This window comes from Eriocheir sinensis, chromosome 59 (assembly GCF_024679095.1).
Source record: "Eriocheir sinensis breed Jianghai 21 chromosome 59, ASM2467909v1, whole genome shotgun sequence".
In the NCBI taxonomy this organism is placed as follows: Eukaryota; Metazoa; Arthropoda; class Malacostraca; order Decapoda; family Varunidae; genus Eriocheir; species Eriocheir sinensis.
In genome coordinates, this window is record NC_066567.1 from 10,732,699 (window position 1) to 10,873,721 (window position 141,023).

Below are 141,023 nucleotides of genomic sequence, written 5' to 3' on the forward strand. Positions count from 1 at the left end.
GGAGGACTCGGCCGCCTCGCTGACGCCGGCGCCAAGAACGTCAAGGAATTTTCATCTTTTGAGGTAGAAGACAGAATTCAGAGGACTTTGTATATAGTTTTTTTTTTTTTTTTACAACAAAGGAGACGGCTCAAGGGCAACAAAAAGAGTGGAAAAAAAAAGCCCGCTACTTGCCACTCCCATAATAGACAAAAGTAAAGAGTAGCCATTTATGTATAGAGAGCATATTTACGTATTTAGAATATATTTATTTATATTTATGTGTACTAATTGACTTCCTTATGATCCCCCATTATCAGAAAGGAGGCGAGAAGATGTCAATGTGGCCTTCCTGCTGCAGTATTTATGTACAGAGCGTATTTACGTATTTAGAACATATTTATTTATATTTATGTGTAGCTACTAACTGACTTAATTATTTTCCCCCATCATCAGAAAGGAGGCGAGAAGGATGTCAAGGCGGCCTTCCTGTTGAGTGGTCCAGTGAGGGGCACCACTGCCACCATCCTGCAGGACGTGATCCAGGCCTCCTGCTTCCAGTACTGCGTGGTGGTCACCTCTGCCCACCCCAGCGTCCACACCTACGCCCGCTACGGTGGGCGGGAGGTGGAGGACTCGGCGCTGACCTCGGAGCTGGAGCATAATATTCTGACATGGATGGGGAACATGGTGGGTTGCGGCTCATGTTTTTAGTTCTCTTGAATTAAGGACTATTACGAAATGTCTGAAATTGACCTCTTTTTTGGCCTCTTGTTCTTCTTGCTTTTGTTCAGAGCAGCATCGGGTTCAATTCCCGTGTGGAGTGGAAAAATTTGGGCAGCCTCTCCGATACCCTACACCCCTGTCCACCCAGCAGTGAATGGGTACCAGGTATTAATCGGGGGTTGTGTTCCGTCTCCTGGGATCTGTTCCCTTCTCCTATAATTCCTTCCCTTTCTGTCTCTCCGGCATATGACCACAGATGTTGCGCCGACTAAACGAAACTTTCCAACTTTCAGAGCAGCATCTAGCAGGCCTTATTTTGTTGTTTTTGTTTTTGTTTTTGCCCATGAGCTGTTTCCCTTGCTGTAAAAAAAGCTTAATACCATACTTAGAAGGTAAAGAAAAATTCCACCTGAATAAAGTATAGTGAAATTATTGGTTAGAAGCCGTTAAAGATAAAGATGTATTTAACCATTTGCAAGAGAAGAAAAGTGTTATCATTTACTTCACTGAGGGAGAAGAAAAAGTCCAGTGATTGCCCTTTCTTTTTAGCCTTTGGAAATAGTTGATGTGAGGGAAGGAAAGTCTGACAGTGCTGACTTCACTTTCAGAACTACACGGTGGAGGTCTTCTACCTTCCCCTGGTGGTGGTGCCGTATGCGGAGGACCTGTTCTAGTGATTGCTGCTTCTTTTTAGCCCTTGGAAATAGTTGATGTGAGGGAGGAAAGTCTGACAATACTGACTTCACTTTCAGAACTACACGGTGGAGGTCTTCTACCTTCCCCTGGTGGTGGTGCCGTATGCCGAGGACCTGTTCTTCATGCCTGTGTTTACCTCCCTCTACCCGCTGCTGAGCCCTGACGTGCCGAGGATATCCAAGCACCACCAGGCAGTCACTCGCGGCGACAAGATCAAGCCTCTCACCACCCTGAGTAAGAACATAGTGCCCACCGTTGCCAGATTATCGTACTCAGAGGATAGTATTTACAGGTTTTTGACACCCAACTATTGACAAGAAACATCAGGAATTAACTATTTTAACGATACAGAGATGGAATAATTCATTTCACGATTAATGAATACACGAACACAAGTAGACCGGAAAGCACACACCTCTCCAACACTTCCTGAAACACACAGACGAGGTTGAGGGTGAGCCAAGCAAAAGAATGTAGGGGAAAGTAGTAAAGAGGTGGACTAACTTTCTGAATTAAGGAACGGACAAACAGGTAAAGTATACAATACCTACCGGGGGCTTTGTGGTGCAGTGGTTAGCACACTCGGCTCACAACCGAGAGACCCCGGTTTCGATTCCCAGGCTTAGTGGAAAAATTTGGGCGGCTTTTCCGCTGCCCTACACCCCTGTCCACCCAGCTGTGAATGGGTACCAGGTATTAATCGGGGGTTGTGTCCCGTCTCCTGGGATCTGTTCCCTTCTATAATTCCTTCCCCTTCTGTCTCTCTCCGGCATATGACCACAGATGTTGCGCCGACTAAACCAAACTTTCCTTTTATACAATACCTAACTACCACTTGTCACTTCCTCGACTCCCACAGACGAGGTTGAGTTCTACCACCTCCCCCACGAGATGCGGGTGGCGGTGCGGCAGCTGGTGGCCTCCCTACACAGCCTCCTGCAGGGGATGAACGCTCGAGAGGAGATCTACACCATCGGGCAGACGGCACACATCATCGGCTCGGAGCTTGACGTCTTCCCTCCCGCCAGACAGAGGAGAAAGGTGCGTCGCCTGTTCCTGCCTCTGTTTTATTTGTTGTTTTTTTACAGCTAAAGAAACAGCTCAAGTGCACCAAAAAAAAAGGTTAAAAAAAAAATAGCACATTGATCGCTGTTCCTTCAGAGACAAAAGTTATGAGCGGCCAAAAGAGAGGTCAATTTCGGGAGGAGATTAGTCTTGATATTATTTCTGTGGATTATCGATAGTTGCTGTAGTAGTAGTAGTAGTAGTAGTGGTAGTAGTAATAGTAGCAGTAGTGGTGGTGGTAATAATAGTGCCGGGAATGATAGTAATAACAGTTGTAGTAGTAGTTATGGATGTGAGGTGATGCTTTTTTTTTTTTTTTTTTTTTTTACAACAACAAAGGAGACAGCTCAAGGGCACAAAAAAAGGAAACAATAATAAAAAAAAAGCCCGCCACTCGCTGCTCCTACAAAAAAGAATCAAAAGAGGTGGCCCTGAGGAACCCTAAAGCTGTACAGACACTTTCGCTTCTCACATCATGTATTTCTAAAGGTCAAAGAGGGGGTCAGTCGGGTTCTAATGAGTGTTTCTTCAGGTTCAAGGTACAGAGGAAGGCTCAAACTACCACCAGGGTCATAAAACTACTCCTGGAAATGCCCACAACTCCTATGAAAGTCTTGTCAAATGTGTGTTTCTTCAGGTTCATGGTACAGAAGAAGGGTCAAACTACCACCAGGGTCATAAAACTACTCCTGGAAATGCCCACAACTCCTATGAAAGCCTTGTCAAATATGTGTTTCTTCAGGTTCAAGGTACAGAGGAAGGGTCAAACTACCACCAGGGTCATAAAACTACCCCTGGAAATGCCCACAACTCCTATGAAAGCCTTGTCAAATATGTGTTTCTTCAGGTTCAAGGTACAGAGGAAGGGTCAAACTACCACCGGGGTCATAAAACTACTCCTGGAAATGCCCACAACTCCTATGAAAGCCTTGTCAAATGTGTGAACCTGGGCGACGAAATGTTTAGTAATGCAGCCCTACATGTCCTCTTCTTCAGGTGGCCGGGAACAAGGTTGCTTTGGTGGTGGTTGACCGCACGCTGGACCTGGTGGGAGCGGCGGGCCATGGCGGTGACTCCCTCATGGCCCGCCTGCTGGCCCTGCTGCCTCGACTGCCTGGCCACTGCCTCGACTCGGCTGTCAACATGTCCCCCCTCAGCGAGCTCCACCCGTAAGACACCGCGTTTCTTTGTTGTTGTCCTTGTTTTGTGTTTTTTTTTGTTGTTTGTTTATTTTCTGATTTTTTGTTTTGTTATTTATTTATTTTCTTTATTTTCTGTTTTTTTATTTTGTTTTCATTATTTTTTGTTATTTTGGGTCATTTTCTTTCTTTCATTTTTAATCTTGTTTTTTTTATTGTTTTTGCTATTTTTTGTTATTTTTTGTTATTTTCTTTCATTCTTAATTTTGTTTTTTTATTATTTTCATTATTTTTTGTTATTTTTTGTCATTTTCTTTCTTTCATTTTTAATTTTCAGTTTTTTTATATATTATTTTTAGTTATTTTTAGTCATTCTCGTTTTTTCATTCTTAATTTTCTGTTTTTTTATATTATTTTCATTATTTTCTTAGTTACTTTTATTTATCTTCCTTATTATTATTATTATTATTTATTTTTATTTTTTTATTTTTTTGTGTGTGTGTGTGTGTGTGTGTTTGTGTGTGAATGCTTGATCGGCAATAGATTAACAAACACCGGGAATTAATTAGAAAGACAAGCAAGACAAAGATTCACCTAAACAATGCCAAATCTACCCCTAAAAGTTCTAACACACATATGACACCCAGGCAGGTATTATAAGACACACTCGCTTCTCATAGCAACTATTTCTAAAGGTCAAAGAGGGAATCAATCGGGTTCTAATGAGCGTTTCTTTAGATTCACGGTACAGAAGAAGGGTCAGACTACCACCAGGGTCATAAAACTACTCCTGGAAATGTCCCAAACTCCTATGAAAGCCTTGTCAAATATGTGTTTCTTCAGGTTCACGGTACAGAAGAAGGGTCAGGCTACCACTAGGGTCATAAAACTACTCCTGGAAATGTCCCAAACTCCTATGAAAGCCTTGTCAAATATGTGTTTCTTCAGGTTCACGGTACAGAAGAAGGGTCAAACTACCACTAGGGTCATAAAACTACTCCTGGAAATGTCCCAAACTCCTATGAAAGCCTTGTCAAATATGTGTTCTTGGACGTCGAAATGTTTTGTAATACGACCCCCAGACGCTCATACCCTTAACCTGACATCACACCGAGGCACCCATACCCCTACACTGACACCATACCCAAGCACCCATACCCTAAAACTCCCATCTCCAGTATACCATCACCATCCCTTATCCCGTCTCCGTGCAGGTCGTGTGAGTGGACGTTGCTTCCGGGATGTTTAGCTCCGCAGGGGAAGGAGCAGCGGGCGACAGAGGTCCTCCGTTCGTTGGTCACCGCCCCCGCCAAGGAGACTCTCGCACTCATCAACAAGCATGTGAGTGTTGTTATTGTTGTTGTTGTTGTTGAGATCGAGGAACGGCATCAAGGGAGGAAAGGAATTGATGTAGGCCCATATAGGGTCGCTTTTATGAGCAGACATGAGTGTGGAAAATAAGAGATGGTGAGAGTAATAGATTGATTGATTTTTTCTTCTTTTTCTCCTTCTTCTTCTTATTATTATTATTTTTCTTTTCCTTCTTCTTCTTCTTCTTCTTCTTCTTCTTCTTCTTCTTCTTTTTACTTTCTCTTCTTGTTTTCTTCTTCTACTTTCTCTTCTTGTTTTCTTCTTCTACTTCTTCATCTTCTCCTCCTTCTTCATCTTCTTCATCATATATAGTCCATCTTCTCCTTAATCTGTCTTTGTCCTTGAACTGTTTCCTTTACCGTAAAAAAAAATGGATAAATGACCACAATGTTATTACTTACTTTATCCCACCTGTCTTCTGCTGCAGGTTGTGGAGGCCGCCAGCCGCAAGGACCTTCCCCCCGGCTCCCCCAGCAAGCAGGGTAAGGCCATGGTGGACACGCTCAGGAAGAACATTCAGCAGTTTGCCTCGGACACGGACGCCTTCAGTGAGAACGCTGCGCTCCTTCAGGTAATGGACAGCGAGGGGAGGCACTGGTAACATGTCCTCATCTTCTTCTTCTCGTCTTTAAACTGTTTCTTCTTCTTCTTCTTCCTCTTCTGCTTCTTCGTCTTCTTTTCATTTGATGCCCTTATTTTTCCCTTGTGGAGTTGGACGAGCAATGAGTCTCTCCCAATATTGACAATCGTAAACTCTCCTCTCTTACCCCTCTCTCACTTCTCTCCTCTCTCACTCCCTTCTCGCCCCCTCTCTAACCTCTTACTTCCCTCTCTTTCTCATCTCTCTTCTCTCTCCTTTGTGATTCATGGTCTTGTATAATCTTTTCCTTTCCTTTGATGTCATTTTCTGCTTAGGCTGTGGAAGCGTTCTCTTATCATCCCGTTCTCTCCCTTATTTCTCATTTTCCTTCCCCTGCATCCCCTCAGCAAGGTCTCGGGGCTGTGGAGGCATTGTCCGACCCTCGCTACGAGCACCTGGATCAGCTGCTGAGTCTGGAGAAGCAGCTCGTCCAGGCCATCAGTGACCCGGAGGAGACGTCGCCCTTCACACAGGTAGATGATGGGGAGTCTTGTAGTGTTTCCGTTTGTTCCTGTTTTGTAATTTTTTTTGTGTGTGTGTGTTTTTTCAGTGTTTGCGTTTTGCCCTTCCTTTGTGTGGGTAGATGGATGGCAGTGTTTCTGTTTCTATTTGTTCCTGTTTGTCTGTTTATCTGTATGTCTGTTGCTCTGTTTTTCTGTTTTGTCCTGTTTGTGTTTCTCTATTTTCCTTATTTGTCCTGTTTGTCTGTTTCTCTTTTCCTCTGTTTCTCTGTTTTCCTTATTTTCTTCCTGTTTGTCTGTTTCTCTTTTCCTCTGTTTCTCTGTTTTCCTTATTTTCTTCCTGTTTGTCTGTTTCTCTCTACCTCTGTTTCTCTGTTTTCCTTATTTGTCCTATTTATCTGTTTATCTCTACCTCTGTTTCTCTATTTTCCTTATTTTTGTCCTGTTTGTCTGTTTCTCTCTACATCTGTTTCTCTGTTTTCTCTGTTAGTATTTCTCCTTTCGTGCTAGTTAATAGTTGGTAGTCTTTCCGTTTCACACACATACAACCTAACCCAACCACACACACACACACACACACACCCTCCCATCACACCTCCGCACCTCTCCAGCAGATCTTCCAGTTACTGAGGACAAGGAAGAGCCGTGGGGTGACGCTGGATGATCTGCTGAGCCTCATGGTGTTCACGGCTTCCCTGGGCGGCTCTGAGGTCTTCTCCCAGCGCGAGGAGTATGCCCTCATCAACCTGCTCTCCCATGCCCTTGTGGAGGATAAGGACGAGCTATCGGATCTTCTCCTTGAGCTGGGTGAGTGGAGGAATGGTTTTACGAGTGGATTTGTTTTTCTTCTGTTTGTTTATGGATTTTACGAATGGTCAGTGAGGGGAAGGTTTACAAGGGGATGTTTTCTTCTGCTGGATGCTTTCTTCTGCTTCTTTATAGTTTTGAAGAATGGTCAGGGGGGAAGGTTTTTTGGGTTTTTTTTTTCTTCTTTTTTTCTTTATGAATGGGGAAAGGTTTGTGAGGGGATGTTTTCTTCTGCTTCTTTATAGTGTTTATGAATGGTCAGTGAGGGGAAGGTTTACAAGGGGATGTTTTCTTCTGCTTCTTTATAGTGTTTATGAATGGTCAGTGAGGGGAAGGTTTACAAGGGGATGTTTTCTTCTGCTTCTTTATAGTTTTACGAGTGGTTAGTGAGGGAAAAAGGTTTGTGAGGGGATGTTTTCTTCTGCTTCTTTATAGTTTTACGAGTGGTTAGTGAGGGAAAAAGGTTTGTGAGGGGATGTTTTCTTCTGCTTCTTTATAGTGTTTATGAATGGTTAGTGAGGGGAAGGTTTACAAGTGGATGTTATATGATGTCCTTTTTCCTGGCCACAGTTGGGGAGGAGGTGGACGAGGTGTCGGCCCTGAAGACGGCCCAGCGTGTGGCCAGCCAGCTGCATGCCATCACCACTGCCAGGGAACACCTCAAGAACTACAGGTGAGAAGGGGCATGCCTATACATGTAGTCGGTTTGCCCAAGTCTGAGGTGTGCGTTAATGTGCGCTGACAACCTGCTGTCCCATGGCATGTCCGATTTCATGGATAGTGTATGACAGCCTACGACTTCAACACTTTCAAGAGGAGGGTATCAGGACACCTCTCCTCCCAAAATTGACCTATCTTTCGGCCACTCCTCTTGACTCTTTTGTGGGAGCAGTGAGTAGCGGGCTTTTTTCATTATTGTTTCCTTTTTTTTGCCCTTGAGCTGTTTCCTCTAATGTAAAAAAAAAAAAAAAAGGAAATGGTCGTCAGAATCAATAATATACAGCAGCAATAACAAATACTGTCAATTATAGTTGATTCTGAGTTAAAATTATTAGTACTGTTTTGTTAATTTACAATATCAATGAGCATGATTATTGAATAGCCATGGGAATGTCCACCACCGAGAAAATTAACAGACTTTATATTAACAAAGCAGCAGTATGCGATAGTATTAATAATTGTTAACCCAACCTGGACTATATTTGATGGTATTTGTTACTGATGGCTGCAGATTATTGATATCAACATACCATTAGTGAAATCATGAAATCATCCAGTATAAAATGTGTGATGTACAATTTTCCCCCAGGAGCGTGCACACCCCTGGGGACGGAGTGGAGCCAGCGGCCTACCACAGTGTGCTGCCACGGCTGCTGCACGACTGCTTCTCCGCGCCCCCTGGGGAGATCAGCGACCTGGAGTACAAGTCAGCCGGGTTCAAGGACCTCATCAAGACTGGCTTCAGGTAGGAGTAAATAATAATAATAATAATGATAATAACAATAATGATAAGCCAGTATTAATTTTTTTTTACAACAAAGGAGACAGCTCAAGGGCAACAAAAAGAGTGCAAAAAAAGCCCGCCACTCACCGCTCCCTCCATAATAGTAATGATAATAAATGGTTTCCCTAGCATAACAAATCTCCTTATTATCACATTTTCCCATAACGTTTTTTATAAACAATTGCCTCTCACAATAGTAATGATAATAAATGGTTTCCCTAGTAACAAATCCTTCCATCATCATATCTTGCCCATAACTTGTCTTAGGATAGCTTCTTGCCTTACTAATCTGTGCAAAATCCCTTCACAACTAACAACAATAGTAATGATAATAAATGGTTTCCCTAGTATACCAAATCTCCTTATTATCACACCTTCCCATAACTGACTTTTGACCTGTCTTTCGGCCACTCCTCTAACTCTTTTTAGGAGCGATGAGTAGCGAACTTTCTTTTTCATATTTGTTTCCTTTTTTTATGTCCTTGAACTGTCTCTGCTGTAAAAAAAAAAAAAAAATTGTCTTACTATAAATTCTTACCTTGCTAATCTATGCTAAATCTCTTCACAGCTAACAACATCAATAATAATAGTAATAATAATAATGTTCATCTCTCAGCCTCTTCGTCAATGTCAGCAAACCCAGCCCACGCGACGCCCCTGTGATGCTGGTGTGGGTGGTTGGGGGTGTGACGCCGGGGGAGGTGCGAGAGGTGAGGCGCATGGTGGAGGCCCTGGGCAGCCCCTCGAAGGTTATCATCGCCTCCTCGCACCTCTCCTATCCGACAGAGACGCTGGAGAAGGCACTGCAACCGAACGTCTTCCTGCGAGGGATGTAGAGTGTGTGTGTGTGTGTGTGTGTGTGTGTGTGTGTGTTGTTGTTGTTGTTGTGTGTGTGTGTGTTGGTATTGTGTGTGTGTGTGTGTACTGTTTCATCTCTCTCTCTCTCTCTCTCTCTCTCTCTCTCTCTCTCTCTCTCTCTCTCTCTCTCTCTCTCTCTCTCTCTCTCTCTCTCTCTTTTGTTACACATACTTTCTTGCTTCCATTTTTTCCTCTTTTTTTATCTTTATTTAATTTTTCTTGCCTTCTGTTTCAATTTTTTTTTGTCTTTTTTCTTGTTTTCTTTATTTTCATCCTTTTTCTTTTTTCTTCCTCTTTCTCAGTAGATAACTTTACTTTCTTGCCCTCATTTTTATTTCTCATTTTTCTCATATTTTTTTTCAGCTTTTCTTGCTCTGAATTTTCTTTTTTTCTCATTTTTCTTTTTCTTCCATGTCCTTATTTTTCTTTTTTTTTCTCATATTTCGTTTTCTTTCATGCCCTTATTTTTTTTCCTCACTTTCTCCTTCAGTGTGTGTGTGTGTGTGTGTGTGTGTGTGTGTGTGTGTGTGTGTGTCATTGTGACAAAGTTCAAGAGAGTAAAATAGCATAAGATAACAGGTGAATGACAGATAGCAGGCTGATTATGTTGTTCTTAGTATTAGTAATTGTTATCTTTGTTACTATTTTGTTGTAGTAGTAGTAGTAGTAGTGGTAGTAGTAGTAGTAATAGTAGTAGTAGTAGTGATAGTAATCGTAGGTAGGTCTATTATTTTCTGTTATTTCTCTTTATTATTATTATTATTATTATTATTATTATTATTATTATTATTATTATTATTATTATTATTATTATTATTATTACTCATATCTATCATTTAATTATCTCCCTCTGGCTGTGTTATCCCAATTTTTTCTTCTTTTATCTTTTTTTATTCCTCTCTGGTTCACAAGAAAAAAATAAGTGTTATGGAAAGGTGTTCAGATACTTTTCTCTATATAAAATTCTATCATTGCTCAATTTCGTTATCTGTTAAGAAAATCCATTGTACGCTCCAATTATTAACCAGATAGACACCATTTGCAGTGAACTCATATATTATTCTCCATATTTATTCTCACTATTATAACACCAGATTTATGTATAATGGTATATATAGAGATGGTACTTCAGTGGGCCAGCTGTTAATTAACCCTGTTTGATTGGCACGGATATACGTCTTTCTCTGCCTCTGTGGTGGATAGTGGAGCGTTTCCCATGTGGTATTGGTATGCTGGATATCCCTTCGCTGGTAGGCTGGTAACATGCACTCCCATGTCTTTCTCTGCCTCTGTGGTGGATAGTGGAGTGTTTCCCATGTGGTATTGGTGTGCTGGATATCCCTTCACTGGTAGCCTGGTAACATACACTCCGATGTCTTTCTCTGCCTCTGTGGATATAGTGGAGTGTTTCCCATGTGGTATTGGTGTGCTGGATATCCCTTCACTGGTAGCCTGGTAACATACACTCCGATGTCTTTCTCTGCCTCTGTGGTGAATAGTGGAGCGTTTCCCATGTGGTATTGGTGTGGTGGATAGTGGAGTGTTTCCCATGTGGTATTGGTGTGCTGGATATCCCTTCACTGGTAGCCTGGTAACATACACTCCCAGGTCATTCTCTGCCTCTGTGGTGGATAGTGGAGTGTTTCCCATGTGGTATTGGTGTGCTGGATATCCTTCACTGGTAGCCTGGTAACATGCACTCCCAGATCATTCTCTACCTCTGTGGTGGACTGGATAGTGGAGTGTTTCCCATGTGGTATTGGTATGCTGGATATTCCCTCCCAAGGTGCAAGACTTTACATTTTTTTTCATTGCATTGTATCAGCCACTTTTTGTTCCATTCCTATAGCTTGGTGGTGTCTTCTTGTAGGAAATCCGCATCCAAGGGGTTAATATGTATAAGATGAAGATAAGAAAACAAGATAACAGCTGTGACGAATTTTTTTCATGTCCGGATCAATACACATAAAAAAAAACATTATATATATACACACCATAGAGCATAATCGTATACATGAACACACCCAAAGGAAAAAGTAAAGAAAATATGTAAGATGGTGGATAGTGGTGTGTTTCCCATGTGGTGTTGGTATGCTGGAAAACAAGATAACAGCTGTGACAATATTTTTTTCATGTCCTGATCAATACATTAAAAAAAAAACATTATATACACACCATAAGAAATAGCTGTATACATGAACACACTCAAAGGAAAAAGTAAAAAAAATATGTAAGATTCTAATAATAACCAAGAAGGCGGCAGATGAGAATAATGAGAAACACAGATGAGAGAAGGAAAAAATAAACACAGACAGACACTCAAGGTCACAGGAGGAGGGGGAGGAGGGAAGGAGGGAGGCTCTGTGACATCACCAAGCAGAGATTATTAACATCCCTCGCCTTATATGACGTCACCAGCAGCCATGAATTCTCGCTATTTTTACTATTGCTAATATAAAAATAAAAAAATCAATTTAATATAACATAGCTCTGGGAAGGCCGTGGCTGAGTGGGTGCTTGAAGGCTCTGTGACATCACCAAGCAAGAGATTCCTAACATATATCATTCCCTCGCCCTTTTATGACATCACCAACAGCCACGAAGTCTAAACCAACGCCGTTTTTACTATTGCTCACCAAGCAGATAGCTATTCAAAACACCTTCAATTTAATATAACATAGCTCTGGGGAGGAGGGCTGAGTGGGTGCTTGAAGACTCTGTGACATCACCAAGCATAGATTACTAACATCCTTCCTGCGCTTTTATATGACATCACCAGCAGCCATGAATTCTATATCAACGCTATTTTTACTATTGCTAATAAAAAAAACACCTTCAATTTAATATAACATAGCTCTGGTCGTGGCTGAGTGGGTGCTTGAAGACTCTGTGACGTCACCAAGCATAGATTACTAACATCCTTCCTGCGCCTTTATATGACATTTACTATTGCTAATAAAAAACACCTTCAATTTAATATAACATAGCTCTGGTCGTGGCTGAGTGCATGGGTGCTTGAAGGCTCTGTGACGTCACCAAGCAAGACATGACTAACATCCTTCCCGCGCCTTTATATGACATCATCAACAGCCACAAGTCTATACCAACGCCATTTTTACTATTGCTGAAAAAAAACACCTACTTATAATATAACATAGCTCTGGGGACGCCGTGGCTGAGTGGTTAACGTGCTAAAGAGAGGATAGAAAAATGAGCTCGGGGGGGGGGGGGACAGCATGAGACGGCGCAACTATAAAAACTTGCCAGCGCTATATAACCGAGTGGGGCCGATCATCAGGACCCACAAAGAAAGCCTACCAGTGCCATAAACAATCGTAAAATATGATGAATAATAAAAAAAAACAAGTCACTCGGCAACCATCACGCAACAGGTTATAAAAAAAAATGAGTTCCGGGGGGATAGCATGAGACGGCGCCAATATAAACACTTCCCTGCGCCGTATAACCGAGTGGGGCCGACTATCATGCCCTACAAAGAAAGCCTACCAACGCCATAAACAATCGTAAAAGAATATAGATAGATAAATAAATAAAATGAATAAAAAACAGCAGTCATTTAGCAATCATCACTCAAATAGCCCTATACAGTTTAAGCCAACCACTTGTTACTATGCTCCTATGTGCGTAAATCTGTCTGTCCGTCATAGTGGTTGGCAGCTTATGAATGGCCCCGTGCCAGGTGAAGGGCCGCTGCAGTGCCATAGGGGTGTGCCTGGTCACCTGCGTACCACCTGCGTAGTTACCTGAGAGAGGGGGAGAGGGAGAGTGGTCAATGGTTACCTGTCCTGTACTAGTTGGTTGACATTGTAAGAAGGTGACGGAAGGATGAGAGAGAATGAGAGATATATAATTAAGTGTGTGTGTGTGTGTGTGTGTGTGTGTGTGTGTGTGTGTTGTGGTTTGATAGATTGATAGATAGATAGAAAAATAGATAATTGGATGTATGGATGGATAAAGAGATAGATAGATAGAAAGATGGATAAATAGATAGATATATATATAGACACTGACAGCTAGATAGAGAGGGAGAGAGAAATAGGTATACAGAATTATATAGATAGATAGATTTATATATAAATAAACCAACAAATAGATAAATATAGAAGCTCTCAACCCATAATGACATCACAGAATCTATATTTACCCTACGAACAAAATAATACTAAATAATAACTCATTTCACACTCATTCCCCCACTACCATGCATGTATAAGCCCTTCCTTTAATACTGACCGGCAAATAGTCATGTAAAACCACTTAAGAGGCTGAAAAAAGGGTGAATAAGACCATAAAGATGAATATTTATGACTCTTTCAAACATGCCGCCATTAGGAAGACCCACATGCATGGCTGCCTGACGTATGACACACCCGTTTCATATTATATAAGTTAAAATTACGTTATACTCAGTTTCTATCCACTCACCACATACATATAACCTCTAAAAGCACCCTTGAGAAAATTATATAAGGGAAAAAGTAGTAAATAAAGCCAGAGAAGAAAAATAGGAGGTAAAATGCGAGTATCCGAGTTTCATAGATTTACATAGCTTTACATAGAAAATCAGACCACACAGACCCCATGGTCCAGACTAGGTGGTCTGTCCTTAAACCTAAATGATTTTACATTAATCAGAAGGCTCCAAAACGTTGCATTTCTACCCTAGTTGATATTAAGTTGAAGGAAGTGACGGTCGAGCTTTTTTTTGAAGGAGTGAAATGAACCACTTTTTATTCACTTATCATACATAAATAACCTCTAAAAATACCCTTAAGTAAATAATATAAGGGAAAAATCAGTAAATAAAGCCAGAAAAGGAAGATAGACAGTAAATTGGAAGTACGACAGTTTCCATATATATACAAGAACCACTTTTTATTCACTCAGTCACCGTGCATATATAGCCTCTAAAAACACCCTAAAGAAAATTAGATAAGGGGAAAACCAGTAAATAAAGCCGGAAAAGGAAGATAGAAGGTAAAATGCAAGTATCAGAGTTTCCATAATAGACAGGAACCACTTTATATCCACTTGCCATATATGTATAACCTCTAAAAACACCCTAAAGAAAATTATATAAGGGGAAAACCAGTAAATAAAAGTAAGAATAGGAAATAATAGGAAAAAAAGCAGTACGACAGTTTCCATTTATACAGTGACCAGCCGGCAGCGAACTCAGTGTTGACATAAGAGTGAAAGAGTGAGGTCACGCGCCGCCAAGCCTGCACAGGACAATCAACAGAGGTAAACACATTCCTTTCACGCCCACAAGGGAATTAATTAACCTTTTCACACCTTAATTAACCTAAAGAAAGACTATAGAGGGCTTAAAGTGCTCCGGATCCTTAATAATACGTGTTCAGTACTGGGGCATGACTTGTATGGAACGGGATGGGGACGTGTCAGGGTATCAGGGTCAAAGAGGGGGGGGTGGAGGGGTCACATGGGGGAGGGGGCGTGACCTTTTTTATACTCTAATTGACTTAAAGGAGCTATTATAAAAGGCTTAAAGTTCCTTGGATCCATTTAAATAGGCCTACCTTTGCAATATTGTATGGTATGGGATCAGGGTCAAATGGGGGGGGGGGGTCATATGGGAAGGGGGCGTGACCTTTTTTTTTTACACTAATTGACCTTAAAGAACTATTATAAAAGGCTTAAAGTTCCCTGGATCCATTTAAATACCTTTGCAATATTGTACGGTATGGCATTGGGGTATGGGATCAGGGTCAAAGGGGGTGGGGGTGGGGGGTGGGCAGAGGGCGTGACCTGTTTTACACTAATTGACCTTAAACAACTATTAGAAAAGGCTGAAAGTTCCCTGGATCCTTTTAAATACCTTGGCAATATTGTATGGTATGGGATCAGGGTCAAAGTGGGGGGAGAGGGGTCACATATGGGGGAGGGGGCATGACCTTTTTTTTGCACTATTTGACCTTAAAGAACCACTATATAGGGCTTAAAGTTTCCTGGATCTATTAATATATCTTGGCAATACTGTACGGGTTCAGGACGTATAAGGGAATCAGGGTCAACTGGGGTGGGTAGGGGAGGTCACAAGGGGTCAGGGGGTCATTGGGGGCGTGTCTATTGATGGTGGTGGTGGTGGAGGTTAGGACTAAGTAGTATCATATTCCTGTGTCTCATTTTTCTTATTTGCACATTAGGGTTATACTGTATGTAGAATATATTAGAGATGTAACCAATATTTTTTTTTCTTTTCCATCAAAGGACACAGCTCAAGGGCAATAAAAAGAGTAAAAAAAAAAAAGAAAGCCCACCACTTGTTGCTCCTATAATAGATAACAGTAAAGAGTAGCCAAAAGAGAGGTCAATTTTGGGTGGAGAGGCGTCTTGATTGATACACTCTTCTTGAAAAAGGTCAAGTCATAGGCAGGAGGAAATATCGGCAGTATCAGCCTTTACAATGATAGAGATGAGCAGCACGTTATCTCATTAATATTGGATTTTTCATGTTTTTTGGGGGGGATAGTTGAGGGATAGAATTTTTGGGGATGGAACTTAGACTGACATTCTTCTCCCATCTACAAGGACTAACATTCTTCTACAAGGACTTATCATATAATACCCTAATCTTGTGTATATTTTAGCATGTGTTATTTCGGTTGATATGTATTTTTGTGAGCGGGTCGAGTTTTCCTGATATAGAAGAGATGTTTCCACGACTTTTCATTGTCATTTCCACACTTGTTTTGACCTAGACTAAAGAAACAGGAGATGGTTAAAAGCAAAAGAAAAGAGAAAGAGGTGGAATAAAGAAAAGTAAGATTGGTGAGGAAAAGGAAGAAGAAAAGATGGAATTAAGGAAAAACAAAATTGGTAAGGAAAAGAAAAAAAATGATTAAGAGCAAGAAAAAAGGTAAGATGAAGCAAACACAAAATTGATGAGGGAAAGAAAGGTAATACAAGCAGAAAAAAAGGAGGAATGAAGGAAAACAAGATTGGAAGGGGAAAAAAAGATGATCAAAAGCAAAAATGAAAATAAGAATAGGTGGAATAAAAGGAAAAAACAAGACATAAGGAAAGGAAAGGAAGGTAAAAGGAAAAAGTGAAATATAGGAAAAACAAAAATGATGAGGGAAAGAAAGTCAAGTAAATAATAAAGAAATAAAATAAAGAAAAAAACAAGCTTGATGAGGGAAACAAACGTGTCTAAAAACAATAAAAGAAATAATAGAGATAAGACAAAAGCCAGAGCAAGACTGATAAGGCTGCAGGAAGGGCCAGAGTGCTGATTACAAGACCTGAGAGAGCAGAAAGGTGATAGCAAGGTAGATCAAGAGAGGACTGATAAGATAGACGTTAGATCAGTGGGAGGAAGTCAGGCTGGATTAGTGAGTGAAAAGAAGATGTTAGTTCAAGTTGGATTAGTGGAAAGAACAGGTTAGTTTGAGAAGGGTTAGTGGTAGGAAGACAGGTTAGATTTGTGGGAAGAACAGGTTAGTTTGAGAAGGGTTAGTGGTAGGAAGACAGGTTAGATTTGTGGGAAGAACAGGTTAGTTTGAGGTGGGTTAGTGGTAGAAAGACACTTAAGTTAGATTAGTGACAAGAAGAGGGTAGTGTGATTGAGGTTGCTAGGAAGGATGACTGGTTAGATTAGTGGAAAGAAAAGGGTAGTTGAAGTCAAGTTAGTGGCATAAAGACAAGTTAGAGTACGTTAGTGAAAAGAAGAGGTTACTTTAAGATGGGTTAGTGGTAGGAAGACACTTAGGTTAGATTAGTGAAAAGAAGAGTGTAGTTTAAGAAGGGTTAGTGGTAGGAAGCACGTTAGAATAGATTAGTGAAAAGAGGAGGGTAGTTTGATAGAGGTCAGTAGGAATGGAGACAGGTTAAAGTAGGTTAGTGGACATAAGAGATTAGTGTAAGTTAGGTTAGTGGTAAGGACAGATTAGGTTAGAGGAAAGAAGTTTGTCTGATGATGGTTAGGTTAGTTGAAAGAAGTAGGTTAGTGAACATAAGAGATCAGTGTAAGTTAGGTTAGTGGTAAGGACAGATTAGGTTAGAGGAAATAAGTTAGTCTGATGATGGTTAGGTTAGTAGAAAGTAGGTTAGTGGACATAAGAGATTAGTGTAAGTTAGGTTAGTGGTAAGGACAGATTAGGTTAGAGGAAAGAAGTTAGTTTGATGATGGTTAGGTTAGTTGAAAGAAGTAGGTTAGTGAACATAAGAGATTAGTGTTAGTCAGGTTAGTGGTAAGGACATGTTAGGTTAGAGGAAAGAAGTTAGTCTGATGATGGTTAGGTTAGTAGAAAGTAGCTTAGTGGACATACGAGATTAGTGTAAGTTAGGTTAGTGGTAAGGACAGGTTAGGTTAGAGGAAAGAAGTTAGTCTGATGATGGTTAGGTTAGTTGAAAGAAGTAGGTTAGTGAACGTAAGAGATCTGTGTAAGTTAGGTTAGTGGGAAGGACAGGTTAGGTTAGAGAAAGAAGTTAGTCTGATGATAGTTAGGTTAGTAGAAAGAAGAAGTTAGTCTGATGAGCTGTTAAGATCCAAAACTATCCTAAATCATATATCTATGTAAATTCACTCTTTCAAAATGGTGAGAAAAAAAGATAGTTAAAAGTCTTACCAATCATGCACTAAAATCACACAGGAAAGGGTTAGATTAATTCATAGATAAGGAGAGATTATTACCAGTGATATATTTACAGGAGGAAATATACATGTGTCCACTCAAGAAAAATGACTGGAGTAGCTATTACGAGGTGGTCTGTGTAGCTTGCTGAGTCACCAGTGTTGCATCAGAGGTTAGTGAAGGGTGGGAAGGTGTGCGTGCGAGAGCAAGATTTATATGCAGTGTAATGGTTTGGAGGAAGAGAAAAATAGATTAGGGCCAAGTAAGAAATGAAAGTGTACTGGATATCGTGTTTTTTTTTGTAGCTCATGAAAGATTTATGACACTTTTCTTCTTTTGTTTTCTTTCTTTCTTTCCTTCCTTCCTTCCTTCTTGTCTTTCCCTCTTTCTTCCTTACCTGTGAATCTATTTTTTCCATTGATTTGCCCGTTTGCAGAGAGAGAGAGAGAGAGAGAGAGAGAGATTAGAGCAAGTAATAAAGAAAAAAAAGTATACTAGATGTTAAGTGTCGTAGTTGTTCATGGAAAATATATGCACTGTAATGATCTTGAAAGGCAGAGAGAGAGAGAGCGTAAAAGAAATTAGAGCAAGTATGAAAGAGTTAAAAAAAAGTGCTCTAGATGTTTTTAGGTTATTTTAGGTTAGAGCAAAGACTTCAAACTGTCATAGAGAGGGGGAAGAAGGTGTTAAAGGAAGGGTCATGCTGTGTAATAAGGTCTTTGAGAATTACAAGGTCATGCTGTGTAAGGTCTGAGAATTATAAGGAATCAGGTTAGGGAGGGAAAAAAAATAAGTGGTCTGGATTTTTATTTCCTGGTAGTTGAAAAAAAAAATAATAAAACAGGAAATTATAGAAAAAAAAGAAAACACACACACACACACACACACACACACACACACACACACACACACACACACACACACACACACACACACACACACACACACACACACACATGAGGAAGACCTTGCCCGGGTGACATGCGGAAAAGCCCTCAATTTGAGTCTCGGTACAAGAAAAAAAAAAAAAAAGGAAATAAAAAGAAAAAGAATGAAATGAAATAAAATAAAATAAATGTAATGAATGAAAATAAGAGATAAAATAAATAAGAGAAAGGAAATAAGAGAAAAAAAAGAAAACGTAGAAGGAAAAATTAAAATGAAAAGAAATAGGAATTGGATAAATATAAAACACACACACACACACTCCTGATTTTGTGCCTCATTAGCAAGTTTGATTTCTTTTAAGTATATTCAGTGTTTTTTTTATTTTTTTATTTCTTTTTAATGGTAGGTGTTAATGGTAAGGGATGTGGTCTCTCTCTCTCTCTCTCTCTCTCTCTCTCTCTCTCTCTCTCTCTCTCTCTCTCTCTCTCTCTCTCTCTCTTATTATTTTTATTATTTTCTCTTTTTTTATGACTTTACTGACCCTGTTTATCCTTTTTTTTTTTTTTGTTACTGTTAGAGAGAGAGAGAGAGAGAGAGAGAGTACTATTGCACCCAAGAATCCACCCCCTGTCTCTATCTCTCTCTCCCATACACTTCCTTTTTTTTGCGAGGTCATTGGTCTCTTCCTTCTTTCTCTCCTCCACCTCTTTTCTTCCTTCCTTCCTTCCCTTGTTTCCTCCACCTTTGTCTTCTGCTCCCCTTCCTTCCTTCCCTCCTCCTCTCCTTTACCTCTTTCCTCCTTCCTTCCTTCCTTCCTTTCCCTTCCTAACTCTTTTTCCTTCCTCCTTCTGTTTCTCTTTTCTTTCCTTTTCCTGTATTTTTCCTTCCCTTTCCTCTTTTCTTCCTTCCTTTTCTTCTCTCCAGACCTCTTTTGTTTTCCTTCTTATTCCTCTGTTTTCCTTCCTTCCTTCTTTTCTTATCCCTTTCCTTTCCTTTCTAACCTTCCCTTCTTTCCTTTCTCCTCTTCTTTCCTCCTTCTTTCTTTCTCCTTCCTTCCTTTCTCCTCCTTCCTTTCTCCTGTTCTTCCTTCCTCCTCATTTCTTTCTCCTTCCTTCCTTCCCTCATCTCCTTCCCTCCTCCTTTATTTCCTCTCCTCCTCCTCTTGACCCAAATCAACTCTTCCCTCCTCCTCCTCCTCCTCTTCTCTGCCTTTAATCAACTTTCCTCCAACATTTTTTCCTCCCTTCTTCTCTCCTTTCCTTCTCTCCTCTCCATTCACACCCACTTCTTCCTTTTTTTCTTCCTCCGTTTCCTCGCCCTGTTTAATGATTCTGTGTGTGCGTGTGTGTGTGTGTGTGTGTGTGAATGGACGGATGTGTTAGTGTGTATATTATCTCTCTCTCTCTCTCTCTCTCTCTCTCTCTCTCTCTCTCTCTCTCTCTCTCTCTCTCTCTCTCTCTCTCTCTCTCTCTCTCTCTCTCTCTCTCTCTCTCTCTCTCTAATTAACTCCTATAGGACCTACACCTTGTTACACTATGTTGACTAAACACACACACACACACACACACACACACTCTCACGAAGACGCCGTTGAAAAAGTTCATCAGATTTAAAAGCAGCTGTTGCCTTCCTCCTCCTCCTCCTCTTCCTCCTGCTCCTCTTCCTCCTCTTCTTCATGGTTTGTGAGATGAGTGAATGTGATATGTGATACTGGTGTCTGCATGCTTGTCTGTCTCCTCCTCCTCCTCATACTCTTACCCCATCTCTATGCAAATAATGAAATGGTAGTATTAAGAAGGTCAAGTTGGTGCACACCCACACCCACACACACACACACACACGTACGCAACTGTTCTTAAAATATGTATAAAAAAATAAAGAAGTGTCAGTTGGTTTTCTGTGTTGGAATTCTGGCTTTGTGTGTGTGTGTGTAGTAATGGGTTTTGTGTTTGTCTATTCTCTCTCTCTCTCTCTCTCTCTCTCTCTCTCTCTCTCTCTCTCTCTCTCTCTCTCTCTCTCTCTCGGGAATGTCAGTTAGGTGATAACTGTGTGTGTATTACGATTGCTTTGGCCCTAATTAGCGTCTCTCTCTCTCTCTCTCTCTCTCTCTCTCTCTCTCTCTCTCTCTCTCTCTCTCTCTCTCTCTCTCTCTCTCTCGTAATATCCGTTTTAGTTATTTTTTCTCTCCATTTCCTTCCGTTTTCTCTCCCTTCTTCCCTCCCTCCCTTTCCCTCCCTCCTTCATTCTCTCTCCTTCCTTTCTTCACCCTCTCTGTCAACTTCCTTTCCTCTCCCTCCTCCTTTTCCTCTCCTCTCCTTCATTTTCTCTCTCCCTTCCTTCCTTTCTTCCTTTTCTTCCCTCCCCTTCCATTCTCCTTCTCTCTCTCTCTCCCATCTTCTTTCCTCTCCCTCCTTCCTTCGTTCCATTCTTCTTTCCTTCCTCTCTCTCCCTCTTCCTCCTTCCTTTCCTCTCCTCCCTCCCTTATCACACCAACTGAACACACACACACACACACACACACACACACGCTATACCACTTTGATGTTACCCGCTCTCTCTCTCTCTCTCTCTCTGTCTATCAATACCAACCCTACCTGTTCAACCACTCACCTTACCTGTAGACTCCTCCTCCTATATACCTGTAATTTGGGCCTACACACCTGGGCATTCTTGCAGACCTGGTTAGTGGTTACGTTACTGGATTCCTTTGTTTTTGTCTTGATTGTTGTGTTGACTTTTATTTTTTGTTTTGTTTTTTGTTGATGTCTTGTTGTTTTCTTTCTTTATCTTACTTTTTCTTCTTTCTTTTTTTCTTTCTTCCTCGTCTCGTTTCTTATCTCTTTTTTCTCTATCTTTCTGGTCTTTTTCCTATGCCTCATTTTCTTCTTTTCTTTCTTCATCTTTTCTCTCAGTTTTTTCCTTCTTCTTTCTTCTTTCTTCGTTTCTCTTCACTAGTTTTTTTCCTTTTCTTTCTTCACCTCTTCTCTTTTCTTCTCTTCTTTACTTCCATTCCATTTGTCTTCATCTTTCTTTCTCTTCGTTTCTCCTTTCTTTCTTCCTCTTCTTTCTTCTTTCTTAATTTCTCTTCATTAGTTTTTTCCTTTTCTTTCTTCCTCTTTTCTTCTCTTCTCTTAACATCCATTCCTTTTGTCTTCATCTCTTTCTTTCTCTTTGTTCCTTCCTTTCTTCGTTCCTCTTCCTTAGCTTTTTCTTTTCTTTCTTCCTCTAATATTTTCTTCTCTTCACATACATTCCTTTTGTCTTCATCTCTTGCTTTCTCTTTGTTTCTCCTTTTTTTCTTCCTTCTCTTCTTCCCTATTCTCCTTTCTTCTATACCTTTCTTCTTCCCTCCGTCCTTCCTTTCTTCCTTCCCGCCCTTCCTCTCTTAGCCATATAATTATTACGGTTACTTTTCTCTCCATTCCCTCCTTCTCTTCATACAATATTCATCCCACCATTCCTTCCATCCTCCTCCTCCCTCCTTCCTTCCTTCTTCCATAATATAGTACTCAATATCTCCTCCCTCCCTCCATCCCCCCCCCCCTTTCTTCCCTCCTTCTTTTCTCTGTGGTCATTTCTTTCCCTCCTTCCTTCCTTCCTTCCCTAATATCTCCTTCCCTCCTTCCTTTCTCTGTGCTTATTCCTTTCCCTCCCTCCCTTCCTTCCCTCCTTCCTTCCTTCCTTATCTATTGAGTATCCAGACCCCCTTTTCTCTCCCTCCCTCCCTCCTCCTCCTCCTCCTTTTTTCTTCCTCCCTGTTATGTAACCTGCTCTCTCTCTCTCTCTCTCTCTCTCTCTCTCTCTCTCTCTCTCTCTCTCTCTCTCTCTCTCTCTCTCTCTCTCTCTCTCTCTCTCTCTATCTATCTCTATATTTATCTATCTCTATCTCACAGGTGGGCTTGGTTACCAGTCTATTGAGGTGAGGTGAGGAGCAGGTGTGTGTTTGGACAGGTGTGTGTGTGTGTGTGTGTGTGTGTGTGTGTGTGTGTGTGTCAGGTAAGTTAACCACCTGTAGGTCATTGACAAGGCTGGGTACAGAGGTGAAGCTATGGCCTCCCTTCCCCTACCCCCCTTCCCCAGCCCCCCCCCCACACGAACTCGAAGATGCTACAGGTATGGACAGAGTAACGGGAAGACAGGTAGAGATAGATAGGTAGATAGACGGATCTCTATATGTCAAACTTATCTATCTGTCTCTTTGTCTATTTATTTATTTTTTAAGCTTTTTTGTAGTTTTTCTTTATTTTTTTTCACTTCATTTCTTTATCGCATTTTCCTCCTTTTCTTCCGTTATTTTATCCTTTTCTTTCTTTTCGTCTTCATTCTTCCATTTTCTCATCTTTCTGTTCTTTCTTCCTTCCTTTTATCCATTTCTATCTATTCCTTCCTTCCTTTTCATCTCCCTTTAATCTCCTCCTCCTCCTTCTGTTCTTCCCTCTCATTCCTTTTCCTTCACTCCTTTCATCCTTCCTTCCTTCCTTCCTTTTCATCTCCCTTTAATCCTCCTCCTCCTCCTCCTTCTGTTCTTCCCTCTACCATTCCTCTTCCTTCACTCCTTTTCATCTCCCTTTAATCCTCCTCCTCCTTCTGTTCTTCCCTCTACCATTCCTCTTCCTTCCTTCCTTTTCATCTCCCTTTAATCCTCCTCCTCCTCCTCCTTCTGTTCTTCCCTCTACCATTCCTCTTCCTTCACTCCTTCCTTTCTTCCTTCCTTCCTTTTCATCTCCCTTTAATCCTCCTCCTCCTCCTCCTTCTGTTCTTCCCTCTACCATTCCTCTTCCTTCCTTCCTTTTCATCTCCCTTTAATCCTCCTCCTCCTCCTCCTTCTGTTCTTCCCTCTACCATTCCTCTTCCTTCCTTCCTTTTCATCTCCCTTTAATCCTCCTCCTCCTCCTCCTTCTGTTCTTCCCTCTGTCATTCCTCTTCCTTCACTCCTTTCTTCCTTCCTTCCTTTTCATCTCCCTTTAATCCTCCTCCTCCTCCTTCTGTTCTTCCCTCTGTCATTCCTCTTCCTTCACTCCTTTCTTCCTTCCTTCCTTTTCATCTCCCTTTAATCCTCCTCCTCCTCCTCCTTTGTTCTTCCCTCTACCATTCCTCTTCCTTCCTTCCTTTTAATCTCCCTTTAATCCTCCTCCTCCTCCTTCTGTTCTTCCCTCTACCATTCCTTTTCCTTCACTCCTTTCATCCTTCCTTCCTTTTCATCTCCCTTTAATCCTCCTCCTCCTCCTCCTTTGTTCTTCCCTCTACCATTCCTCTTCCTTCCTTCCTTTTCATCTCCCTTTAATCCTCCTCCTCCTCCTTCTGTTCTTCCCTCTACCATTCCTCTTCCTTCCTTCCTTTTCATCTCCCTTTAATCTCCCTCTCCTCCCATCTTCTCTTCCTCTTCCTCTTCCTTCCTTCCTTTTCATCTCCCTTTAATCCTCCTCCTCCTCCTTCTGTTCTTCCCTCTTCCTTCACTCCTTCCTTTCTTCCTTCCTTCCTTTTCATCTTCCTTTACTCCCCTCCACCTCCTGTTCTTCCCTCTACCATTCCTCTTCCTTCACTCCTTTCATCCTTCCTTTCTATTTCTTTCCTTCCCTCCCTCCTTTAAACTCTTAACTTTTCTCTCCTCGAGTGGATGTGCTGTGTAGGTCAAAGAGGGAGGAAGGGAGGAGGAGGAGGAGAGGGGTGACTGGCCTGCATGTTGCTACGAGTTACCTGATGGAGGAGAAGAGAAGAAGAAGAAGAAGAAGAAGAAGAGGAGGAGTAACGGAAGGAGAGAGAAGAGAGAGAGTACCTGGAGGAGTGAGAGAGAGGAAGAGGGAGAGGAGGAGGAGAGCTTATCATGGGTACTGCGAATACGAGGAAGAAGAAGAAAAAGAAGAGGAGGAGGAGGAAGAAGAGGTCGAGGAGGGGGAGGAGGAACAACAGGTCAAGGAGGAGGAGGAGGAGGAACGTATCCGATTTGAAGCGGTTTCGGGAGAGAGAGAGAGAGAGAGACGCAAGAGGGAGGTGAGGGCGGGGCAGTGACGTGGTGAGAGGAAAAAAAGAGAAAGAGAGAATTAAAGTAAGGTCGTATTGCCTTGTGTGTATGTATGTGTGTGTGTGTGTGTGTGTGTGTGTGTGTGTGTGTGTGTGTGTATATATATATCTCTCTCTCTCTCTCTCTCTCTCTCTCTCTCTCTCTCTCTCTCTCTCTCTCTCTCTCTCTCTCTCTCTCTCTCTCTCTCTCTCTCTCTCTGTGTGTGTGTGTGTGTGTGTGTGGTGGGTGCCTTAGGAAACACACGGAGAGAGAGAGAGAGAGAGAGAGAGAGAGAGAGAGTATACCTATATAGGTCTTATAAGCATACCACACTTTCACAATCCACCTTGCACAGAAGCATTACAATTATTATTATCATTATTATTATCATTATTATTATTATTATTATTATTATTATTATTATTATTATTATTATTATTATTATTATTATTATTATTATTATTACTACTACTTCTACTACCACATAATAAGAATTTGGGGTGGTATGTTAACGATTGATTGATAAGATAACATGTAAGTGTGTGTGTGTGTGTGTGTGAATCTATGTTCAGCTCAATAATGTATTTTTCCTCATCTATCTATCTATCTATATCTCTCTCCCTCATATTCCTTCTGTAACCATCTATCTATCTAGTCTATAACATGAATAACGTGTGTGTGTGTGTGTGGCAGTACTTTCTTTTTCCTCATCTATTTATCTATATCTATCTATCTCTACCTCTACCTCAATATCCTTCTCTAACCATCTATATATCTAGTCTATAACATCTGAATAACGTGTGTGTGTGTGTGTGTGTGTGTGTGTGATTACATGACCAACAGAAAATTTACCTAATCACAAAAACCCAACCTGTTAATCTACCTGTTTTACACCTGGATAACCCACAAAACTCACCTGTACGTACCTGCCACGCTCACACCTTAACCTCAAGCTTTCACTCATTATGTCGCTCGCGTTCTCGGTTCAAGTGTTCTCATTCTTATTTTTTCATTAACTTTTTTTTATTTAATTTTTCACACAATGGTCTTGAACACTCTTTGTCTTTATGTTTGACCGCCTGACATGGTTCTTTTTTTGTGTGTGTCTTATGTAGTAGGACGTGTTGTGGTCATGGTGGTGGTGGTGGTAGTAGTAGTAGTAGTAGTAGTGGTGGTGGTTGTGGTGGTAGCAGTAGTAGTAGTAGTAGTAGTAGTGTATATTGTGTTTTTGTTGTCATTGCTAAAAACCGTAACCCATATAAGTAAAAGTCATGGATATATGGTACAAAATGATTACCTGTGTGTTCGTGTGTTCCTCTCATCGTCTATAACCAATTATCTATCTGTATCTATCGTTATATACTATCATTTATCTATTATCTACCTGTTATCTATCCGTTTAAAAGTATATATTGTTTATCCTCCTTTGTAAGCCGAATAATGAAAGGAAGAGAGAGAGAGAGAGAGAGAGAGTAAAACAAGAAGAGCAAAACAATAGAAAAGAAAAAGAAAGAAAGAAAAAAAAGGAAAGAGAGAGAGAGAGAGAGAGAGAGAGAGAGAGAGAGAGAGAGAGAGAGAGAGAGAGAGAGAGAGAGAGAGAGAGAGAGATTGATTTTGACGATGATAACCACCTTTGAATACCGCCACGTTCTCCCGAGCTAGCAGTGAATCACCTGTCCCCTATCCCAAATGACCACCTGGATTACCTCGCACACCTGTCTGTTATTCACCACCCTTTCACCGACCTTTTCCATCCTACACTTGTACATATAACCCTCCTCTGTTACCTCTGCGCACGCGTATGTATGTGTATGTGTGTTGGTTTTCTCTCTCTCAAAACACCTGTGACTCACCGCCCACACTCCTCTACAAACGTCACCTCTTCCAGCTGGTACGAACACACAAACACCTGTTGACACTCCTCCCTTCCCCCCCCCCTCACCAGCCCTCCCCACTTCTCCTGAGCAAGCAAATAAAAAAAAAATACGTCGTTGATTAAGCTCAATACCTACCTCGTTTATATATATTTTTTGGGTAATTTTTTTCGAATTATTATTATTATTTTTTTTAGTCTTTTCAGTTTGTGCTTCTCCCCACTTCACCTGAGCAAACAAATTGAAAAAATACGTCGTTGATTAAGCTCAATACCTCGTTTATATATACTTTTTGGTATCTTTTTTTTTTTGTCGGTTTTCTTTTTTTTTTATTAATCTGTTTCGGTTTGTATTTCTTTTGTATTTTCTTTTGTATTTTCTTTCCCTTCCTTTCATATTTTTCCATGTCTCTCCCATCCCCAGCCTTTCTCTTCATTGCCTCTGTCATATGCTTTCTCCTCCTTTCCCTTCCTTTCATATTTTTCCATATCTCTCCCATCCCCAGCCTTTCCCTTCATTGCCTGTCATATGCTTTCTCCTCCTTTCCCTTCCTTTCATATTTTTCCATATCTCTCCCATCCCCAGCCTTTCCCTTCATTGCCTGTCATATGCTTTCTCCTCCTTTCCTTTCCCTTTCTTTCCTTTCATATTTTTCCATATCTCTCCCATCCCCAGCCTTTCCCTTCATTGCCTCTGTCATATGCTTTCTCCTCCTTTCCCTTCCCTTTCTTTCCTTTCAAATTTCTTTCCATATCTCTCCCATCCCCAGCCTTTCCCTTCATTTCCTCTTATCATATACTTTCTCTTTCTTTCCCTTCCCTTCCTTTCCTTTCATATTTTTCCATATCTCTCCCACCCCCAGCCTTTCCTTTCATTGCCTCTGTCATATGCTTTCTCCTTTTTTCCCTTCCCTTTCTCTCCTTTCATATTTCCATATCTCTCCCATCCCCAGGTCAGGTCAGTCCATTCATCACTGCAACAAGCTTCCTCTCTTCCATAACACATAGCAGGATGATAAGTAAAAGGAGTTAATAGTAGGAGAGTAGAAAATGAGTCAGGTCAGGTTAAGTTAGGTCAGGTCAGTCCATTCATCACTACAACAAGCTTCCTTTCTCCCATAACACACCAGTATGATGAGTAAAATAAGTTAAGAGTAGGAGAGTAGGAAATGAGTCGATCGGTACTTAGCTCACTCAGGTCAGATCAGTCCATTCAACACTGCAACAAGCTTCCTCTCTTCCATAACACGTAGCAGGATGACGAGTAAAAGGAGTTAGAGTAGGAGAGTTGAAAATGAGTCGGTCGATACTTAGCTCACTCAGGTCAAGTCAGGTTAGGTCAGGTCAATCCATCCATCACTGCAACAAGCTTCCTTTCTCCCATAACACATAGCAGGATGACGATTAAAAGGAGTTAAGAGTAGGTCAGGTCAATCCATCCATCACTGCAACAAGCTTCCTTTCTCCACTACAGAATGACGAGTATATGAAGGAGCGGGAGGCGTTCGTCCCTCCCGCGGCCGTGGTGGTAGGCCTCCCATGGACCACTCCGCGACCACCCCCATCCATGCCCCACTACTTCGAGACCCAGAAGCTGCACCGTTAGCGCCTTCGACAGACACAGAGAAACATGGCAAGAGCGGGGAGTTCGGAAGCCCCGGCAGGAGGAGGAGGGTGCGAGGGCTGCCGCATCTTCTGGCCATCAATGCGTTGGTCTGCGGCGTTGAGATCGTGTCCAGTGCGGCCTTCACGTACATCCCCCCGCTGCTGCTTAAGGCCGGCTACACGGAGACCCTCATGACGATTATTCTAGGGATAGGTGAGTGATGGTTTCGCTGGTAGCTATGTTGATTTTTTTTTTTTTTTCGTTTATTTTGGTGGAATTTGGTAGGTTGTGTTATGTTTGTGTTTTGTTTTGTTTTATTTGTGTTTTTTACAGTATGCAGGTGTTGGGTTTGGTATGACTGGTGTGTGTGTGTGTGTGTGTGTGTGTGTGTGTGTGTGTTTTCTCCCAAGGTCATTGAAGACGTGTGGTGGTGGCTTCTGGAGCAAGTCATGGAGGGAGGAAAGGGGAAAAAAAAGGTGAGGGGGGAAGGGGAGGAGGAGGAGGACATTCAGACCACACAGACCCTATGGCATAAAAAGGGGAGGAGAAAGGGAGAGAAAGGGAATACATGTTTAAAAGAAAGGATCTCAGGTTTCCCCACGGTGAGCATCGGGTTTCATTCCAGTTCTCTTCTGGTATGGGTGTGGTGCCCGAACCGCCCAGCCCTCGTATACTCAAACGCTGCAGGCTCTTGTTACAATCATGTCTGAAGGCCACAGAAATGATAAATCAAGTTGTCATAAGTGTCTTGCAAAACTACCGCTAGGAGATTGAAACCACCTATATTAGTCCCTTTAACTTCAGTGAGAGCTAAGTAAAATATGGGGTAGTGTTTTTTCCTGTTCATAGTGTAGAAATCTTGCAAAACTACCACTAGGAGATATGAACCAACCTATGTCAGTCCCTTTAACTTCAGTGAGAGCTAAGTAAAATATGGGGTAGTGTTTTTTCCTGTTCATAGTGTAGAAATCTTGCAAAACTACCACTAGGAGATATGAAACCACCTATGTCAGTCCCTTTAACTTCAGTGAAAGCTAAGTAAAATATGGGGTAGTGTTTTTTCCTGTTCATAGTGTAGATATCTTGCAAAACTACCGCTAGGAGATATGAACCACTTATGTCAGTCCCTTTAACTTCAGTGAGAGCTAAATAAAATATGGGTTCTCATGAGTGGTGTCGAAATCTTGCAAAACTCCCACTAGAGATATGAACCACTTATGTCAGTCCCTTTAACTTCAGAGCTAATTAAAATGAATATACTTAGGAGTTGAAAGGTGTGGGAAAACGGGCTCAGGGAAGGTTGCAAGGCGGGTAAAAGAAAATAGCAACACAAAGAGTTCTGAGGGTGGGTTGACAGATGAGAGGTTGACATTCCCGGGGCGTTTTGTTTGCTCCCGAGAACCACAAGTGTTGAGGCTTGTTTGATATATACATGGGGGTGGTTATATGGTTTCAAGGTTATGTGTGTGTGTGTGTGTGTGTGTGTGTGTGTGTGTGTGTGTAGCATTCAAGGTTTATATCACTCATTTCTATTTTCATACCTTGATACTCACTTTTTTTGTTAGTTATGGGTATTTCTTGCACACACAACCTTAATTTTTTTTCAGCTATGGGTATTTCTTCCACACACAACCTTAATTTTTTTCCTAGCAGTGTCTGTTTTTGCATCCTGTCTTCCTTCTTTCTCTCTTTTCTTCTTGACCACTTCATAATGTTAAGTTTTTGTGGTTATAATTACATCCATTCCCTTTCATCTCTTTGGATACCCTACGCCCCTGTCCACCCAACAGTGAATGGGTACCAGGTATCATAGCTGGGCGTTATCGCGATACTTTATCGCTGATAACAAAATTGGGTTATCGGCCATCCGCTACTTATTTAAATATATATCGGTATCTTCGTTACTTTTGTAACCAAACTAGCGATAATCGTTACTTTCTTCCGCCTCTCAGAAAAAAAAACGTTGTCTCCACCCTACTGCGCATGCGTGGCCCGGGCGCCCGGTGTTGTATGAAAAACACTTCGGGGTATGAAATATCTTCGGTGAAGAGATTTCATACTTAGATCATCAACATTAAAAACACTAGGTTATTTTTTGTTAAACTCAAAAATCAATATATCAAAGAGAAAAATCATTTAACTTTGACCAAAAAATGATTATTCACTGCCTCAAATTTGATATTCCATATTCGTTTGTGGGCATGCCATGGTATTGAAGGCACCCAGTGTTATGTTATTTGGTGTCCCATCGTCAAAAGCTGACCCTTTTGTTTACAAACACTGGTCTCTCGTGAACTGTGCATGTTCAGACCAGTAAACGTAGCCCTGTACAATCTCACAAAGCTTTTTAACACATTAAGAGTTGTTGGAAGGCAGAATCAGACAAACAGTACCACCATCCTCGCTGTTTCTAGAACGACACTCTGTACATATAAATACAACTCGTATAGTGTCGTTCTAGAAACAGCGAGGATGGTGGTAGTGGTACTGTATGTCTGATTCAGCCTTCCAGCAACTCTTAATTACGGTTAAAAAGCTTTGTGAGACTGTACGGGTCTACGCTTGCTGGTCTGAGCATGCTCAGTTCACGAGAGACCAGTGTTTGTAAACAAAAGCGCCAGCTTTTGACGGTGGGGACGCCAAATAACACAACACCGGTTCAGGCGTTTCTAGTATTACCATCCATATGTACGTGTCAACGTGTGGTTTTCAGGTTTTGTAAGTTTTTTAAAATACAGACAATGAAAATTTAAATTCATCTATGTTTTTTTTATTTTTTTATTTTTTTTTTATATATCAATATAGTATTGTTTTCGCCTATTGGACTTATCCCTAGCTAGTATTGGAATTGTGGATTTATATCGGGTATCGGTTATCGCCTATATTTGTGTGTCTAGTTAACCTAACCTAACCTAGTTAACGAGTATTGGTTATCACCGATAAGGTTTTCCATTATCGGTTATCGGGAATAAGGTTTTCTGTTATTGTGCCCAGCTATGCCAGGTATTAATCGGGGGTTGTGTCCTGTCTCCTGTTCCCTTCTCCTATAAATCCTTCCCCTTCTGTCTCTCTCCGGCATATGACCACAGATGTTGTGCCGACTAAACAAAACTTTCCAACTTGTTCATCTCTTTGCCTCTAGTTGTGAGAATATTTATTTGTTAGCATTTCCTCATGAAGCAGCATTTTTTTGTACTCTTTCCACCATTCTTGTGTGCTTCACTTATTTTATTTTTATTTATTTACTTATTTTTTTAGTGTGTGTGTGTGTACATGTAACCATATACGTATACCACACCTCACCCTCTACCCGTAGCCCCGTTTCTGGACATGGTGACGGTGCCGCTGCTAGCCGAGTGGAGCGACCAGTGCACCTCGGCCCTAGGGAGGAGGCGGCCCTTCATCATGTTCCTGTCCACCATCCTCCTCTTCTCCCTCATCGTCATCCCCCACGGCACCACCATCACCTCCGTCCTCTCCGGCGACTCATCCGTCAAGCTACAGTGAGTTGTTGTTGTCGTCTTATCATTCTTTGTCTTTCACTTCCTTCCTTCTTCTCTCATCTCTCATTGTCCTCTGTCATTCTTCGTCCTCTTCTTCTTTGTTGAGAGTTATCGTACTTATCAGTCTTCTATATTCTCATTCTTTTACCTTCCTCCTCTTCCTCTCATTCATTTAGCTACAGTAAGTTGTCATCGTCCTCAGATCATTCTTCGTCCTTCTTCTCTTCTTTGTTCAGTTATCGTACCAATAACACGGCCTTTCCCTACCCCAGCATGATCATCCTTGCGGTGGGGGTCATCCTGCTAGACTACAGTTACCAGGCGCTGTTCAACCCGTGTGAGAGCCTCCTGTCGGACCTGGTGGCTACCTCGCCGGAGTGGGAGCAGACGCGCGGCTTCACCGTCTACTCCGCCTCCATCTCCCTCGGCTGCATCCTCGGCTACCTCATTGTTTCCATTGACTGGTCCTCCGCTGGTGAGTTTGGGGCGTCTGTTGTGTTGTTGTTTTGGTTTGATTATTAGCGTGTATCTGCTCATTGTTACTCATTTTCATTCTCATTAATTGTTGTACTTATTTTTGGGGGTCAGTTATTAATTTGTCACTCATATCTAATTCCTTTTGTACTGTAATTATCTTCTGTCATTCATATTTTTGCTTCAGAATACTTTTACTGTCAAATGCAAAGATTGTCTTCCTCCGCAGGGTTCCTCCTCGGGTCCCAGGAGCAGACGGCGTTCTCTGTGATCTTCGTGCTGTTCCTGCCGTGCCTGTTCCTGACGCTCTGCTTTGCCCGGGAGAAGCCCTTCACGCCAACCCGAGGCGTTGCGGGGCACGCCCTGGGGGAGATCGTGCTGGGGGAGGACTACCTGAAGGGCCACGGCAAGGAGGTGGGGGTGCTGGACCTGACCCAGGACCCGCCAGCGTTAGTGAGGGACCACCCGTCTGATGGTGGCTACGAGAGCGGGTCCAGCGAGACGGAGGAGACGGCGCCACTGGTCCTGCCGTCCTCGGAGATGCTGCGGTGGCGGTACCAGCGCTTTGTGCACACGCTGAGCCGCCTGCCACACCTCACGATGCAGCGGGTGGTCAACGGCCTGCTGCGGCTGTTGTGGAAGGCCGTCATGCTGCTGGTCTATCTCCCATACCAGGTGAGGGAGCCAGCCAGGTGGTGGTGGGATGGACGGTACACAGGAACACTAGACATGTCAGCACACTGCATGACATGACTGCATATTGTTGTGTGACTAAGGGTCATAGTCTCATATTTCAGGGCTTACACACCCATATTTAACCTGGTAGCAGTGGGGATCATGTTTCTTAATGGTCCCTCTAAGCTTAGAGAAAAATTAGTAAAAATCATCACTCACACAAACCATTTCATAATACATATCAAGGCATTTGTGATCGGTTTATGCATCATCTGTTTTGGGGGGTTTATATCATGGCACAAATTTGGCCCGTCGCTGGTACACGATAAAGCCACAAATTTGGCCCGTCGCTGCTACATGGTAAAGCCACAAATTTGGCCCGTCGCTACTACCAGGTTGACAATGCTTTCGTAGAGGTTGTTGTGGGCATTTCCATGAGTAGTTTTACGAGCCTAGTGATAGTTTGACAAGGCTTCTGCACCATGAATGAAAAAAAAACTATGAAAATGTGACTAATCTCCTTTGTGGCCTTGGAAAATAGTTATTGTGAGGGCCAAAAAGCATCTGGGAATACTGAACTTAATCCTCATCCTCCCCCAGGTGATCAAGCTCCCCCTGGACACGTGGCGGCGGGTGAGCACGGCCCCGGTGGTGCTGCGACGGCTCTTCCTCTCGGAGCTGTTTGGCTGGATGGGCATCATGTGCCACAACATGTTCTTCACCGACTTTGTGGGCCAGTACATGTATGGCGGCCTGCCTGACGCCCCGGAACACACCACTGGCGCCGCGCTCTACGATGAGGGCGTGCGCATGGGCTCCTGGGGACTCTTCCTGCACAGCCTCACTGGTTAGCTGATCATCCTCCTTCATTGTATCCTCTTCCTCCTCCTTCACTTTATTTTACTCCTTCATTTTATTTTATGCCTCCTCCTCCTTCATTGTATCCTCTTCCTCCTCCTTCACTTTATTTTACTCCTCCTTCATTTTATTTTACTCCTCCTCCTCCTTTATTGTATTCTCTTCCTCCTCCTTCACTTTATTTTACTCCTCCTCCACCTTTGTCTTATTTTTCCTTCTCCTCCTATTATCACTACCATTCTCGCCTTCCTTAAAATATTACTGACTCAAACAGAAACATTAACATTTGGAGAGGATTCAGATTGGCAACTAAGATGATACCAGTTTTCAGAATGTCTCCACACACCAAAATATTATGAGAACCAACCAGATTTTCCTGCATTCCATGACTATAAGACTAAACTGGGTACAAGGAGATACAGGCAGGAGAAAAGATGCTTAGTTCAGTTCCAATCAAGTAAACAATAGGTCAGAACACCCCTAACACAACACCTCCTTCCACCCTGCCTGTACCCCATCCATGAGTATAAAACTAAATTGGGTTCAAGTTAGATCAGATCACCCCTTACGCCTCGCCTCTTTCCAGCCTGCCTGTACGCCTTCTTCGTGCAGCAACACCTTGTCCACCTCCTGGGCCACCGGTTAGTGTTCCTGGGCGGCATGGGCGTATTCACCCTCTCCATGACTGCCACCATCGCCGCGCCTTCCATCACCTTCGTCAATGTGGTCACGGCGCTCTCAGGGGTCGGGTTTGCGGCCATCACATCCACGCCCAACATGCTCGTCACACTGTACAACTCGGACAGGGGGGTGAGACCCATGTGCTTAGCGGAGAGAGAAAATTGCCTCTTCTCTTTAGATTTTCAGCTCCTGTTTACATTTCTAGCTCCTGTCTATGTTTCTTACCAAATTTTGATGGTCATTTTTGCTCCCCATCCTGGTAAACTCTGGGAAGGATGTGAGGCCCATGTGCTTAGTGGAGAGAGAAAAATGCTTCTTCTCTTTTGATTTTCAGCTCCTGTCTACATTTCTAACTTAATTTTCATGGTCAATTTTTGCCTTTCACTCACATTGGAAAGGAAGGAAGGTGAGGTCCATGTGCTCAAATGAGATACAAAAAATACCTCTTCTCTTTAGATTGATGGTGTTAATGTCTTCCAGTGTTCTCCGGCAGCTTCTAACCACACTCATCTTCACAGGTTTACATGTGGGACGACCCGAGCCCAGAGGGAGGCGAAGAACGGGGACTCGGAACAGACGTAGCGGTGCTGGACACTGCCTTCTTCCTCTCGCAGATCATCCTCTCCGTGAGCATGGGGCCGCTGGTGGATCTAACAGGCTCGGCGCTGCCCTACATGGTGGTGGCAGCACTCACCAGCTTCGTGGCGGTCTACTGCGGCACTCGGATAGTCTTCACTGACACACACTTGAGGCAGCTGCGACTCGGGCAATTTTAGTCGGGATAATATGTCTCCCATTAGTCTGGGGCCTTAGTTACTTGGTGGGGTTGTAGGCTTGTGTGAGGGGCTTTGGTTGGGGTTGTGGAGGCTGAGGTTTGAGGGGGTTAGGTGGGTTGGGTGTGAGGTGCAGGGATTGAAGGAGTTACGAGGATGAGTTGAGGTGGAGTGATTAGGGAATGGTGTGTGGGGGTTTTAAGGAAGGGTTGATTAGGGTCATGGAGGTTGAGGCAGCAGGCTTGAGGGGGTGAGGTGGGTTGGGTTTGAAGAGGCTATGAAGGTGAGGTGGAGTGATTATGTAAAGGTTTGTTGGGGTTGTCAGGAAGGGACAGAGCTAGTGTGTCCATGCAGTGGCTTAGTGTTGATGGCACTTGTTGCTGTGTGGTGGGAGGTGCCGAGTGGAAGAGTGGACTGTACAATGACTAGGGTATTTGGGATGTGGGTGTGGGCATGGGCAAAGGGTGTTGGGTATTAGTAATGACAGTTAGTGGAGGTTGTTTTCCTTGGGGCTACTAACCAGGTGAGGCTGACCTGCACATCACTAGTATTACTGTTGTTCTCTGCATGGACACTCATGCAGAGCGGTGAGTTAAACTTTTATTGGTCACGGCTTTGCCCGGGAGCGTTGCAGTATTTATTGCATATGCAAGAGTATTTTTTATTGTATTCTGATGGTTGAGATTAATATTTTAGTCTTTTATATAAAGTTATCATCTTTTATATTTATTTATATGTTTATGAGGTTTTACTGGAAGCTGGTTTCCCTCATGCTCTGAGGTGGAGGGCTGAGCGGCACCACCGGCCTCACAGCCACTGCTTGTGCCTGCTGCTGTTACACCGGTGAAGTACAGACACCCCTAACAAGGCAGCCTTCAGAGGCAGCACAGCCAGCAGGGGAGACAGACCCATGCACAACTCTGGGCTGTGAGGCTGTCCGGTGCCTGCCACCCTTGTCCACAATTTTGTAGGTGCTTGTTGGCTGGTCTATGAAAATTTTTATTCTTTTTTAATTCAGTTACAGCATGATAATTCCATTCCTGGGACTGACGTAATGTATCTAGCATTCAGCCGCGGAGCAGAGGGAAGCTGGTAGTATTGTGTTCATTAATAGTATGTCGCCAATTTTTTGTTGCCAAAGGGAACAAGGCACAAGACGAACACCTCCCGCCAGCGATGCAATGAGTCACCCGCAATGTGTCAAGAGAATCTCGCTTTTAAGGTGTTATGATGTCTCTGTGCCAAGAACAAAGGGTTCAGGTGAACTGGATGGGTGACTCCGTGTTTGCCACCATCACCACCACCACTGACTCCCTCTCAATCAAATTTTCCTCCCATTGATCACTCGGCAATCAGGTTTTTCCTGTCAGGTGTTCAACAACCTGTCAGTCTCTCCTCCAGGGAGTCTTGTCATCCAGGAGTGTGGTGGTGTGGCTCACCCATCCAGGTGACCACTAACAGGTCAGGCAGGGCAGGGAGCAGCTCACTCATTATGTTAGTCTAGTAGCCTGAAGTGGGAAGGTGCAGCCCAGAGTTGCTCTTCCCACAAGTTTAACCGAAACCACAAATTTCCTGAAGTCTTCCCGAAGCAAGCGAAGGAGTTAGTCTTAATGTTTGCTTGTCTCCATGTTGCATTTCCTCCCCTTGGACATCTCTCAGTGCCCTTAATTAAGCTCCAGCCTGCACTGTGAATACAAAGAGAATCCCTCCATTGTTTTGTAACACATCAGGATAGCCAGTAATGCAGAAACTTCAATTCTTTACCTGCATCTTAGTGCTGTTTTACTCATTGCATTAGTCAGTGCTTTCAATACTAGTTAATTAGTGAACAAAGTGAAGTACCTGTCAAACAGATTCCAAGTTGCTGGGTGTGTGTTGCAGAGGTGACATCATCTTCAGGCTGAGGTTTATGTGGTACATAAGATTTTCCATAACCTGAACAAACCGCATTGAGTAGGTTTAGACCACTTCCCGGTGCTGCAGGAACCCGTGCTCATTCGTCTGTACATTTAAGCACAAAGACCTGCACTGAACACGGTCTGGGATTGATTTGTTGGCACATGTTCACGAGCTTCTTCACATGTTAATACTTAGCAAGGGACTGGCGTCACAGTGTTGGGATGAGTCACAGTTCTTGCACCTTTTGTTGGTCTTCCTCGGAGGATAGTCAGTTACCGTTTGCTCCTTGCCGAGGGGAGGATGGACTTCTCCCTCCCTTCTCTTCACCATTCTTTGTCAGGGAGGGAGGAAGAGGAAGTTTGTTCCTTCTCCTCTTCTCATTCCTTCACAAGTGTACTTAAGCCAACAGTTTATGGGGAAGTTTTTTTTGTGCATGTCTGACAAGTATATTCCATGTCTTCTGTATATGGGCGAGATTGCCTACGTTGAATTTTGACATGCGTTTGAGGTGCTGATACAGTGTAAATTATTGTTTTATATTCTATAGGTATCCCAAATGAACACACTGAGTGCCAGGATTCGAACCTGGGATTTCTGACGAAGTCAGGGCAGCATGCCAACCAGGCCATTTGGGATGTTTTTCACTGTGTTAATACATAGGAAGAACAGACACCAGAAGACCTATCGGTCTATGATGAGGGTGTCTGTTTACTACCACTACTACTAGTAATCTACGTGTGGTAGGACAGGACAGAATAGATGAAGGCTCCTACAGTTTCTCTAATTCTATAGGTATGTTTGGTGGAAAAGATCAGACATGTCTCCAATACTGATTAGATCAGCCATGTCTGCAAGATCACATGAAATTATGTTAGCCAATGTTAAGCATTCCTCTGCTGTTGCTGTGAGCTGAAGAGGTGATAGAAGCACTTTAAATGTATAAACATTTCAAAGAAGTAACTTGTTATATAATGTAAGAATGAGATCAGAACTTTGTGTCACAGGCATGGCTGACCTCAACAGTATACATTTGATTTCCAGACAAGTTAAAACCATGAATTATATTTAGTGTTGTGAGCCACAGTAACATGCATCTGATGAAACACTCACCACTTGCATCATCTACAGTAGTAAGCGAGGGACCCACATGTCCTATTGAGTGGTGCCTGTCAGCTGTTTGACTGACACTTCCCACAGAAACTATGTCAGCAGGAGGCAGCCACAGTTATGTAAAGTGTCAGGGGTCTTGTCACTAGGGTTTAAGGCTTACAATCTCCACCTTGCTGATTACAACTTTCAAATGTTTATTTTGTTGGAGTGTGTCTTCTCTGGTGCGCAGGGAAAGTACAAGACTGTGCCGGAGTGCTTAGTCTCCTCTCACATTTATGGAGGGCGACAGTTATGCTCAGTTGTGTAAATTTGTGGACATTACTTTTAACTTAACAACTTCATACGCAATCACACCACCGATCACTAGACGTTTCTTTATCAGACCTCAGTTGTCGTGACACTCAATAATGGATCAGTTTTTCCTGTAGTCAAGTTGGCAAGCCTAGGTGAGCTTCACCTTGCAGGCTGGCATCTTGGGTGTGGGCTCCATGACAAGCGAGCATCACCCACTAAATGACATTACTAACATTGTACCTCTAACATTACTGCATATTTAATAACTATGATACATGAGTACAAAAGATACTTCATTATACGACAGTAATGAAATTGACATGGAAAGAATTTACTGGTCATCCATGATGTCCCAACTTTGCCTGTACCCAAGATGTCTGTGTCAGGGGACAAATATTGATATACTGAACATGTTTTGGCATCTTGACTAAGAAAAAACAGACCCATAATGGGGCACAAAAGCTTCATCAAGCAACACAATCATTTAGTTTGATGCAGCCATGCCTCGCCTCGCCTCGCCCCACACCAATAATTTGTTGGGTCTTAGTTTGGCCAACAGCACACAGCTGATGACCAAGACCAAGACTTGGTCTGAACCAGCACCATATTGTTGTACATATACCATATATATCAAAAGTATATATATGCCATGTAATATATACACCATGCCTCAACAAGTTATATTCCACGTGTTGTTTACGCCATTGTAAGGTGTTTGTCGTTATTCTGTTCTGTATAACGACGAACTCCTTACAGCAAGTTTAAGCAACACGTGGAAGAATATAACTCGTTACGGCAAGGTGTATAATTATGTTACATACTTCATACATTAGTGTGGTGTTGGTCCAGACCAAGTCTTGGTCTCGGTCTTCTGGCGTATGCTATGCTGCTTGAATAAGTTAGACATCACGGGGTTTGACAAACAAAAAATTACCCTAGCGTAAAGTCCATTTTGATGTGAGCCAAAGTGTGTTGAGCGGGGTATGACTATTTTAAAATTTAAAAAAATTGCAGCTAAACTCTTTGATTAAAATCTGCTACTGTCTTGAGTGGTCTGCAACACACTGCACAATGTTGTGACATCAGTAACTCCCTGGATGAAGAATGGTGGCTATGACAGCCTCAGTCCTCAATGTGCAGTGCACAGCTCCTTGAAGTTGTCTTTCATTGTTATTCATATATTTATATCACTAAGCCTAATTTAAATGTACAAATAATTATGAAAAGGCAACTCTTAAAGAGCGGTACTGCCCAGAGAAAACTGGCGCACCTCCACACGCGCCTGCACCCAGGGAGCTACTGGCCACAGTGTCTTGACCTGCAGTCCTGAGGTACTTGTGAGGGCCCCTTCTTCTCCTTGCAATGCCTCACTCTCCTGCCAGAAGCTATGGACGGTGGTAAACTTTAACCTCAGGTTGGCGGACAATCCATCCTGCAACTCACTGAGAGGCTGCTGAGCCTCATGCAGGTTGTGATCATCATAAAGTTGTAAGTTATTCTGCAACTCTCACAGAAAGGAATATTGTAGCATTATAATTTAATGTTCGTGACATCCAGCCATGCAAAAGAAATGTTACCGAGTGCTTTGCGTGAGGTAAATTTGATGATGGCACATGTTGAAACTTATAACAGCTTGAACCATATTTGCCGGTGTACGCAAAGAACAATATTGTGATTTACATGGTAAGGAATTTTTATTACTTTATGTTTAGAGATGTTTTAATTATGGTTGAACCAGGTTGTGGCCAAGCTGAGTGGGCCCAGCTATATACATAAGATGAGCTTATCTGAGGTACATGTTACCATCAGCACAAAATAGGCTTGTGTATAATTAAAGGAAATTATAACTATTTTCATAAAGCTTGATTCCCATGTTGTGTATTAATACCCTCCCGGATACATTGCTATTCCACAATGCCAACACAGGGCAATGTATTTCATGTGCTCCAGAGGTACTGGAATAATTGAGACAGACTTGCTGTGTCTTGGAATGATTGCACATATGGTGTGGCGTGCATTTAGCCTAAAAAATTAACTTAGAACTAGATCAACTGAGCACTTAAACATTGTGCACATAACAAATGCATAAATTATGTATTAGAAACCATCTCACTAATGAGCTACTGAAGGGGTTTAAGGTTACCCACACAACATCCAAGTGACTGATACAAGGAAACAAAGTCAGCTTTAAACAGTCCTCCCAGACTTGCTCTAGTATTGGCGTACAAGACAGGCTGACTGGGCTTCCATGCACAAATTCCAGTTGTTAGCAAACTCCCTGAATGAAGAAGTGTCGAGTACCTGCATTTGTTCTCACATAATACAAATATGATTCTATGGGGAGATTAAAGTGTTTGCTGTTCAGTTTGCCTGCTATAAACACAAAGAATAATAAAAAGGCAACTCCATAAAATTATTCTGCATCAAGATGCAAAATTAACCTGGTAGTGGTGACGGGCCAAATTTGTGGCTCTACAGTGTACAAGCGACGGGTCAGATTTTTGCCATGATATAAACCCCCCAAAATAGATGATGCAAAAACTGATCACAAATGCTTTGATATGTATTATGAAATGGTTTGTGTGAGTGACGATTTTTTCTCATTTTTTTCACTTAGAGGGACATTTAAGAAACATGATCCCCGACGCTACCGGGTTAAGTGCAGCTACTCAACACTACTCCATCCAGGGAACTCTTGACGGCTGGGACTCAAGGTTTACTGGCACAAAAGTTACCCCATATGTACACTATACCCTACACCACCCATATATACATTACACAAGTACCACAACACCAACACTTTCACGTCTCACTCACTCACCGGCTGCTCCAAGCACACACCAATCAGTCCTTCTTGGCGGCCGCTCTGAGCTTCTTCTCCAGCCGCTCCTCCTTGAACGCTTGATAGAGGTAGGAGAAGATCACTGCCTGCATGACACACACAGCCGCCACCGCCCCATAGATAAAGCTACGCGGCGGCTCCACCCCAAACTCCTTCTCTGCGTAGTCCTTGCAGGTGAAGTAGGCCCAGAAGGGGAGGGTGAACATGGCGGCACTGTGTAGGAAGAGCTTCAGGAACACTTGCCCGCCGCTGGGAAGGGCCTTGAGTGACGCTGCCTCCGCCTCTGTCCCCATAAGTCGCTGGGTCTCGCTCGCCATTGTGGGATGTTTGAGGTCACCTGTTGGGCTAAGTCACACCTGGAAGAGTAAGATTTTAAGTTTAACCCTTAGACGGCAGCAGTATTTGAAGTGTAGGTCCCCCAAAATGTCTATATAGTCACTGCCAACCTTAGGACCGAAGAATAAATATAGTTACACAGCATAAGAGATGTTTTAACTCATCTATATATAGATTCACCTGCAATCTGGAAGTGTTTCTATATATATTTCTGCAATACAAAACTGCCTGTCTGAAATATAGCTCCACCACTGTCTAAAGGTTAATGGTAAGGTAAACAGACTGACGACGTAAATAAAATGGACTGGAATTAAAGGGAAGAATTGCTACTTTGTGCTGCCCCTTACTGAGGCTCAAAGCAACTATGTATTGTTTTTGTTATGAAGTGAAAATAAATAAATGAATTGTGTTACTACTGCCCTTAGTTTTTTTTTAATCCTCTCTCTCTCTCTCCCTTAAAAATCTCAACCAGAAACTTCATTAATCTCATACATTGCCAAATCAGCTTCCTCAAGGTTAGGCATTTTCCACACTCTTCACCATCTCTTTTCTTGACACAAAATCTGCCTATGCACAAGGATGTCTTAATAGGCAGCCCACCAGACAAGCCAGAACAAGGCAGAATCAAACTACACCAGACTAGCTAGACCTAAAAAAGAGGGACATTGGGCTGGGTCACAGTCATGGTCTGTCTCAACTCCTGCAACTATTTATAAACTAACAGAACCACACCTTAACGTAATGAATGGCAACCTGTCGCCACTATAATAGTAAATAGGTAATCATCACAAAGCAGTAACCTAACAGTCAATCAATTAACCCGGAGAGTTGGCCACGCAAGAGTCATACACCATGGCTGCCACTAGGAATAAAATTTCCCTGCACCACTAACAGGCCATGGTTATCCAAAATGCCCCTCACAAGTCAAAGTACATCATGTATTTATCACAAACAATGAAATTAGCCAAACTATATTAACCTGACTTAACCTGACCTGTACTTTGCTTCCAAAATGCGTTAAATGAAAATAAATTCCTCGACACTCAATCCCCAAGACCATATAATTTTTACAAAATGAATATCTCATAAATGAATGATTTGCAATGAAAAACAATGTGGCACTGTGTTCAATGTGCATAAAATACATACTTTAGCACAAAGATGGGTGTACTTCTGGAATGATACTTGATAGGTAACCTATCATCGCTAAGAGTAGTAACCTATCGATGCTAAAGATGGTGACATTTTGGTAAAGATTCCCTTTATGCACCTTCTTTGCTCAACTAAGGATTAGTAACATACGGCCCCTGAAGACAGCAACCTGTCGCCACTCATGTGGTGAGGCATCACCAAATTAGCTTTGGGCTTTCATATCTTTCCTAGTGATGACAATTATCTCCTTGTAAAGAAGAATTATGGATGGACAGTCTGTCTCTGACATAAATCACTCAGGCCTTCTGAATGACATGCCAGCTGGTCACCATTACAACAGATGGCATGAACAATTCGACAGGCTCAGGCCCTGTACTGGTGTCCTAGGCATTATTCATCACGATCAAGCCAGGCTCAGGCCCTGTACTGGTGCCCTAGGCATTATTCATCACGATCAAGCCAGGCTCAGCCCCTGTACTGGTGTCCTAGGCATTATTCATCACGATCAAGCCAGGTTCAGGCCCTGTACTGGTGTCCTAGGCATTATTCATCACGATCAAGCCAGGTTCAGGCCCTGTACTGGTGTCCTAGGCATTATTCATCACGATCAAGCCAGGCTCAGGCCCTGTACTGGTGCCCTAGGCATTATTCATCACGATCAAGCCAGGCTCAGGCCCTGTACTGGTGCCCTAGGCATTATTCATCACGATCAAGCCAGGCTCAGGCCCTGTACTGGTGCCCTAGGCATTATTCATCACGATCAAGCCAGGCTCAGGCCCTGTACTGGTGCCCTAGGCATTATTCATCACGATCAAGCCAGGCTCAGGCCCTGTACTGGTGTCCTAGGCATTATTCATCACGATCAAGCCAGGTTCAGGCCCTGTACTGGTGTCCTAGGCATTATTCATCACGATCAAGCCAGGCTCAGCCCCTGTACTGGTGTCCTAGGCATTATTCATCACGATCAAGCCAGGCTCAGGCCCTGTACTGGTGCCCTAGGCATTATTCATCACGATCAAGCCAGGCTCATGCCCTGTACTGGTGCCCTAGGCATTATTCATCACGATCAAGCCAGGCTCAGGCCCTGTACTGGTGCCCTAGGCATTATTCATCACGATCAAGCTAGGCTCAGGCCCTGTACTGGTGCCCTAGGCATTATTCATCACGATCAAGCCAGGCTCAGGCCCTGTACTGGTGCCCTAGGCATTATTCATCACGATCAAGCCAGGCTCAGGCCCTGTACTGGTGCCCTAGGCATTATTCATCACGATCAAGCCAGGCTCAGGCCCTGTACTGGTGTCCTAGGCATTATTCATCACGATCAAGCCAGGCTCATGCCCTGTACTGGTGCCCTAGGCATTATTCATCACGATCAAGCCAGGCTCAGGCCCTGTACTGGTGCCCTAGGCATTATTCATCACGATCAAGCCAGGCTCAGGCCCTGTACTGGTGCCCTAGGCATTATTCATCACGATCAAGCTAGGCTCAGGCCCTGTACTGGTGCATTATTCATCACGATCAAGCCAGGCTCAGGCCCTGTACTGGTGCCCTAGGCATTATTCATCACGATCAAGCTAGGCTCAGGCCCTGTACTGGTGTCCTAGGCATTATTCATCTGAATCTGGATCTGGATGATAATGCGCAGGGCACCTTTCAGGTGCATAACACGCATATACATCAAGATCAAGCCAGGCTCAGCCCCTACCCCGGGCACACACCTTCACGACATGAGTCACAAGCAATAACAACAGCAATATTTACTGCCGGGGCTGTAGTGGCGTGGTCCCGTGGCCCAACCTGCCCCCAAACCCTGAAAAAGAAGACTGACCGAGGTAATAAGGCTGGCGGCGTGGTGCCCGAGCTCCCTTATCTTGGGGACGACAGGACCACCATGACCACGCCCCACACAGTACACTACAGACCCCGCACCACACCTGTACCACACACCACACCTCAACACTAACTACCACCACCTCACGCCCCTCTCCTCGCTACGCAACACACGTAACACAAGGAAAACTAACACAAAACTTGGCGGGCAATGGCAGCGAGGAAGAGCCAGAATGAAAACAAACCTCAAATTCCTGTCAAACCTCCTTATTTCCTATCCCTCACCTTCCCTCCGTCTTCCCTGTAATCTTAAGCACCTCACACCTGCCTCCACACACACCTGGCTCACCTCACACACCTGGAAATTAATGAGAAACAGCGGACTCACTCTCACCTGCCGCCGCTCACGTGATGTCAGCTGTCAGCCTCCATATCAATGACGCAATACCGCGGGGTGTTTAAACCGCGGCGGGGGATTTAAACCACGGGAGGGGATTTATATGTAATGGGAGGAATTTAATTAAAGGTGGGAGGAGGGGATATTTAAACCTGAGGGGGGAGATTTAAAGGAGGAGGGGGTATTTAAACCCAAGAAGAGGGATTTAAATGGAAGGAGGAGGGGTTTAAATCCGAGAAAAGGGATTTAAAGGGAAAGAGGATATTTAAACCTGATGAAGGGAGATTTAAGCCCGAATAAGGGAGATTTAAGCGAGAAGGGGAGATTTAAGCCCAACCAGGGGAGATTTAAACACTGGGAGAGATTTAAACTCAACCAGGGGATTTAAACTGGGAAATAATTAAACCAAACCAGGGGAGACTGAAACTTTGGTAGAGAGATTTTAACCAGAGGTTGGGTATTTTTAAGGGGGCTTCAAACCCTGCCAGGGGATTTAAACCTTGTCAGAAGATTTAAACACAGGAATTGGGGATTTAACTCAGCAAGGAGGAATTTAATTTTGGCAGGGATATTTTAACTTTGACAGGGAGATTTAAACCTGATGAAGGGAGATTTAAGCTTGATCAAGGGAGATTTCAACCCAAGAGGGGAAGATTTAAGCCTGAACAGGAAGATTTTAACTCAATCAAGGGATATTTAAGTGAGTATGGGAGATGAGATTTAAACCTTGGCAGGGAGATTTGGACCTGGCCAGGGAGATTTAAACTTGATCAAGGGAGATTAAACCCAAGCAAAGATGGTTAAATTTGAGCAGGGGAAAGATGTGCATCATTTCAACATATTCTGTCCTTGCAAACTTTCCCTTGGTTATAATTTCCACTATAGTCTGCTCACTTTAATCTGCCCCAAGCTGACAACATAAACCTAAGCGTGTTCGTAAGCACAGTGCAGATTACCAGAAAGTGCTGCATGAGATAAACACAAACAGAGGTTAAAGAAAACTTGGAAGCCATAGCAGCAGCCAATCAGTAATCGGCTTGCAAACACGCTTAGGTTTATGTTGTCAGCTTGGGTCGGACTTAAGTGAACAAACTATAACATACTGAGCTTGGTCAAATGCAGGAGCAAGAGTTTACGTTAAGTTTGCTAATTCACTTATACCGTATTGTGACAGCCTAGGAGGAGAATGACACTAGTACATGCTTAGGAAAATAACACTTTTATTATCTGCAGCAGCTCTATTTGCACACTGTATGTTATGCTTTATTACATTATTCATATAATAACCTTTCAGGATAACTCAAATATTTGTTAATGTATCACAGACTGATTTCACAGATATACCAACATACGGAAAAGGAAACATTCACACACATACACATATATACATGAAAAAAGAAAAAAAAAATTCGTGTCATTTGCCTGATATGTGCATGAATATATACATCAAAAAATCATAATTATTGTCAACGAGTAACAATCTCGGGGGAAACAAAAGTTGGAAAGTTTTGTTTAGTCGGCACAACATCTGTGGTCATATGCCGGAGAGAGACAGAAGGGGAAGAAATCATAGGAGAAGAGAACAGATCCCAGGAGACGGGACACAACTCGGGGGACACAAACTTACAGAGCCTGGTAGTGACTAGTTTGCATTTCCGGTTAAAGTAACATTACCCAACGCTCCCCAAGGTTATCAATGACTCGTGCCACCTCAGTTACTACCCCAATGATAACACACTTCCCTAGATCCGTATAATAACCAAACACTGTAAGAAAACATCGACCAAAACATAACTTACCTCTATGAGTACAAAACCAAAATATTTAAATACCAAATGAACAAAAGTCTAGACAGTATGGAAGGTCAAGGGAAAAAATTATATACACACACATACTCTCTCTCTCACACACACACACACACACACACACACACACACACACACACACACTCTCTCTCTCTCTCTCTCTCACATGCACACTCACACTCACACACTCACATACAAGCACACTCAAACAAAAAAAATAAGCCAGTTTAGTTCATGGGAAAATACACACACACACATATTCTCTCTCTCTCTCTCTCTCTCTCTCTCTCTCTCTCTCTCTCTCTCTCTCTCTCTCTCTCTCTCTCTCTCTCTCTCACACACACACACACACACACACACACACACACACACACAAAAAAAAAGTGTCATGTGAAGCTGCAATAGACTTTGATTTCAATAATTTATGAACATGAAATCAACACACCCTAATGGAGAGAGTTACGCGGTACAATCATGGAAGAGTTGATCATAACATTAGTAATACTGTTGACGCTTTCCTCACAGTAACGCCTCGGAGCACACCACGGCTGTACTCTCTCAACTTCCACGAGAGGACCGAGTTCCCCAAGTGTATTCGTAACGTATCCGGGAGATGGATTCAAAGCTGACTTTTGTTTAAGACCGAGCTGCTCAAACACAGGATAGCATGGTGTCACTCCCCGCAAAACACAAACACAAACTCCACAGTGTATTCCAAATAAATGACAGGTCCGTGAGCCATCCAGGGGCGAGGAATGACGCGACTCATTCCGGTCACACAAAGAAACCCACAGAGAAGCTTATCACAGTCGGCTAAACGTCTGGGACAGGGGAAGAAAACATAGAAAAACCTAAAATCCACACTGAACCCAAAATAAGTACATCACTCAGTGCATGGGAACAATAGTAGTAACTGTGTAGCCAATAACCACAAGGAGTAAACCAAAATGAATTAGTGTTGTGGACCAGAAGGGGACTGATGCCGTGACGTAAGGTCCAACACTGTGCTAGCTTCGTCACGTACGTAAGTTCATGGAAGAGTCTGGTGATGTCGACTCGTGATCTGAATGAGGGTGAGGAGCTGGCGGAGGAGACACAACACTGCACTGCATCAAACAACAGACTGAGGACACTGGGAACCGCAACAATGACACGACTCCTACAGCAGACCAACAGTAGTGTGTGAATGGGTGTGATACTGTATTTTAGTTGCATGAATGGAATATTTGCGATGGATTTTTCTTTTTTTACATCAAAGGACACGGCTCAAGGGCAACAAAAAGAGTATAAAAAAAAAGCCCGCTGCTCGCCGCTCCTATAATCTAAGATCTGTACTATTTCAAATTCATGTAATGCAAGAATGAATAAGAGACAATCAGGGTGTAGATAGCACTTAAGTTCTGTGGTGGAATAACAGGCCAGCGCACCCCCCCGCAATAATGTTAGTAATTAAGTAATGGTATGTATTGTGATGTTAAGGATGATATGTGAATTTAATCTCCAGTAATGTAAACGTGCATGAAATCTGATGATGTAAGCGATTTTAATTTCCTGTAGTCTAGACATGTATAAAAACCTGATGATATATGCAATTTTCACTTCCCGTAGTGTAAATACAGTTGTCCCTCAAATAGTACGGTTTCCAATAGTTCGGTTTCGGTTTTATACAGACTGTCATAGAAGATATTTTAGGATTTTTAAATTTCCTACTTGTCGGGAAATTTAAAAATCCTAAAAAATCTTCTTAGAAAATCCACATAAAACCAAAATCCAACTATTGGAAACTATACTATTTGAGGGACGACTGTATTGTGAAAAACTGATGATATATGCAATTTTCACTTCCCGTAGTGTAAATATTGTGAAAAACTGATGATATATGCAATTTTCACTTCCTGTAGTGTAAATAGTTAAAAAACTCCTGATATATATATGTGTGGTTTTAATCTGTTAGGTAAAAATGTGTGAAAAACTGATGGAGGATTTGATCGATTCCAGTGAGATCTAAACCTTGGCGGGGGGATTCAAATGCAAGAAGATGGATTTAAAAACATGGGAAGAAATCTTTAAACTCAATCAAGGCAGGGGATTTAAGTGAACAGGGGAGATATAAACCAATTCAGGAGGGGCGGATTTTCAGTGAGAGGATGAGAGTGATGACGATATGCTTAACTACAAGTCGTGTACGTGGTGACCATATTTCCGACTCTCTGTGTGACTGTCCGACAAGTGCGCCCTCCAGAACCCCCTGTGAATTGTGCCTGTTCTTGCTGCTGGTGGTGGAAATGGTCGCCTCCGTGGAACCGTTGCTGCTGGTGGAAGGAGTGCTGGTGGGCCGTGTTATGGGCCGCCCTGTGTCGCCGCATGTGGTCCTCCTGACGGAAATGGCCACCGGGGCCGAAAAAGGTATTGTGGGAGCCAAAGTTGTCCCTGCCCCTAAAGCTGTGACCGAAGAAGTCCTCCATGTTTAGGAAATCATCGTCCTAAAAAGAGAGAGAGAGAGAGAGAGGTGAGAGGGTGCGGAGAAGAGGTGAAGGGAAGGTGTGTGAGTGTGTGCATGCTGTGAGTGGGTGCAGTGTGTGTGTGTGTGTGTGTGTGTATGTGTGTTACGCCTCATTTTATAACGTCATATCAGTCTTCAGTAACAAATATGAGGCTGGTTTGTCCTTTCCGACCCATATTTCAAGGCATGGCGAGTTAGTTAGGTTGATTTTTATGTTACTCTTTATGAATGAGTTTGTGATAAGTTGACTGTCTTTTTTTTAACCCAATCTTCAAGGCGCAGTGAGTTAGTTAGGTTGATTTTTTATATTACTCTTTACGAATGAGTTTGTGATAAGTTGACTTTTTTTAACCCAATCCTCAAGGCACAGTGAGTTAGTAACACTGATTTTTTATATTACTCTTTATGAATGAGTTTGTGAGAAGCCGACTCTCTTTTTTTAACCCAATCTTCAAGGCACAGTCAGTTACGTTGACTTTTTATACCGCTTTTTATGACCAAGTTTGTGACATGTCAACGTAACTGTGAAAATCCATGACTTTTAACCAACTCCGTCTGTCTTTTTTACCTAATCTTCAAGGCGTAGTTAGTTAGTTTTCTTGATTTTTATACCACTTTTTACGACTGAGTTTATGAAATGTCGACGTAACTACAAAAACCCAACATTTGTAACCAACTCCGTCTTAAAAAATGGAATCAGAAAGCAAAACCAGCCACATAAATGTCAACAAATACTGATACGACATTTCGAAAAGTCTGGCGTAAGTGTGTGTATATATGTATGTATGTGTGTGTGTTTGTAGATGTGTTTCCCCACCTGTATTAACCCAAAGAAACTACACTACTACTACTACTACTACTACTACTACACTACATAGCATAACATTTATCTAAGTCATCATAGATACACCACATGCACACCAACACAAGCAGTTCACTCACAAAGTCGCTCGAGAATCCGCCCGTGAATCCACCTCCGAACCCGTCAAAGTCCGCAAACAGGTCGTCGAAGTTGAAGTGGAAGGCCTGGTTGTAGTGGTGCCCCTGTCCGCCTCCGCCTGAGCCTCCTTTTTGCTTCTGTGTGTACCCAGCGTGGCCAATCATGTCGTACTCCTTCCGCTTCTCCTCGTCGGATAGAACCTCGTACGCTGTGAGACAGAAGTTGTTATTTTTTTACAGCAGAAAAAATATAAAAAAACAAAAAAGAGGAAAAGAAAGTCTAGTAAATGATGCTCCAATAAAAGAGAAAAGAATGGCAAAGAACGAAGGTCAAAGGAAAATAAAAAAAAGAGAAGGAAAAGGACAGCAAAGAAGGATGGTTAAGGAAAATAAAAAGAAGAGAAGGAAAAGAAAGCAAACTAAATGATGCTTCGATAAAAGAGAAAAGAGCAACAAAGAAGGAAAGTTAAGTAGAAAAAAAGAAGGAAAAATAAGGAAAAGAATGCCCACTAAATGCTGCTCCAATAAAAAAGAAAAGAGTATGTGTCCAGAAGGGAGGTCAAATTTTTAAGTAGCACTAATGAAGGCTGTTTTTTTCCTTTTCTTTTCCCTTCTCTTACTCTACCTCCTCCTTACCTTCCGCTATCTCCCTAAACTTCTCCTCCGCTCCTTCCTCCTTGTTCTTGTCTGGATGGTACTGGATGGCAAGCTCTCGGAAGGCTTTCTTAACCTAACTAAATACAGCACATCCATAATTTCAACTTGTAACCTTCCTCCTCCTCCTTACCTTCCGCTATCTCCCTGAACTTCTCCTCCGCTCCTTCCTCCTTGTTCTTGTCTGGATGGTGCTGGATGGCAAGCTCTCGGAAGGCTTTCTTAACCTAACTAAATACAGCACATCCATAATTTCAACTTGTAACCTTCCTCCTCCTCCTTACCTTCCGCTATCTCCCTGAACTTCTCCTCCGCTCCTTCCTCCTTGTTCTTGTCTGGATGGTACTGGATGGCAAGCCTTCGGAAGGCCTTCTTGATCTCCCTGTCGTTTGCGTTCCTCTTGATTCCCAGGATCTCATAGAAGTCCCGAGCGCAGGCCACGAGGGTCACCAGTGCCACCAAGATACACGTCCACGTTGCCCAAAGATGCATCGCTGTGTGTTTGGGGTGTTTGAGTCTGTAAGGAAGGAGTTAAGATCGGGTATAGTGAGTTGCGTTGATTTTTTTTTTCTTCTTTCTCTTTTTTTGACAGTACAGGAAGTGGCTCAAAGACAACACACACACACACACACACACACACACACACACACACAAGACTGCTTCCTAAATCTGATATATTAAATTTAAATCCTTAACATTAATCCACTACATAAAAAAAACTAAAATAAATTAATAAATAAAAAAAATGAAACCAAGAATTTTTAATGATAACAAGAATGAAAGAAGCACATATACTTAACTTCCAATGTGTATCTCAGTCTGGCTTGTAATAATCACAGTCGGAAAGGTTAGTTAAGTCCAGGCATACATGTGGATCACCTTGCTTTATTTACCAACACTCCGATCATATAATTTCAGAATCAATAATAAAACTACGTGATGAACTGGCAATACTGTTTTGTGGCAGCCGGCAGATTTGAGAACATAAGAGAGCAATGTCTCGCTACGTAATGACTGTGGGTGTTCGTCCCTGCGTCGGAATACCACGCACGCTGAGACGCAGGGATTGTTTATGGGATGTGGAGTTGCTTGTCCTAGAATGAGTATGTAGTTGAAGGTTCTGTCTACTTATATAAAACATTAACACTCTTTCAAGGTTTGCATTTTTTATATATGAGGTTGTTTGGCTTTGAATATCAGGGAAGGAGAATGTAGTTGAAGGTTCTGTCTACTTATATAAAACATTAACACTCTTTCAAGGTTTGCGTTTTTTATATATGAGGTTGTTTGGCTTTGAATATCAGGGAAGGAGAATGTAGTTGAAGGTTCTGTCTACGTAAAAGAAAACATTATCACTCTCTCAAGGTTTGCGTTGTCGATATATGAGGTTGTTAGGCTTTGAATATCAGGGAAAGTGTGTGTAGTTGAAGGTTCTGTCTACGTAAACAAACCACTATCACTCCCTCAAGGTTTGCGTTGTCAATATATGAAGTTGTTGGGCTTTGAATATCAGGGAATGGGTATGTAGTTTAAGGTTCTATCTCCCTATACACTCCAGTACCACTCTCTTTTGAGGTTTGCGCCTTCTAAAAATCATAGTTTGTTATCGATATATGAAGTTACGTGGCCTTGACTAACAGAGGATTTGAATGAGTATGTAGTTGAAGGTTCTCTCTACACAATCAAACCATTTCCATTCTCTCTTGAGGTTTGTGCCTACGAAAAATCATAGTTTGTTATCGATATATGAAGTTACGTGGCCTTGACTAACAGAGGATTTGAATGAGTATGTAGTTCAAGGTTCTCTCTACACAATCAAACCATTTCCATTCTCTCTTGAGGTTTGTGCCTACGAAAAATCATAGTTTGTTATCGATATATGAAGTTACGTGGCCTTGACTTACAGAGGATGTGAATGAGTATGTAGTTCAAGGTTCTCTCAACACAAGCAAACCATTTCCATTCTCTCTTGAGGTTTGTGCCTACGAAAAATCATAGTTTGTTATCGATATACGAAGTTACGTGGCCTTGACTTACAGAGGATTTGAATATATAGTCTAAGGTTGACTCTATGCAAAAACAAATCATTTCCATTCTCTCTTGAGGTTTGCGCCTTCTAAAAATCATAGTTTGTTATTGATATATGAAGTTATGTGCCCTTGACTAACAGAAGATTTGAATGAGTATGTAGTTCTAAGGTTGACTCAACACAAACAAACCATTTCCATTCTCTCTTGAGGTTTGCGCCTTCTAAAAATCATAGTTTGTTATTGATATATGAAGTTATGTGCCCTTGACTAACAGAGGATTTGACTGAGTATGTAGTTCTAAGGTTGACTCTACACAAACAAACCATTTCCATTCTCTCTTGAGGTTTGTGCCTTCTAAAAATCATAGTTTGTTATTGATATACGAAGTTACGTGGCCTTGACTAACAGAAGATTTGACTGAGTATGTAGTTCTAAGGTTGTCTCTACACAAACAAACCATTTCCATTCTCTCTTGAGGTCTGCGCCTCCTAAAAATAAGTTTATCGTAAGTAATATCAGAAAAGTAAAGCATAATCAGCGAATGAAAGACGTAAATCACGATCAGAGTAAAGCCAATTATAAACCGAAACCTCTCCAAAGAATCAGAGCAGAGTCGCAGATAAAATCTCTTGTACCGGTTCACCCTAATTCATAATGAGATAACCACCAATCACCAATCATGTGTTAAGAGCTACCAGCAGACACATACTGATTCACCCTAATTCATAATGAGAAAACCACCAATCACCAATCATGTGTTAAGAGCTACCAGCAGACACATACTGATTCACCCTAATTCATAATGAGAAAACCACCAATCACCAATCACGTGTTAAGAGCTACCAGCAGACACATACTGATTCACCCTAATTCATAATGAGAAAACCATCAATCACCAATCACCAATCATGTGTTAAGAGCTACCAGCAGACACATACTGATTCACCCTAATTCATAATGAGAAAACCATCAATCACCAATCATGTGTTTAGAGCTACCAGCAGACACATACTGATTCACCCTAATTCATAATGAGAAAACCATCAATCACCAATCACGTTAGGCTCAGATAGAAGAAAGGAGGGAAGAAGGAGGGTGAAAAAGAAAGCGATATGAACATGGAGGAGGAGAAAGTGGAGAAGGGAGGAGAGGAGGAGGGAAAGAAGAAGGAAGAGGAGGTGGAGGAGGGAAAGAAGGAAGAAGAAAGGGAGAATAGAAGAAAATAAAGAGGAATAAGTGGTGAGGAATAAATGGAAGAAAGGAAGAAGGGGAAAAGAAGATGGACACATAGGATTGATGTCATGTGTCCTTCAGCCTCCAAATCATAGGAAAATATGTGTGACTTCATGTTCATAAGACTCCATAATACACATAACATCTTTCTGCCTAAGTGGACACATAGGATTGATGTCATGTGTCCTTCAGCCTCCAAATCATAGGAAAATATGTGTGACTTCATGTTCATAAGACCCCAAAATACACATAACATCTTTCTGCCTAAGTGGACACACAGGATTGATTTTGTATCTCTCAATTGACAAACTTAAGGGAAAAATGTTTGACTTCATCTTCCCGGAGTCCCAGAATTTAGGACACACAAGTAACATCCTTCTGCCTAAACGGACACAGGATTGATGTCTTGTGTCCCTCGGCCCCCAAATTTAAAGGGAAAAACAGTTTGACTTCATGTTCTCGGAGTTCCAGAATTTAGGACACACTACAAGTAACATCCTTCTGCCTAAACGGACACATAGGATTGACGTCATGTGTCCATCGGCCCCCAAATTTAAAGGGAAAAACAGTTTGACTTCATGTTCTCGGAGTCCCAGAATTTAGGACACACTCAAGTAACATCCTTCTGCCTAAACGGACACATAGGATTGACGTCATGTGTCCCTCAGCCTCCAAAATTTAAGGGAAAAAGTATTGACTTCATGTTCTCAGAGTCCCAGAATTTAGGACACACTACAAGTAACATCCTTCTGCCTAAACGGACACATAGGATTGACGTCATGTGTCCCTCGGCCCCCAAATTTAAAGGGAAGAACAGTTTGACTTTATGTTCTCGGAGTTCCAGAATTTAGGACACACTACAAGTAACATCCTTCTGCCTAAACGGACACATAGGATTGACGTCATGTGTCCCTCGGCCCCCAAATTTAAAGGGAAAAACAGTTTGACTTTATGTTCTCGGAGTTCCAGAATTTAGGACACACTACAAGTAACATCCTTCTGCCTAAACGGACACAGGATTGACATCTTGTGTCCCTCAGCCTCCAAAATTTAAGGGAAAAAGGATTGACTTCATGTTCTCAGAGTCCCAGAATTTAGGACACACTACAAGTAACATCCTTCTGCCTAAACGGACACATAGGATTGACGTCATGTGTCCCTCGGCCCCCAAATTTAAAGGGAAGAACAGTTTGACTTTATGTTCTCGGAGTTCCAGAATTTAGGACACACTCAAGTAACATATTTCTGCTTAAACTTCACAGAGAGAAAACAATAACATGAAAACTCACTGTACTTAAAATACTTTGACACAGAGCTTGAAATTCCATAAGCCAGCAACACAGAAATACGTATGTCCCTTAAAGCCAACAGAAAAACAGACACAAACACACACACGCAGGCTTACAAACGAACTAGCAAATATAATACACTACATAAAGAGTATTCAAAGTCTTGGCAAACGAATCAAAACAAAGACACTTGCCCTGTTAACTCTATGATTGGGTGCTTAGAAACTACATTGAACCAGGGTCCCTATTCTTAAGGCCAAATTTGTGGCTTTACCGTGTACCAGCGATGGGCCAAATTTGTGGCTTTGCCGTGGACCAGCGATGGGCCAAATTTGTGGCTTTACCGTGGACCAGCGACGGGCCAAATTTGTGGCTTTACCGTGGACCAGCGACGGGCCAAATCTGTGGCTTTACTGTGTACCAGCGACGGGCCAAATTTGTGGCTTTACCGTGTACCAGCGACGGGCCAAATCTGTGGCTTTACTGTGTACCAGCGACGGGCCAAATCTGTGGCTTTACCGTGTACCAGCAACGGGCCAAATTTGTGGCTTTACCGTGTACCAGCAACGGGCCAAATTTGTGGCTTTACCGTGTACCAGCGACGGGCCAAATTTGTGGCTTTACCGTGTACCAGAGATGGGCCAAATTTGTGGCTTTACTGTGTACCAGCGATGGGCCAAATTTGTGCCATGATATAAACCCCCCAAAATAGATGATACATAAACTGATCACAAATGCAGCAGGGGGTCATGTTTCTTAAAGGCCCCTCTAAGCGAGAAAAACGAGAAAGAATCATCACTCACGCAAACCACTTCATAATTTATATATCAACGTATTTGTGATCAGTTTATGCATCATCTATTTTTGGGGGTTATATGAATGAGTAATGCGTACTTTAAGGTTCTCTCTATGCAAACAAACCATTTCCACTCTCTCTCTCAAGGTTTAAGCCTCCTAAAATTAAAGTGTTATTGATATACATATTTGGCCCGTCGCTGGTACACGGTAAAGCCACAAATTTGTCCCGTCGCTGCTACCGGGTTAAGGATTAGGACCATGGAGAGTTTTGGACACCTACAGCGGGCAAGGATCATTGAGAACTAAAAATAAGGGTAGTTACTGGCAGTGCAAACCCCAACACACACACACACACACACACACACACACACACTAGTTCCGAGGATTGTCACATAAGCAAACATAATAATTGCGGGTAAAAATATTGCTTTCATCATTGTCATCAGCAGCCCTTAGAATTAGACCATTACAATCAACCTCTTCCTCTTGCTCCTTTCCAATCATCCTCTTTCCATTTCTTTCTTCCATTCCCTTCCTCTTTCCTCTTTCTTTCAACTCCTTCCAATCAACCTTTTCCTCTCATTCCCTTCTGATCATCCTCTTATTCCCTTCCAATCCCTTCCTTCCATTTATCCTCTTCCAATCAACTCTTTTCTCCCATTCTCTTCCTCTTTTCCCTTTCTCTCAACTCCTTCCAATCAACCTTTTCCTCTCATTCCCTTCCTTCCTTTCATCCCCTTCCAATCACCCCTCTCCAATCAGCTCCTAATCAATCCCTTCCTTCCATTCATCCTCTTCCTCACATCCCCTCCCTCTAAGCCCCTTCCAGCCATCCCTCTCCAATCAGCTCCTTTCTTCACCCCTTCCCTCTTCCACTCCTTCTATTGCAGCACATTGAGATCACAGGACTGGCCAATGGTTGTGTCCCTGGCCCGGGTTAAAGAGCTAAGGTGCATCACAGTGAGGGTAAACAAGTCAACGGAAGATAGACGCTGGCGCTGCTGCTTCTGCTTCTGGTGTAAATATTGGAAGTCCAGGTTTTGCAGGACTCGATTTTCACGTCCTGCAGTTGTGTTATTTCTAATGTGTAAAGGTGGTGCTTCAGAAAAATAAAAATAGTTCTGTTAAGACTGACTCCACACAAAATCCATGTTGGCCCAGGTGGAATGGAGAGGACAGACTAAGTGGTAAGCGGACTCATCAAGAATGCTTTGTAAAACTGATAGGTGGGAAACTTGTGGCCGCAGGAAGCCGGCAGCCACCCCCTTCACTGGACGAGCTCCCAGACGCCGCTTGGGTTGATTGAGTATGTCTTGGGCTTGTCGTTGGGGAAGAGCGTCTCGTGGGGCCGCGGATGGTCCACGAAGACCTTGAACACCTTCCGCAGCTCCTGGCAGAAGTGCGGAGGCTCCACCTTCGGGGATGTAGAGAAATTCCTGAGCAGCACCTCGTCAGGCAGCTTGAGGTAAATACCGAACCAGTCCACCTCGGAGAAGCGGAAGGGGTGGATGGTGATGGTGCCGGAGACGTGGTTGTAGAGGTCGAGGGGACGCTGCTCGCTGGACATCCACCGGGAGGCCGCACGGAGGGGCATGTTGGGCTCCTGCGCCTTGAAGTGTGCCGGGAAGACAGCCCCACTCTGGACCTCCACCGCCATGCCGTAGACCTTGGGCCGCGGACCGCCGGGCCCCTGCGTGGTGTTGAGGCTGCCGGTGCACCACAGACACAGGCGGAAGTGGCAGTCGTGGCGCACCAGGGCGTCCAGCAGCTTGAGGGAGAGCTGCTCCGCCTCGCCCTTGGACGCCTCCTTGCTGCCCCGCTCCGGCTGGTAGCCCCCCACCACATACACCTCCAGCCCCTCGCCGTCCATCTCTAGGCTCACGATTTTGTCCACCATGGTGCTGAGGGCTGCCTCCTCGCCCCGGCTCCCGTCAAAGTGGGCGATGGCCACGGTGCCCTCCGGGTGCCGCACCACCACCATGTGGCAGGTTGTGGCATCATCCGAGCCCACCACTCGCACCCTCGGATCCCCCCCTGGCACCACCCCAAACTCCCCCTGGCCCACGTACAGCGCGTGCCTCGCCTCCACCTGCCGCAGCTTCTGGCAGGCAAAGCTCCGGCCAGCCTCGGCGACGCCGGGGCAACGCGCAAAGAACTCATCGGTGGAGGCGGGGCACCGGGGCAGCGGCGCGCCTTCCACTAACAACACCATGACTGGCACACCCTGCCAGCGCCTCCCCCACGGCCCCTTGGCCTCTCCAGGGGTGGGGAGGGAGGGGGGGAGGGGTTGTCTTGCCTAGCGTGTACAAGTCTGCTGTGCTGCGGGTCAGGCGCCCCTGAAAGAGAAGAGGGATATTTGTGTCCACCGGCTACACCACAACAACAACAACAGCAATGCTAACAAACACTACACTACTGGAGGCGTCACCAGCGCTCTGCCTCACCTGCGGCGCCTCAGAGCACACCACGGCCAGGTGTCCAGGAGAGTGTGCTCCAGTGGGGGGTTGGAACACACTCCCTCAACACCTTCCTGATGCAGTGTTTGTATGAAGCAACACACGGCAAGCACGAGAGAGCAGGATGAGGCCCCATATGAACACCTACTTCCCGGCCACTACAACCCTCCTCTAAGACTACACAAGCAATGATAAGATAAAGAGCAAGCCAAGGATCAAAAAACTGACCCACTCCAGACTTACAGCAATCACAAGGTTAGAGAGGCTGCCACAGCAATGCTGAGTGGGGGGCAAAACAATGCTGATAAGACACAGGCGGACTAACTGAGCCACGGAGCAGCACCACCCTCACACTGGCTGCCTCATGTCTGACACTGTGGAGGGGCGAGGTGGCATATCCTTGGCAGGGGGGGGCGGCCCTTCTCGAGGCACAAAGGCGCTTGTGTGGGTGTGCATTCTAGTGAGTCGCACAACACACCAACTCACAGGCAGCCTTGAGACGCTCATTGTTGGGGAAGAAAGGCCAGAAGTGTTGGTGGCTGTCACTGCTGAGTCACTGCTGCCTGGCCCCCCTTCCTCCCATCCCCCACCCCCTCCCTCCCTCCTGGTTAACATTCTTTTTGCTTCCTCACTTTTTTGCTTCACATATTTCACAGGTGTGCAAAACTCGCTGCCCAAGATGTTGCATGTGGCATTCTCATAAGCACTCAAGTCATAAAGGCACTGTAATAATGTGAACAAATTGTACTTTTGTTTCATTTCATTTTATCAAACTCAATGCGGTTTGGTGTAGTGTAGCAACAGTACCTGGTGAGGGAACGACTGTACAATATTGCCACAACAGGCACAAAATAGCTGAGGCAGTGTTTCCAGTCATACAATAAACACACACACACACACACACACACACACACACACATTGATTCCCTCTCTGCACGCCAAAGCTTTACTGATGAATGTAAATCTAACCATGGAAATACTAGCACAACAACCTCTATGAAAGCCTTATTAAATGTGGGTATGCAGGAGATTAACCGGGTTCTAATGAGTGTGTTTCGCATCGAGTACCAAGATCTATCTATCTCAGGGGTTCAAATAAAATAAAATGTTTCGATTGTTTCAGTCTTGCCTTGACCTCCTTGTGTAAGCTGTTATTACTGGCAGTGTGTGGGCCACCAAACAAAGCACTTGCTCCCTCACACCAATGAAAGGGCGTGGCTTTCCAAAATTCTTTCCACAGAGGTTAGTTACTCAAAGACGTCCACACCCAAAAAGACAGTAGCTTAGGAGTGTAAAATAAGGTCATTCTTAACCCGTCCGCTGCGACTGCATGGATTTGCCCTTCACTGGTAGTGTCGTAACATGTACTCCCAGGTTTTTCTCTGCCTCTGTGGTGGATAGTGGAGTGTTTCCCATGTGGTATTGGTATGCTGGATATGCCCTCCCAAGGTGCATGACTTTACATTTTTCTTCACTGAATTGCAGCACTCACTCTTTGTTCCACTCCTGTAGCTTCATGAGGTCTTCTTGTGGGAAATCCAGTCAAGGGGTTAAGCAACATTCCCTTCATGCCTCACTGATTTGATAAGGAATCACAAATATATATTCGAGAAGCCTCCTGACGTGAGCTGGCGATGTATAGCAAGTAAGGACACAGGGAAGATGCTCACACTCCGCCCTGCATACAAACAAGAGAGACGTCCTTCAGCCTGGTGGAGAGCTCGCCACGGCAGCAAAAACAGAGTAACATCGCCCGAGTTATTATCCCCCAGACACCTGTGCATCATTAAGACTTGTATCACTGCACTGGCTCTCCCCCAACTGCCAGAGGATAATTAGAGTCAGAACACTTGTGGGAAGATCGGTGGATGATAAATATAGCATCCCAACACTTGTATGATATTTACCACATTTACCACTGTGCTTCATCTCCCATGCAAGACAGAGACCCTTTTCTTTTTTATTTATTTCTCCTTGCAGGAACCTAACACCATCACCGAACACCTCCCGAGCAAGAGAGACCACCATTTATTTATCTATTTACCGGTACTTCTTGCAGCAACCCAACACCATCGCTAAACACCTTCTTCCGTGCAGGCGAGACCATTTTTTTTTGTTGTTGATTTACTTCTCCTTGCAGCAACCGAACAGCATCATCGAACACCATCTCTCGAGCAAGACCATCATTTTTTTGTTGATTTACTTCTTGCAGCATCCCACACGACCTTTCCCCAAGCATGATCATGACCAGTATTTTTTTTATTTATTTATGGGTATTGTTTCCTCCTTACGGCCCAATTTGTATAATACTTTTTTACACCGCATTCCATTCCCTGAGCGAGACAGAAACCAGCCTTCCTTTTTTTTATTTGCTGTGATTCTTTGTTTATTTGGTTTTATTCTTTATTTATTTTATTTACGTATTTTTTTTTTAGCTGGTATTGCTCTCCTTACTTAACTGTCTGTCTCTTTTTATTTTTTCTATATATGTCTGATTAATTAGGGGACTGTTCGGGCCTGTATCATCACCACCATCACCACCAACATCACCACCACCCCCACCAACATCACCACCACCACCACCTTCACCATCATCACCACCACCACCATCTCCAATCTCCCTTACCACCATCACCACCACCACCACTACCTCTATACCATCTCTACCACCACCTCCATCACCATCCTCTTCCCCCCCATCTTCCTCACCACCACCAGCACTGTGTGATAATATTGATGTGTCGATGTAACGAAACTTATGTACTTGAAGTCAAGGAGTCGTTATCTGAAATATTTGTTGCCGAGGAATGAAAGGGAGATATCATAGTAGTAGTAGTAGTAGTAGTAGTAGTAGTAGTAGCAGTAGTAGTAGTAGTAGTAGTAGTAGTAGTAGTAGTAGTAGTAGTAGTAGTAGTAAGACTTATATAACTTTTACTTCTCAGAAAAAAAAGGATGATAAAATGAAAAAAGTAATACGATGGTCACTGATTAGAATAATGTAAAATAAGCAAAATAAAAATTGATTGTTGAAGAATAAGAAATAAGGAAAAAAAAAAAAAATATATATATATATATATATATATATATATATATATATATATATATATATATATATATATATATATATATATATATATATATATATATATATATATATATATATATATATATATATATAGTGATTAAATATAAAAATATAATAATGAATAATAATGATAAAATAATGAATATGACAAAAGTCGAATAACCCCAAAACAACACAATACGGCCACTGATAAAAATACTAACAAAAACTTGGACACAGATGCAAAATGAGACAAAGAATCACAGTGTGTTCCTGAAAATTCCCCTTCACTGCGGCTACTCCACAGACCCACGGCGTCACGAGACACACGAGAAATTGATCCAGACCCAGAGAAGGTTTTAATGGTGCCGGGGATCAAACCCACGACCATCAAGGTGGGAGAGCCACTCCTTAACCAGTGGGCCAAAGAGGTGCCTCACTGGCAGAGCGAGATATGGGAGGCTCACCCAACAGGCGGGTCAGGCACCACAATGGGAATGAAAAATACAAGAATCGGTAAATCTTAAGAATAGCGGCTCCTAGGGGGTGTGCGTTTAGGGCACGGTGTGGTGGTAATTACAACATTTCTAGCACGTGCGATGGGGTTTGACAAGCGGACAGGCGTGTTTATGTCACAAGGTGTGTATTTTTCCGCGCGGGCTCTTCCCTTTCTTCACCCCGGAGCTTGCAGTCTCATTGCCCATCGACTTAGAAAAAATCATGAGGCCAGCGTGGAAAAATACACCCTTGTGACATAAACACGCCTGTGCCCTCGTCAAAACCTCGTCGTACGTGCTGGAAATGTTGTAATCACCACCACACCGTGCCCTAAACGCACACCCGCTAGGAGCCGCTATTCTTAAGATTTACTGAAGAAATGATAAAAATTGATCAACCCCAAGCACACAGGAAGGTCACTGATAAGATCAACAACAACGACAACAACAAAAAACAAGATGCAAGAGAAAATAAACACATAGGAACGAAAATACATCATAAAAAGAAAAACACACACACACACACACACACACACACAGGGCTGTGCCCTGAGCTTTAAAAGGGCGTCACGGACCTTTGTGGCCACTTCGGGAAGGCGAGTGGCGGGCCAGGCCAGCCAAATCTGTCGGGGCTTCGGGGTTGTGAAAAATTTGACAGTTTTGGGTTAAATTTCCAGCCCTCGACACGAAAAACTGGGACTTTACGTCCCAGTTTTTCGTTTTGACTTTTTCAGAAAGAGTACCTTCATGCAGCAGTTGAGGGTAGGAGGAGACCCCCCCACCCCTGGGTGTGGCCCCGCACACGCAATAAGGACACAATTACTCACAAAGAAGCTTCCTGGTACACTTCTGGGGCGTCCACCAACACGTACGCAACACAAGACTATCAGGAACACTCCCAAGTCCCAACTCTGCCTAATCAGCTGATGCAGAGGATGACGCAACACCTTACCTTCCTGTGTGTTGCTTGTGTTGCTGCCTGCCCCGTGGCTCTGGAGTGACGTGGTGGTGGTGGTGGTGCCTGGAGTAACGGTGTGGTGCCAGCGGTGCCTCACAGTGCCAGAAGATCCTTGGCTCCCTCCCTCTTCCTCTCACTGACCAACTTGCAATGGCATTTAAACCTCCACTTTCCTTCCCTTCCTTTTCCTTCACTCACTCCCACCTCCACTCTCCTTATCTACCCTTATTTAACCTCTTCCACCTATTATTTTCTCCTTAACTCCTTCTTAAACCACTAAAAAATATATATCAGCTTAATTAAATCGCGTTCCTGAGGGTGTAAATTAAGGGTAAAGCGTGAAAAGTGAACGAAACAATATGAAACGGGTTGAAATAATGGAATTTTATTTCTGTGAATGGCCACGTGGCCCTGCGCGGTAGTACACTAGCTGCTCCCTGATTGGTCGGGCGCCCGATGACGTCACGCGGCGGGACCTTTAACCTCCTCCATTCATGCGTGACTTCCTCTGTTTTGCATTTTCTGTGTTATTTATGGCGTCATGCTTACCCCTGCCGCGTGGACACTGTTGTTTTAGGCCACGTACGTTATGTTCTCCCTTTGTTTTAGTGGTTATTGCCCTTTACAATGATTTAGGAGCTGTTTTTCTTGTCTAACTTTTTAACATGATCTACTTTTCATTGTTGTTTTAGGCCACGTATGTTATGTTCTCCCTTTGTTTTAGTGGTTATTGCCCTTTACAATAATTTAGGAGCTGTTTTCTTTCTGTCTAACTTTTTACAATGTTCCTCTTTTTGCTAATTAACTGTTCCATTTTTTCTTTTTTACTGCGCATGTACGTTATTTTCTTGTTTTGTTTTAGTGGTTATTGCCCTTTAGAATAATTTAGGAGCTGTTTTTCTTGTCTAACTTTTTACAATGTTCCTCTTTTTGCTAATTAACTGTTCCATTTTATCTTTTTTACTGCGCGTGTACGTTATTTTCTTGTTTTGTTTTAGTGGTTATTGCCCTTTACAATAATTTAGGAGCTGTTTTCTTTCTGTCTAACTTTTTACAATGTTCCTCTTTTTGCTAATTAACTGTTCCATTTTATCTTTTTTGCTGCGCATGTACGTTATTTTCTTGTTTTGTTTTAGTGGTACGTTATTGCCCTTTAGAATAATTTAGGAGCCGTTTTTCTTGTCTAACTTTTTAACTTAAAATTGTTCTACTTTTCATTGTTGTTTTAGGCCACGTACGTTATTTCATTGCTTCATTTTAGTGGTTATTGCCCTCAAGAAGAATTTGAGAGCTGTTTTTTCTTGTCTAACTTTTTACAATGTTCCTCTTTTTGCTAAACTGTTCCATTTTATCTTTTTTACTGATCTTTGCCGCGTGGACAATGTTATTTTAGGCCACGTACGTTATTTCAGTGCTTTAATTGTTTTAGTGGTTATTGCCCTTTAGAATAATTTAGGAGCGGTTTTCTTTTTATAATGTTCTACTTTTTCTCGGTTAATGCATTTCTCTTTCGTGGACATTGTTATTTTAGGCCACGTACGTTATTTTCTCCCTTTGTTTGTGGTTATTGCCCTTTAGAATAATTTGAGAGCTGTTTTCTTCTACATGTCTAACTTTTTATAATGTTCTACTTTTTCTGTTTCTGCATTTCTGTTTTTTGGACATTGTTATTTTAGGTCACGTACGTTATTTTCTCCCTTTGTTTGTGGTTATTCCCCTTCAGAATAAATTGAGGGCTGCATGTTTTCTTCTGTCTAACTTTTTATATTTACCTGCAACAATAAACTATCAATCAATCATGTTCTACTTTTTCTGTTTCTGCATTTCTGTTTTTTGGACATTGTTATTTTAGGTCACGTACGTTATTGTATTGCTTTGTTTTAATGGTTTTTGCCCTCAAGAAGAATTTACGAGCTGATTTTCTTCTGCCTAACTTTTCATAATGTTCTACTTTTTCTCGGTTAATGCATTTTTCTTTTTTTGGACATTGTTATTTTAGGCCACGTACGTTATTTTCTTGCTTCATTTTAGTGGTTATTGCCCTCAAGAAGAATTTGAGAGCTGTTTTTTCTTGTCTAACTTTTTACAATGTTCCTCTTTTTTTCCATTTTATCTCTTTTACTGATGTTGATTGATTGATTGATAGTTTATTGTTGCAGGTAAACAACAAGGGAGAAGGAAGGAACATGCCATCCCAACCCCCAGGCAGGACAGAGTGTGATTATACAACTATTAATACATGAAATTAAAAAGATACAATGGTAGGAAGGAATTATTTCAAACGTATATATACGTTATTTTAGTGCTTTGTTTTAGTGGTTATTGTCCTTTAGAATAATTTAGGAGCGGTTTTCTTCTGCCTAACTTTTTATAATGTTCTACTTTTTCTCGGTTAATGCATTTCTCTTTCGTGGACATTGTTATTTTAGGCCACGTACGTTATTTTCTCCCTTTGTTTTAGTGGTTATTGCCCTTTAGAATAATTTGAGAGATGTTTTTTTCTGTCTAACTTTTTACAATGTTCTACTTTTTGCTAAACTGTAATATTTTTTTATACGGATGTTTGACGGTGTGGATATTGGGATTTTGGATTATACATGTTATTTTCTTGTTTTGTTTTAGTGTTTTTCGTCCTTTATAAATAAGCTGATTGACCTCTGAATTTTCATATGTTAATTACTTTCTTATTCCTATGTACTGCCTGGGGGTTGGGATGGCATGCTCCTCCCTTAATTCTCCTTTGATGTTTTACTTGCAACAATTAATAAACTATCAATCAGTCAATCAATCTTATTAAAATCTCTCTTTTTTTCTAAACTATCTTACTTGTCTTTTATTTCTAAGCAATTAAGAAAGATAATAAGAGTAATAATAATAATAATAATAATAATGAGAATAATATTACTACCACTACCACTAAAAATAATGACAGATAGATAGAGATAGATAGATAGATAGATAGATAGATAGAGAGAGAGCATCTAGAACTCTCTCTCACACATGATTAATCGGTTTCGTCACCCCCAAAACTTTGCGAAGGACAACTTGCATTATTGATTTCTGGAGCTTGAAGACGTGGCAGAGAGAGAGAGAGAGAGAGAGAGAGAGAGAGAGATTATTGGTAGTAGCAGTATTGTTTCTTTTCATTATTATTATTATTATTATTATTATTATTATTATTATTATTACCATTATTATCATTACCATTATTATTTTCTTCTTCCTTTGCCTAAAAAAAAAGATTGGACAGTTTAGCAAAAAGATGGAGAGAGAGAGAGAGAGAGAGAGAGAGAGAGAGAGACACAAAAATCATACAAATCCACAATAATCAAAGGGTCGGTTGTATAAGGCAGTCACAAGTGTATTTATTTTGTATACTTTATTGTATGCAAAATAATATGTATAATAAACTCTTTCAGTGACAAAAATTGGATAACAAATGTGCTTCAGGCTTCATAGGCACACACACACACACACACACACACACACACACAAGGATATCAATACAGCACAAACACAGAAGATTACAAACACACATATACGTAATCACTAAGTTTGTATAATCGAGTTGAAACGTAAATTCCTATATATACGCATAGGCATAAAGTATATTGTATGTATGTATGTATGCCTGCCAGTTTGTATTCATCCTTCTCGTAAACACAAGGATCAGGGCAGAAAACTATACTCAAACTTTAGATTAACCATAAAAATAAAGTTGCCAAAATACCATATGGCTATCTATGAATATTCCGGCGATCGTCCATTTTTAAGCCTATTTTCTGATTATTTTTCTCCCTGGTGTCCGTACTAACTGGAAAGGTGCGTACAGATTGGCGTACATATGTATAGATTCCTGGTTTAAGCTTACTGTGTTTCTGTGTGCTGTGGGGAAGGATGCCGGGGAGGTAACATTGATTTCTCCACTGTACTCTATTCAGGAGCAGTAAGTAGCGGACTGTTTTTTTTATTATTGTTTTCTTTTTTTTTACGTCCTTGCACTGTCTCCTCTGCTGAAAAAAATAAAATAAATAAATAAATAAAAATAAGGTCCCTATTCTGACACTTTCCAGCGCACATGACGACTAATTTCAAAGGAGGTTGGTCAGGTTCTCAGGAGTGCTTTTTCATGCCCATAGTGTAGAGGCGTTAGCACACTATCACCAGGCTCATATAACTACCCATGGGAATACTAACAACCTCCGTGGAAGCCTCGCCAAGTGTGGGTGTGTGAGATGTGAATTGTGTGAGAATATGTGGACCTGACAATCGGGTTATAGCAGACATACATTGACTTTTAACCCAGTAGCAGCGACGGGCCTAATTTGTGGCTTTACCGTGCACCAGCGACAGGCCAAATTTGTGGCTTTACCGTGTAGCAGCGACAGGCCAAATTTGTGGCTTTACCGTGTAGCAGCGACGTGCCAAATTTGTGCCACGATATAAAGCTCCCAAAATAGATGATACATAAACTGACCACAAATGTGCTGATATGTATTATGAAATGGTTTGTGTGAGTGATGATTTTTTTCTCATTTTTCTCGCTTAGAGGGACCATTAAGAATCGTGATCCCCGCTGCTGCTGGGTTAAGATTATTTCACAGTATTCTTGGCTTGGATTTGTGTTGGCTCCTGCTCTGGTTAAAATGTGAACTATCAATAGACTCTTTACGGGAAGCTGAGCCATTATGAACACAGGAACATGAATAAAAATTAATATAAGGAAAAGAAAGAGAGATAAAAAGATATTAGTAAAGAAAATACACATAACTTTCTTTCAATTGGTCGGTGTTTCTTGGTCACACTTACAAACACAGTGAAATGCAGGTAATTTGTGCTGGGTGAGAAATTCTGTGAGAGGAACTTTTTTATATCAACGCTAATCATAGAATCAACGTCTTGTCTCTGCAGCCATACACGAGTGCATACGTAAATAAACACATCTAGGTGCTGGGTAAAGGTATCCGACACACATCTTGCAGTACCAGAGGGATCGAAATCATGGAAGAGGATCACAACATGCCTTAAAAGTTATGCCATTCACTCAAGTTTCCAAAAATATTTCACAGGTTGCGTTCGTCGGAATCAACGGACGTCGGCATTTCGTCTACTCTATGACACGGAAGTTTACCTGTTGTGCGTACTTACTCGTTAATAAAAGTATACTCACACCTTTCCATAGACCATTAAGCATTTGTACAGACAGTGAATCATAGCAGTATCAGATGACCTTATTTCTAGTGGGTTCGAACATCAACCTCTATGAATGTGTTAACAAAAGTATACTCACATTTTTCCATAGACAATCATTCAGGGTTTTGTACAGACACTTAGTGGATCATTGGCTTTATGAGACCCTTATTTCTAGTGGGTTTGAGCGTCGACCAATGGAAGGGAAGGGTCAGAGCAAGGTGATTCAAAGCCTAATGTTAAAGATATCCAAAGACTAATAATTTTTTCATAGATGATCGTTAGGCTTTCTGTATGGACATAGTGAATCATTGGCTTTATGAGACCCTTATTTCTAGTGGGTCTGAGTGTCGACCAATGGAAGGGAAGGGTCAGAGCAAGGTGATTCAACCCCGAAGACATCCCAAGACTACACATTTTCATAGATCATTTAGCTTTTGAACAGACTTAGTGAATCAATGCCATTATGAGACCCTTATTTCTAGTGGGTTTGAGTGTCAACCAATGGAAGGGAAGGGCCAGGTTGAGGCAATTTCAACCCTAGTAGTATTTGAAGATATCCCAAGCCTATCTAACATCCCCACAGTGGCATTTAATCCTATACACAACGTAGCTATAATAATTTCTGACATACACGCACACATACACACACGTTATCACAGTTATAATCTACAGTACCTTCTTCATAAATACACACACACACACACACACACACATGCAACGACATATATAAACAACAACACCTAGGGCCTAACAGTAATACCAACAGTGGGTGAAGACTCTCGAGGGAGGATGAACACTGTGAATGCCGTGAAGTGGAGAATGGGGAGGTGGCAGTGATGTGGAGAGGCGGAAGAGATGAGATGATGTGGAGAAACTGCTTGTGGAAAATCATCAAAAGCTGGACATTATAAAGCCATGGACCTAAATATATAGACAGAATGCTCATGGAAGATTCTTAACCCCTTGACTACGGATTTCCTATAAGAACACATTACCAAGCTACAGGAATGGAACAAAAAGTGGCTGCTACAATTCAATGAAGAAAAAATGTGGTCATGCACCTTGGGAGGGGATATCCAGTATACCAGTACCACATGGGAAGCACTCCACTATTCACTACAGAGGCAGAGAAAGACATGGGAGTGTATGTTACCAGGCTATCAGTGAAGGGATATCCAGCATACCAATACCACATGGGGAACACTCCACTATCCACCACAGAGGCAGAGAAAGACCTGGTACTATATGTTACCAGGCTACCAGTGAAGGGATATCCAGCATACCAATACCACATGGGAAACACTCCACTATCCACCACAGAGGCAGAGGAAGACCTGGGAGTGTATGTTACCAGGCTATCAGTGAAGGGATATCCAGCATACCAATACCACATGGGGAACACTCCACTATCCACCACAGAGGCAGAGAAAGACCTGGTACTATATGTTACCAGGCTACCAGTGAAGGGATATCCAGCATACCAATACCACATGGGAAACACTCCACTATCCACCACAGAGGCAGAGGAAGACCTGGGAGTGTGTGTTACCAGGCTACCAGTGAAGGCCAAATCTGTGCCAACTGCAGCGGACGAGTTGAGAAACGCTAAACAGAAAGGCTGATATATGAAGAGGAGATTAACAATGGACAGATTACTATGGAAAATCATTACGAAAAGCTAAATATTGTGAAGCACTTACGAACTGGAATATATGAACAGGAGGATAATCATCAACAGACTGCATGTGGAAAAGTCCTACAGAAAAAGCTAAACATATGACTGAAAGAAAATAATAATGAATAAATAAATAAAAAATGAAGTAGTAATTTTATGGTGATACGTAAGTAAAGATCGGAGTGGTACGTACACTAGCTAGCAGGAAAATGGCCCCAGATAGGAACGACTGTAACCCTGCGTAGTCTTGCGTCGAAGGGTGAGGAAGGGACACACTGCCACTCAGGTGAATGGAAGAAGAGATGAACAGTTTGGGATGAAGATGATGGAGTGTTGATCTTAGGTTTGGCCGAGCACCTATTATGGGCTTTTCAAGGGTTAGGATTTGAACTTTATATAATGGATGGTTACTTATAGATGAGAGAGAGAGAGAGAGAGAGAGAGAGAGAGAGAGAGAGAGAGAGAGAGAGAGAGAGAGAGAGAGAGAGAGAGAGAGAGAGAGAGAGAGAGAGAGAGAGAGAGAGAGAGAGAGAGAGAGAGAGACAGACAAAAATTGATGGAGGTTAGCACTGGGTCGAGGAAATTGAGAAGGATCATTGTAAGTTCGACCTCAAGAAAAGAAGAAAAGAAGAAGAAAAAGAAGAAATTAACAGAGATAGACAAACACTGCCAGAGATTAGCACTGGGTCAAGCAAGATGGAGGAGGATCATCGCAAGTTCGACCCCAAGAAAAGAAGAAAAAGAAGAAATTGACAGATATAGAGATTGAGGGATAGCACAACAGTAAATACAAAGAAAGATAAATAGATAGACAGATTGAAATAGACAGAAATTGAAGGTTAGCACTGGGTTGAGGAAATTGAGAAGGATCATTGTAAGTTCGACCCCAAGAAAAGAAGAAAAAGAAGAAAAAGAAGAAATTAAGAGAGAGACAGAAATTGAAGGAGATCAGCACTGGGTCGAGGAAGACTGAGAAGGATCATTGTAAGTTCGACCCCAAAAATAGAAGAAAAAGAAGAAATTGAGAGATAGAGATTGACAGATAGTATGATAGTAAATGTAAATGGAGAAAAATCATCGCAAGTTCGACCCCAAAAATAGAAGGAAAAAAAGAAGAAAAAAAGAAGAAATTGACAGAGATAGAGATTGAGGGATAGCACAACAGTAAATGCAAATACACAGCCCATGGATAGACACACAAAAAGGCTACACTACCATAACCTTCAACTACATAATACAAGATGATTACGTTTTTTGCTCTCCCCAAAAATATAAATAAATACTTGGACCAGGTATATCCTAATGACCCTAATAATAATGAGAGGGTATAAGGATAATTTGGGTTGAATTTTACGGTTATGTAGCAAAAAGTTAATTAATTACGACCTGCATACGAACTCCTAATCACATTCACAATCTTTTCCAGCACTCTTACCAACACATCCCTATTAATCTTGTCATAAGCTTTCTGTATATCTAACCTTAGTATGACTTTTCTCCTGCTCTCTTTTTCCTTTCAGTCAGTTCATTCACCACAAACATATTGGGTCGTATTATGAGACATTTTGCCGCCCAAGAACACATATTTGACAAGGCTTTCGTATTAGTTGTGGGCATTTCCAGGGGTAGTTTTATGACCCTGGTGGAAGTCTGACCCTTCTTCTGTACCATGAACCTGAAGAAACACATATTTGACAAGGCTTTCGTATTAGTTGTGGGCATTTCCAGGGGTAGTTTTATGACCCTGGTGGTAGTCTGACCCTTCTTCTGTACCATGAACCTAAAGAAACACTCATTAGAACCCGACTGATCCCCTCTTTGACCTTTAGAAATAGCTGGTGTGATATGGCAAAGTGTCTTGTAATACCAACCACTATCTTCAGCTCTCCTGTCAACCTGGAAACCATTCTGTTCCTCACCCAGTAGCCTATTCCTCTCAATCCATTTACACAACCTTTCATTCAGCACTGCACAAAAAACTTTCCCTACTGTGTTTACGAGGGAGATTGCTCAGTAGTTCTTAAGCTTTGTCTACTCTTGTGTCCACCCTTATGTATCAGTCACCTTACATTCATTCCACTTGCTCAGCACTTTCTCTTCCTCCCACACCTGGTTAAACAAAACATACATCACACACTGAACAGTTAACTCGCACATCACCAGTCGCTAAAAAGGAGGTTCTTCAAGTGACGTCTGGTTCTGTGTGTGGTGAGTCAGTGGTGGGTAAATTCAAATGCTTCCACCTCACGTCAACTATATCCAAAGGGGTTCCATAAAAATACAAATAAATAAGAAAAATAAACAAGAACAAATAAATAAGGAAAATAAGAAATAAATCGGGTGATACAAAAAAGAAACCGGACTACACAACATCACAAACCTGCTAAACAATGAACCCTCGACCCTGGCTGGCGCGCGCTGCAATGTTGATGCCAGCCAGGAGCGCCGACCTCAAGCGGGGCGCCACGAAGAGCTTGATGCGGGTGAGGTGCCCTGGCGCCCCATCCCCAGCTTCTGATGACCCCGGCGAGGAGTCCAGCCCCACCCCTGTCCCGTCCACCCCCTCGCTGCAGGTGCTGCGGACGTAATCGGCGACCCTCTCCGGACACCCACTCACAGGCTCCATGTCTGGGTTCTGCGGCTTAGGCTCCGGCATGACCTTGTCTATGTAGATCAGCGTTGGGTCAGCAGGGTGGGGCCGCCAGGTGACCTCAGCCAGGGGAAGGGCGTGCTGCTGGGCGTCCTCCTCCACACCCAGGATGAAGAGGACCTGGGGAGTGAGGAGGACGGTGACGGGGGTGTAGGAGCCGGCCGGAGTGAAGTGTGTGGCGTCGACCGCGGCCAGCACGGCGCGGCACTCCTCGGGCAGTGCTGCAACAAGCTTCCACACCAGCTTGAGCGGAGCGTTGACCTCCATGCGATGCGGCTCAAGGACAGGCTGGAATCGTGGCACTTGCTCCTGGTGCCACCCTGCCCCCTGCAGCAGCCCCTGTCCGGTGTGCACCAGCAGGTCTGCGGCGCCCCCGATGGGCTTGGTGACGATGCCCACCAGGCCCTTCCCCACGCCACCCACCACGCTGCTCGGGGTGAGGCCCTCCGTCATCAGTGCCTGCATGGGCTGGTGGGCCAACCCGCCGATAGCACCCAGGAGAGATATCCCGAAGGAGGAGAGGCCCTGAGTGAGTCCCTGCACGAGGCCGTTGGGGTGGTCTCGGCGACTGGCTTCGCTGCGTCGTGCGTGGTCCTGGTCCAGTGAGAGACGTTCCATGTTGCGCGCCACTGAACTTGCCAGGTTGGTCAGCGACACAACCGTACCTGCTGTGAGATGCTTAACGAGGGAGAGCGAGCCGTGCGTCACCCCTGCGATGAAGGCCCAAGGTCCCTGCAGGATACCCTCGTAAGGCAGCTGCACGAAGTCCCTCATGCCAGATCCTACCGTGCGTGCAAATCCCCCAGGGTTGCCGAGGAGGTCCAGCGAGCCCACCACCCAGCCGGCCCTGATCAATGCGCCCGAGAGGTAGTGCATGGTGAGACTGTGCCCGAGACTGTAGCTTGTGGTGAGGATTTCGGAGCGCTGAAACTGGCTGAAGTGTAGCGGTGACCGGTCTAACGCGACGTAGAGCTTGACGGAGGCGTGGACGCTGAGGAGGAGGGAGAGCGGCTCGACGATCAGGTTGGAGATGTGGACCGGACGTGTCATTGCGGCTGACTTTGTGAGTACTTCCTTTGGCACCCTCATGACAACCGGTAAAGCCTCCTCCTCCTCCTCCCTCCTCTCCCTGACCTCCCGCACTCTTTGTTTCGGCACAGGGAGGAATGATGAGAGGATATCCATTAGGGAGTAAAATACCGCATCCTCCGCGTAGAGAACGATCGGTTTGAGGCGGATGTGGAGCGCGTGGATGCAGATTCTGGCGGGTGACGGCTCGAGGACTAGGGAGAGGGTGAAGAGTGCGTTATTGTGGGACATCTGTATCGCACGCTCAATGGGTTCTAGCGGGGACAGTTTCGGGGCTGCATCGGGGTCCTGGCGGATAAGTATCACCGGGAAGTCGTATTTCCCGCACACATGGAGTTGGTTATCCACTTGTATGTCGCCCACGAAGAACACGATCTCCACTTGCTCCTTAACCCGGTAGTCCAACGCGCGTAACTTCTCTGTGAGGTCGATCTTAGGTCTCAGGCTGATGATGAAGCTGTCGCAGGTCACCCTCAGGATCTCCGAGATGTTTTCCTGGTCCGTCACGTCGTCCTTGAGAACCAGCACCACTTGAGTACAAATGAACGCACAATACACCACCGTGGTCGACTTTTCCTCCTTCTTGACTGCCACCACCTCCGGCATCACAATTTCCGTCACCTTTCCCTCGTCGTCACTGGTCTCCTTTGGGCTTGAGTCCTCGGCATGTGGATCAGAGGGCAGCGCGGCGTTCTCCATTTCCAGCATCACACCCTCCTTCTCCTTGATAGCCCGGCCCTTGTTGGTGGACGTTGCAACACGGCCACGGGAAGGTTCGGCCGCGATTCTGCTGCGTATGTCCCTCGCTGAGACCTCCACGCGGCTCACAGGGTCAATGAAGATGTGTGATGTGTGTCCAACGCGTTCCATTCTCACCTTGACGTCCCCATGCCCTGGAATGCTCACAAACTGGTCGTAGTGTTGCTGGATGTCCACGCCCTGGCTCCACAGCACCTCCTCTGTCTCTGCTGGAACAGGGAAGGGAGGTTTTTGAGAAGAAAAATAAAACGAGGAAGAGGAAGAAGTGAGATGGTAAATATTCTAAGCCTGCTACACCACAATCACACACTCACTTATTAATACTAAGGGAATCTGTTTGGCAAGGAAGAAAGGAAAGTATGAGGAAGTAAAATGAGAGAGGTGACTTTACTATACCAAAAGAAGAAGAAAAAGAGGAAGAAAAAGCAAAAGAAGAAAAGAAATGACCACAATTACACATTTCAACTAACACTAAAGAAATCTATTTGGCAAGGAGGAAAGGCAAACATAAGAAGGAAAACAAGAGAGGTGAGATTACTATACCAAAAGAAAAAGAGGAAGAAAAAACAGAAAAAAGAAGAAAAGAAATGATCACAATTACACATTCCAACTAACTCAAAGGGAATCTATTTAGCAAGGAGGAAAGGCAAATATAAGAAGGAAAACGTGAGGGGTGAATTAAGTTTACTATACCAAAAGAAGAAAAAGAGGAAGAAAAACAGAAGAAAAGAAATGACCACTCAAAGGGAATCTATTTAGCAAGGAGGAAAGGCAAGTATAGGAAGGAAAACGAGAGAAGTGAATTAAGTTTACTATACCAAAAGAAAAAGAGGAAGAAAAACAGAAAAAAGAAGAAAAGAAATGACCACAACTACACAATTCAACTAACTCAAAGGGAATCTATTTAGCAAGGAGGAAAGGCAAGCATAGGAAGGAAAACGAGAGAAGTGAATTAAGTTTACTATACCAAAAGAAGAAGAAAAAGAGGAAGAAAAACAGAAGAAAAGAAATGACCACAACTACACAATTCAACTAACTCAAAGGGAATCTATTTAGCAAGGAGGAAAGGCAAGTATAAGGAAGGAAAACAAGAGAAGTGAATTAAGTTTACTATACCAAAAGAAGAAGAAAAAGAGGAAGAAAAAACAGAAGAAGAAAAGAAATGATCACAACTACACAATTCAACTAACTCAAAGGGAATCTATTTAGCAAGGAGGAAAGGCAAGCATAAGGAAGGAAAACAAGAGAGGTGAATTAAGTTTACTATACCAAAAGAAGAAGAAAAAGAGGAAGAAAAAACAGAAGAAAAGAAATGACCACAACTACACATTTCAACTAACTCAAAGGGAATCTATTTAGCGAGGAGGAAAGGCAAGCATAGGAAGGAAAACAAGAGGGGTTAGTTCACTATACCCCAACCATGTCCCTCTGACCTCCACGCCCTCTCACCGTTGTTAAGGATGTCAGGCTGCGAGAAGTGGAGTCGAGGGTACGCGATGTTGTTGGCGAGGATTTCCGGGAACCTCTGCGACACGTAAGGGAAGGTGTAGTGGACGGACTTGTTGGGCGGCACAGAGGGCATGGCCGCGAACGTGTCCAGCTCCTCCTCCATGATTCCCTCCTCCTTCGGTGAGCTCTGGCCTGGGGGTGCACGAACATATGAACACACACAGAAAATCAAGTACATTTTTTTTTTTTTACAACAAAGGAGACAGCTCAAGGGCACAAAAAAGTAAACAATAATAAAAAAAGCCCGCTACTCGCTGCTCAAATAATTAAAAAAAAAATTATAAGTCCAGAAAGAATGTAATGCCAGAAGGTTAAGTTAAGTACGGAATATATACCGGATCACAAAATTAGGTTTAAGTATCGTAAGTAATTAAGTGTGTCTCCCTCCGACCAATAGACACAATTACTTATGATACTTTCACCTACTTTTGTGATACTGAATATATTCCATACTTAACTTAACCTTCTAGCATCACAAGAAAACAAAAGAGCTCGCTACACACAAATTCCATACATACAAATAGAAATGGGTGACCAGTTCCCTTTTTATAGACCCACGGGGCATAGATTTACCGAGGATGAGAAGTGCGCCGGTGTTGTTGTGAATGACCATCTGTGGCGCCGGGTCCTCCTGCACCACCATCTTGACCTGACCTCGGTGCTTATGGCAGGTCAGGAGGAAGGACCTGTTCAGCACGGGGGCGACGCTGCTCCTGCTGGGGAGGGTGAAGGTCCTACGCTGGTCTATGGGAGCATCCTGAACCACGACGGGATGCGCCTGGTACCCGTTCTGACCTATCTGTACGCAGCAAAGTTCCTCATCTGAGCTGGACGAACCGGGGTCCCTCAGGATATGCCACAGGAGTAACGGCACCTCCACCATGTCCTCGGAGCTGGGTTTGGGTGTGAGCGGAACAGCTGGTAAGGACACGGGAAGCTGGATCTTGTTCTCCCCGGCGTAGACGTACATGGAGCGAACTGTGAGGCTTTCCGGAGTGTTGTTGGTGATGGAGTACGTCGGCACGAGATGCATGACCTGAATGTTCTCCTGGTATGTCGAAAGTAGCGTTATAAAGTACACTTTGTCCTGCGTGGGGATGCGGAGACACGTCGTTCCCTCCCGTGGTATCCTCCCTTCGAACTTGAGGCTATACCACCGATCCTCCTTCGACAGCTGAAGTGGCGAGGTGTGGAAGTGCTGTTCTTTCTCAGTCAGGCCAATGGTGAAGAGCCCGTCCAGCTTAGGGGGTGCGAAGACGGCTCCGGGCGGCACGAACCAGCAGCTTGGGGCGTCGACCTCCTGAAGCACGATCTCAATGCCAGTGTGGTTGACCAGCAGCGCCCAGGGCCGGATGTCAACCACCAGCGTGTTGCAGTAAGGGTACAGGGCTGAGAATCCAACCTGTGAAAATGACAATAAACATACTGACACACACGGACTTAGCAAAACTTAGGGCACAGAAACAAACACTTAACACCTTCATTATTTGTGTTGTTTTGGTCACTAACTGTAAAAAAGATTGAGGAAGAGAACAGACAGAATAGTGATGGGAGAGGAACTTAGGGCAGAAAAACAAACACTTAACACCTTCATTATTTGTGTTGTTTTGGTCACTAACTGTAAAAAAGATTGAGGAAGAGAACAGACAGAATAGTGATGGGAGAGGAACTTAGGGCACGAGACAAACATTTAACACCTTCATTATTTGTGTTGTTTTGGTCACTAACTGTAAAAAAGATTGAGGAAGAGAACAGACAGAATGGTGATGGGAGAGGAACTTAGGGCAGAAAAACAAACATTTAGGTTGGTATTATCAGACATTTGGCTTCTCACATCGGGTATTTCTAAAGGTCAAAGAGGGGGTCAGTCGGGTTCTAATGAGTGTTTCTTCAGGTTCATGGTACAGAAGAAGGGTCACACTACCACCAGGGCCATAAAACTACTCCTGGAAATGCCCACAACTCCTATGAAAGCCTTGTCAAATATGTGTTTCTTCAGGTTCATGGTACAGAAGAAGGGTCAAACTACCACCAGGGCCATAAAACTACTCCTGGAAATGCCCACAACTCCTACGAAAGCCTTGTCAAATAGGTGAACTTGGGCGACGAAATGTTTAGTAATACAGCCCTTAATTAACACTTTCATTATTTGCGTTGCTTTGGTCACTACCTATAGAAACAGATTAAGGAAGATGACAGAAAGAATAGTGACAGGAGAGAGGATAGAGAGGAGAAAGGCTAGGAGGGAGGACAGTGGCAGGCAGTGGAGGAGCTGTCTGACAGTTCACACAGACTTGACAGACAGATGAAGGTACAGAGCAGACAAAACAGTGATAGGACGGATCCATGACAGAGGATAAGGAGCAGTGAGTAGCGGGCTTTTTTTCCACATTTGTTTCCTTTTTTATACCCTTGACCTGACTCCTCTGCTGTAAAAAAAAATAAAAAATAAAAAATAAAAATAAAACACAGGACAGAGAACAGAGGCTAGACAGCTAAGAGGGTGTACAGTAGCAGGAAGAGGAGCTGTCCGCCTAACTAAACTAAACCAAAGCTACCCAGCCCCCTCCTATGCCAAGGGAAAGTTTTGTTTAGTCGGCGCAACATCTGTGGTCATACGCCGGGGAGAGACAGAAGGGGAAGGAATTATAGGAGAAGGAAACAGATCCCAGGAGACGGGACACAACCCCCGATTAATACCTGGTACCCATTCACTGCTGGGTGGGCAGGGGCGTAAGGTATCGGAAAAGCAGCCCAAATTTTTCCATTCCCCCGGTTGTGAGCCGAGTGTGCTACCCACTGCACCACGAAGCCCCCGTAGCAGGAGGAGGAGCTGTCTGCCTAACTAAACTGAAGCTACCTAACCCTCTCCTATGCCAAGGGAATGTATAGCTGAGTGATTAGGGTACACAATCATGAGATGACAGCTAAGGGAATGTGTAGATAGTGATAGCTGTCCCCCAATCAGTACCTGGAGGTCAATCTTGGGCTGGTCCGCAAACAGGACGTCCCCCATGAAGTCCGGGGCATCGATGTATGGCCACCTGTCCTCTGGCCCCTCGAACAGCTGCTGCAGGCACTGTGAGATGTCCACGGCCTCCTGGCTCTGCGACAACCGGATCTGAGGGACACAAGAGAAATAGTCAATGGTTTCAGGCCCAAGAGAAGTAAAAAGTTGAGTTCTAGTAATGGTATTAATTCCTAATGGCCACAAAAGGAAAAGTAAGCAGTTTGAAGCACATGAGAAGCAAAGATTTGAGTTCTAGTAATGGATTTTTTTTTCAGGTCCACGAAAGGAATAAAAGCAAGACATCAAGACGAAAGAAAGGTAATATTAATAGTTCTACCAAAAGTCTTTCTTCCTGACGGCCACAAAAAGTATAGATTAAGAAGTTTTAGGTACAAGAGAATAAAAAAATAAATTCTAACATTAACATTTCTTTCTATTGGTCATATAAGGAATAGTTTCAGGCACAAGAGTCGTAAATAATTAATTCCACCATTAATATTTTTTTCTGAGCCACAAAATGAAGTAACACACATACACACACACACACACACACAAAAAAAAAAAAAAGAGTTCTACCAATAATATTTTAATAATATTTTTCCTGGTAAAGCGATCAATTAAAACAGTGTGTGCAGATCAGCAAAACCATCCAGCGTCTCAGTACCTGGTCCGACATGCTGCGCGAGAGGGGTATGGGCGGGCTGGACACCTCAAATTCTGGGTTCAGCTGGAAGGTGAGGTGGTGTGTCGCTGAGCTGTCGCAGTGGAGGGTGTGGGTGTGGCCTCGGCCCTTCACAACCACCTGCGAAATAATTGGTTCATGTAGCAGAAAGGCGACACAGGTATTATAGAAGTAAGGGCGACAGACGACCAGGTGGAGAGGTGACGTTAGAGCATTTGTTAAAGAATTATAGATCAAAATAATAAGTTCATGTAGCAGAATGGTGATACAAATATTATAGAATTGACGGCAATGGAGGACCAGGTGGGGAGGTGAAGTTAGAGTGTTTGTTAAAGAATTATAGATCGAAATAAAAGGTTAATGTAGCAGAATGGCATCACAAATATTATAGAAGTAAGGGCAATGGAGGACCAGGTGGAGAGGTGAAGTTAGAGTGTTTGTTAAAGAATTATAGAAGTCAGGGAAGGCAGAGGAAGGATTAGAACTGAATAGAGAAAGATGGAGGAGGATTATCGCATGTCTGACCCCAAGAATGAGAGAAAACGGACTAAGAATGAAGAGGAAGAAGAAGGACAAAAAAAATAACCCTTTCTCATTTTCATCTTCAAGCCCTTTCCAGCATCCCTCTCAATCTCATCTCCATCTCTCCTACTCTCTTCTCTTCTCTTAGCATCCCCTCTTTATCCTATCTTCTTCAGCATCCCTTTTCTTAATCATCTTGGCATCTTCTATCTTGGCAAAAAAACAAAAAAAAAAAAAAAAAAAGTCCATATGTGTTTCACCTGGGATGTGCTGGTGTCCGGGGGGGTGGTGAGGTGCAGGATGAGGGGCCGCGGGAGATGTGAGCGCACCATATACTGAGGGCTGAACACCACCAGGAGCCTCCACACGCCCCCAATCCTCTGCCGCAGGACCCGACACCACGCCAGGATGCTCTCGCCCTTCACCTTGAGCGCGATCTTGACCAAAACCGAGTCCTTCGTGCGCTCGTAGGATATCGGAATCTCCCCGGACCACACCGTAGGACTTCCAAGGAGACGCACTCGGACCCCATGTGCGTCGCCTACGTATGAGGGCGCGACGAAGCGGCTCGGAAGTGTGTGCGTGCTGGTGTGCTTCGGTGAGTCCTTCTCCTTGGTGGTGGACTCGATGATGCGGAACTCCAGGTCTTCGGTGAGGCAGTTTGCGACGGAGAGCAGCCCGGAGAAGGTGATGAGCTTCTGCGTGGGTGAGAGGCGCTCCACCGACACGAGGAAGTGGAAATGGCGGCCTTCGTGGTGGATGGTGTGGACCTGTGAGTGGACGAGAGTTTATCATCATTCTTCTTCTTACTATCATTATGGTCGTCCCTAAAATAGTACGGTTTCCAATAGTTTGAATTCTTTTTGTGGTGAGTACCGGGGTTTCTTATTTTTTATTATTGTTTACTTTTTATTGTGGCCTTGAGCTGTCTCCTTTGTTGTTAAAAAAAAAAAAAGGTTCGGTTTTGGTTTTATACAGGTTGTCACAGAAGATCTTTTAGGATTTTTAAATTTCCTGCTCGTCGGGAAAGTTAAAAATCCTAAAAAATCTTCTTAGAGAATCCACATAAAACCAAAACCCAACTATTGGAAACTGTACTATTTGAGGGACAACTGTAATTTTATTATTGGCTAAGAAGAATTAGACACCCCAGATTAATATTGTGAGTGTGTGTGCGTGTATGTGAGCTTGTGAATACGCTCGGCCCTCGATTTAACGGATTAAAAGGGAGGAAGATATTTGTCCATTGAGATCTTGTGGTTCGTTAAATCCGAAATCCGTTAAATCGGGGTCCGTTGAATTGAGGGCCGAGTGTACCAGTAAACATTTCTACAAGTGATAATGTTTCCTGTGGGCAATGCATACATGCAGTTCAGATTAAATAAACTTGAATGAAGTGCATTAAGACGCCTCTCCATCCGAAATTGACCTCTCTTTTGGCCACTCTATACTTATCGCTAAATGAGAGCAACAGTTAGCATGATTTTTTTTTTTTACATCATCTTTTTGTTGCCCTTGAATGGCTCTGTGCTGTAAATAAATAAATAAAAAAAAAAGGAATACGGAGAAATAAGGAGGCTGGGCAAACAGAATAAGAAGATGAGTGTTTACCTGCGGTCCATCGGCGTCGAGCGAGAAAGGGTCACACCACTTCCACTTGCCGCCCTCCACACACGCCTGCAGCTTGGGGGGCAGCTTGTGGCTCCTCCAGCAGTAGAGGTGGAGGCTGCGCGAGGCTAGTAAGATACTCTCCTCCGTGCCCACCTGCCCGAACCTGATGGTCTCAAGCGTGTCATTACAGATGAGGTAGTTCGTCATGAAGATCATCGGCGCCTTCTTGATCAGGTTTGTGTTCGGCCCGGCAGCCACGTCCGCCACGATCTCCGACACCTGCGCCCAGCCCTCCTGCGCCACGTTGAGGGTGTGGATGACCGACTGGTTGATGTGGATGAACAGCGGCTTTACCGTCACCGAGGAGTCCACGCAGGCGGGCTTGTCCGGGCCCTCCGCCTCCTGCCGCACCACGCTGGCCTCCAGGAAGGTGGGCTCCAGGAGGCAGCTGTTGGTGAGGAAAGAGTAGCTCAGCACGTCTGCCTTCACCGACCCGCCGGCCTGTGTGTGGAGCGCCGCCGCCCACACGTAGCTGCGCAGGAAGGTGTTCTCTAGGGTGACGGTCATGAATGGTTGCTCCTCGGGTGCTAGCCTGTCGTAGGTAAAAAATCGCAGTTCCTTGGGTAGACGCTTCCCAGTGAGTGCCAGGTGGCTTAACATGGTGACCTGAACCTGGCCTAAGTTGACCACAGCCTGCGTTCGGGGTAGGAGGTCGACGGAGAACATGGAGTCCACTCTCATGCAGGCCGCCAGCGCTCCCGGTGACACGACAATTAAACCGTCGTCTGAGCCACTATCGTCCTCGGAGAAATCGATGCAGACCCGCCAGATGGATGAGACAGCGATGTGCTGCTTCTCGTAAAAGCTCGGAAGGTCCAGCTGGCAGAACTTGGACTCGGAAAGATGGAACTGGCGGTAGGTGATGAAGGTGTCGCGCAGGGAGTCAAAGTACTGGAGGGCACACAGCACCTGCTCCTTGGGGTCCGTCTCCACCATGGTGCTGTACTCCGAGGCAGCGATGAACGGCACGGGGTAGATGTCCACCCTTGTGAGTGTCCGGGGCTCGGGATAACACCACACCATCGTCCCGGCCATCTTGTCGAACACCACCTGGTACGGCTTAGGGTCCTCCAGGGCAAGACTCACATACTGGAAGATGCCTGCGCGGAGATCATCCTGGTACAGAATATCATGTTGGTGTTCGTCCTTACCCTGTTGATGCCATGGTTGTCTTGGGGCTTGGTTGGATTGTGCCTCGAGGAAGGGGGTGACATGGCGGTACATATCCTTGAAACAGAAGAGGTGCTCAGGGCCAACATCAATCGTCAGCGTTTCCGTGTCGACCCTAATCTCGACATACGGCTGGGAACTCCACTGTAGCCATAGCAACTTGAATTCCCCAGATACGGTCCATGGTTTAAGGAACGGCTGGAGCTTCTGTGAGTGGTAGACGGTCTTCAGTTGCAGGTCCGAGATGTCTGCCGTGGCGGTGACGTCTGAGATGATGTCCGGTCGCGTGTCATTGCCTTGGGTAGTGGGTGAACGCTTCCGGGATGTGGCGATGCAGAACTTGACGCCGGAGATGCTACTGTGGATCTCGCTTTTCGCTTTGTGCTCCTTCACCACCTCCCAGTTGATGACGATTTGACTGGTGGTGAACGAGATGCTGTCAAGGCTCACTAATGCTTGTCGGAGCCTCTCTGGGGTGGAGGGCTCGGAGGCGTGAGGCTTCTTCTCGGCCGACGTAGGATGAGCGAGTCTGATGTCTTTACTGAACGCAGCCGCCGGGAGAACCTTCTTTAGGGAGTTGAGGACGTGGACAACTTGCTGCCAACGACTTTCACTGAGGAAGAATCGCACTGGCCGCCCGACCTCCACACTGATGCAGGCTGTGAAGGGAACGGAAAGGATGTCAGACTATGGTAACCAGGACAACCATGTGGGCTTTATTAGGTTAGTTATAGGTAGCGGAAAATAACAAGACACTCCTTAAGAATAAAGTCGGAAAGTTAAACAAAAAGGCTTAAAGTCAGAGTCAGAGAGAGAGAGAGAGAGGACCCTTCACCCTGTTACCTGGTTTGTGGAGGAAGTCAGTGGCGGAGATGACCAGGAGGGCCGGAGGGATGCCTGTCTTGGGGTGCGGGTCGCCGGGTTTCGTCTCCAGCCAGGACGTGGAGTAGTCTTCAGGACACGGCAGCTGCTTGGACTCACTCGCTGCAAGGTAGAAAATAGTTTACCTTTAAGTGCGGCGAGTAGCGGTCTTTCTTTTTTTGTACTCTTTTTATTGCCCTTGAGCCGTGTCCTCTGATGAAAAAAAATAAATAAAAAGTATATTCACTGGTTTACACAATCACCACTTAGGACACTAGACTCCATTTTTCTTTTCTTTTTTGTCAGTAATTTAAACTAATTTTCAGTCCTCAAAAATTCCTGCCAGTTGAAAATCGATACATTTCATTAACCCGTTTACTGCGATTGCCACGGATTTCGCCTTCACTGGTAGCCTGGTAACATATAGTCCCAGGTCTTCCTCTGCCTCTGTGGTGGATAGTGGAGTGTTTCCCATGTGGTATTGGTGTGCTGGATATCCCTTCACTGGTAGCCTGGTAACATACACTCCCAGGTCTTCCTCTGCCTCTGTGGTGGATAGTGGAGTGTTTCCCATGTGGTATTGGTGTGCTGGATATCCCTTCACTGGTAGCCTGGTAACATACAGTCCCAGGTCTTCCTCTGCCTCTGTGGTGGATAGTGGAGTGTTTCCCATGTGGTATTGGTGTGCTGGATATCCATTCACTGGTAGCCTGGTAACATACACTCCCAGGTCTTCCTCTGCCTCTGTGGTGGATAGTGGAGTGTTTCCCATGTGGTATTGGTGTGCTGGATATCCCTTCACTGGTAGCCTGGTAACATACAGTCCCAGGTCTTCCTCTGCCTCTGTGGTGGATAGTGGAGTGTTTCCCATGTGGTATTGGTGTGCTGGATATCCCTTCACTGGTAGCCTGGTAACATATATTCCCAGGTCTTTCTCTGCCTCTGTGGTGGATAGTGGAGTGTTTCCCATGTGGTATTGGTAGGCTGGATATCCCTTCACTGGTAGCCTGGTAACATATAGTCCCAGGTCTTTCTCTGCCTCTGTGGTGGATAGTGGAGTGTTTCCCATGTGGTATTGGTATGCTGGATATCTCTTCACTGGTAGCCTGGTAACATATAGTCCCAGGTCTTTCTCTGCCTCTGTGGTGGATAGTGGAGTGTTTCCCATGTGGTATTGGTGTGCTGGATATCCCTTCACTGGTAGCCTGGTAACATATAGTCCCAGGTCTTTCTCTGCCTCTGTGGTGGATAGTGGAGTGTTTCCCATGTGGTATTGGTGTGCTGGATATCCCTTCACTGGTAGCCTGGTAACATATAGTCCCAGGTCTTCCTCTGCCTCTGTGGTGGATAATGGAGTGTTTCCCATGTGGTATTGGTGTGCTGGATATCCCTTCACTGGTAGCCTGGTAACATATAGTCCCGATTCTTTCTCTGCCTCTGTGGTGGATAGTGGAGTGTTTCCCATGTGGTATTGGTGTGCTGGATATCCCTTCAGTGGTAGCCTGGTAACATACAGTCCCAGGTCATTCTATGCCTCTGTGGTGGATAGTGGAGTGTTTCCCATGTGGTATTGGTGTGCTGGATATCCCTTCACTGGTAGCCTGGTAACATACAGTCCCAGGTCTTTCTCTGCCTCTGTGGTGGATAGTGGAGTGTTTCCCATGTGGTATTGGAGTGCTGGATATCCCTTCACTGGTAGCCTGGTAACATATAGTCCCAGGTCTTTCTCTGCCTCTGTGGTGGATAGTGGAGTGTTTCCCATGTGGTATTGGTGTGCTGGATATCCCTTCACTGGTAGCCTGGTAACATATAGTCCCAGGTCTTCCTCTGCCTCTGTGGTGGATAATGGAGTGTTTCCCATGTGGTATTGGTGTGCTGGATATCCCTTCACTGGTAGCCTGGTAACATATAGTCCCGATTCTTTCTCTGCCTCTGTGGTGGATAGTGGAGTGTTTCCCATGTGGTATTGGTGTGCTGGATATCCCTTCAGTGGTAGCCTGGTAACATACAGTCCCAGGTCATTCTATGCCTCTGTGGTGGATAGTGGAGTGTTTCCCATGTGGTATTGGTGTGCTGGATATCCCTTCACTGGTAGCCTGGTAACATACAGTCCCAGGTCTTTCTCTGCCTCTGTGGTGGATAGTGGAGTGTTTCCCATGTGGTATTGGTATGCTGGATATCCCTTCACTGGTAGCCTGGTAACATATAGTCCCAGGTCTTTCTCTGCCTCTGTGGTGGATAGTGGAGTGTTTCCCATGTGGTAGTGGTATTGGTATGCTGGATATCCCTTCACTGGTAGCCTGGTAACATACAGTCCCAGGTCTTTCTCTGCCTCTGTGGTGGATAGTGGAGTGTTTCCCATGTGGTATTGGTGTGCTGGATATCCCTTCACTGGTAGCCTGGTAACATATAGTCCCAGGTCTTCCTCTGCCTCTGTGGTGGATAGTGGAGTGTTTCCCATGTGGTATTGGTGTGCTGGATATCCCTTCACTGGTAGCCTGGTAACATATAGTCCCAGGTCTTTCTCTGCCTCTGTGGTGGATAGTGGAGTGTTTCCCATGTGGTATTGGTGTGCTGGATATCCCTTCACTGGTAGCCTGGTAACATATAGTCCCAGGTCTTTCTCTGCCTCTGTGGTGGATAGTGGAGTGTTTCCCATGTGGTATTGGTGTGCTGGATATCCCTTCACTGGTAGCCTGGTAACATACAGTCCCAGGTCTTTCTCTGCCTCTGTGGTGGATAGTGGAGTGTTTCCCATGTGGTATTGGTGTGCTGGATATCCCTTCACTGGTAGCCTGGTAACAGTCCCAGGTCTTCCTCTGCCTCTGTGGTGGATAGTGGAGTGTTTCCCATGTGGTATTGGTGTGCTGGATATCCCTTCACTGGTAGCCTGGTAACATATAGTCCCAGGTCTTCCTCTGCCTCTGTGGTGGATAGTGGAGTGTTTCCCATGTGGTATTGGTGTGCTGGATATCCCTTCACTGGTAGCCTGGTAACATATAGTCCCAGGTCTTCCTCTGCCTCTGTGGTGGATAGTGGAGTGTTTCCCATGTGGTATTGGTGTGCTGGATATCCCTTCACTGGTAGCCTGGTAACATACAGTCCCAGGTCTTCCTCTGCCTCTGTGGTGGATAGTGGAGTGTTTCCCATGTGGTATTGGTGTGCTGGATATCCCTTCACTGGTAGCCTGGTAACATACAGTCCCAGGTCTTCCTCTGCCTCTGTGGTGGATAGTGGAGTGTTTCCCATGTGGTATTGGTGTGCTGGATATCCCTTCACTGGTAGCCTGGTAACATACAATCCCAGGTCTTCCTCTGCCTCTGTGGTGGATAGTGGAGTGTTTCCCATGTGGTATTGGTGTGCTGGATATCCCCTCCTAAGGTGCAGGACTACATTTTTCTTCATTGCATTGTATCAGCCACTTTTTGTTCCACTCCTGCAGCTTGGAAATGTCTTTTTGTAGGAAATCCGCATCCAAGGGGTTAAAACAACACCTCTACTGTACTAAAGAAACCTAACTAACTAACTAACTAAACTAGGTAAATAAAAGGAATAAATAAATAAAATAGACTTCACCTTTTACCGAGAATCCGTTGAGAACGCTGCGGAGGATGAAGTTGAAGCAGGATACGTCTAGTTTCTGCTTGAAGGGCTGGCAGGAGAGGAAGGCATGGGGCTGCGACACCACCACGTACAGGAGGGGAAGGATGCGCGGCTGGGAGGGGTTCACGCCGCCCCCCTCGCACACGGACCCCTCCTCGGACCCCTCATACCTGGCGGGGAGGGGAGGGGGGGCACAGAATAAGAAGAGAATAACAAGATTTGAAAAGAAGTCCTCAATTTCGTAAAGGTTCGAATTCCACACTCACCCATCCTCAATCTCCTTTTCCGATGGTGACTCTGAGTTTGTGTCGCCGGCGGGGTGGCGGTGGCGGTGGTGTGGGTGGTGGTGGCGGGGGGACGGCTCACTCTCGGTCGACGCAGCCTCTGCCACAAGCTCCCTCTCTCTTTTCCTCGCCCGCTGCTCAAGTTTACTCCTCTGCCAACCCTGCAAGGCGGTCGGCATAATAAGACACTCCCTCCTCACATCAGTTATTTCTAAAGGTCAAAGAGGGGGTCAGTCAGGTTCTAATGAGTGTTTCTTTGGGTTCATGGTAAAGAGGAAGGGTCAAACTACCACCAGGGTCATAAAACTACTCCTGGAAATGGCTTGCAGTGAGGGTGTGGAAGAGTGAAGATGGTGTAGGAAGAAGAAGAAAGATGCAAGGAAATAAAGAAGGGTGAAAGAGAGGGTTTGCATAAGTGTAGAAGGGGTTAGAAGGCTTAGGAATGGTTGTAGAAGGGTGAAGATGGTGTAGGAAGAAATAGAGAGATGCAAGGAAATAACGAAGAGCGAAAGACGATGTTTGCATAAGAGTAGAAGGGTGAAGGAGGGTGAAGAGTGTGAAGGAAGAAGATGCAAGGAAATAACGAAGAGCGAAAGACAATGTTTGCATAAGAGTAGAAGGGTGAAGGAGGGGGAAGAGTGTGAAGGAAGAAGATGCAAGGAAACAACGAGGAGCGAAAGACGATGTTTGCATAAGTGTAGAAGGGTGAAGGAGGGTGAAGAGTGTGAAGGAAGAAGATGCAAGGAAACAACGAAGAGCGAAAGACAATGTTTGCATAAGTGTAGAAGGGTGAAGGAGGGTGAAGAGTGTGAAGGAAGAAGATGCAAGGAAACAACGAAGAGCGAAAGACAATGTTTGCATAAGTGTAGAAGGGTGAAGGAGGGTGAAGAGTGTGAAGGAAGAAGATGCAAGGAAACAACAAAGAGTGAAAGACAATGTTTGCATAAGAGTAGAAGGGTTTAGAAGGCTTAGGAAGATGGTGTAGGAAGAAGTAGAGAGATGCAAGAAAACGAAGAGCGAAAGACAATGTTTGCATGAGTGTAGAAGGGTTTAGAAGGCTTAGGAAGATGGTGTAGGAAGAAGTAGAGAGGTGCAAGAAAACAACGAGGAGCAAAAGATGATGTTTGCATGTGTAGAAAGGTTACGGAGGGTTGGGGTGGTTGTAGAGAGGCACAGAAGGGCGTAAACAACTACCAAAACTCGCAAACTATATCCAACGCTTAACCTGGTAGCAGCGGGGATCATGTTTCTTAATGGTCCTTCCAAGTGAGAAAAACGACAAAAAATCACCCTCACACAAACCATTTCATAATATATATCAAAGCATTTGTTATCAGATTATGTATCATCTATTTTTTGGGGTTTATATCATGGCACAAATTTGGCCCGTCGCTGCTACACGGTAAAGCCACAAATTTGGCCCGTCGCTGCTACACGGTAAAGCCACAAATTTGGACCGTCGCTGCTACACGGTAAAGCCACAAATTTGGACCGTCGCTGCTACACGGTAAAGCCACAAATTTGGACCGTCGCTGCTACACGGTAAAGCCACAAATTTGGACCGTCGCTGCTACACGGTAAAGCCACAAATTTGGACCGTCGCTGCTACATGGTAAAGCCACAAATCTGGACCGTCGCTGCTACATGGTAAAGCCACAAATCTGGACCGTCGCTGCTACATGGTAAAGCCACAAATTTGGACCGTCGCTGCTACACGGTAAAGCCACAAATTTGGCCCGTTGCTGCTACACAGTTAAGCCACAAATTTGGACCGTCGCTGCTACCGGGTTAAAACTATCACCTAACAGCAACAGGTCCAACTATCCCCATTACCTTCACACTCATCCTTTGGCCGTCCTCCAGAACTCCCCGGTCGAAGATGCTTGCTGTGATCTTCCCTCCCGTCACCAACAACTCCAGAGGGACGAACGAACAGCTGGCAGAGGCACTCGAGGGGAAGGGTGGGATGGACGAGGAGGTGGTTGTCGTAGGTGCACCTCTCAGCCCACTTTCACCCACTCCGCCGCCTCCACCCTTGGCGAGCTCGACGGAGGAGATGTCACAATCCACGCCACTGTCTGCGATGTCCTGAGACTGCCTGGTTCGGCCGCCCTGTTGCCCCCGTGCCAGCATTTCGTTGATGAGGCTGTTGGGAGGTGACGAGACTAGTTAGTTTGGCAATGGTGTGTGTCTGATTTTTTTTTTTTTACAGCAAAGGAGACAGTTCAAGGGCGTAAAAAACAAAACAAAACAAAACTATAATGAAAAAAAAATAAAATAAAATAAAGCCTGCTACTTACTGCTCCTGAATAGAAAACAGAGGAGTGGCCAAAAAGAGACGTCAATTTCGGGAGGAGAGTTTGAGTGTGTGTGTGTGTGTGTGTGTGTGTGTTTGTTTTTAAAGCTACAATGGTGTAGACTGTGGTTAATTTTCTCTGTTTTGTTTGTCGGTGATCTGTGTATCTGTGTGTGTGTGTGTGTGTGTGTGTGTGTGTGTGTGTGTGTTTGGTATGGTATATTTAGTGGGTTTTTAGTGAGTGCATGTATTACAAAAATCTCTTCAATGATTACTCTGAACAATGATGAAGATATTGTAATTAGTTTCTGGTATTCTGTTCATTGATGTTACTCTCTGTGTGTGTGTGTGTGTGTGTGTGTGTGTGTGTGTGTGTGTGTGTGTTTGATATACTAGAATTTTCATGAGTACAGCAATTATTAAAAGTACCAGAGTAATCGACTAATTTTGGCTCAGTGATAATACTTGTTAATCTGTCTCAGTTTCTCCTCTCTCCTCACCTGGTTGTATCCTGCACAATATCCTGCAGGAGCGCCACTTGCGGGAGGCTGAGATGGAGGTCGATATCCGATGTGGCGTTGACCTCCAAGGAATGACCTGCCACAAGGATGCTGCGTGGAGCTCCTACTTCACCCCCTGCTCCTCCTCCTCCTCCTCCTTTCCCTGCATCCTCCTCATCTTCCTTCATCCATCCTCCTTGATACACGATGGCCGGGGCAGCGATGACCCTACTGTCGAATCTGTGGGTGAAGGAGACGATGGCTTGAAGAGAGAGAGAAATACACACATACATACACACACAAAGAAATAGAGAAGTTTGGAACAGACTAAGCGAGGATGTAGTATCGGCAAGGAGGGTGCAAAGCTTTAAGGAAAAGTTGGATAAACGTAGATACGGAGACGGGACCACATGAGCGTAAAGCCCAGGCCCGGTAAAACTACATCTAGGTAAACTAGGTAAATACACGACTAAAGTTGCAGCCCAGAGGAAGGAGTCAAGAGGTGTGAAGGAATGAGAGGAAGAGTTGTGAGAGACAGAGTGTGAGACGAAGACTTGGATGCTGAAAGGTTTACAAATATGGCCCTTAGCCTTGTCAAATATACATGTGTGAATGGCAATATGTTTACGGATGTGACCCCAAGCCTCGAGTCACCTGGCAAGGAACGGATGAAGCACGACGTCTGTGTTCTTGTTGTCCGTCATGGGGTCGTAGTTGTTCCACTCCAGCGCCGGGTTCTCCCCCATCACCCGCAGACGCTCCCCCGATGAGCTCCGAGGCCGCCCCCCCTTCATGCACACCAGTTGATGCCAGGAACCTGTGTCAAGGAGTATACGTTTAATTGTTGATGCAAGTGAAGAGTTTGGAGCAACTGGATTGAGTGTGCAGAGAGGGAGTGCCAGAACAGGGAGAGATGGAGACATGATATACGCTGCAGCCACGTCATAGAGGAGAGTTACTCTGCCACATAAACAAACAAACAAACACACACGCACACACTCACCCGTACTCGCGCTCAGACCAAGGACATCGATCTGGTACTGACGATCCTCCACTTCCGAGCCCGGGACACCAAGGATCCGGGCCCGCTCCGCCACCTGGAAGATATCTGGGCGGATCATGATGCGGGAGAGCGGATTATCCACCTGGGGCGTCACCACCACTGATTCCAGCTGCAGGAGGAACATGTTGTGGACTGACGGATCTTCGGTTGACGTATCGCGCGCAGGGAAGAGTACACGAATGCTCTCGGTGTGGAGGTAGACCAGCGGAAGTGTGTGGTTGTTGATGTTCATGCCTAGTGGTTCACGTGGTAGCTTCCGCCCGGTGTAGGTGAGCTGCTGGGGGAGGTGCAGTTGTAGCCAGGGTTCGTACACGGAGGCAAAGATGTGCAGGGACGCCGGGAAACACACACAGTCGAAGGGTTGCACACGTACGTCGATTTCGCTGAGGTAGTGGTCGGGGGCGTCAATATTAGCCACACACCTGAGGGGAAAAGTAACGGTGAGACGAGACTTGGAAGTGTTGGAAATAAAGGAAAATAAAGGAAAATAAAGTTAGAAATAGAAAAATATAGGATGAGTAAGATGGAGGAGGATAATTGCAAGTTTGACCCAAAGAATAAGGGAGAAAATGGACTATACAAAGAAGAAGAGAGAAAGAAGAAGAAGAAGAGGGAGAAATTGATAGATAGGAATAAACAAAGAAGAAGAAATTGACAGAGGTAGAGACAAACAAAGAAGAAGAAATTGATAGAGATTACGTAACAAAAAAGAAAAAGAAGAAGGAGAAATTAACAGAGACAGATGAATGAAGAAGAAAAAGAAGACAAAATAGATAAAAAAAAAAAAAATACAATAGTTCACCTTTCTTCACTCAGGTGCTTCTTGATGAGGGAGTTCCAGCTGGAGTGAATGTTCTTGCAGAGTGCCGTGGTGAAGGTGAGCGAGAGGAACCCGTGTGGCTTGGGCTGCTCCGCGGAGGTGCCGGCGGACTTGGTGGCGTGGTGGTGGTGGTGGTGGGGGTCAACCGTGCCGCTGCGAGGGTTGATGACCTTCACGTCGCGGGTCAACTGGTCGCCGCAGGTCATGACTACGCCCTCGTGTTCCCCGGCGACCCAGCTGCTGCTTCTGTCAATTGTATTTTTTTTATAGCGAAGAAAGGAACTCAAGGAGGAAACATAACATAAAAGAACCCGCTATTTTTTTTCTTCTTTTAAATAGAGGAAACAGTTCAAGAGCAAAAACAAAGGAAATACTAATGAATAAAAAAAATAAAAAAAAAGCCTGCATTTATGTTCGAAAACCAGTCAGTAAAAAAAAATATATATAAAATAGAGAGATAAATAAAGTAACACAACTGCCAAACAGCTCAACAGAAAAAAAAAAAAAAAAAAAAAATTGAAGCAGTCATACAGAAAACTCTCCCCTAAGAATCCTACCCATCCTTCAGGACCCCGAGTCTCACCCTTTCGTGAAGTGCAGGACGCTGAAGGACGTGATCTTAATCTTGACCTTGGAGTAGACTTGGTGGAGGTCGAGTGCCATGGTCAGGTCCTCCATTTCCGCTCGCAGCTTCCGCATCTCCCCGGCCTCCCTGGCGTAGAGCGAGGCCGAGACACGCGCTACCGTCCACTGCACCCAGGCCGTCACTATAGGGCTGCTGCTAGGACCTCCACTCTGGGCCTCCGTCTCACTCACAACCTGCACTCTCTCATCCTCGACCTCCTCCACCTCCGTCACCAGGAGAGTGTTGGGGTCCGAACCACTGTGCTGTAGAGGCTTCGGGGGCGCTGGGTGAAGGGGCTGCGTCTGTGGGGGAGGCGGAGGGGCTGGCGAGGTCACCTGATGGGGCTGGGATGAGGCGTCCGGAGGGGCTGTCTGTGGAACGGGTGTGGGTGACTTGGAGTCCGGCGCATCCAGTGAGTCTTTGATGAAGTGCGCGACGAGTCCGAGCAGGCTCTCCACCACGGCCGCGTGACTCACCACCTGACACCGGCTGCCACAGAAGTCCAGCGGCGACATGTCCGTGTGGATGACGAGGCCCAGCTGGCTAAGTGACGGACCCTGGTATTTGGTGGTGATGGCGAGCGTGGCGGTGGTGTTGACGGGCTTAAGAACGGGCAGCTTGACATGTTGACCCACGCCGTGCAGGGTATACACACTGAAAGCCGCCAGATTCAGCGACCATGGGAGCTTGTCGCGTTCAGTGGCCCAGATTTCACCGGGAAGGATCACGGGAACATCATGGACATTATGGAGGAGTGACTGTTTCTGCGCGGCGTTGTGGAGCAGCGTGTGGGGCAGACATAGCACCAGTGTGTCCCCCAGCGCTGCCCGTTCGCTGCGTGTCAGGTATGTCCGGTGCACGGCATTCACGAGGCCAGACTCTGAGGCGATAGCGAGTGGCGTTGTCGGGAGGAAGACAGTTGCGGAATCAATGTCGATGTGGACCAGTAGGCGACTCAGCACTGGGTACCACCACACGAACCGCTCCTTCCACGTCTTCTTCGGTGCGTTGGGTTGCTCCTGAGGGCTGTGGAGGATGCCCCTGCTCTCGGTTTTAGCCTCGGATAAGGTTGCGGTCGAGGATTCGACTTTGGTTGCCTCGGACTCGCTCTCGGATGCCTTCCTCTGCGCCGGGCCAACACCGCGCACCTCGGAGATCTTCTTGAGGAACACCATCTCGCTCAGCACCTCACTGTCGATCTTCCGCGGCGAGTACTTGAGCCACTGCACCAGCTGGGGGTCGAGAAGGAAGGCCATTTTCTTCATCCCAACGGTGAGGATCCTCGGAACGCTCTCGTCCTTGTCTTCTTTGGGGAACTGAAAGGCCACTTTGATGAGCTTGTCCGACACCGAGACTGTATCCGGCAGCAGCACTTCGAGACCTGGCTTGTCCTCAGGGCCCGACGCTAGGAGGCACAGGAGCTCCCCTTGAGGGCGCCGCAGACCCACCGTCATGCTCCCTAGTGTAGCCATGCCGCCGCGCAGAGAAGGTGTGTCGCATGTCTTAGCCTCCACGTGGTGTATCCTCACAGACACCACCGGCAGCCTACGAGCGGAGAGAGCGTCCTCCACTAGTGAGTCCTGGTGGAGTTGTTGTGGCTGAGGCTGCTCCACACACCATGACCGCCCCAGCCACGCCAGCAGCTGTAGTTGTGGTGCGCTGGCCTCCACATTCAGGGCGTCTGTCTGTATGAAGTACTCGTCGCGTGGCTGGTGCGGCGAGGACCAGTAGAGTGGCAGGAGGAGGCTCTTGTAGTAGAGGGACGGGGAGAAGCCTTGCAGGAGTGTGACGCTGCTGCCCTGGTACTGCAGACTGAGGCACAGGTTATGGGCAGTGATGGTAACATGGGCGTGGCAGTTGTGCAGCATGGCGGGTGACGGGGGACGCAGCGTGCAGGCGATGGACACCAGGCGCTTGGGGTACATGGGGCGGGTCCACTCCAGGTCCACACGAGACAGCTTAACCCTCAGGCGTGGCACCGGAAGGACCCTCGCCATACACAGATCGCCGCACGCCTTTCTATTCTTCTTCCGTCTCTTCGCGCTGACCACACTCCGCATGTTCACCGTTGAGTGCTGAGCCGCGTGTACCACCACCACCGGCTCCATTAGGGTCAGGAGGTAACAGCGGGTTGGGGTGTTGGCCTCAAGAGTGGCGATTTCCTCCTCGGTTGGCACTGGGAGAGGTCCGGGGGGTTCCTGACCATGTGGGGCGGCATAGGGTGGATAGTCATGTTGTGCAAGGCTATGGGCCACTGCCTCGAGTCTGTGATAGAACCCTGAAGATATATTGACCTCGCATGCCCCTAGGACGACCCGACACACCGCACGCTCGTTCAAATTGCTATACTCAAGGTCACTGCCGATCTCCGAAAGCTTCTCACTGCTGAAGTCCGTGGGGAGCTCCATCAGGTAGAAGTAGTCCATGGCCACTGCTCCGGTCCGTGCCAGCAGGTTAGCCTCCGTGGCCTCCTTGGTGTGTCTGTCCCACGAGTATGCGTAGTCCCATAGCTCCAGTGCCTCCATCAAGACTTGGGGATCAAAGAGTGAGTGTCTGAGGTACTCCTGCCCTTCCTGACCCACGGCTAGGAACGGCGACGACTCCCGTACCGCCACGCTCTGCTCCTGGGCATCCGTTACGCTGCCTTCCTGTATGTCAGCGATGCCACATATGCAGAACCCAACAGGCTCCATGGTGAGGGACGATATGCCAAGCTGTACGTTCGTGGCTTCGATTCCACGCACCACCACCGTCAGGAAGCTGCCCTGGTGCTCCACGCGTAAGAACGGAGTGAACCGCATCTTGGTGGGCCCGAAATACCCGCTGTCCTGCACCGATTCTGTCAGCTTGAACGTCCATGTGGCGGTCTCCACGTAGATGCCCATGTGGAGTGTCTTGTTGAGGCGGTGGCGGTGGGCGGACAGGGCGTGCTCCTCATCCTCCCAGTACACCGGCAGGAGCGCTGAGCCGAGGGACCACGCCCAGGATGACCACGAATCCTCATCCAGCGACGGGTCTGTCAGGGAATGAAAGGGAGCGTGAGGGGGGAACTGCAATGGAATATACTTTACTGGAATATACTTAACTTTACTTACGGAATATAATCAATAGAATATACTTTAATTTACTTACGGAATATACTTTACTGGAATATACTTAACTTTACTTACAGAATATAATTAATAGAATATACTTTAACTTACTTACGGAATATACTTTACTGGAATATACTTAACTTTACTTACAGAATATAATTAATAGAATATACCTTAACTTACTTACTGAATATACTTAATGGAATATATGTATTTTATTTATACTTTATACATTGATGGATAGTTACTTAGAGGTTAATGATGCACTGAAAATATTAAAAAGTTTGGTCCTTCTCTTCTCTGCTGAAAAAAACAAACAGGAAAAGAAAAATAAGAAGAAAAGTTTAGCTCTGCATCTCTCCTTTGACAGAAAAACAAAAACAAATAAAAAAGTAAAACAAGACGAGAAAAAAGTTTAATTCTTGTTCTCTTCTCTACTGAAAAAACAAAAACAAACAAAAGAAAGCAAAACAAGAAAAAAATAGCTCTGTATCTCTCCTTTGATAAAAAAAAAAAAAAAAAAATAAATAAATAAAATAACAATTGTTCCCTTACCTTCCAAGAGCCCTCCTTCTCCATCCTTCCCTACAGGCACCCCAGGGGTCATCTCAGGGCCAGTCGCGGCACCAAGGTCCCCATAGTAGAGCGCCAGGGCCAGCTGCAGAAGCCTAAGGAACATCGGCAGCTGCGTATCCGAGAGGCTGAAGTGTAACTGTGGGCAGAAAACATCATAGCGAGTGCACAGCGGCTGAATGGAGTTGACCGATTCGAACCTCCGCACCACACGACAGGAGAGTGAGCAGCGATACATGAGCGGTTCCTGGTAATTCTCGATCTTCCCGGAGGCGTTTCGCTTGTCCAGGCACACGGTGAGGTCGGTGAGGGTTGCCAGGTTCCGCAGTATGAGGTCCTCCGCTGTCAAGTCAATGAAAGCCGGCGTCCAGTCCCCGTCAACCGAGCGGAACTCTAGCGTCTTTACGTTGATGGAGAGAACGATGTCATCCTCCACGTACTTGAGGATGACGTTGTTGCAGACGACGCACACATTGTTGATGATCCGGTTGATGAGCCCCTGCACGTAGCTTGTCGGCACCTCCATGTCCTGCCTCCTCTGCCGCCGTCGCCCGTCCCCAGACTTAGTTCCGGTACCGCTCTGGCTTGAGGACTCGGACCCAGCTGCCTCGCCCCCTTTTAGCTTGAGGATGCATTCTGAAAACGAGAGGTACGGATTTTAACGCAAGAATATTTTTTCCGATAGAGAGGAAGAGGGATGGAAGAAAAGGAAGGATGGAAGGAGGTCAGAAAGAGAGGAAGAAGGATAAAAGGAAAGGAGAGGGAGAGAAAGAAAGGAAGGAAGGTCGAAATGAAAGGAAGAGAAAGAGAAGAGAAGGAGGCAAAGGAGACATGAAAAGGAATAGAAAGAGAAGGAAGGAAGGAAGAGGGATAGAAGGAAAGGAGGGAAGGAGGCAAAAAAGATAAGAAAAGGAATAGAAAGAGAAGGAAGGAAGGAAGAGGGATAGAAGGAAAGGAGGTAAAAAAGAGGAAAAGGAATAGAAAGAGAAGGAAGGAAGGAAGAGGGACAGAAGGAAAGAAGGGAAAGAGGTAAAAATAAGAGGAAAAGGAAGGAAACCCAAAAAAGAAAGGAACAAGACAAAGGAAAGGAAGGAACCAGCTCTACCCTGCCCTACCCTACCAATAGTGTTGATGGTGATGACGATGGGTTCTGAGGTCAGCTTGGTCCAGGGCACGTGGATTCGCAGCTCATGGATGTGACCGTTGACGAAGGAGAAGGGCAGACGCAGCTCCTGTTCCAGCACCTCAAGACGAAGGTCCAGGTTGTTGAACACTGCATCGCCCCCCCACAGGGACACCTGGGGATAGGAAGGGATGAGAAGGAGGGAGGATGAGAGGAATGGATAATAAATAGGAAGGGAGAGAAAAGGGAGTGGAAGGCAAGCAAAAGAATGGGAATGAAAAGGAGGGAGAGGAAGGAAAAGAAGGAAGAGGAAAGAAAGAGAGTGAGAGATATGGAGAGCAAAGGGGAGGAAAGAGGAGAGAGAGAGAATGAGAAGGGAGGGAGAGAAAGATAATGAAGGAAGAAGATGGGGAGGAAGGGAAGGAAAAGAGAGAGAGAGAGAGAGAGAGAGAGAGAGAGAGAGAGAGAGAGAGAGAGAGTAGGATAGAGAATGAAAACAATGAAAGAAGAAGGAAAGGAAAAAATATATAATGAAAAAAGAAGAAAGGAAAAAAAAGAATAAAAAACTAAATTAAATAAGAAATAAAGAAAAGAAAATTAAGAATGAAAAGAAGGACAATTAGAGGCTAGAAATGAGAGAGAGAGAGAGAGAGAGAGAGAGAGAGAGAGAGAGAGAGAGAGTCCTTACCTGCGAGTCCTCTGGTTTGAGGTTCTTGATGTACTTGTCCACATAGCTGAGGATGATGGGCGTGATGTAGGACTCAATCCGCAGCATCCTTGCCGGCCTCAGAGCCTCCTGGGACCTGGGGGTGAGAGGACATTAAGGAACAGGACCGACAGTAATAAATCAAGAAATCTACAATAAAGCAATCAAAAAGTAACAATAAAGATAAATAAAGCTACAATAAAGCAGTAATAAAGCAATAAATCTACAATAGAGCAATCAAAAAGTAACAATAAAGATAAATAAAGCTACAATAAAGCAGTAATAAAGCAATAAATCTACAATAAAGCAATCAAAAAGTAACAATAAAGATAAATAAAGCTACAATAAAGCAAGAAATCTACAATAAAGCAATCAAATAGTAGCAATAAAGATAAATAAAGCAACAATAAACAGTAATAAAGCAATAAATCTACAATAAAGCAATCAAAAAGTAACAATAAAGATAAATAAATCTACAATAAAGCAGTAATAAAGCAAGAAATCTACAATAAAGCAATCAAATAGTAACAATAAAGATAAATAAATCTACAATAAAGCAGTAATAAAGCAAGAAATCTACAATAAAGCAATCAAAAAGTAACAATAAAGATAAATAAATCTACAATAAAGCAGTAATAAAGCAAGAAATCTACAATAAAGCAATCAAAAAGTAACAATAAAGATAAATAAATCTACAATAAAGCAGTAATAAAGCAAGAAATCTACAATAAAGCAATCAAATAGTAGCAATAAAGATAAATAAAGCAACAATAAAGCAGTAATAAAGCAAGAAATCTACAATAAAGCAATCAAATAGTAACAATAAAGATAAATAAAGCAACAATAAAGCAGTAATAAAGCAAGAAATCTACAATAAAGCAATAAAACTAGACAAAAGCACCAATATAAATAAATAAAACTACAATAAACCAATAAATCTACAATAAAGCAATCAAAAAGTAACAATAAAGATAAATAAAGCTGCAATAAAGCAATAAAAAACAACAATAGATCTATCAAGCTAAAATAAAGCAATAAAAAATAACAATAGATCTATCAAGCAATAATAAAGCAATACAAAATAACAATAGATCTATCAAGCTAAAATAAAGCAATACAAAATAACAATAGATCTATCAAGCTAAAATAAAGCAATAAAATGTAACAATAGATCCATCAAGCAATAATAAAGCAACAAAAAATAACAATAGATCTATCAAGCTAAAATAAAGCAACAAAAAATAACAATAGATCTATCAAGCTAAAATAAAGCAACAAAAAATAACAATAGATCTATCAAGCTAAAATAAAGCAACAAAAAATAACAATAGATCTATCAAGCTAAAATAAAGCAATACAAAATAACAATAGATCTATCAAGCTAAAACAAAGCAATAAAAAATAACAATAGATCTATCAAGCAATAATAAAGCAATAACATGTAACAATAGATAATTAAGCAACAATAAAGCAATAGAGCAGCAATAAAAAGTAACAATAAAGATAAATAAAGCTAAAATAAGGCGGTAATAAAGCCACAATAAGGTTACAATACGGAGCAGGTAAGATCATCCAGGTAGGCGAATCTGATGACAGCTCGCCGCCGCCTGCCACAAGACCCTCCTCACCTTCCCTTATTAATCAACCTCAATAGCACATCATATTTACTTCTTATGGTGTGTACTTACTCTCGTGGGTGGTGTGCGCCGGGCCCCGCAGCCTCATAACAGTAGGGATGTGGCGCGGCAGCTCCTCCTCAGCCTGCCACACCGCCGCCCAGTGTTTACGTGTGACGTCAGCTGTTTGGTGACGTCACGCCCTGCCACGGGGATACGGGCCTAAACTATATCACTAATGGTGTGGCGGACTGAACGTTCCCCCCTGTTCCCCCCTCTACTGCGCATGCGCCGACCCGTGTTGGCCCGCCCCATTTAAAGGGGGGACCAGCTGGCCCGCATCTACTGCAGACTGATCGGTCCCCCGACGAGACATCGGTCCCCCCTCCTTATTCTGTCATTTGCATGCCTGTTATTTTCCACTGTGATGTTAGCGGCCCTGTGGAGCGCTGCTGCGGCGGCAGACCGGGGCCTGAATCCTCATCAACGGTATCAAAACGTACAACTAAAAGCCTTCAGTAAATTGGTTTCCCTTCTTTCTGTATCACTTGTTGGGGTTATTTCCTAGGCGAGACTGCTGCCACATTAATAATTATGGTCACCAATCCTTTACAAAATACCTTTATATGCTCTAGATTAATATTATGAAGACTGTAACAACTCCCTTAGGTTAGTATGTTTTGGGAGGCGCCCACCAGGTTACGTTAGGATAGGCTTCCCAACCCCAAAATCCACATGATGAGGCGGGGGCTCTAGGAAGCCAGCACTCTGCAGATGCGCAATCAACGTAATAAAATTCATAATATTAAAGATGAAGAGCTATAGTCCATGTAGTGATATTCTAAAAGCTTTACCCCTATATGATGAGCTAGTGCTGATTTAAATAGATAGAAACTGAAGGCTGACCAGGGATTCTGGGAGGCTATTTTGAACTGGTGGACTCTAGTGGGTAGATCAGGAGTTACAACAAATAGGTCTGAAGGAGCGATTGCAGATTTATTACGAAAGATCTGCCAGTACTTGATTATGATTGATTGATTGATAGTTTATTGTTGCAGGTAAACAACAAGGGAGAAGGGAGGAAGTCACTATGCTTCCATTCAATTTACTCTCTTATGCTTTCATTCACTTAAATTTAAGCACATGTAGATAAATTTTATTATCAGGGATACATACAACAAGCATATTTTTCCAAATATAATATAGATACATGCAAGGATATAATGTTTTTTTCATTCCTGGTGCTATTTATAATTACCCATGTATCCTTAATTAGTTGTATAATCACACTCTGTACTGTCTGGGGGTTGGGACGGCATGCTCCTCCCTTTCATGGCATGGCTCAAACCGTTTCTGATCTTGTAGCAAGACAAAACACACACACTCAGGAGGGCAGGACTGTCGGCCTTTCACTGCCGCAGGATCACATACACATATAGAAGGGCAGGATTGCTAGCCTTCTGCTCCTGCTGGGAAGATGAGGTCACAACTTCATGGCTTACATCCTGTACCTATTGTATACAGGTAAAATTCCCATCTAGTGCTTGGGCAATGTTCTCCGTCCACACATTTTATTGTCTTATTGTCCAGGGGGAGGTACTGCCCCCTCCCTTGTTGTGCTTTCCTTCCTAACATTGTATCTTTTTAGTTTCATGGTGCTACCTACACATGTATTAATAGTTGTATAGTCACACTCTGTCCTGCCTGGGGTTTGGGATGGCATGTTCCTCCCTTCTCCCTTGTTGTTTACCTGCAACAATAAACTATCAATCAATCAATCAATCACCATACTAAAAAAAAAGGGTGCGGCTGCTGAGGTGAGGCAGGCGAGCTCGGGACTCGAGGGCACCGTTGCCAGATTATCGTACTCCGAAGCCGCGTAATTACCGGTTTCTGGCTATAACTGTTGCCAACAAGCACCAATAATTAACCATTTAAACGATATCCATATATGAAGGCAGTTATTTGGGTGATGAAAGCAGTTTAATTATTGGGTCGGAAATCGGCAAACATAAAAGGCTCAGTACGACAATCTGGTAATGTTGCTCGGGGGGACCGATTTTTCCAGTGTTTTGGAGTGGGCCGAGTAGCGCATATAAACACAGGTCGGCGCATGCGCAGTAGAGGGGGGAACAGGGGGGAACGTTCAGTCTGCCACAATGGCAAGCAATGGGGCATACTCCGGGGGGCGCGTCACCTCACCCACCCTATGACGCCAAGTTAGATGGTTCCTCCGGGGGAGTCTCCATGCAGGCCTCCTTCCCATCCTGAGTACCCCCCCGGCAGGATCTACGGACTCTCTCAAGCCACGAACTCCTTGGGCGTCCCCTTGGCCTCCTCCATTCAGAGTCAGCTTCTGGGTAGCGTGCCACGTGGCCGTGTATTCGGAGTTGGCGTTGACGGACTATGCAGGTAATATATATGTTGAATCAGTCTCACTACGGCTGGTATTACAAGACACTTTCGTTTCTCACATCAGCTATTTCTAAAGGTCAAAGAGGGGGTCATTCAGGTTCTAATGAGTGTTTTTTTAGGCTCATGGTACAGAAGAAGGGTCAAACTACCACCAGGGTCATAAAACTACCCCTGGAAATGCCCACAACTCCTATGAAAGCCTTGTCAAATATGTGTTTCTTCAGGCTCATGGTACAGAAGAGGGGTCAAACTACCACCAGGGTCATAAAACTACCCCTGGAAATGCCCACAACTCCTATGAAAGCCTTGTCAAATATGTGTTTCTTCAGGTTCATGGTACAGAAGAAGGGTCAAACTACCACCAGGGTCATAAAACTACCCCTGGAAATGCCCACAACTCCTATGAAAGCCTTGTCAAATATGTGTTTCTTCAGGTTCATGGTACAGAAGAAGGGTCAAACTACCACCAGGGACATAAAACTACCTGGAAATCCCCACAACTCCTCTGAAATCCTTGTCAAATATATGTTTCTTCAGGTTCATGGTACAGAAGAAGGGTCAAACTACCACCAGGGTCATAAAACTACCCCTGGAAATGCCCACAACTCCTATGAAAGCCTTGTCAAATATGTGTTCTTAGGAGGGGAAATGTCTTTAATATACGGCCCGACACTTATCACCAAAGGCATCAATTCGCCTCTCCAAGTCCCCATTTAGCTCAATTTAAGGGATTGAAAGATCGGGATCCTTGTCCTTCTACACAGCTTACATAAAAAAGCTCCCCCGACTATGACCTTGTGGGACGGGTGGCGACGGAGAGGCTGGCAGCGGGGACGGGCAGGGACAGGAGCTAGGAATAGGAGGGCATTGGAGGGAGGGGAAGGGGGTCAAAGGGGGACTGGGGGGTATGTGGCCCACAGAGATAGCCAAAGCTTCAAGGTTGGTGTGAGTAGTCAGTGGTGAGTAGTCAGTGGGGTGCGTGTGTACTGTACGTGTGTAGCCATGGCGCAGAGACCGTCGGAGATTACGGAAGGGAATGCCAGACCCGCCTTTGCCGAACTGAACAACCTGGCATCGGAGAAGGTGAGGTTCTGTGTGTGTGTGAGAGAGACCTTCAAGTTTGAGTGTGTGTGTGTGCGTGTGTGTGTGTGTGTGTGTGTGTGTGTGTGTGTGTGTGTGTGTGTGTGACCTTCAAGTTTGAGTGTGTGTGTGCGTGTGTGTGTGTGTGTGTGTGTGTGAGAGAGACCTTCAAGTTTGAGTGTGTGTGTGCGTGTGTGTGTGTGTGTGTGTGTGTGTGTGTGTGTGTGTGTGTGTGTGTGTGAGAGACCTTCAAGTTTGAGTGTGTGTGTGTGTGTGTGTGTGTGTGTGTGTGTGACCTTCAAGTTTGAGTGTGTGTGTGTGTGTGTGTGTGTGTGTGTGTGTGTGTGTGTGTGTGTGTGTGTGTGTGTGTGTGTGTGTGTGACCTTCAAGTTTGAGTGTGTGTGTGTGTGTGTGTGACCTTCAAGTTTGAGTGTGTGTGTGTGTGACCTTCAAGTTTGAGTGTGTGTGTGTGTGACCTTCAAGTTTGAGTGTACGGACAGTGTGAGAGTGCTGGAGCCTGGAGGGAGTGACGGCGGAGCTGGCTGGCTGACGCGGACACGTACTGCCGGTTACCTGAGTCACTGAGAAACCGGCCTAGCTGACGCGCCTGCCAGAGGTGGTGTTGGGCCGGCAGTGGGTTTGTAACAATATATTGTTACGAATGGTGATGTAAAGCGTATTGCATCATTATGTTATCTTATGTTATGTACTGTATATAATAAAAGTTTCTCATGTTTGGTTTGGTTACGTTGTGTGAGTGACTGTCAAGCCCAGGCCAGACTTCTTCAGTTAAACCCCAGGGCTTTATTTATTCCATGTGGAGCACACACTGTTAACCTGGTTGTGTGTGATGCAGCAAAGAGCTCCTCAGATGCAGCTGACTACTTTGGCTACCTGCAAAAACTATTTAATCTCTTTTCTGCCTCCACTCAAAGGTGGTCGACCCTAAAAAAACATGTGGACACAACTTTGAAATCCTGGGCAGACACACGGTGGGAGAGTCGAATCAACAGTGTTGAGGTTGTAAGATTCCAGGCTGCAAAAGTGAGAGATGCTCTTTTAGAGGTCAGAGCAAGCACTGCAGATCCAGCCATTAAAATTGAAGCACAAGCCTTAGCAGAAGAGGTGGGATCATACCGGTTCTCTATTTGCACGGTGGTGTGGTATGATATCCTTAGAAAAATTCAAACTGTGAATAAACTTCTGCAATCACAATGCATGCATCTTGATGTAGCTGTTGACATTCTCAAGAAGACTGAAACCTCCCTTATTAGCTACAGAGACACTGGGTTTGCTGATGCCCAGACATCTGCCAGAGAGATGTGTGAAGAGATGAATGTGGAAGCTGCACTAAAGCAGAAAAGACTCAGAACTACTAAAAGGCAATTCTCTTATGAGGCCCCTGATGAGCCTATTACCGATGCCTTGAAGAAAATAGAGTTTTCATTTTCAATGTAGTTGTGGATGTGGCCATTGAATCCCTGAGAGAGAGAACTGGAATGATGAGTGATGTTGCAAAGAAATTCAGTGTTCTCATAAACTTCCCTGACCTGCCAGCTAGTGAGCTAGAAAAGCAGGCAAAAGATTTGTGTAATACGCTCACATCTGGGGATCAGGCTGACTTAAATTATGATGAACTGATTGTAGAGATGCAGTCATTTCCAAAACAATGGCCAAAGCAAAATATGACAACATTAGACCTTCTTGTTTTTCTGGAGGAGAAAGGCCTGAAAGAGATTTATCCAAACATGTGGGTGGCATTAAGAATTGCTGTCACTACACCTGTGACTGTGGCATCTGCGGAGAGAAGCTTCTCTAAACTTAAGCTCATTAAAACATATTTAAGGTCTACTATGTCACAGGAGCGCCTAAATGGGCTGGCAATAATTAGTATTAATAGAGAAATATCCAAACAGATTTCGTATGATGACACTATAGATGATTTTGCTGCAAGGAAGTCAAGAAGAATCAGGTTTTAAAATTTAATATGAAAAGAAGTGAAGGAAAGTTTTATTTAATAGTTTTAGCATAGACCTCAACATTTATACATTGAGTTCTTTGGTTTTAGATTGGCAAGATTACCTTTTCAGTTTACCTTAGGTAGGATTTGCAATAAAAATGTATAATGAACCTATGTGCAATTCTGAACTTGGCTAAAGAATGTTCAAATATAGTGCTCCGAGATTATTTAATGAGCTTCCAAATAATGTTAAGTGTAGTGATAATATTGTTACTTTAAAGAAGAGGCTAAAAACTTTTATTTTTATGGATTGCTATGATTTAGATGAGATGTGTATTAATGAACACTATGCCTTATAAGAAATAGAAGATTTATGGAAATGCTTTATAACATGAAAATGTGATACATGCTGTGAACTGATGGAAATGTTTTATAACATGAAACTGTGATACATGCTGTGAATTGATGGAAATGCTTTATAACATGAAACTGTGATACGTGCTGTGAATTGATTTAATGTATGTGGCTCTGTAGAGTGTACGTAGATCACAAAAAATCCTTGTCGAAAAAGCCAAAAATAAGCCAATCAAGATAAAAGATAATAAGATAATGGTGTTATTCTATTAAAATTTACAAAAATCATTAGTATACTTTTGAGTCTATATATACTTTTCCTTATTGTGTATGCATATACGTGAAGATGATTTATTAATAAAGTATATTGTTTTTGTTGTGGAACTTGTGATGCTAGTTGTGTTCGAAATTGTTTAGGTTATTATTTCCAGCCCGGAGGGGGGGGGGGGGGGCGCCATAACGAATTCTTGCCTGGGGCGCCTGATGAACTAGAAACGGCCCTGGTGTGTGTGACCTTCAAGTTTGAGTGTGTGTGTGTGTGTGTGTGACCTTCAAGTTTGAGTGTGTGTGTGTGTGTGTGACCTTCAAGTTTGAGTGTGTGTGTGTGTGTGTGACCTTCAAGTTTGAGTGTGTGTGTGCGTGTGTGAGACTGCCCATGTCTTGATCACGAGCTGGACTTGTATTAGCCAGCAAGTTGTGCTTTGGCTTTATTATAATCGATCTCTGGGCGCTGCTGATGCCGGGACCTTCACACACCACACATCCCACCCATCCTCTTTGCTGTGTGTGTGTGTGTGTGTGTGCGCGAGCGCGCGTAATTTTTTTTTTCACCTCGGCCTGATCACGAGTTGGACTCGTTTTTTACCCTCATGACATGAGCAAGTGCTCATTATCGTCGATCTCTGGGTACTGCCAGGACCTCACACACCACACACCCCATCCCCCTTGCCCAAGGGGGGACAGTAACCACTCCTAGTCAACGGAAAGAATCCGGCCTGAGCGGGACTCGAACCGCCGTTTGTTTGGCCGTGAAGCCTTGCAACCCGGCGCTCTAGCCGACTGAGCTACCGGAGCGGTGTGTGTGTGTGTGTGTGTGTGTGTGTGTGTGTGTGTTATGCACGGAAGTTTCCATGTCACTCAAGCATCACGTGACAATACAATTCTGTATTGCTTGCATTTCTAACTCCCAGCAGTGAGCTAGTAACAGGCTGGCTGCCGCGGCACAGACCCGCTTGTCACTCGTCTCGGCCGCGTCTTGTATGTACCGTTCTTGTTGTGCTTCGCAGATAAATATATTTTGGAACTTAAAACTTGGACCTTTTCATAAACACAACCAAGTAACATGTGGAGGGGGAGGAGGGGGCATACGTATGGTGATGCTGTTGCTAATGTCATCTCTCTCTCTCTCTCTCTCTCTCTCTCTCTCTCAGCTGGGGGCGCGGATCCTGTTTGCCACCGACGACTGGTTTGCCGTCGCCGAGAACCTCCTGAAGGTGAGATGCGAGGCTCTGGCACACACACACACACACACACACACACACACACACACACAAGCTCCAGTCACTTACATAACCTAACCTAACCTGAACTGCCCTGACCTGACCTAACTTGACCTAACCTTACCTGACTTGACCTGACCTGACCTAACCTACGACGGGGCTCCGAAATGTTTGAGAATGTCTGGATGGTAAAGTAAAGCAAATAAAGTAAAGTATAAGTTTGGATTATAAAGTAACGTAAATTAAAGTAAGGTAAAGGAAAATAAAGTAAATGTCCGGATGATAAAGTGCAATTAAGTGAAATAAGATAAATTAAAGTATAGTAAGGTAAATGTTTAAATGATGAAGTAAAGTGAAGAAAAGTAAATGTTTGGACGATAAAGTAAGGTAAAGTGAAGTAAAGTAAATGTTTGGACGATAAAGTAAGGTAAAGTGAAGTAAAGTAAATGTTTGGACGATAAAGTAAGGTAAAGTAAAGTAAAGTAAATGTTTGGACGATAAAGTAAGGTAAAGTAAAGTAAAGTAAATGTTTGGACGATAAAGTAAGGTAAAGTAAAGTAAAGTAAATGTTTGGACGATAAAGTAAGGTAAAGTGAAGTAAAGTAAATGTTTGGACGATAAAGTAAGGTAAAGTGAAGTAAAGTAAATGTTTGGACGATAAAGTAAGGTAAAGTGAAGTAAAGTAAATGTTTGGACGATAAAGTAAGGTAAAGTGAAGTAAAGTAAATGTTTGGACGATAAAGGTAAAGTGAAGTAAAGTAAATGTTTGGACGATAAAGTAAGGTAAAGTGAAGTAAAGTAAATGTTTGGACGATAAAGTAAGGTAAAGTAAAGTAAAGTAAATGTTTGGACGATAAAGTAAGGTAAAGTAAAGTAAAGTAAATGTTTGGACGATAGAGTAAGGTAAAGTGCAGTAAAGTAAATGTTTGCACAATAAAGTAGAGTGAGGTAAAATGAAGTAAAGTAAATGTTTGGACGATAAAGTAGAGTGAGGTAAAATGAAGTAAAGTAAATGTTTGCACAATAAAATAAAGCGTACATTCGTCTTGGGTTTCAGGACAGCGAGGCGGAATGGCGCGAAGGGGAGTTTACAGAGTGGGGGAAATGGATGGATGGATGGGAGACGAGGAGAAAAAGGAAGGCGGGTCACGACTGGTGCATCATCAAATTGGGTGAGTGCGAGAGGAGGAGGAGGAGGAGGAGGAGGAAAATAATAATGATCTGAATTAAAATCGTCTCATGTCAAAATACCTAATGATGATCTGAATTAAAATCGTCTCATGTCAAAATACCTAATAATGATCTGAATTAAAACCGTCTCATGTCAAAACACCTAACAATGATCTGAATTAAAACCGTCTCATGTCAAAACACCTAACAATGATCTGAATTAAAACCGTCTCATGTCAAAACACCTAACAATGATCTGAATTAAAACCGTCTCATGTCAAAACACCTAACAATGATCTGAATTAAAATCGTCTCTCGTCATCACTACCAGCAAGATACGAGAGACGAATCAATAACAGCAACATCATAGGTCATAATCATTGTCATCATCAGGTGTGGGCGGACAGGTGGCAGGCGTGGACGTAGACACTTCCTTCTTCACGGGGAATTACGTGCCCCGTGTGAGTGTACAGGGGGCGACGCTGACCCAGGAACGTGAGTAATAATAAAAGTAGTAGTAGTGGTAGTAGTAGTAGTAGTAGTAGTAGTAGTAGTAGTCTCCTCCCGAAACTGACCCCTCTTTCGGCCACCTCTTTGGATTCTTTTTAGGAGCAGCGAGTAGCGGGCTTTTTTTTTATATTATTGTTTCCTTTTTTTGTGCCCTTGAACTGTCTCCTTTGTTGTAAAAAAAAAAAAGTAGTAGTAGCAGTAGTAGTAGTAATAGTAGTAGTAGTTATAGTAGTGGTAGTAGTAGTAGTAGTAGTAGTAGTAGTAGTAGATCAGATCATACTCGAGCGAACAATGAACGTATGTGTCTTAATTCAAGTCGATAAAGCAATTTTTATGACAATCTTTACGACCTACTGTAAAAAAATACTCGTGCCTATTTTTTTTACAGTAAGTCATAAAGATCGTCATAAAAAATGGCTTCTCGAGTTGAATTACGACACATAAATTTGAGTTACGCGCCTTACACTATCAAATGAAATAAATAACAGCTGCATTGTACCGTAGATAAAAATAACTATACCGTACTGCCTAAAAGAAAAGCTAAATAGTACTAAAAATCCACGTGAGGGAATAGCAATCACTCAACTTATCTGACTCATATTCGTAATTACCGGAAGATTGGTCACTCACCCGCCGAGGGAAGCATTAATTATGGGTATTTTACGAGCGTCGGGGGAAGCGGCGGCTGCTCTGATGACAGGTAATTAAAAACATCTGCCGGACGGGAACACCTGTACTCGAATGCTGGGTGACTCATGTCCTTACGAATGTCCTTAGAGCCGCACACTTCTAAAAGGCCTTGGGAATTTCACTAACATATTTTCTTTTTTACAACAAAGGAGACAGCTCAAGGACACAACAAAGAAAACAATAATAAAAAAAGCCCGCTACTCGCTGCTCCTAAAAACATAAACTTATCTATTTATGGATTTATACGTTTACTTTGGCACCTATTCATGTATTTATTTATCTTTCTGTCTATTTACACTTTTATCCATGTTTTTGTTCACCTATTTATCGATTTTTTCATCTACTTGTTTATTTATTTGGTCTTTTTCAGAGGAGGCGATGATCCCGGAGAGGCGGAGCGAGATGGGAAGCGAAGCGACGGAGAGGGAGATGACGGAGGTGGCGAAGCTTAAGAGTGAGGTGAGAGAGAGAGAGAGAGAGAGAGAGAGAGAGAGAGAGAGAGAGAGAGAGAGAGAGAGAGAGAGAGAGAGAGAGAGAGAGAGAGAGAGAGAGAGAGAGAGAGAGAGAGAGAGATTTACATATTTATATAGAAAATCAGACCACACAGACCCCATGGTCCAGACTAGGTGGTCTGTCCTTAAACCTAAGTGATTTTACATTAATCAGATGGCTCCAAAACGTTGCATTTCTACTCTAGTTGATATTAAGTTGAAGGAAGTGACGGTCGAGCTTATTTTTGAAGGAGTCAATCGTGTTACACTGGACCACTGATGGTGGAAGCTTATTCCATTCTCGCACTATAACGTTGGTGAAGAAAAATTTGGTGCAGTCTGAATTTACTTGTCTAAATTTGAGTTGTACGCCATTGTTCCTCGTGCGCAAAGTGTCATCGATCATAAACAATGTTGATCTGTCTACATTTGTGAAACCATTAAGTATTTTAAAACATTCGATCAGTTGTCCTCGGAGGCGACGTTTCTCAAGAGAGAACATATTAAGGGTAGAAAGCCTTTCTTCGTAGGATTTGTTGCGCAGGGAAGGGATCATTTTCGTTGCCCGACGCTGAACACCTTCTAATTTAGCAATATCCTTTGCATGGTGGGGAGACCAAAACTGTACCGCATATTCCAAGTGGGGTCTGACTAAACTATTGTAGAGCGGGAGTATTACATCTTTATTCTTGAATACAAAGTTTCTTTTAATGAAGCCCAACATTCTGTTCGCTTTATTTGCTGCATCGATGCATTGCTGTGAGAATTTGAGGTTTGACGCGATTTTGATCCCCAAGTCCTTGACGCATTGAACGCTTTTGAGTTTAACGCCGTGCATTTCGTAATCGAACTTCTTATTCCTCGTTCCAACTCGAAGGACCTGGCACTTGGTTACGTTAAAGGGTATCTCCCATCTATCCGACCAAGCTGAAATTTTGTGCAAATCCTCTTGGAGGCTTTGCCTGTCTTCGTCAGTGAGAACCGAGTTACCAATCTTTGTGTCGTCTGCAAATTTACTAATGCGATTATTGAGTCCAACATCCAAGTCGTTGATGTAAATAATGAAGAGCACTGGGCCAAGAACCGAGCCCTGAGGGACGCCACTAGTGACCGGCGCCCACTCTGAGTTAAATCCGTCAATCACTACTCTTTGTTGTCTGTTGCTCAACCAATTCGCGATCCATTGGTGTACTTGGCCGTCAATACCTATTTGCTTTAATTTGTAAAGTAATTTATGATGTGGGACTTTATCAAACGCTTTCTGGAAATCAAGATAGACTACGTCCAGTGATTTGGTTACGTCATAAACAGTGAAGAAGTCGTTATAAAAGGTTAATAGGTTTGACAGGCAGGATCTTTTGTTTCGGAAGCCATGTTGTGAGTCCCCAATTAATGAGTGGCTTTCAAGGTAACTCACAATTTTGTCTCTAATTATGCCCTCAAGTAGCTTACCTACAACCGAAGTTAGACTAATGGGCCTGTAATTACCTGGTACTTTTTTGTCTCCTTTCTTAAAAATCGGTGTCACGTTAGCCTTTTTCCAATCTGAAGGGACGATGCCTTGTCGCAAGGACATATTGTATACGGTTGTGAGGGAGGAGACTATTTCGCTCTTTGTTTCTTTAAGCAGAGTTGGATATACTTTGTCAGGTCCAGGACTTTTATTTGTTTTTAGTGATTTGAGGGCTTTAAGGACTTCATCGGGTTTTATTTCAAAGTTAGGCAATGCATGCTCGGGATTTACATTAGTACTGGTGTTGGTGGTAGTGGTGGGAGGACTGTTATTATTAAACACCGAGGAAAAGTAATTGTTTAATAGGTTTGCAACGTGTTGGCTGTCAGTCACTAGTGCACCGTCGCTGTTTGTTAAGGGTCCAATTCCACTTCTGATTGCCTTTCTGTTGTTTATGTAACTGAAGAAGGATTTCGGATTATTTTTACAGTTGGCTGCAATATTTTCTTCATATCTACGCTTTGCCTGACGCACTAATCTGTTTACTCGTCGCCTGGCATCATTGTAGAGTCTAATGTTTTCGGGCGGAGAGAGAGAGAGAGAGAGAGAGAGAGAGAGAGAGAGAGAGAGAGAGAGAGAGAGAGAGAGAGAGAGAGAGAGAGAGAGAGAGAGAGAGAGAGAGAGAGAGAGAGAGAGAGAGAGAGAGAGAGAGAGAGAGAGAGAGAGAGAGAGAGAGAGAGAGAGAGAGAGAGAGAGAGAGAGAGAGAGAGAGAGAGAGAGAGAGAGAGAGAGAGAGAGAGAGAGAGAGAGAGAGAGAGAGAGAGAGAGAGAGAGAGAGAGAGAGAGAGAGAGAGAGAGAGAGAGAGAGAGAGATAGATAGAGAGAGAGAGATAGAGAGAGAGAGAGAGAGAGAGAGAGAGAGAGAGAGAGAGAGGAGAGAGAGAGAGAGAGAGAGAGAGAGAGAGAGAGAGAGAGAGAGAGAGAGAGAGAGAGAGAGAGAGAGAACACACACACACACACACACGCACACGCACACGCACACGCACACACACACACACACTCAGACACACAGTTATAGAATGGAGTTTTGTATATATTTAAAAAAGCGATTTGCCGACCTTAGGAATGAGTATACGTGAATATCATCTATCATTTCTACCTTCAGTTCGTCTTATATTGCAAAGAAGTGCGTACGAAATGGCTCTAATTCGCCCTATACACCCTCATAAAAGCCAAAAATGCGTACGAAATGGCTCTAATTCGCCCTATACACCCTCATAAAAGCCAAAAATGCGTACGAAATGGCTCTAATTCGCCCTATACACCCTCATAAAAGCCAAAAATGCGTACGAAATGGCTCTAATTCGCCCTATACACCCTCATAAAAGCCAAAAATGCGTACGGAATGGCTTTAACACGTCTCACATACCATCATGCCTATTAGAAATGCGTACAAAATGGCTAACACACCTTCAACACCCTCAAAAAAGTCAGAAATGCGTACAAATTGGCTTTAACACGTCTTACATACCATCACGCCTATCATAAATGCGTACAAAATGGCTAACACACCTTCCACACCTTCAAGAAAGCCAAAAAGGCGTACTAAATGGCTTTGACACGCCCTATATCCCCTCACGCCAGTAAAAAAAATGCGTACAAAATGGCTAACACACCTTCCACACCACCTCAAAACCCAGAAATGCGTACAGAATGTTCTTTAACGCTCCCTGCAGGCCCTCAAGCTAGTCAAATATGCGTACAAAATAGTTAACACCCCTTACACACCAGATGATAACGCGTACAAATTGGGTGACGTCCTTCGCCCTAACGCTGTGGTCTCTCCAGGAGTGGGAGACGATCATTCCGATGACCGAGGCGCGGCCTGGCTACCGGGAGACCTGCCACACCTTCCTCCCCTCCTGCAGCGCCTCCGCCAGGTAACACGACCAGCACCAGCAGTATCTTTTTTTTCTTTTCTTTTTTTACAGCAGGGGAGGCAGCCCAAGGGCACTATTTATTTTTATTTCTCTATTTCTTCTTCATCTTGTTCTGGGTCTTTTCTTCTTGTTCTTCTCGTTTTTGTTCTCGTTCTTGTTCTTCTTATCATTATTGTTATTTTACTATACCAGGTTTACTTAAGCTGGATACCTCTGGCGCCTAGGCAGGCTGGTAAGGCTGCCGGTGATTGGCGTGCACGCTCTCCCGCAGGCACTCGTGTCAGGCCATAATTACCTTGTAAGCTGAAGTGAGACATGTTTGTGTGTTATATGCCGCGGCTCACCTCGTATACGTGATAACCAGTTTTGGTTGACATAATCAGACTCAACAGTGTCTGTAGAATTAAGAAGTATTATATAAACTCCACAAAACAATGTTATAGTAGGATATCAATGTATTATTATTATTTAATATCACCACGAATTAGGCATACAATTGTCAATGGAAAAAACCCACGACAGATAGATCACGCCACCTTATAGGAATGTCGTCCGTCAGTGTTTACCGTCTCAGTTTTGGATACTTCGCACTCCGATGGTGCGTGGAGGTCACCTTGACATACGTGACCAATTGTAACAATTATTTTCCAACCTGTAACTCGTCACTCCTTCACGAGAGTCCGACTGACACACAACGACAGTTGCTCTCGCTCCGACGCTTCTTGTACATAAAGGCTACGAATATAATTCGCCTTAAGGAAGCTGAAGTCCTAATCAACACCCTTTAAACGCCCCCCGACAAGCCCGTTACATTTTGGTGATATTAAATAATAATAATACATTGATATCCTACTATAACAACAAAAGAGAAAATGGTAATACGATGAGTTGAACTGTGAAGATATTAAAAAAATGTTTGTAACATGTTTTACTTATACTCGCTATCTTCAACAGTTGTTCATTGATTACTGAAATACATTATTACGTTACGTTGGAAAAACTCTCTTCAACACGATAGTGTGATCAGAATGCAGATAAAGCTCTCTCGTATTATGAGGTGAGCCATGGCGTATGATACAGAAACATGTCTCACTCCAGCTTGCAATGTAATTATGGTCTGACACGAGTGTCTGCGCGGGGGCGGTGCAGCCAGTCCGCTGCAGCCTTGCCAGCCTGCCCAGGCGCCAGGAATCTACTAAGGATTTCAGAGGCTGTGCGGCCTCGTTTTTTGGGAATAATATCGTAACGAACAATCGTATCCACTGCCTTAATTTTAGAATAAAGGCACTTGTCCCTATACCAAGAGGGTAAAGTCATCAGTGTCAGGCAAAGATACGAACACAATCACCAGCCTCCATCTCCCTCCTCCTTCTCCCTCAATCTCTCTCTCTCTCTGTAACTATAATGAATGAAAGGCATGCATTAATTGTAGTGGCGTTATATACTCTTTCTAATACTGATAGGCATCCTTTAAATAAACTATTGGTAGCGTAGTGGTTTAATTATAGTGGTGCTATTAATTTTATTGTCAGGAAGAGCTGAAAGTATGGTAACGGGAAGAATTGCGAAGGTATAAAATGTTTGAGGTAGTACTAAAAGTGAATCACTGAGTGTGGATGAGGGACACTTTATAGTAAGGAACTTTATACAATATAGTGATGGCAAGGACACTCTTGGTTTACTAAGGATACAAACAAGAATATTCAAGACTTTAATCTTCTTCACAACTTAACACTAAATCCCCATCATCATCACTGTCACAGTCACGAGAGGATCGACACTTTCATGGATATTATCCGTTGTCCAGTAGTCGTCCTCAAAGCACCTTCCCACACCTCGGCTGTGACAGAAAGTCTAATCGTTCTACCATCAATCATGGTAGTCATCATTTACCACCTCACCCTACTCTCACATGTCATTACGTCCACGGCCCAGATGTGTATCACTATGCTCAAAATTAAAGTCCCAGTATCACATCAAGCATGCCTTAATTGAAAAAAAAAAAAATCATTCTCGAGTAGAGAAGAGAGAGAGAGAGAGAGAGATTGAGGGAGAAGGGAGGAGGCGGGAGATGGAGGGAAGAGGAACAAGGTGGGCGGAGCCTCTGGTAGTTGTGTTCGTATCTTTGCCTGACACTGATGACTTTACCCTCTTGGTATAGGGACAAGTGCCTTTATTCTCTACTTGTGGCGGTTGGCGATACCCTTAAAAATGAAGGCAGTGTGTGAAATACACTGTCGCAAAATCTCGTACCGATACGATTGTTCGTTACGATATTATTCCCAAAAAACGAGGCCGCACAGCCTCTGAAATCCTTAGTAGCTTAAGTAAACCTGATATAGTTGTTGTTGTTGATGTTTTCGCTGGTCTTGTCATGGCTTAAAAAACACAGGTATTTTTTTTCTTTTTCCTATGTTTATTTTCTACTTATCAAATGTATTTATCTGTTTTTATTTAGCAAGGTGTATCTTCAAGTATTTCCTTCGCCTGAATGTATATCTATCCATTTTTATTCAGCAAGGTGTATTTATGCTTCCTTTTTTATTTATCAAGGAGTTTTCATCTGTTTTTCATTTGGTAACTACAGGTGTCCTTCCTCAGGTACACGCACCTCCGCCTCAACGCCTACCCTGACGGGGGCATCGCGAGGCTCCGGGTGTTTGGCTGTGCGGTGCCTGACCTTACCTGCGTGCGGCCCGGCCAGGTGTGTGTGTGTGTGTGTGTTTATAATGTTTTTTGTTTAATTGGTCTTGGTTATTCGCTGCTCCATGTGTTTTTGTCTTCTGTTTCACGCTGTTTCACGTTTCGAAGCTTCTATTTACACGCTGTTTCAATTTCACGTTTCAGCGCAATTCATTATACATTGTTCCACGTTTCTGATCAGCTTCACCTCTCTACGATTCTTCTTCCACGCCTTTTCGTCATGTTACTTCGTTTATCATCAAGCGCTGTTTCATGTCTTCCTTGTAGTGCGCCGTTTCACGTATCTTTGTCGTGTGTTGTTTCATGTCTTCCTTGTCGTGCGCTGTTTCATGTCTTGTCGTGCGCTGTTTCATGTCTTGTCGTGCGCTGTTTCATGTCTTGTCGTGCGCTGTTTCATGTCTTGTCGTGCGCTGTTTCATGTCTTGTCGTGCGCTGTTTCATGTCTTGTCGTGCGCTGTTTCATGTCTCTTTATCATACACAGTTTCATTCATCTGCAGACTCCTTATGTTCTTTGCCTCTCACTCCACGCTCTTCAAACTCCTTGGTTGGTATTACACGACACTTTCGTTTCTCACATCAGCTATTTCTAAAGGTCAAAGAGGGAATCAATCAGGTTCTAATGAGTGTTTTTTTAGGCTCATGGTACAGAAGAAGGGTCAAACTACCACCAGGGTCATAAAACTACTGCTGGAAATGCCCACAGCTCCTACGAAAGCCTTGTCAAATATGTGTTCTTGGGTTCATGGTACAGAGGAAGGGTCAAACTACCACCAGGGTCATAAAACTACTCCTGGAAATGCCCACAACTCTTACGAAAGCCTTGTCAAATATGTGTTCTTGGGTTCATGGTACAGAAGAAGGGTCAAACTACCACCAGGGTCATAAAACTACTCCTGGAAATGCCCACAACTCTTACGAAAGCCCTGTCAAATATGTGTCCTTGGGCGGCGAAGCATCTAATAATACGACCCCTTCTGTCACTTCAGGAGATGGACTTGGTGGCCCTGGTGAGCGGCGGCGTGTGTCTGGGCTACAGCGACGCCCACTACGGCCACCCTCGCAACCTCATCAGCCCGTGGCCCCCTGCGAGCATGGCGGACGGCTGGGAGACGGCGCGGCGGCTGGACCGACCTTCCATCCTCAAGGGTAAGGTCGTAAATAAAGGGAGGTTCTTAAAGGGCCCTCAGACGCTGCAACCTCTCATGTTAACTATTTCTAAAGGCCGGGAAAGAGATTAACCCGGTTTTCTTGAGCGTTTTTTTAGGTTCGTGGTACAGATGAAGGGTCAAACTACCACCAGGGCAATAGAATACCCTTTCTTCCCAACAGAGGGCGCTGGCGGGGTGCTTCACGTGGCCGACAAAGAATTGGTCGAGTTGAAGCTACATCTTTGCCAGTAACTCTTCTCTCTCTCTAACTACACCGGTTCCTTTCTTCCTCCAGCTACAGATTCCTTTTCTTCCCAACAGAGGGCGCTGGCGGGGTGCTTCAAGTCGCCGGCAGGGAGTGGGCCGTCTTCAAAATGGGTCTTCCGGGTCACGTCAAGGAGGTCGTGGTTGAAACGCACTTCTTCCTCGGCAACTTTCCCGACTCGTGTAAGATCGATGGGTGCTTTGTCAGGGAGGGCGAGGAACTGCCTGACCCTGCCTCCGATGACCCCCGCTGGCTGACCGTCCTCCCCTCGAAGAAGGTAAGGGAAGGGAAGGAAAGGAGGAGGAAGAGGAGGAGGGGTATGAGGAGGGAAGGTGTAGGGAAGACAGGGAAAGGAAATACAGAAAAAAAGAGAAGATATGAAGATGAGATTAGGGAAGAAGGGAAGAGAAGGAAGGAGAAGAAAGGAGGTGGAAGAGGATGAGAGGTATGAGGAGGGAAGGTGTAGGGAAGATAGGGAAAGGAAATACTGAAGAAAAGAGAAGATATGAAGATGAGATTAGGGAAGAAGGGAAGAGAAGGAAGGAGAAGAAAGGAGGTGGAAGAGGATGAGAGGTATGAGGAGGGAAGGTGTAGGGAAGATAGGGAAAGGAAATACAGAAGAAAAGAGAAGATATGAAGATGAGAATAACAGAAAAGGAGAGGAGAATATGGAAGAGAAGGAAGGAGAAGGAAGGGAAGAGAAGGTTTAAATAAGGAAGGGTAGGAGGGAAGGGAGGAATGGAGAGTAAGAAAGTGAGAAGATAACGAAGGGAAGGGAAGGGAGAGGAGGAAATGGAGAGAAAGGATATGAAGAAAGGAGAGTGGAAGGGAAGAGACAAAGGGAAAGATAAGATAATGGAAATAGGAGAGTAGGAATAAAAAAAAAAATAACGAGAAGGAGAGAACGGGAAGGGAAGAAGGAAGAGAGAAAGAGAAAAGGAATGAAGCGAAGAATTGAAGAAAAGGAAATAAAGAGAAAAGGAATAAAGGGAATAAGGAAGGAAAGTAAAGGAAAAAAGATATCCTAATACTTCTCCGCCTCCTCTTCCTCCTCCTCCTCCTCCTCGCGAGAAGGAGAGAACGCGAAGGGAAGAAGTAAGAGAGAAAGAGAAAAATAATGAAGGGAAGAATGGAAGAAAAGGAAATAAGGGGAAGAAGTTAAAAATAAAAAGAAAAGAAATAAAGAAAGGGAAGGAAAGGAAAGGAAAAAAAGAGATATACTAATACTTCTCCTCCTCCTCCTCCTCCTCCCCCTCCTCCTCCTCCTTCTCTTCCTCCAGCTCGGGCCAAACAGGATACACCAGTTCAAGGACGTGAGGGAGGTCGGTCTCGTCTCCCACATAAGGGTGACCATGGCCCCAGACGGAGGGATCAGCCGCGTCAGGGTCATCGGGGCGGCCTATCCTTCGTCAGCGTCTTCTTCGTTAGGGTTCCCGAGGTCGAAGTTTTAGTGTTCGTGAATGTGTGTGTGTGTTTGTGATTCCTCTGTTTTTACGTTGTTTTTCTTTCTTTTTTTCTTAATTTCTGGTTCCTTTTTTCTTTTCTTTTTTCAATTTCTTCTTTTTAATTTAACTTTTTCCTTTCATTTTTTTTCGCCTTTTTCTTTTTTCTTTTTCTTTCATTTTCTTCTTATACTTTTTCTTTTTCTTCTTCTTTTTGTTCTGGCTCATTTTCTTCTTTCCTTTTCTTGTTCTTCTTGTTTTTCTTCTTCTTTCTTGATTCCTTGTTCGTAGTTGTTGTTATTTGTGGTTTTATTTGTAACACCTCCTCCTCCTCCTCCTCCTTCTCCTCCTCCTCCTCCACCTCTTCACTTTCCTCTTCCTCTTCCGATAATATTGACCCTTAGATGTAATGTTTGTGGTCTGAATGTTTCCTCCTCCTCCTCCTCCTCTTCCTCCTCCTCCTCCTCCTGCTGTAATATCTCCTCCACACCCAACAGTCTTCAAGTGTGTGATACAAGTGCTTCGGTATTACATAGGAGTGATTTATATACGCTTCTCTCACGCACTTTGGTCTGTGTGTGTGTGTGTGTGTGTGTGTGTGTGTGTGTGTAATCCAAACTGTCCATTATTGTCATTCTCTCTCTCTCTCTCTCTCTCACGAATGTAGACAGATCAACATTGTTTATGATCGATGACACTTTGCGCACGAGGAACAATGGCGTAAAACTCAGATGTAGACAAGTAAATTCAGACTGCACCAAATTTTTCTTCACCAACGTTGTAGTGCGAGAATGGAATAAGCTTCCACCATCAGTGGTCCAGTGTAACACGATTGACTCCTTTAAAAATAAGCTCGACCGTCACTTCCTTGAACTTAATATCAACTAGAGTAGAAATGCAACGTTTTGGAGTCTTCTGATTAATGTAAAATCACGTAGGTTTAAGGACAGACCACCAAGTCTGGACCATGGGGTCTGTGTGGTCTGATTTATTCTGTAAATCATGGGGTCTCTCTCTCTCTTTTTTGAAGTTTGATTACGAAATGCGCGGCGTTAAACTCAAAAGCGTTCAATGCGTCAAGGACTTGGGGGTCAAAATCGCGTCAAACCTCAAATTCTCACAGCAATGCATCGATGCAGCAAATAAAGCGAACAGAATGTTGGGCTTCATTAAAAGAAACTTTTATTTAAGAATAAAGATGTAATACTCCTCCTCACAACAGTTTAGTCAGACCCCACTTGGAATATGCGGTACAGTTTGGTCTCCCACCATGCAAAGGATATTGCTAAATTAGAAGGTGTTCAGCGTCGGGCAACGAAAATTATCCCTCCTTGCGCAACAAATCCTACGAAGAAAGGCTTTCACCCTTAACATGTTCTCTTGAGAAACGTCGCCTGAGGAAAACTGATCGAATGTTTTAAAATACTTAATGGTTTCACGAATGCAGACAGATCAACATTGTTTATGATCGATGACACTTTGCGCACGAGGAACAATGGCGTAAAACTCAGATGTAGACAAGTAAATTCAGACCACCAAATTTTTCTTCACCAACGTTGTAGTGCGAGAATGGAATAAGCTTCCACCATCAGTGGTCCAGTGTAACACGATTGACTCCTTCAAAAATAAGCTCGACCGTCACTTCCTTCAACTTAATATCAACTAGAGTAGAGATGCAACGTTTTGGAGTCTTCTGATTAATGTAAAATCACTTAGGTTTAAGGACAGACCACCAAGTCTGGACCATGGGGTCTGTGTGGTCTGATTTTCTATGTAAATCTATGTAAATCTCTCTCTCTCACTTTAACCACTTTATTATGTTTGTCATTATCGAAGAAAATACTTAAGACCAACAGCCCTTCAGAAGCATAACTTAATGGGCAAGAAATTATAAAAAACACACAAAAAAAAACTTTACAAACATTAGCCAAAAAACAGCTGTGCAGTAAATCAATACAACGGAGAGAGAAGATAGAAGGAAAACATCTGCTGTAGATTAGTTAAAGCTTTGAAGAGATGCATTGGAAAATTATAATATTAGTGATGATGATGGTGATGAGAGGAACAATAATAATAATAGTAATCATTGTAATAATAAATGAAAAAAATAATAATGACAATATTGATAGTAATAATAATAATAGTACACACACACACACACACACACACACACACACACACACACACACACACACACACACACACACACACACACACACACACACACACACATATTACACAAACATTATTATTATTATTATTATTATTATTATTATTATTATTATTATTACAAATATTATTGTTATTTTCATTATAATTTTCACTGTTTTTACTGTCCTCATTACCATTATTAAAATTGTTCATCTCAGTGTTACCCAAATTACTAACAATTATTGTAGTTTGTTGTTGGCCATTGTAATAATACTGGTAATAATAATAATAATAATAATAATAATAATAATAATAACAATAATAATAATAATAATATTAATAATAATAATAATAATAATAATAATAATAATAATAAGAAGAAGAAGAAGAAGAAGAACAACTCTAGGTAAACATAACAATAGTAATAATATAATGTAATTAGCATAAATATATAGCGTTGCACATAACATACGAGCTGGTAAATAAAGGAAGTGTGCTCGCAACATTACTCTTGGTCATTATTCTGATGGCTGTCTTGTGCAGTGAGTTAAGATTATAGAAGTGACGCTGATAAGTGTTGGACCAAATGGGGCTACAGTGGTTTAGAAGTGGGTAAAAACTGGGCATAATATAAACACTAAGGACATCATCGGGGCGAATTGTTTTACTTTGAGAAGGAGCTGTAGAGTTAGTCCATATATGGTCTAAGAGGGAGAGAAAGGCTGTGGAATTATAATCTCTCTCTCTCTCTCTCTCTCTCATCCGTATGACTAGAATCTGTGCCTTAAGGGGTATAATATTTTGTTCAGAAGATACTAACTTTTTTCTTCTTTTCCTGTCAAATAATATACATTTTCTGAACGCTCCCCTTAAGTAATATATCTGGCAAGGGATTCTACTACTACTACTACTACTACTACTACTACTACTACTACTACTACTACTACTACTACTACTACTACTACTGCTGCTGCTACTGCTGCTGCTACTAAGGGAAGAGAATGGAGGAAAGAAGGAAGGGAGATAAAAGCCAGTGGAGGGAGATAAGTGTGACAGAGTGAAAGGGAGGGAGATATAAGTGAGGAAGGGAGGGAGGGAAAGGTGGAGGGATGGAGGCAATGATGGAGAGAAAGATTGAGAGGAAAGACAACCAAGCAAACAGTGAAAGTTTGCTTTGGTAACGTTTGTGAAATCATGTGTGTGTGTGTGTGTGTGTGTGTGTGTGTGTGTGTGTGTGTGTGTGTGTGTGTGTGTGTGTTTACGTGCATACCATACCTAAAGTCTCTAGAAGTGGAGGAATTTACAAAAAAAAAAAAAAAAGGCGGAGAACTTGTGGTTTATGAGGAATTTGGCAGAAGTTCAGAGAGTGTGTGTGTGTGTGTGTGTGTGTGTGTGTGTGTGTGTGTGTTAAAATATCTTACTGTAAAAAAAAATGATTAAAATAAAATTGTCACGAATTCTATGTTATGTTTTTATTTATGTATTAGAAGACTAGTCACCCCTCCTCCTCCTCCTCAGTAACAGGGAGAAAGCCGCTTAAGAGGGAAACTAACGAACAGACGAACGAACACGATAAACTTAACCAAGAAATCAGAGAAAGCTAAATAGTGAAGAAAATAGTAGTAGTAGTAGTAGTAGTAGTAGTAGAAGGAAAAATATAAGTACAGAGAAAAATAGAGACGCATAATTTTTTTTTCCTTCACAATCGAAAGCAAAGGAAAAGAAAGACAAGAGGAGGAGGAGGAGGAGGAGGAGGAGGAGGAGGAGGAGGAAGAGGAGGAGGAGGAGGAGGAGGAAGAGTAACATCCGTCATTATTACTCTTCTTCTTCTTCTTCTTTTTCTTATTCCTTCCCGAGACAATTCAGCATTTCCTCCCCCCCCCCCCTCCCCCTCGCGCGCGTGTGTGTGTACGTGTGTGTGCATGCAGTCACGAGCTAATGATGGGGAGAGGGAGGGAGGAGGAAGAGGAGGAGGAGAGAGAAGAAGGGAGGAAGAGGGGAAGGGGAGGGAGAGGATGAAGAGGGTTTGGATATGAAGGAAGAGGGGAAGGAAGATAGTGAGTGGGAAGGAAGGGAGGAGGGGAGGAGAGGAAGAGGGGAAGGAAAAGAGGGAAGGGGAGGAAGAGGGTAAGGGGAGGGAGAGGATGAAGGGGGTTTGGATATGAAGGAAGGAAGAGGGGAAGGGAGATAGTGAGGGGGAAGGAAGGGAGGAGGGGAGGAGAGGAAGAGGGGAAGGAAAAGAGGGAAGGGGAGGAAGAGGGTAAGGGGAGGGAGAGGATGAAGGGGGTTTGGATATGAAGGAAGGAAGAGGGGAAGGAAGATAGTGAGGGGGAAGGAAGGGAGGAGGGGAGGAGAGGAAGAGGGGAAGGGAAGGGAGGATGGGAGAGGAGGAAGGGAGGGAAGGGAAGATTCTTTCTCTCCCATCTGTTCCTTCCTTCTTCCTTTTCTTTCCTTTCCTTCTCTTCTCTTCATTCCTTCTTTCCTTTCATTCTTATACATTCCCTTTTCTCTCTCTCCTTTCTATTTCCTCCTCCTCCTCCTCCTCCTCCCTTTCTTCCTCTCTCTCTTTGTTGATCTTTAGAGGAACAAGAAAATAAAAATACATGTTATCGAGGATGCAAATTGTAGGTTGTTCAGAACGTGTAGAAGACAGGTTGAAAACGGGGTATATATTTTTGTTGTTGTTGTTGTTTTGTGTGGTTCTCTCTCTCTCTCTCTCTCTCTAATTATAGATTTCCTCACTTTCCTTTTTCGTTCTCTCTTTTTTCTTCTTCTTCTGCTTCTTCTTCTTCTTCTTCTTCTTCTTCTTCTTCTTCTTCTTCTTCTTCTTCTTCTTCTTCTTCTTCTTCTTGTGCTTCTTCTTCTTCTTCCTCTTTCTTTCTCTATCATCCAATTTTCTTCTTTTCCTCTTATTCATTATCTTCATTTCTCCTCCTCCTCTTCCTCTTCCTCCTCTTCCTTCTTCCCTCTTCCTCCTCCTCCGTTCAGTAGCATTTCTTTTCCTCCTCCTACTCTTTATCTTTTTCCCTCTCTTCTCCTTTTCCTCCTCCTCCTCGTCCTCTACCTCCCTTTCCTTCTTCTCCTCCTCCTTCTCCTTCTTTTCCTCTTTCTCCTTCTCAATATCTTCCTTCTTTCCCCCCTTTCCTCCTCCTCCTCCTCCTCCTATTCCTTCTCCTTATTCTCCTCTTCCTCCTTCACTCTCTACCATTTCTTCTCTTCCTTCCTCTCCATATCTTCCTCCTCCTCCTCCTCCTCTTCCTCCTTCATTCTCCACCATTTCTTCTCTTCCTTCCTCTCCATATCTTCCTTCTTTCCCCTTTCCTCCTTCTCCTCCTCCTCTTCCTCCTTCATTCTCCACCATTTCGTCTCTTCCTCCATCTCCATATCTTCCTCCCTCCTCCTCCTCCTCCTCTTCCTTCACTCACTCCATCACCTCCCTGGACAAACAAAGGACCATTAGCAGCAGCGAGCGGGCGTCGGGGCTGCCGCTTGCAATCACCGCTACATCTCTCCCACCTGCACGTCGACGCCCCTCACGCGGCCCGCCAGGTGAACGAATGGCCAGGTGCGCGGGCGGGAAGGCGAGGAAGTGTGCGTAACGTGAGAAAGGGGAGAGAGAGAGAAGGGTACCAAAAGAGAAATAGAGGAGAGAGGAAAGACATAAGGTGGATAAATGAAGGTAGGAAAGGTAGAACAGATAACCGGGTACGAAGGTAGGGACGGTAATGACGTATGAGGAATAGGAGGAGGAGGAGAAGAAAGGTACAAAAAGGGAGAGAAAAAGCGTAGGAAGAAGGAGAAAAAACCTAAGATAGAAGTAAGATAAAGATAGAAAGATAGCCAGGTACGAAGGGAGGGAAGGTGAGGAATAGGAGGAGGAGAAGAGAGGAACAAAAAAATGGAGAGAAAGAGAGTAAGAAGAAGGAAGAAAACTCGTAAGATAGAAGTAAGATAAAGATAGAAAGATAGCCAGGTATGAAGGAAGGGAGGGTGGAGAAGTGTAAGGAATAGGAGGAGGAGGAGAAGAAAAGTACAAAAAAGGAGAGAGAAAGCGTAGGAAGAAGGAAGAAAACACGTAAGATAGAAGTAAGATAAAGATAGAAAGATAGCCAGGTACGAAGATAGGAAGGGTAGTGACGTGTGAGGAATAGAGGAGGAGGAGAAGAAAGGTACAATAAGGAGAGAAAAAGCGTAGGAAGAAGAAAAAACCTAAGATAGAAGTAAGATAAAGATAGAAAGATAGCCAGGTACGAAGATAGGAAGGGTAATGACGTGTAAGGAATAGAGGAGGAGGAGAAGAAAAGTACAAAAAAGGAGAGAGAAAGCGTAGGAAGAAGGAGAAAAAACCTAAGATAGAAGTAAGATAAAGATAGAAAGATAGCCAGGTACGAAGATAGGAAGGGTAATGACGTGTGAGGAATAGGAGGAGGAGAAGAAAAGAACAAAAAGGGAGAGAGAAAAAGCGTAGGAAGAAGGAGAAAAACTAAGATAGAAGTAAGATAAAGATAGAAAGATAGCCAGGTACGAAGGGAGGGAAGGTGAGGAATAGAAGGAGGAGAAGAGAGGAACAAAAAATGGAGAGAAAAAGAGTAAGAAGAAGGAAGAAAACACGTAAGATAGAAGTAAGATAAAGATAGAAAGATAGCCAGGTACGAAGATAGGGAGGGTAATGATTTGTGAGGAATAGAGGAGGAGGGGAAGAAAGGTACAAAAAGGGAGAGAAAAAACGTAGGAAGAAGGAGAAAAACTAAGATAGAAGTAAGATAAAGATAGAAAGATAGCCAGGTACGAAGATAGGAAGGGTAATGACGTGTGAGGAAGAGAGGAGGAGGGGAAGAAAGGTACAAAAAGGGAGAGAAAAAACGTAGGAAGAAGGAGAAAAAACCTAAGATAGAAGTAAGATAAAGATAGAAAGATAGCCAGGTACGAAGGGAGGGAAGGTGAGGAATAGGAGGAGGAGAAGAGAGGAACAAAAAATGGAGAGAAAAAGAGTAAGAAGAAGGAAGAAAACACGTAAGATAGAAGTAAGATAAAGATAGAAAGATAGCCAGGTACGAAGATAGGAAGGGTAATGACGTGTGAGGAATAGGAGGAGGAGGAGAAGAAAGGTACAAAAAGGGAGAGAAAAAGCGTAGGAAGAAGGAGAAAAACTAAGATAGAAGTAAGATAAAGATAGAAAGATAGCCAGGTACGAAGATAGGAAGGATAATGACGTGTAAAGAATAGAGGAGGAGGAGAAGAAAAGTACAAAAAAGGAGAGAGAAAGCGTAGGAAGAAGGAAGAAAACACGTAAGATAGAAGTAAGATAAAGATAGAAAGATAGCCAGGTACGAAGATAGGAAGGGTAATGACGTGTGAGGAATAGGAGGAGGAGAAGAAAGGTACAAAAAGGGAGAGAAAAAGCGTAGGAAGAAGGAGAAAAAACCGAAGATAGAAGTAAGATAAAGATAGAAAGATAGCCAGGTACGAAGATAGGAAGGGTAATGACGTGTGAGGAATAGAGGAGGAGGAGAAGAAAAGTACAAAAAAGGAGAGAAAAAGCGTAGGAAGAAGGAGAAAAAACCTAAGATAGAAGTAAGATAAAGATAGAAAGAAAGGGAGGGAAGGTGAAGAAGTATAAGGAATAGGAGGAGGAGGAGGAGAAGGAAGATACAAAAAGGGAGAGAAAAAGCGTAGGAAGAAGGAGAAAAAACCTAAGATAGAAGTAAGATTAAGATAGAAAGATAGCCAGGTACGAAGATAGGAAGGGTAATGACGTGTGAGGAAGAGGAAAGGAGGAGAAGAAAGGTACAAAAAGGAGAGAAAAAGCGTAGGAAGAAGGAGAAAAAACTTAAGATAGAAGTAAGATAAAGATAGAAAGATAGCCAGGTACGAAGATAGGAAGGGTAATGACGTGTGAGGAATAGAGGAGGAGGAGAAGAAAGGTACAAAAAGGAGAGAAAAAGCGTAGGAAGAAGGAGAAAAACTAAGATAGAAGTAAGATAAAGATAGAAAGATAGCCAGGTATGAAGATAGGAAGGGTAATGACGTGTGAGGAATAGAGGAGGAGGAGAAGAAAAGTACAAAAAAAGGAGAGAGAAAGCGTAGGAAGAAGGAGAAAAACTAAGATAGAAGTAAGATAAAGATAGAAAGATAGCCAGGTACGAAGATAGGAAGGGTAATGACGTGTGAGGAAGAGGAAAGGAGGAGAAGAAAGGTACAAAAAGGGAGAGAAAAAGCGTAGGAAGAAGGAGAAAAACTAAGATAGAAGTAAGATAAAGATAGAAAGATAGCCAGGTACGAAGGGAGGGAAGGTGAGGAATAGGAGGAGGAGAAGAGAGGAACAAAAAATGGAGAGAAAAAGAGTAAGAAGAAGGAAGAAAACACGTAAGATAGAAGTAAGATAAAGATAGAAAGATAGCCAGGTATGAAGATAGGAAGGGTAATGACGTGTGAGGAAAAGAGGAGGAGGAGAAGAAAAGTACAAAAAAGGAGAGAGAAAGCGTAGGAAGAAGGAGAAAAACTAAGATAGAAGTAAGATAAAGATAGAAAGATAGCCAGGTACGAAGATAGGAAGGGTAATGACGTGTGAGGAATAGGAGGAGGAGGAGAAGAAAAGTACAAAAAAGGAGAGAGAAAGCGTAGGAAGAAGGAAGAAAACACGTAAGATAGAAGTAAGATAAAGATAGAAAGATAGCCAGGTACGAAGATAGGAACGGTAATGACGTGTGAGGAATAGAGGAGGAGGAGAAGAAAAGTACAAAAAGGGAGAGAAAAAGCGTAGGAAGAAGGAGAAAAAACCTAAGATAGAAGTAAGATAAAGATAGAAAGATAGCCAGGTACGAAGGGAGGGAGGTGAGGAATAGGAGGAGGAGAAGAGAGGAACAAAAAATGTAGAGAAAAAGAGTAGGAAGAGGAAGAAAACACGTAAGATAGAAGTAAGATAAAGATAGAAAGATAGCCAGGTATGAAGAAGGAAGGAAGGTGAGGAAAAGAGGAGGAGAAGAAAAGTACAAAAAGGAGAGAGAAAGTGAAGAAGGAGAAAAACTAAGATAGAAGTAAGATAAAGATAGAAAGATAGCCAGGTACGAAGATAGGAAGGGTAATGACGTGTGAGGAATAGGAGGAGGAGGAGAAGAAAAGTACAAAAAAGGAGAGAGAAAGCGTAGGAAGAAGGAAGAAAACACGTAAGATAGAAGTAAGATAAAGATAGAAAGATAGCCAGGTACGAAGATAGGAAGGGTAATGACGTGTGAGGAATAGAGGAGGAGGAGAAGGAAGGTACAAAAAGGGAGAGAAAAAGCGTAGGAAGAAGGAGAAAAACTAAGATAGAAGTAAGATAAAGATAGAAAGATAGCCAGGTACGAAGGGAGGGAAGGTGAGGAATAGGAGGAGGAGAAGAAAGGAACAAAAATGGAGAGAAAAAGAGTAAGAAGAAGGAAGAAAACACGTAAGATAGAAGTAAGATAAAGATAGAAAGATAGCCAGGTATGAAGATGGGGAAGGTGAAGAAGTGTAAGGAATAGGAGAAGAGGAGAAAGAAAGGTACAAAAGGAGATAAAAAGAAGAAATAAGATAAGATAAATGAGACAAATAAGAAAATCAAGATAGAAAAGATAGAAAGAGGTACACAGGTGAAGTAAAGGAAGGAAGAGAAGAGGAAGGGAAAAATAAGATAAAGAAAGCAGGAACAAGAAAGAAAAAAATGGTTAAAACAAATAAAGAAAATTGAATAAGATAAAGATAGACGAATAACCAGGTGAATACAGATAGGAAGAGGTATATAGTTAAAGAAAGGGAGAGAAAAGGAAGGAAAAAAAGAAGATAGAAAGAGTAGGAACAAGAAAGAAAAATGGTTAAAACAAATACGAAAAAGGGAGTAAGATAAAGAAAGACGAATAACCAGGTAAATACAGGTAGGAAAGATAAGGAAGCGTAACGAGAGAGAGAAAGAGAAAGAAGAAAGTAAAAAGAGAAAAAAGATCAAGACAAATAAGAAAAATGGATAAAACAAATAAAGAAAATGGAATAAGATAAAGATAGACGAATAACCAGGTAAATACAGGTAGGAAAGATAAGGAAGTGTTACCAGAGAAAGAAGGAGAAAGAAAATATAAAAAGAAAAAGAGGAAAAGGTCAAAACAATAAGAAAATGGTTAAAACAAATAAAGAAAATGGAATAAGATAAAGATAGACAAGTAACCAGGTAAATACAGGTAGGAAAGATAAGGAAGCGTAACGAGAGAGATAAAGAGAAAGAAAATATAAAAAGAAAAAGAGGAAAAGGTCAAAACAATAAGAAAATGGTTAAAACAAATAAAGAAAATGGAATAAGATAAAGATAGACAAGTAACCAGGTAAATACAGGTAGGAAAGATAAGGAAGCGTAACGAGAGAGAGAAAGAGAAAGAAGAAAGTAAAAAGAGAAAAAAGGTCAAAACAATAAGAAAATGGTTAAAACAAATAAAGAAAATGGAATAAGATAAAGATAGCCAAGTAAACAGGTAAATACAGGTAGGAAAGATAAGGAAGCGTAACGAGAGAAAGAAGGGGAAAGAAGAAAGTAAAGAAGAAAATAGAAAAAGGTCAAAACAATAAGAAAATGGTTAAAACAAATAAAGAAAATGGAATAAGATAAAGATAGACGAATAACCAGGTAAATACAGGTAGGAAAGATAAGGAAGTGTTACGAGAGAAAGAAGGGGAAAGAAGAAAATAAAGAAGAAAATAGAAAAAGGTCAAAACAATAAGAAAATGGCTAAAACAAATAAAGAAAATTTAATAAGATAAAGATAGACGAATAACCAGGTAAATACAGGTAAGAAAGATAGGGAAGTGTTACAAGAAAGGAGAAAGAAGAAAATAAAAAGAGGAAAAGGTCAAGACAAATAAGAAAATAAGAAAATGAAGATAGAAAAAAAAATAAACACGAGGAAAAGAAAGACAAGATAAAGGCATGCACTACAGGTACTCATGGCCTCAGCGCTCACCTCCGTCACATCAACCCTTGACCTTTGACCTTTGAACCCCCATTACATCAGAACACGGGGCCAATGCGACGGAGATGAACACTAAGGCCAAGAGCAGCTACCTTTCGTGTCCTATGCCGTCTCTAATGCAAGGAAATGTTACAAAGAAAGAAAGAAAGAAATGAAAACTTCACGGTGAAAAAGAAGAATGGGCGAGTAAATAAAGGAATGCTGGGGGGGAGGGAGGGAGGGAGGGAGAGAGAGAGAGAGAGAGAGAGAGAGAGAGATAGATAGAGAGAGAGATAGAGAGAGAGAGAGAGAGAGAGAGAGAGAGAGAGAGAGAGAGAGAGAGAGAGAGAGAGAGAGAGAGAGAGAGAGAGGAAAAGAATTAATAAAAGAAGAGAAAGAAAAGGAAAAAAGAAGAAGAAAAAAGGAAGAAAAAAACGAAATAAATAGGTGTGTGTGAGTGTGTGTGTGTGTGTGTGTGTGTGTGTGTGTGTGGATGACTTTCTCTGTAAATACCGGGAGGGGGGGGGAGGGGAAGGAGGGGTCCATTTCACCTGTTGGACCAATTAGAATACGCTTACCTGGGCATACCTGGAGAGAGAGAGAGAGAGAGAGAGAGAGAGAGAGAGAGAGAGAGAGAGAGAGAGAGAGAGAGAGAGAGAGAGAGAGAGAGAGAGAGAGAGAGAGAGAGAGAGAGAGAGAGAGAGAGAGAGAGAGAGAGAGAGAGAGAGAGAGAGATAATCAAAATTACGAAAGAGAAGAAAGAAAATGGAGAAAGAAAAAGACGGAAGGAAGGAAAGAAGACAAATAAGAAAAAAAGAAAGAAAAAAAAGTAAAAAGGAAAGATAAGAAAGATAAGATAACACACACACACACACACACACACACACACACACACACACACACACACACACACACACACACACACACACAATAATAGCCAAAATAGGGAAGCCAGAATTGGTCCTCTTTCATCTATAAGCCCTCAAGTAATTTGGGCCACTCACCTGTGAAATTACCCCGGGCAGGTGACCACGAGGGGGAAGGGAAGGGAAGGGAAGGGAAGTAGGGTAGGGAGGGTGGGATGGTATGGGAAGGGAAGGAAGGGGAAGGAAAGGAAGGTAAGGGAAGGTAAGGTAAGGGAAGGGAAGGGAAGGGAAGGGATGGGAAGGGATGGGAAGGTATTGGGAAGGGAAGGAAAGAAGGTAAGGGAAGTGAAGGGAAAGGAAGAAATGGGAAGGGAAGGCAAGGGAAGGGAAGGGAAGAGAAGGAGGAAATAAGAGTAAGGGAAGAGGAGGAAAGAGTAGGCGGAGGAAGGTAAGGGAAGGGAAGGGAAGGGAAGGGAAGGGAAGGTATTGGGAAGGGAAGGAAAGGGAAGAGGAGGAAAGAAGAGTACAGCAGGGTAAGGAAGGGGAGGAAAGAGTAGGGGGGGGTAGGGAAGGGGAGGGAAGAGGAGGGAAGAGGAGGTAAGGGAGGGACTTCTGTAAATATGAAATGTGTTTGTGCGGTGAAGGGGTTGATCTTCCCTTGTTTAAAGAGGAGGAGGAGGAGGAGGAGGAGGAGGAGGAGGAGGAGGAGGAGGAGGCGATGGTCACTGGAATAGAAAGTGAGAGGAAGAGTTCAAGGCGGAGGAGAGTACATAGGAAGAAGAAAAAAAAAGAAAAAAAAAGAATAATAGAATGTAAGAAAGAAGGAAGGGAGGGAAGGAAGGAAGGAAGAAAGAGATAAAAGGAGAGAGAAAGGAAGAAAGGAAGTAAGGAAGAAAGAGATAAAAGGAGAGAGAAAGGAAGAAAGGAAGTAAGGAAGAAAGAGATAAAAGGAGAGAGAAAGGAAGAAAGGAAGAAAGAGATAAAAGGAGAGAGAGAGGAAGGAAGGAAGGAAGGGAGGGAAGAAAGGAAGGAAGAAAGAGATAAAAGGAAAGAGGAAGGAAGGAAGGAAGAAAAGAAGAAGGGAATAGAGGTAGAGAAGGAAATAAGAATGGAAGGAAGGAAATGAAGAAAAGGAGAGAAGAGGAAGTAAGAAGGGAGAGAAAGAAGAAAGGAGGGAAGAAGGGAGAGAAGGAAGGAAGGAAGGAAGGAGAGAAGGAAAGAAAGAAGATAGTGTAAAGATGAAGAAAAAGGAGACAAAGAAGAAAACAAAAAAACAAAACAAAAAAAACAAAGAAAGAGAAAAAGATAAAGAAAATAATAGAAACAAGAAAAAAGGAAAAAAGAAAGAAAAAAAAGGAGAGAGAGAGAGAGAGAGAGAGAGAGAGAGAGAGAGAGAGAGAGAGAGAGAGAGAGAGAGAGAGAGAGAGAGAGAGAGAGAGAGAGAGAGAGAGAGAGAGAGAGAGAGAGAAAATTCGACCTCACCTGCAAAACGGAAATTCCTTCGACGCTAATCACAGGTAACGAACAGGTGTGGCTCGTGACCTTACCTGGCAATGCGTCCAAGGTCACTCCCAAGGTCACAGAGGTCAAGGACGTTTTTTGAAGTTATTAGTGAAGAGAAAAAGGCGGGAAAGGAGAGAAGGAATAAGATAAGGAAGAAAGGAAGGAGAGAAAGGGGAGAGAGAAGAAAGGAAAGGTAGGAAAGGAGATGAGAAGGGAGAGAAAGGAGAAAGGAAGGAGAGGAGGAGAGAAAGATGGTGTGAAGATTAAGAGAAAGGAAATGAGGAAGGAAACAAAATTAAAATACATACATAAATACATACATACATACATACATTCATACATACTACATACATACATAAATACATACACATTTTAGCTACCTATCACAAACACCTTCCCCCTTCACAAACACACTAGAAAAGTTAGAAAAATAAATAACGTCTTTGAAATCTTCTTTATTGAGGTACTTTTCTTTTTTCTTTTTTCAAACTCTACTTTTCAAACTTCTTAAACCGAGTGACTCATTTTCCCCTTAAACAAAAATCTCGGCCCCCTTAAAACTAATGTACTTTTATCTTTTTTCACTTCTCAAACTATATTTTTCAACCCTTAAACAAAAATCTCGGCCCCCTTAAAACTTATGTACTTTTATATTTTTTCACTTCTCAAACTATATTTTTCAACCCTTAAACAAAAATCTCGGCCCCCTTAAAACTGATAATTATATTTTTCAAACTTCTTAAACCGAGTGATTCATTTCCCCCTTTAAACAAAAATCTCGGCCCCTTTAAAACTGATGTACTTTTAACTTTTTTTCACTTTTCAAACTTTTTTTTCAAACTTTTAAACCCGAGTGATTCATTTTCCCTTTAAACAAAAATCTCGGCCCCTTTAAAACTGATGTACTTTTAACTTTTTTCACTTTTCAAACTTTTTTTTCAATTTTTAAACCCCAGTGATTCATTTTCCCCTTTAACCAAAAATCTCGGGCCCATAAAATAAAAAAAAGTGACGGCCCCGAAAATAACTCACTGCCCCCCCTCTCAAAACAACAACAACAACAACAACAACAACACCACAATTAATGCCCCCTTAAAAAAAAAAGTGACGGCCCCGAAAATAACTCACTGTCCCCCTCTCAAAACAACAACAACAACAACAACAACAACAACAACAACAACAACACAATTAATGAATAAAACACTAAATATCTCCCCTTAATGATTTTTTTCAGGTGAGGCGAAATTGGGCAGGTAAGGGGAAGGAAGGGTACCCGTGTCCATCTCTCAGCCAATCACAGCGCTCCTTTCCCTATACAGAGCTTTCTATTGGCTCTTGGCACGACCTGGGGCTAACACACACACACACACACACACACACACACACACACACACACAGGAAATGGACTAATTATAGGTACTGTTGGATAATGTGTGTGTGTGTGTGTGTGTGTGTTTGTGTTTACCGGCAAAATCGTGCGTTTCTGTTTGGACACATTTCTCTCTCTCTCTCTCTCTCTCTGATGTGATAGGAGTGAAAACGAAATAGAAGAGGAAGAAGAAGAAGAAGAAGAAGAAGAAGGAATAACTAAATAAAAAAAGAAATAAAAGAAATAATAAAAATAGGAAAATAAGAAATAAAATATAAATAAAATAATAAAAATAAGAAAACGGAGTAAGGAGAAAATGGAACAATTGATAAACTAGACCAAAGGAGAGAGATAAAGAGGAAGAGGAAGAGAAAGAGTAAAGAGGAAAAGTAAAGAAGAGGAAAAGAGAAAGACTAAAGAGTAATAAAGAAGAAGAAAGAAGAAGAGAGGAAGAGAAATAGTAAAAGAGGAAGAGAAAAGAAGAGGAATAAGAGAAAGAGTAAAGAGAAGTAAAGAAGAAGAGAGGAGGAGGAGGAGGAGGAGGAGGAGGAGGAGGAGGAAGAGGAGGAGGCAAAGAGCATGAAGAAGTTACGAAAATACAAATAACAACAACAAAAAAAAAAAAAGAGGAAGCGGATGGCAAGATTGTTTTGTCTCGAATGGTTGACTTGACTCTCTCTCTCTCTCTTCCTATGGTTTGTTTTCGTATTTATCATTATTTTCCTTTCTTTCTTTCTTTTCCTCACTTTCTTTTTTCCTTCTTTTCTCTCTCTTTTTTCCTCCCTTCCTTCCTTGCTTCTTTCTTTCTTTCTTTCTTTCTTTCTTTTCTTTCTTTCTTTCCTTCCTTTCTTTTCTTTGTGGCAAGTATATTTAATAAGTATTCTCTCTCTCTCGTAATTTGTATCTCTCTCTCCCTTCCGTTCACTTTCCCTCCCTTCCCTTCCTTCCTCCCTCCCTCCTTCTCTCCCTTTCCTCCCTTCATCCGTGCGTAAAGGGAGGTAGCCATGCGTCAACCCTCCTCCTCCTCCTCCTCCTCCTCCTCCTCCTCCTCTTCCTCCTCCTCTTCCTCTTCAATTTCCTCTCTCACGCTCGTATTCAAGTAATAAATTCCTTCGAGATTACATTTTTTTTTTTTCTTTTCTTGTCTTTTAACTTTCCTTTTGATTAATTGTTTCCTGTTGTTGTTGTTGTTGTTGTTGTTGTTGTTGTTGTTGTTGTTGTTGTTGTTTTCTTCTCATTCACGTAAAGAAAAAAATATAACTCTTCTTGTTTTTTTATTGTTTTCTTATTCTTAATTGTTTACTCTTCTTCTTCTTCTTCTTCTTCTTCTTCTTCTTCTTCTTCTTCTTCCTCCTCTTCCTCCTTTTTTTTATCGTGTCCAGTTTTTTCTCTTCTCTTCTGGTTATGCTTCCTGTCTTCTTCCTCTTCTTTTTCTTCTTCTTCCTCTTCTTCTTCTTCTTCCTCCTCTTCCTCCTTTTTTTTATTGTGTCCAGTTTTTTCTCTTCTCTTCTGGTTATGCTTCCTGTCTTCTTCCTCTTCTTCTTCTTCTTCTTCTTCTTCTTCTTCTTCTTCTTCTTCTTCTTCTTCTTCCTGTTTCTTCTCATTCACGTAAAGAAAAAAATGTAACTCTTCTTATTGTTCCTTTTTGTTTTCTTATTCAATTGTTTACTCTTCTTCTTCTTCTTCTTCTTCTTCTTCTTCTTCTTCTTCTTCTTCTTCTTCCTTTTTTTTAATCGTGTCCAGTTTTTATTCTTCTCTTCTGGTTATGCTTCCTGTCTTCTTCTTCTTCTTCTTCTTCTTCTTCCTCCTTTTTTTTAATCGTGTCCAGTTTTTATTCTTCTCTTCTGGTTATGCTTCCTGTCTTCTTCTTCTTCTTCTTCTTCTTCTTCTTCTTCTCTTCTGGTTATGCTTCCTGTCTTCTTCTTCTTCTTCTTCTTCTTCTTCCTCCTCTTCTTCCGTTCTGTTCCATTTGCCGTGAGAAAACTTTACATCACATGCCCTTCTCTCTCTCTCTAAACTCTCCCTTTCTTTTCTGCTTTTACTCTCTCCTTCCTTCTTCTTCTCCTCCTTCTTTCCTCCTCTTACTTTCTTTCTCATTTCTTACTTTTTCTTCTATTCTCTCTCTTCCTTTTCTTCATTCTCTCATACTTTTTTATTTCCTTTTTGTTTTTGCTTAATAATCTTTTACTACTACTACTACTACTACTACTACTACTACTACTACTACTACTACTACTATTACAATCACTGCGTTGCTGCATAGTGCAATACGTGTATCAGACTTGTGTGGACACGATCGTTAGACTCGCCAGAATTATTTACAAAAACACATCGTAACAAACACATGATTTTGAGACACGCAACGCCTCTATGCAGCCAACCGAGGGAGGGAGGAATGGAGGGAGGTCGAGAGAGAGGGAGAGAGAGGGAGAGAGAGAGGGGGAGGGAGGGAGGGAATGAGAAATGACACGCACTTGATCAATGCACTACATCTCTCTTCTTCTTCTTCCTCCTCCTCCTCCGCGGCCTACATACCTAGTGCCCGATCTAGATGTGTGTGTGTGTGTGTGTGTGTGTGTGTGTGTGTGTGTGTGTGTGTTGCTTAACCAAAGTATACACTATAAGCACGTAATGTGTGTGTGTGTGTGTGTGTGTGTGTGCAGTTAACAACCTATATCTTCACACGCACACACACACACACACACACGCACACACACACACACACACGCACAAATAAAAAAAAAGCGATATAACACGTTTTACTATGCACTTCCTGGTCTGATATGAAGGAGGAGGAAGAGGAAGAGGAGGAGGAGGAGGAGGAGGAGGAGGAGGATGCTATAAGGGATCAGGGTTGTTTGTGGAATGCCTAACTCTTACTAACTTTCATCTCCTTAACTTCTTCATCCTCTTCTTCCTCCTCCTCCTCTTGATCATCTTGTTCCTTGGTCTTTTCTTCTTCTTCTTCATCTTCGTTTCTTTCCTTTTTCTTTCATTTATTTCTTCTTCTTCTTCTTCTTCTTCTTTTTCCTCTTCTTCTTCTTTTCTATATGTTCTTCTTTTTTGGCTTCTCCTCCTCCTCCTCCTCTTTTTCTTTCTTTCTTTCTTTCTTTCTTTCTTGTTCTTGCTTTTCTTTTCTTTCTTTCTTTCTTCCCTTTTCTCATTCTTATTTTTTCTTCTGATCCTCCTCCTCCTCCTCCTTCTAATCATTCTTTTCCTCTCTCTTCTCCTCCTTCTTCTCTTCTCTTCTCTTTCTCTCTTCCTCCTCTTCGTATTCTTCATCAGGCCCAGCTTTCTTTTCCCTTTCTAATCTTCCTTCTTCTTCTGATCCTCCTCCTCCTCCTCCTAATCATTCTCTTCCTCTCTCTTCTCCTCCTTCTTCTCTTCTCTTCTCTTCTCTTTCTCTCTTCCTCCTCTTCGTATTCTTCATCAGTCCCAGCTTTCTTTTCCCTTTCTAATCTTCCTTCTTCGTCTCCTCCTCCTCCTCCTCCTCCTCCTCCTCCTCCTCCTCTTCCTCTTTTTATATTGGCTCTGCATCCTGTTCTTCTTTTTCCTTCCTTCTCTTCCTTTCTTTTCCTAGCATTCTCTCTCTTAATTTCTTTTTCTTCATATTTTCTTGTTTTTCTTTGTTTTGTTTTGATTTGATTTTCTTTTCTTTCTAATTTGATTTTTTTTCTTATTTTCTTGTTTTTTCCTTTATCTTTTTCTTTCTCTCATTCTTTTTTTTTCTTTCTTTCTTTCTTTTTTCAGGTTTTACAGATGCAATTCTTAATCATCTTCCTCCCCTTCTTCTTCTTCCTCTTCCTCCTCCTCCTCCTCCTCCTCCTCCTCCTCCTCCTCTTCCCTTATTCGTCTTCTTCCTCTTTATCGCAATTACTAAGGAAAATGTAAGTAATCATTGCTGTCTTTTATTTACGGTCTTGCCCTTTGGTCGAGGAGGAGGAGGAGGAGGAGGAGAAGGAGGAGGAGGAGGAGGAGGGAAAGTTGAAGAGAGGGAGAAGCAGAGGTGAAAATGATTGAACTAAAATGAGGGGAAGAAAAGGAGGAGGAGGAGGAGGAGGAGGAGGAGGAGGAGGAGGAGGAGGAGGGAGAGGTAAGGGAGAGGTGAAAGGAGGAAGAAGAGAAGGAAGGAAGGTGAGGAGGAGGAGGAAGAGGAGGAGGAGGAGGGAAAGGGAAGCGAAAACGGAGGAGTATATCACTTCAGGCAAATCTCCTCCTCCTCCTCCCCCTCCTCCTCCTCCTCCTCCTCCTCCTCCTCCTCCTCCTCCTCCTCCTCCTCCGCCTCCTCCTCCTCTTCCATTAGTTGCTCCGTATGGGTTTCTCTGCGACTACTCTCACCTCCACGCCCTCCTCCTCCTCCTCCTCCTCTTCCTCCTCCTCCTCCTCTTCCTCCTTTCGATACTGTTTACACACTTATCTCCTTTGGTTTTCCTCCTTCTCTTCTTCCTCTTCCTCCTCCTTCTCCTCCTGCTCCTCCTCTTCCTCCTCCTCCTCCTCCTCTTCATCTCCTTGTACAGTGTTTGTATTCATGTAACTCTACCTAGGTGAATCTTCTTTTCCTCCTCCTCCTCCTCCTCCTCTTTGAATGACACAGTAAATTCCGTCAGTAAATTTTCATTCACTTCACACACACACACACACATACACACACACACACACACACACACACACACACACACACACGAGATGCTACGCCAGGATGTGATGTTTTTTTCTTTCTTTCTTTCTTTTCCTTCTTTTTTTTTTACTTTTTTCCTCCGCCTCTCGAAATTTCACTTAACCCGCCGCTAAACGCAAGAAATTAAGCATGAAAGAAAAAAAAGAAGAAAAGAAAAAGGAAAGAAGGAAAAAATGATAACTGGAGGAAGAAAAAAAAATATATGGTGTGGTGGTGGTGGTGGTGATGGTGGTGGTGATGGTGGTGGTGGTGGTGATAGTGGTGGTGATGGTGGTGATGGTGGTGGTGGTGGTGATGTTATGAATATGAAGTAGAGGAAGAAGAGGAAGAAGTAGAGAATGAGGAAGAAGAGGATAGAGTAAGTAGTAGTAGTAGTAGTAGTAGTAGTAATAGTAGTAGTAATAGTAGTAGTAGCAGTAGTAGTAGTAGTAGTAGTAATAAAGAGAATCAAGAATAAGGAAGAAGAAGAAGAAGAAGAAGAAGAAGAAGAAGAAGAAGAAGGAAGAAGAAGAAAGAGCAAAAGGAGACAACACAGAATATATAAAATGTGGAGAAAAAAAATAAAGAAACCCCCCCTAAAACAAGAAGAAGAAAACGAGGAGATGAAACTAGACAGACAGACAGACAGACAGACAGACAGACACGGACGGGAGTGATGGATGCTAATGTGAGAAAGTGCGTTGAACAGAAGGTACGGTATATATTAATGGCATCACGAGGAGGAGGAGGAGGAGGAGGAGGAGGAGGAGGATTAAAGAGAAAGGGAGGTTCTGGTATAGGCTCATCTGATACCGATATGATAGTCTAGTAATAGTAGTAGTAGTAGTAGTTGTTGTTGTTGTTGTTTTCCCTCAGTCTCAGGTTAATAGAATTCTTGTAATTTAAAAGTGGGTTCCAATCCTATTACGAAGACATAATGTGATTAGATTCTTTAAACACACAGACTTGCAGACACGGGTTGAGAGAGGTCAGGGGTCAAAGGTCACACACACACACACACACACACACACACACACACACACACACACACACACACACACACACACACACACACACACACACACACACACACACACACACACACTGATATCTTTGCTCCTCTTCATCCGCTAATAATTGCTAGAATTTGAGATTATATTTATTAGAGAATCGTAAATGTTTTAAAAATGGTTGTTAGGTGATTTTGCAGTTTTCTTCTTCTTCTTCTATTCTTTCATCTTGTCTTTTCTCTTCTCTTTTCTTCTCTTCTCTTCTTTTCTCTTCTCATTTCCTTTCTTTTCTTCTCTTTTCTCTTCTCCTTTGTTTTAATATTAGTGATTATAAGCTGTTTTTCTTTACTGTTATGAGCATTTTATCTTCTTCTTCTTCTTAATCATCTTCTTTTTCATTTTCTTCTCCTTCTTCTTCTTCTTCTTCTTCTTCTTCTTCTTCTTCTTCTTCTTCTTCTTTATCTTCTTCTCATTCTTTCTTTCTTCCTTTCTTTCTTTCTTACTGACTGGCTGACCAACTGACTGACTGACTGACTGACTGACTGACCGGGTACAGGTTCCCAGCCGCCTCGATGCAATATTTAGGTTACAAGTTCGACGGCTTTTTACGAACTGGATATTCTTGCTTGTTGAAGAGACTGACTGATTGTCTGACTATTACTACTACTACTACTACTACTACTACTACTACTACTACTACTACTACTACTACTACAACTCTTCCTCTTCCTCTTCTTCTTCTTTCCCTTCTTCCTCTTCTTCAGTTTTATCACACCACCAAGAGATATATTACCACCACCACCACCATCACCACCACCATCACCACCCACTGCGTCCCATCACCTCCACTTACCTCCACCCATCTCATTAACCCTTCCCTTCACCTCCCTTCCCTTCCTTCCCATATCCTTACCCTAACTTGCCCATTCTCACATATTTCCCCCATATCAGTGACCTTGCTACCCATATGTTTTTCCTCTTCTTTATCATGCTGTCTTTGCCTTCCTCTCTC

The 141,023-nt window shown here is 43.3% G+C and overlaps 6 protein-coding genes and 3 long non-coding RNA genes across 26 annotated transcripts in view; 6 read left to right on the forward strand and 3 right to left on the reverse strand.

Moving 5' to 3' along the window:
* LOC126985581 (sec1 family domain-containing protein 2-like) overlaps positions 1-11,879 on the forward strand; it is a 13,156-nt gene extending 1,277 nt beyond the window's left edge. For 4 of the 8 annotated variants that reach the window (XM_050840733.1, XM_050840730.1, XM_050840731.1 and 1 more), the window contains exons 2-13: positions 1-63; positions 436-669; positions 1,458-1,635; positions 2,261-2,442; positions 3,463-3,635; positions 4,820-4,946; positions 5,404-5,547; positions 5,964-6,089; positions 6,689-6,884; positions 7,455-7,557; positions 8,194-8,349; positions 9,005-11,879. The exon at positions 1-63 is cut by the window's left edge. In XM_050840733.1, coding sequence (XP_050696690.1) covers positions 1-63; positions 436-669; positions 1,458-1,635; positions 2,261-2,442; positions 3,463-3,635; positions 4,820-4,946; positions 5,404-5,547; positions 5,964-6,089; positions 6,689-6,884; positions 7,455-7,557; positions 8,194-8,349; positions 9,005-9,224 — 1,902 coding nt within the window. In that variant the 3' untranslated portion in view covers positions 9,225-11,879. The remainder of the gene's footprint in view (positions 64-435; positions 670-1,457; positions 1,636-2,260; positions 2,443-3,462; positions 3,636-4,819; positions 4,947-5,403; positions 5,548-5,963; positions 6,090-6,688; positions 6,885-7,454; positions 7,558-8,193; positions 8,350-9,004) is intronic. The other 4 variants (XR_007738819.1, XR_007738817.1, XR_007738818.1 and 1 more) reach the window with 4 other exon arrangements.
* Positions 11,880-14,418: 2,539 nt separating this feature from the next.
* LOC126985582 (solute carrier family 45 member 3-like) lies at positions 14,419-40,371 on the forward strand. The gene is made up of 8 exons (XM_050840736.1): positions 14,419-14,511; positions 28,101-28,445; positions 31,549-31,735; positions 32,008-32,210; positions 32,439-32,884; positions 33,485-33,731; positions 34,329-34,552; positions 34,942-40,371. Exons 2-8 carry the CDS (start codon positions 28,166-28,168, stop codon positions 35,197-35,199), a joined length of 1,845 nt encoding a protein of 614 aa, XP_050696693.1. The 5' UTR covers positions 14,419-14,511; positions 28,101-28,165; the 3' UTR covers positions 35,200-40,371.
* A 5,887-nt stretch (positions 40,372-46,258) lies between these two features.
* LOC126985585 (dnaJ homolog subfamily B member 9-like) lies at positions 46,259-63,443 on the reverse strand. 2 transcript variants are annotated; one of them, XM_050840741.1, is made up of 4 exons: positions 63,277-63,443; positions 51,242-51,474; positions 50,307-50,512; positions 46,259-49,236 (listed from the first exon to the last, which is right to left on the reverse strand). In XM_050840741.1, the coding sequence occupies exons 2-4, from the start codon at positions 51,447-51,449 to the stop codon at positions 49,030-49,032; spliced, it is 621 nt and encodes a 206-aa protein (XP_050696698.1). In that variant the 5' UTR covers positions 51,450-51,474; positions 63,277-63,443; the 3' UTR covers positions 46,259-49,029. The 2 variants fall into 2 exon arrangements, with proteins under 2 accessions (XP_050696698.1, XP_050696697.1); XM_050840740.1 differs by having other exon boundaries at positions 46,259-49,344.
* LOC126985586 (uncharacterized) lies at positions 51,509-56,435 on the forward strand. 3 transcript variants are annotated; one of them, XR_007738820.1, is made up of 3 exons: positions 51,509-52,757; positions 52,891-55,161; positions 55,284-56,435. It is a non-coding gene; the product is annotated as an uncharacterized LOC126985586 (long non-coding RNA). The 3 variants fall into 3 exon arrangements; XR_007738821.1 differs by having other exon boundaries at positions 51,512-52,757; positions 52,891-54,788; XR_007738822.1 differs by having other exon boundaries at positions 51,514-52,757; positions 52,891-54,663.
* Positions 55,337-63,240, reverse strand: LOC126985583 (protein N-terminal asparagine amidohydrolase-like). Of its 3 annotated transcripts, none has more exons than XM_050840739.1 (2): positions 63,152-63,240; positions 55,337-58,643 (listed from the first exon to the last, which is right to left on the reverse strand). In XM_050840739.1, the coding sequence occupies exon 2, from the start codon at positions 58,517-58,519 to the stop codon at positions 57,575-57,577; it is 945 nt and encodes a 314-aa protein (XP_050696696.1). In that variant the 5' UTR covers positions 58,520-58,643; positions 63,152-63,240; the 3' UTR covers positions 55,337-57,574. The 3 variants fall into 3 exon arrangements, with proteins under 3 accessions (XP_050696696.1, XP_050696694.1, XP_050696695.1); XM_050840737.1 differs by lacking the exon at positions 63,152-63,240 and adding an exon at positions 59,007-59,325; XM_050840738.1 differs by lacking the exon at positions 63,152-63,240 and adding an exon at positions 58,752-58,966.
* Positions 63,444-66,647: 3,204 nt separating the features above from the next.
* Positions 66,648-69,188, forward strand: LOC126985589 (uncharacterized). The gene is made up of 2 exons (XR_007738827.1): positions 66,648-68,693; positions 68,854-69,188. It is a non-coding gene; the product is annotated as an uncharacterized LOC126985589 (long non-coding RNA).
* Positions 69,189-70,619: 1,431 nt separating this feature from the next.
* Positions 70,620-100,589, reverse strand: LOC126985587 (intermembrane lipid transfer protein VPS13B-like). 4 transcript variants are annotated; one of them, XR_007738824.1, is made up of 21 exons: positions 100,450-100,589; positions 98,744-98,858; positions 98,053-98,230; positions 96,915-97,568; positions 93,223-96,280; positions 92,622-92,885; positions 91,760-92,241; positions 91,411-91,573; positions 90,757-90,996; positions 89,794-90,106; positions 87,943-88,121; positions 87,650-87,846; positions 84,056-84,196; positions 81,983-83,871; positions 80,632-81,141; positions 79,832-79,969; positions 79,129-79,278; positions 76,731-77,559; positions 76,098-76,289; positions 71,931-74,857; positions 70,620-71,825 (listed from the first exon to the last, which is right to left on the reverse strand). XR_007738824.1 is itself a non-coding variant. In XM_050840744.1 (20 exons), exons 2-20 carry the CDS (start codon positions 98,828-98,830, stop codon positions 72,534-72,536), a joined length of 11,985 nt encoding a protein of 3,994 aa, XP_050696701.1. In that variant the 5' UTR covers positions 98,831-98,858; positions 100,450-100,589; the 3' UTR covers positions 70,620-72,533. The 4 variants fall into 4 exon arrangements, 2 of the variants coding, with proteins under 2 accessions (XP_050696701.1, XP_050696700.1); XR_007738823.1 differs by having other exon boundaries at positions 70,620-70,759; positions 71,036-74,857; XM_050840744.1 differs by having other exon boundaries at positions 70,620-74,854.
* Positions 84,911-86,865, forward strand: LOC126985588 (uncharacterized). 2 transcript variants are annotated; one of them, XR_007738826.1, is made up of 3 exons: positions 84,911-85,397; positions 85,695-85,793; positions 86,592-86,865. It is a non-coding gene; the product is annotated as an uncharacterized LOC126985588 (long non-coding RNA). The 2 variants fall into 2 exon arrangements; XR_007738825.1 differs by lacking the exon at positions 85,695-85,793 and adding an exon at positions 86,394-86,492.
* A 3,115-nt stretch (positions 100,590-103,704) lies between the features above and the next one.
* Positions 103,705-120,416, forward strand: LOC126985590 (allantoicase-like). Of its 2 annotated transcripts, none has more exons than XM_050840745.1 (10): positions 103,705-103,875; positions 107,617-107,679; positions 108,743-108,857; positions 109,249-109,350; positions 110,426-110,514; positions 113,848-113,939; positions 116,541-116,643; positions 117,630-117,789; positions 118,113-118,333; positions 119,337-120,416. In XM_050840745.1, exons 1-10 carry the CDS (start codon positions 103,795-103,797, stop codon positions 119,505-119,507), a joined length of 1,197 nt encoding a protein of 398 aa, XP_050696702.1. In that variant the 5' UTR covers positions 103,705-103,794; the 3' UTR covers positions 119,508-120,416. The 2 variants fall into 2 exon arrangements, with proteins under 2 accessions (XP_050696702.1, XP_050696703.1); XM_050840746.1 differs by lacking the exon at positions 103,705-103,875 and adding an exon at positions 107,402-107,443.
* Positions 120,417-141,023: the final 20,607 nt, after the last annotated feature.

Coding starts and splice junctions, on each gene's coding strand:
- LOC126985582 (XM_050840736.1), top strand. CDS start 28,166: ATGGACCACTCCGCGACCACCCCCATCCATGCCCCACTACTTCGAGAC. Junction 32,211..32,438: donor CATTGACTGGTCCTCCGCTG/GTGAGTTTGGGG, acceptor CTTCCTCCGCAG/GGTTCCTCCTCGGGTCCCAG. Junction 34,553..34,941: donor TGTACAACTCGGACAGGGGG/GTGAGACCCATG, acceptor TCATCTTCACAG/GTTTACATGTGGGACGACCC.
- LOC126985583 (XM_050840739.1), bottom strand. CDS start 58,519: ATGGTGTTGTTAGTGGAAGGCGCGCCGCTGCCCCGGTGCCCCGCCTCC.
- LOC126985585 (XM_050840740.1), bottom strand. CDS start 51,449: ATGCATCTTTGGGCAACGTGGACGTGTATCTTGGTGGCACTGGTGACC. Junction 50,513..51,241: donor GTTCAGGGAGATAGCGGAAG/GTAAGGAGGAGG, acceptor TCTGTCTCACAG/CGTACGAGGTTCTATCCGAC. Junction 49,345..50,306: donor GCGGATTCTCGAGCGACTTT/GTGAGTGAACTG, acceptor CTCTCTTTTTAG/GACGATGATTTCCTAAACAT.
- LOC126985587 (XM_050840743.1), bottom strand. CDS start 98,830: ATGCTGCGGATTGAGTCCTACATCACGCCCATCATCCTCAGCTATGTG. Junction 90,997..91,410: donor CTTCATCCGTTCCTTGCCAG/GTGACTCGAGGC, acceptor CTTCACCCACAG/ATTCGACAGTAGGGTCATCG. Junction 79,279..79,831: donor CGCGCAGCATGTCGGACCAG/GTACTGAGACGC, acceptor TGTGTCCCTCAG/ATCCGGTTGTCGCAGAGCCA.
- LOC126985590 (XM_050840745.1), top strand. CDS start 103,795: ATGGCGCAGAGACCGTCGGAGATTACGGAAGGGAATGCCAGACCCGCC. Junction 107,680..108,742: donor TCGCCGAGAACCTCCTGAAG/GTGAGATGCGAG, acceptor CTTGGGTTTCAG/GACAGCGAGGCGGAATGGCG. Junction 117,790..118,112: donor CCGACCTTCCATCCTCAAGG/GTAAGGTCGTAA, acceptor TCTTCCCAACAG/AGGGCGCTGGCGGGGTGCTT.